Genomic DNA, 144,179 nt, shown 5'->3' on the forward strand with positions numbered 1-144,179 from the left:
GGGAAAGCTCTCATCAGCCTGCTGCTTTCCTCTTCCTGGCTGTCAGATTTTCTCTTTCCTCCTTGCCCTCTACAACATTTCAGGGCCAACCCATGCCTTTCTGAACATCTGCCTTGAAAGTCTCAGTCTTCCATCCCCATTCCTTTCCGTGGTCAGCTCTGGTCAGCTCTGGACTAGGAAGGCCTCTGACTGTCACTGGGCCCCTCAGGTTCCCTTTTCTGCAGTTAGCACATAATCCTTGGCTTCAGCTTCACCCTGCACTGCCTCAACCCAGAGCTCAGATTAGGAGAGTTAAATAGGGGAGGGTGCCCCTCTATGCCTAGCTGTGCCTCCTGTTCTGGGAGCCCACCCCTGTGTAAGACTAAGACCTGAGACAAATTTCATTTGCCCTGGAAGGGAGCACTGAGGTCAGGAATGCTGCTGATAGAGTTCACAGCTTTAAGATTCCCCCAGATGACCTGGGCTGGAGGGGGGAGCCACAGCACTCCCTTTTGCTTCAGTCTTCTCCTGACTTCCATCCACCTCTATGCCAACTCTCTGGATGAAGCCAGGAGCCAGGAGTTTCTTCCAGGTTTCCCATGTGGGTGGCAGGGGCTAAACAGCTAGGACTTTTCTTTTTGTATTTTGATTTTTTAACTTTTATTTAATAAATATAAATTTCCAAAGTACAGCTTTTGGATTATAGTGGCTATTCCCCCCATAACTTTCCTCCAACCACAACCATCCCATCTCCCACTCCCTCTCTCATCCCATTCTTCATCAAGGTTCATTTTCAAATATCTTTATATATGGAAGATCAACTTAGTATATACTAAGTAAAAATTTCAGCAGTTTGCACCCACAGAGATTTAAAATGCACCCCCCAGGCCATTAGTGGAATGCTGGATTGGAAGTGGAGCAGCCTAGAGAACTGGAGCCCATATGAGATAGTGTTGCAGGCTGCAGCTTTACTTCATAGGCCACAAAGCCAGTCCCTGGAAGGACTTTTTGAATTTGAGTAAGGACATGGCTGTCATTTCTTTTCCAGTAAAAAGTTGCCATTAGGCTATACTATAAAATATGCATATTATGGTGTATCAACACCATACAATCAATTGAATAGGCTACATGGGGAAATCCAGAAACAAAGCAGAATCTACTTCAATATTGGCAGTGACTTTCGTGGATGATGGAATCACAGGGTTATTGTTCATGTTAATGCTTTTCAGAATTCCCTTTTTTCAAAATGAACAACATTTGCTTTAGAATAAAGGGAAAAAAATCACCCATGAGTCTGCTAGCTTGATAAAATCTCAGTTATTATAGTTTTGACACCTTTTCCTATCCAAGTGTTTTTATACAGGTATAATCATGATGTACATACATTGTTTTATTCTCCTTTTTAATAAGACATGAATTTATTTATATGAGAGGTTTTATATACAGCATTGAATGCATGATCCATAAAAATATAGAATGTGAGCTGTGTTAACTAAAGGTGTTCTCTAACATATTATTTAAATAAAAGATAAGCCCCACAATGGGAGATAACACTTGTAAAACATATATCCACAAGAATTGCCTGTAAATTTCATGAAGCTTGTGACATTTAATAAGGTGATAAATCCTCCAATTTAAACCTAAAAAATTGAGTTGTATTTACGTAGGATATATGCAGATTAGAAATAAATACATACAATATATTGAACTTTAGGGAATTGTGAGATAAAAGAATGAATGTTCCATAAAATTAATGCAAATTAAATGCCAATGAGGTAGAAACACTACATATTTATAAAATGGTTTTAATAAACAATCATTTTGGTGCCAATTTTTACTAGGATGCAGAGTATTCAAAAATATTATTCATTACTGGTCAAAATGGCTAAATCCTTCACAAGATATCTGGATAAGGTATTTTAAAGCCTATGATAGTATCCTTATACAGTGCAGGAAGGATGTCCTGATAGATTTACCCAGCTAACTGGAAAGCTTAGACCCACAATCTATACACAGCATACACAGCAGCTTTATTCCTAATGCCTAAAACCTGAATGAAATAAAAATGTTCTTTAGTAGATAAACAGAGAGCCAAGCTGTCACAGTAGGTGGAGGCTCTTGAAGGCACATGGAATTAGGAAATATGGGGCCTGGACACTGGACATGGGGACACAAGAGAAAAGGCATGGGCTGGAGTCACGGGGTTCCAGAGACACAAGGAAGACATTGGCTTCAGGCAAGTAGCAGGCAGACAGCTGAAGGAAGCCGTAGTTGTAAGCAAAGGGCAGAGTGGTACCCACAGGCTTCCATGAACTGGGAGTAAAGGGACAAAGTCACTGCAGGGCAGGAGAAAGGTCGCTCTATACAGAGAAAGACTGGAGACACACAAGTCCTGACAGGTTGTATGGACAAGGGAGGTCAGCACTTAGGGAAAATTAGGGCTACATACAGAGTGGCTCGGGACCCATGGGGACTGGCATGGTGTGCAGGCCCAGCAGGAGACTTGCAGAGAGATGTGCTGTACCTAAAAGGGATGAGGACTCTCACAGCTGGGACATGCTGCAGACACAAGGAGCAGAAGCTTTAAAGAGCTGGCTTGGATGACACTTTTTAAATGACAAAACTATCAAAATGAACAAGGGGCCCAGATAAAGGAGATGTTGAAATAGCAAATAACATATGGGCTTTAGGAACAGGATTAGAGATAAGCAAAGTGAGCAGACACATGGAACTGGAAACATTAGGAGGCAGACAGGGCATATTATTACAGGATTTGGAAACACAGCAAAAAATACAGGAGATGTAATATAAATTGTCACAGTAGGTGGAGACCTGCTTAGAGAAAATTTAGAGTCTCAAGTGATTGAGAACCAGTCATTATGGCTTCCTTTTTTAAAACTGATTTGTTTATTTATTTGAGAGAGAGAGAGAGAGAGAGAATCTTCCATCATTCCACTGGTTCACTCCCCAAATGGTTTTAATGGCCAGAGCTGGGCCAGTCTGAAGCCAGGAGCCAGGAGCTTCTTCTGGATTCCCCACATAAGTGTAGGGCCAAGCATTTTGGCAATCTTTTGCTGTCTTTTCCAGGCCATTAGCAGGAAGCTGAACTGCAAATAGAGCAGCCTGGACTCAAACTGGTACCAATATGGAATGCTGGGGTTGCAGGTGGCAGCTTTACCCACTATGCCACAATGCCAGCTTCCTGCAGTTTCTTTCTTAAGAATTAAAATTAACTATAGAATAAACCACACAAGAGAGGCAAGTAAAAACAGGCAGGCATCAATGAAACCTGTAGAAAAATGCACAATAGAAATAAGGAAAAAGAGTTTTTAAAGCATATTAACAAAATTAATAAAAATTAGTATAAGTCATTAAGGAAAGCAAAGAGAAATACCATACAAACAACCAGCTTCAGGAATCCAAATAGCATCATCTTCAAAAATTTTCTTTTTTTTTTTCATTTTAAAGATTTATTTGAAAGTCAGAGTTACAGGGGAGGCAGCAGAGTAAAGAAAAAAAAGAAAAACAAAGAACTACACACATACACATGAACACACACAGAGATATATATATATATATATATATATATATATATATATATATATATATATATATATATATATATATATATATAGAGAGAGAGAGAGAGAGAGAGAGAGAGATATCTCCCATCCCTTGGGTCACTACCTAAATGGCTACAGTGGATAGGGAGGCAGAAGCCAGGAGTGAGGAGCCAGGAGATTCATTTGGGTCTCCTGTGTTGGTTGCAGGGGTTCAAACACTTGGGCCAGCTTCAGCTACTTTCCCAGGACACTTAGCAGTGTGCTACATTAGAAGTGAAGCACACAGGACTTAAATTGGTGCCTTTATGGGATGCTGGCATCCCTGATGCAGCTTTACTCATTACACCATAAAGCCCCCCAGATACCCTCCTCCATTTATAAACCTTAACAAGATAGTAAGTATTATGAGAAATAGTTTGGAGTAAAAAATTTTAAAGAGATATCAAGTCACTGAATTTTGGAAACCAATATACCATAACACAGATATTGCATACTGTAGAGAACTTCCATATAAGTTAAATAAGACTAATCAGTAGTTGAAAAATCAAATCAATGAATTTAAAAATTCCACAAGGAAAATTTCAGATTCAGACTTAGAAAATGCTAGACATTCAAGGGAGGTTGTTGCTCATTTTCCCAGATTCATCTAAAGTGGCAATAGACAGAGAATATATTTGAATTTCTTTTGAATTCATTGCTTTACATTAGTGGACACAGATCAGGTGGAAGGAACTTAACATAAATCTTTAATAAGAGATACAGGTATTTGAAGAAAAATATGAAAACAGAAGAGATCAACAACAAGCAGGATACATTAGAAGATGCAAAGATGATTTAACATTCCAAAATAATCCAAGTAAATAATTCATGTGTAAGAAAAATATAAGTAAATCACATGAATGTTGAGATTAAATGTTGAAAAGCTTTTAATAGAACAACTTATAACTATAAAAAGAACAGAAAAAATGATAGCAGTTCCCTAATTGTAATTAAGACTAGCTACAGAGAAGTAATAATAAACAGCATAATTAACACAGAACACTAAACGATTTTTCCCTGGAAATAATCTTGGACAAGGTTTTCTCCTCTCTCTTTCTTCAACATTGTCCTGGATGCATAAATAGAGAAATTAAACAAACAAAAAGAAATGTGAGGTATTGGGTTAGCTTTTAAGTAATAGAACTCTTAATGTATGTTAATGATATTAGTATATGTAGAGAAAATCCAACATAAGCCAAAACCAAATATGAGCTGATAGGCGAATTAACTAAAATTATTGGGTACAGGATCAATACAATCAAGTAGGTTACCAGGTCCCCGTAAAAAGCAATTAGAAAACAATGGTAACGGACAAAGTACAATCCAGAAAATGAATATCTGTATGAGAAATACTCTTCAAATCCGTATTTAACAAAATCAAATGACCTAACAGAAAAATAAGCCAAGAACACAAAGAGAAAAAGGCCCAGAATCCATAAACAGTAAACTGTAACTCACCTGAGGATTATGGCAAGCTCCAGATTCAAGGTCTGAACAGGATCTCAGGAGATGGGATCCTGCGGGCGGGGCAGCACCCCCTGCAGTCAGGAAGGCCAAGTTTCAGGCCTGAGACCAAGCCCTGCCTCTCACTCCCCCACTCTATGTAACCCCAAGGGCCCGCCCTCACACTAGGGACGATGCTGATTGGGTGCGTCCTCTGTGACGTCATGCAGCCTCTGTGACTGTTGAATCAGGTGCGCCATGGCAACAGGGCAGACCCTGGGGGATCCTCTTCCTGGTCTGCTCCTGAGAGAGCCCCGGTCAGCTCAGACACTTCTACCCTGAACTCCCCTCAGCGCAGGGCCCTGAGAGGACGCCCGGAGTCCCTGGACGCAGGAAGTGGTGAGTGTGAGTCCCAGGCCCACAGGAGGTGAGGGGAGCGGGCAGCTGCAACCCTGGTGTAAGGCCCTGTCTCAGTGTGCAGCGACTCCGCCTGAACCCGGCCTCACCTCTCCAGGTTGTGTGGGGAGAAGGAGAATCTGAACCTCACCCGTGACCTGATTTCCTTGAGTTGGGCACCTGGGTCTCAGGTCCATAGCTTTTCCTAGGGGTCTGAATCAGTGTTTTGTTGCTAATGATGTAACAGCAACCACATGTTTTTGGGCCAAGGATGCGGGGCAGGGTGTGGGGACGGACTTCTGCTGGTGAGGCTTGGGATGGCACAGATCCCACGTGGACAAATGGAGAGTGGGGGAGTCCAACCCCAGGTAGTGTGAGCACCAAGACCTGGAGCCTGGGGAACCTGAGTGTGGGTTCAACAGGCAGCCTCCCAGCGCTCATTCCACTCATGTCTTTTGCAGAAATTTGCTTCCATTTATTCACAGTCTGCCCACTTGTGTAGGAACTGTGTGACTTGATTTGAATGTTACACTGCTGTTTACTTTGATGAAACCTGAGTTTATTCAGTGATAAGATTTGAAAAAGGAAAGAGGATCTTTTATTTTCTGCTAAGTTTGATTAATAATGTAAACACTAATGGAATGGCTACCCAGGTAAATAAGTGGGCCTTGGTCAGTTCAGGGGTCTTGTTTCTTTTTGAAGTTTTATTTATTTATTTGAAAGGTAGAGTTACAGAGAGGTAGAAGTGGAGAGAGAGAGAGAGAAAGAGTGAGAGAGAGAGGTCTTCCATCCATTGGTTCACTCTCCAGATGGCCACAATGGCCAGAGCTGTGCTGATCCAAAGCCAGGTCCAGGAGGTTCTTCCTGATCTCCCATGGGGGTGCAGGGCCCCAAGAACTTGAGCATCTCCCACTTTCCCAGGCCATAGCAGAGAGTGGGATTGGGAAGTGGACTAGCTGAGTTGGGAACCGGCACCTGTATGGGATGCTGGCAATGCAGGCAGCAGCTTTATCTGCTGTGCTACATTGTTGGCACCAGGGTTCTTCTTGATCTCTTCTACCTCTGCCCCCGCTGGTGAATGAGCTGAGGTTCTTTTTAATGTTGTGTGTGTGTGTGTGTGTGTGTGTGTGTGTGGCATAAAGCTATTACTCTCAGCTGGCACCGCGGCTCACTAGGCTAATCCTCCACACCTGTGGTGCCTGCACACCGGGTTCTAGTCCTGGTCGGGGCGCCGGATTCTGTCCCGTTTGCTCCTCTTCCAGTCTAGCTCTCTGCTGTGGCCTGGGAAGAAAGTGGAGGATAGCCCAAGTGTTTGTGCCCTGCACCCATGTGGGAGACCAGGAGGAAGCACCTGGCTCCTGGCTTCAGATTGGCGCAGCGTGCCAGCTGTAGCTGTCATTTGGGAGGTGAACCAGTGGAAGGAAGACCTTTCTCTAGGTCTCTCTCTCTTACTGTCTCACTCTGCCTGTCAAAATAATAATAATAAGCTATTACTCTCAACAGTGAGCTTTTCTTTGTTTATTTTGTGATATTTGTGATAATATTTTAATTTTTTTCATGTGTTGCTTCACAGTAAGTTTTTAAAATAATGCAAAAATGTTGTTAGACTATAGGTTGTGAATAAATTCTACTTCTGTAGGCAGTGTTAGTGGAATACAAGGATTAAGTATCTAACTTTTCATGCTTATGCACTTACTAAGTTTTTGACTTCCCAGCAGTTAGATTTACCTTATTTATTTATCCCACCTGGTGTTAACTGACATTTCTGGTTGGTAACATATTCCTAGTTCCTAATGACCACTGGTTGAGTATGTATACTGTTGATCTATTTGTACTGATTAGGAATGATGGATCTGTATTTTTGCTTGGAGTTATATAAGTTTTCTCTTACATAACTTAATGCTCTACTTAGGGGCACTGGTAGCAAGCCTTGTAATGTCTTCTTGAAGAACTGCCAGTTGTCTCACTGTGTAACCCTTGTAGTAGTCTGACCTAAATTCTGATTAGTCTGAAATGAATGCTGTTTTTCTACATTTAATTGAATTGGTATTGTAATGGACTATTTTTCTGCATATTTTTATTTTTAAGCAGCTGTGTATAGATGTGTCTTAAATTGATGAGAATGGAATTTGGAAATATTTATATAATTTAAATGAACAAGGGAAGGCAGTTACCATATCCATTATGTTATCTACCTATTTTCATGATAAGAATCCTTAAAAGTCTAAATTCTTATTTATTTTTCTATAGTAGAACACGTTGTTATTAACTATTTTCACCATGTTGCACAACAGACCTCTTGAATGTATTCCTACTATGCAAATGAAATGTGATTGGCCAAGATGACTTCAAATTCCCTTCATGTATCTGTATATTTAAATGGTTTTCCTATAGACAGCACGAAGTTGGGTCTTGGTTTTATTTTTCCCATGTCAATCTCTATCTTTAGTGTATTTAGATAATGCACATTTAAAGTGATTATTGATGTAAGTGGGTTAGTATGTAATGTGGTTGCAATCATTTTCTCTGTTATGCTTTTTTTTAAGTCTTATTTATTGATTTTTGTTTATTTGAAAGGCAGAGAGACAGAGAGAGGGAGATCTTCCATTGGCTGTTTCACCCCCTCTGGAAAAAAAAAAAAAACCTATAACAGTTGCAACTCAGCCACATTGAACACAGGAGCCAGGAAGTCCATCCTGGTCTTGCACATGTGTGGCAGGGACCCAATAACTTGAGCCATCCCCTATTGTCTCCCAGGGGGTGCATTCACAGGAAATTGAATCACAAGTGGGGTTGCTGAACTCAAAGGTGGCACTCTTATATGGGACATGGTTATCAAAATTGGAGTGTCAATTTGTTAAGTCAACAACAGGAGTCACTGTGCACATACTCCCCATGTAGGATCTCTGTCCTTAATGTGTTGTACAATGTGAATTAATGCTATAACTAGTACTCAAACAATACTTTACACTTTGTCTTTCTGTGTGGGTGCAAACTGTTGAAATCTTTACTTAATATATACTAAATTGATCTTCTGTATATAAAGATAATTGAAGATGAATCTTGATATGAATGGAATGGAGAGGGAGTGGGAGATGGGAAGGTTGCAGGTGGCAGGGAAGTTATGGGGGGGAGGCCACTGTAATCCATCAGCTATACTTTGGAAATTTATATTTATTAAATAAAAGTAAAAAAAAAATGGTGTGTTTAGCTGTTGCACCAAATGCCCATGCCGATTCTTGTTTTTAAACATTTTTTTGTAATCTTATTTTATATTTAAAATTTTTTTATTAATTTAATTCATTAAAGACAGAGATACAGAGTGATCTACCATGTGCTGGTTCACTCCTTAAGTTTCCAACACTGTGGCATAACAGGTAGAGCTGCCAACTGTCGGTTTATTAATAGTCCCATATAATATATATATATATATATATATATAATATCATATTTCTATGATCAATTATGTCTTTTTTTAAAGATTTTATTTATTTGTTTGGGAAGCAGTTACAGAGAGGAAAAGAGAGAGATAAAAGATCTGCATCCACTGCTTCAGTCCCTAAATGGCTCCAAGGGCTGGAAGGTGGTCTGATCCAAAGCCAGGAGCCAGGAGCTTCCTCCAGGTCTCCCACATCAGTGCAGTAACCCAGGGCTTGAGCCATCTTCCACTGCTTTCCTAGGCCATAAACAGAGAGCTGGTTGGAAGTGGAGCAGCCAGGTGACAAACCAGTGTTGATATGAGATGCTGGTGCTGCAGGTGGAGTCTTAGCCCACTGTCCCACAGTGCTGATCCCCAGCCATGGCTTTTAATTTCTGTGTTTGTCTGATAATTGTGGTGGCCTTCTAATTGGCTGTAGGAAATATAAGCAGAGAAAAGAGTGCATTGCTTTGCTAGGGTGGCCATAACATAATACTGTCGAATATGTGGCTTGAATCACAGCAATGTATTTCTCATAGTTCTAGAGATTAAATATTTGAGAGCAAGATGATAATGGGTTTGGTTGCTCCTGAGACCTCCCTTTGGTTACCACATAGCCACCATGATACTGTACCCTTACATGGTATTTCCTCTGTCTATGTGCATCCCTCCTTATAAGAACATTGATCAGTTTGAATCAGGACTTCAGATTTATGATATCATTTGATGTCAATTATCTGCTTAAAGTCTTATCTCCAAATAGGGTCACATTGGTTGTCAGCGTTTCATGATATAAATTTTAGAGAGATACAAATAAGCCTGTAGTACTTAGAAGGACCCAGGAATTTGCCCTGTAGGAAGCTGTCTCCAAGGAAGACTTCATTTTTGAAATGTGTGTTAATGTTTCTCACAGTATCATTTTCTTTTTTTTTTTTTTTTTTTTGACAGGCAGAGTGGATAGTGAGAGAGAGAGAGATAAAGGTCTTCCTTTACCGTTGCTTTAAACTCCAATGGCTGCTGCGGCCAGTGCGCTGTGGCCAGCGCACCGAGCTGATCTGAAGCTGGGAGCCAAGTGCCTCTCCTGGTCTCCCATGCAGGTGTAGGGCCCAAGCACTTGAGCCATCCTCCACTGCACTCCCGGGCCACAGCAGAGAGCTGGCCTGGAAGAGGGGCAACTGGGACAGAATCTGGTGCCCCAAACGGGACTAGAACCCGGTGTGCCGGTGCCGCAAGGTGGAGGATTAGCCTATTGAACCACGGCACCAGCCTCACGGTATCATTTTCAATACCGTATGTAAATATTGCTGCATGCATGAACATGCATGTGCACAAACCCCTGTATACATTAGATACATTATTGTGAAGATGTTTAATGCTTGCATGGAGGTAAAGTTAATATAGTAATCCATATGATGACATACTGGGGCCAGCAGTGTGGAATAGAAGGTTGAGCCTCTGCCTGCAGTGCCAGCACCCCATATATGTGCGGGTTCAAGTCCTGGCTGCTCAACTGCTCATCCAACTGCCTGCTGATGCACCTGGGAAAGCAGCAGAAGATGGCCCAAGTGCTTGGACCCTGCACCCACATGGGAGACCTAGAAGAAGCCTCTGGATCCTAGCTTCAGCCTAGTGTAGCCCCAGCTGTTGCTGCCATTTGGGGAGTGAACTAATGGATGGATGTTCCATCTCTATCTCTCCCTCCCTCTCCCTCACCCTTTCTCCCTCCCCTTCCTTCCCTTCCTCCTCTTCTCTCTGTATCTCCGCCTTTCAAATAAACAAATCTTATTTAAAAATGACACAGTAACAAACATTAAAACATTATGAAAAGTAGAAAAATGATAAAACTGAATAAGTGTGTTATCCAATATCTAATTCCTAAAACATAAACAGCAAACAAAGGAGTGTTTTCTTAACATGGTTAAATTTTTTAAATTATAATTACTCAAAACTTAAACTTTTCATTATAGGGACACAATGGCAAGCTACTTTACCAAAAGCATAAATCCAATACCACTATTGTAATTTTTCATTATTGTTTCCTATTTTTTCAATATTATCTACTTAATTGTGAATTATGGTGGACTTTTCTGCTCTTTGAATACCACTTATAGTATTTAAGAAATTTACAAATTTATCATCGTGTGTGTTTTTTCAACCCAGGCACTGATATTGCCAGTTTAGTGAACACTGGGGTGGCCACTGCAGGATTTAAAATGAAATTTATATTATAATGACATAGGTCTCCCTAAAATCTTCAAAGCCTCCAAAGCACATAAATTATCACATCAGTAATTTATTAGAGATATTTGATTTAGTTTTATTTTTATGGTTAATGTGTCATTACTGTTTGGCAGTTAGAAATATAATTGATAAAGCAGGACTAAGAACCAAAGGGATCACATAAACAAGAATAGTGTCTGCAAACACTAGCTGATAGAATCAAAAAGGGAGAGAACGATCCAACATGGGAAGTGAGATACACAGCAGACCCATAGAATGGCAAATGTCCTACAGCACTCTGGCCTCAGAATCAGCCCTTAAGGCATGCGGATCCTGCTGAAATGCCCAGGAGAGTATTTCAGGCATGGAAAGCCAAGACACTCTGGGGGAGAAAAAAAAAAAAAACTAAATGAAAGATCTCTGTGAGTGAGATCCCAGTGGAAAGAATGGGTCATCAAAGAAGGAGGTACCTTTCTCTGAAGGGAGGAGAGAACTTCCACTTTGACCATGGCCTTGTCTACATATGATCAGAGTCAGTGAACTCAGGGGGCTTCCATAGCCTTGGCAGCTCATGACAAGAGCCTAGGGTGATTACTGAGGCCATAAACAAGAGTGTCAATTTGTTAAGTCAACAACAGGAGTCACTGTGTACTTACTCCTCATGTAGGATCTTTGTCCTTAATGTGCTGTACATTGAGATTTAATGCTATAACTAGTACTCAAACAGTATTTTTCACTTTATGTTTCTGTGTGGGAGCAAACTGTTGAAATCTTTACTTAATGTATGCTAAACTGATCTTCTGTATATAAAGAGAATCGAAAATGAATCTTGATGTGAATGGGAGAGGGAGTGGATAAGGGGAGTGTTGTGGGTTGGAGGGACGTTATGGGGGGGAAGCCATTGTAATCAATATTCTGTACTTTGGAAATTTATATTCATTAAATAAATGTTAAAAAAAAGTAAGCATTAAGATTGTATGTTTCCTAGAAAGAATTTTGGCATGACAGTGTGAGTATATGTCTGCCTTCATTTTAGTAGGATTTATAAAAAATGTTTTAAAAAGATATATTACTTATTCATTTGAAAGGCAGAGTGACAAAGGGTGGGAGAGTTTACTCCATCAATGGCCCAAGGATCCAGACATAGCAAGGCCAAAGCCAGTAGCCCCAAATTCCTTTTGGTTTCCCATATGTGACAGGGGCTAAAGCATTTGGACAATCATTTGTTGTCATTCCAGGTGCATTATCAGGAAACCAGATCAGACTCATAGTAGCTAGGACTGGAACTGGTTTTCTAATGCAGATGCCAAGTAGTTCAAATGGTGGCTTTACCACAATGCCAGCCCTGACAAATTTTGTTTAAAAAAAAGGAAAATTCTTGTACCTTCCCTAGAAATGGTTCCAAAGACACTTGCAAGTAAAGAAATATTTACTTAAGACAGATTTGTTAAGAGCAGAGAGACTCAGTGCTTATGGATCCAGACCTGTTTCCTACCTTCCCTATCACAACTCAGTGCAATGGAAACTCCACTCCTAAGTGCAACTGAGAACACATGGCACTCTCTCCTGCTAGCTGCCAGCTTGGGATGACATCCTCATTTTTTTTTTCCTGTCCTCAGTTGCCTACTGCCAGAACTATGTACTGGGTGAGTGTAGCTGAGAGGAAGGGGTCAGACCACACTTGAATAATGGAGACTCTGTATTGGGCATTAGGATGCTTGGATCTCATCCCCACAACATGCAATGTCCACTGTAGGCACATCCATAGAAACAGTACATTTGCAGTGACTTTGGGTTGAAAGTATTAGGGATATTAAAGAGACAGCCTTCTTTTTATTTATTTTTTATTTTATAAGCAAGGACAAATAACAATGAAAGAAAGTTTCCACCTGCTGGGTCATTCTCCATTCAAAACAAATAAGACTGAGCTAAGTTAAAATTGGAAGCTGGTAAGATAGGCATGATAACACTGAGAATTAAGTATTAATTCGGATGCTCACTTCCCTTTTCAGAGGGTCAGTTCAGATCCCAGCCACTTTGCTCCTAATCCAGCTTCTGACTATTAGACCTGGGAAGGCAACACATGTTGGCCCACACCAGTATGGGAGATGAGACCTGCATGGAATTCCTCTGCCCTAATTTTGCCTTGGCCCAACTTTGGCTGTTGTAGGTATTTGGAGAGATGGGGGCATAAACCACCAGATGGAAAAATCTCTGTCACTCTCTCTGAATTTCAAATAAATTATTTTTTAAACAGTTATAAATTGGGAGCTAGGCACTCAATTTTGGTCAACAATGTAGCTAGGTGTCCCAACTACTTGAGCCTGTACCTTCTGGGTGATACAGACCTAGGGTGAGCATTAGCAAGAAGCTGAAGCTGAATCAGGATGGAGCTGGGACTCAAACCCAGGCTGTCTGGGATGTGCTGACCCAAGCAGTTTATTAACCACTAAACTCAACCTCAACACTTTAAGGAAATAAAAAAAATTATAAAATTGTCAATGGTGCTGGTTACAACTGAATGAAAACAGTGAATTGTATAGGTACTATTAACAGATGAATCTCATGGGAATTTGCATTTATATCCAATTATGCTATTTAAGAAAATTATATAACTTAGAATATATTGTATTATTTCAAACTTTTCATGTAATGTATATTTTAGTGTCTCAAACTCCAATGCACATAAAATGTCGACTTTCCTCTGTAGGTTACATTGCATATTTACATATAAATATGAATATAAATGTAAGACCAAGGGATGACAGCATATTAACTAGATAAGGAACAGTGATTGATTCAGGACCAAGGGATATTGGTTAGAAGATGACATTAATCTTTTCTGTATATCTTTTCTGAGAATAAAATTAAGAAATGAATTAACATGAAACAAACCATGGTCAGACATCAGAGGCATGTGACTATATAATTTACCAGAGATGAATCTGAGAAGACTAACATTTGGGACTGACATTGTGGTGCAGTAGGTTAGGACACTGCTTGCAATGCTGGCATCCTATATTGGCATGCCATTTGGAGTCCTGGCTACTCTGCTTCTGATCCACATTCCTGTGAGTGTGTTTGGGAAAGCAGTGGAACATGGCCCAAGAACTTGGATCCCTACCAGCCATATAGGAGACCCAGATAGAATGGCCTGGTCCTGACTCCTGGCCCCATCCTGGCTATTTCAGACACTTGGGGAGTGAGCCACAAGAACGAAGATCCATCTATCTCTTTGTCAGTCTCTCCTGCCTCTCTCCTTATTTCCCTTTCTAATAAATCTTTAAAAAAGAAAAAGATTAACCTCATTTCATAATCCTTGTGATGGAATCTTAATTACCCAATCTCCTTTCTATTCATCTCTCCCTTTATACTACAGGGACTATTTATTCCCATTCATCCAGTACAAATTACTTACTAGAATTGCTGTCATGACTTGGTGCTCAAAAACATGAACTGCAATCATCATATGATATCTATACTTAAGAAACAGATAAAGAAGTTGCTTAAAGTTAGCCATCTATTTGTGAGTATGTTCTTCCCACTTTTATTCATATCAGGACTCCTCATTGAATCCAAATATCTGACCCCAGTAGGAACAGCTCCCATTGAAAGAGGTGTGTGATGACCAAGGGAACAATTCCTGGGAATGGGTATGAGAAACCAGTATGTTGTGTTGCTAAACTAGTTCTTTGATCCCTGAAAGTTCATTTTTTTTTATTTCAAGGAATGTGTCATAGAGACCCATTTTTTTAAGCATGTAATTTCTTCTGTGTCCTGAGATGAGAGTTCCTAGGCTATAAATTCAATTTTGCACAATAGTCACTAAAGGGCAATGGCAGGATCAGAGAAGGCTTGGGAATTTCAACAGGGCAAACCATAGGTGAGGCACAAAGAAAGCCAGGGATAGGCTGTGGGTCAAGAGTCAATACCCTGTCCTACTCCATTCAAGCCCATCTCAATTCTAGCCATCTTCATATGAGAGCTCCATGAAACCTTCTGTTGGCCTCTTTGCCTAGTTTGTAACATAAACCAACGAGTAGAGGGAAAAGTTCAGATCCATTTCTTAGAACAGTAAGTGATTTATTAGATATTTAGATGGACAGATGGATTTCAGAAGCTCTTAGTTATGTAACTAATGGAGATTGAAACCTTTGTATTTGTGGACACTTTTTGTTTCAAAATATGCACTAGAATAGTTTTCTCAACTCTGGAATATGACCCAAGGATGGAACACTAATTATTTTAGTAGAAAAGACTAAGTATCTTTATATGACCATACTTCCCCTCCCCATACTGTCTATGGATTGTGTGAATCAAATATGTTTATAATGCAAGTTTTTCTCTTTTAATATCAGTTACCCATTTTTTGACAATCATAAATGTTGCAGAGATTTAGTGTTGGTCCATTTCCAATTATTATTTTTTTTAGATTTTTGTTTTTTTTTTTTTGATAGGCAGAGTAGACAGTGAGAGAGACAGAGAGAAAGGTCTTCCTTTTCCCATTGGTTCACCCCACAATGGCCGCTACAGCTGGTGTGCTACAGCTGGTGCACCACACTGATCTGAAGCCAGGATCCAAGTGCTTCTCCTGGTCTCCCATGTGGGTGCAGGGCCCAAGCACTTGGGCCATCCTCCATTTTCCTCCTGGGCCACAGCAGAGAGCTGTACTGGAAGAGGAGCAACTGGGACAGAATACAGCACCCCAACTGGGACTAGAGCCCGGTGTGCTGGCACCACAGGTGGAGGATTAGCCTATTGAGCCACAGCGCCCGCCCATTTCCAATTATTTAAAATGTAAGCAAATCAGACTACTGCTGATAATCACTTTGTAAAATATAAATAAAATGCAATACAGTGCCCAACTGGAGTATAAAATATTTCAATATATTCTTTTTTAAAAAAGATTTAGTTATTCATTTGAAAGTCAGAGGAGAGGCAAAGACAGACAGAGAGAGGTCTTCCATCCTATGGTTCACTCCCCCATTGGCCGCAATAGCTGGAGCTGTGCTGATCCGCCTTCTTCTGGGTCTCCCAGGCCCAGGGGCTCAAGCACTTGGATCACCCTCCACTGCTTTCCCAAGGCACAGCAAAGAGCTGGACTGGAAATGGAGCAGCCAGGTTTCAAACTAGCACTCATATGGGATGCCGGCACTTCAGGCCAGGATGTTAAACCACTGTGTCACAGCACCAGCCCCTCAATACATTCTTATGATATCCAGGCATTTTGTGTGGCAGCAGCCTAGCTGACAGAGTTGGCATGACTCATGCTCACGAACAGGTCTATGTGAAGGTCTCTTGATTGTATATGGCATGCAATTAAATTCTTCCTTACCAAGAGTATATCAGCATTTGATATATAACAAATCAACAAAAATTTATGTTATAATTTTCTTTGTAATTATTTTTTAAAAGGCTGAGCATCAGAGAAGGGGTGGAGGAGGGAGGGACAAAGGATGAGGGAGAAAGAGAGACTGTTCCATCTACTGCTTGATTCACTCTCTAATTATCCTAACAGCCAGGGCTATGCCAGGCTGCAGCCAGAAGGAAATAATCTTACCTGCATCTCTTTTGAGGGTAACAGGAACCCAAGTACTTATCCATCATCCACTACCTCCCAGGTACAACAACAGGGTGTTTTATTTTAAGTATGGAATAACCAGGATGAAAACCACAAATTTGCTTATGGGATGTGTGTCCCAAGCAATATTCTAACCTGCATCACCATATACAGCCCTCTCAAGTTTGGTGGTTTGCTCTGGCTCTTGCCCAAACCCTGTGTCTCCAATAGGCAAGTCCCAGACTTCTTCATAATATAAATGTTTAGTAAGGTAAACTCCAACAAGCAAGTACTTTTCAAAGTGTGTAGGTGTCATATTTACTGATGTCCAGATGTGTAAAGCAAGAAAAATGGTAATGCCAAGGATCATTGTGATGAAGATTATTTGAAGACTTGTGTGTTGGGAGGTGTGTTATTTGGGATAATTACTAGGAAAGTATAGTACAATAAGTATGTATTATATCCATTTTTACTGTACAGTTGTGGGTAAAAATACACAGGTTGCTAAATGACTAAATTCTATAGGATTTTCAGTATATGGACGGACTCCTGTTCAGTACATCTGTAGTAATACCAAAGTAGTTAATACCACTCAAGTATTTTTTTCTGTAGTATGGTTTTAGTGACAAAATGATGTTTATTTCTATGATATACTGAAATTTGTTTAAACAGTCATCCTGAAAATAATAAATTGTTTCTCAGTCATAACATTAGCTTTTTTATTTAAAGATATATTTTATTTATTAAAAAGACAGAGTTACAGAGAGAGGTAGAGACAGAGAGAGAGGTCTTCTATCTGCTGGTTCACTCTCCAGAGAGCTGCACTAATCCAAAGCCAGGAGCTAGGAGCTTCTTCTGGGTCTTCCATGTGGGTGCAGAGGCCCAAGGACTTGGGCCATCTTCTACTGCTATCGCAAGCCATAGCAGACAGCAGGATCAGAAGAGGAGCAGCTGGTACTAGAATCATTGCCCATATGGGAAGCCGGTGCTTCAGGCCAGGGCATTAACCCACTGTGCTACAGTACCGGCCCTATCACTTGATTTTTAAAAATAAGTAGCAACAAAATGATTCCATGAACCTAAGGATAACTAGATTTAATCACTGCCAGTTAGTAAAATTTTGGGTGCTCTTTCAGGATCTTCCCTTCCCCTTATCAAGTGTAAATTGCTAAATCACCACAGAGATTGTTTCTGTTTCTCCAGCTAATATATCTATAATTCTGCATTCATTTCTATCATGATCTTCCCTACATTGTAGAGTCTAAGTGCAAGCGAGACCAGTTCTCTCACAACTCCCTGTATTCACTTGCTTTTCCAGGTGTAATTGTAGATACCACTACATGTTTCAGGGGCCAAAGAAAATGAATACAACACCAGTAAGTTGTTTACTTATTTCTCAACTTGTTTTATATTGTATTATAGGAGCTTTATGAGCATTTTTAAATTAAAATGGAAACATAAAAGTGATAAACAAGGTAGTATTGTCATAGTTATAAGGTATTAGAGCCATCAGAGCTGATTGTAAATTTGTCTACAGTCTTTCTGATGCCTCAAAGACATATCTGTTACATAGTTCAAATCAGAAATTAGAATTTGCTAAATTCTAGTGGAAAATGACGTCTGGAATAGTATTTATTGGTCATATGATGCTAAAGTGGAAGTGGTTTAGTTCCAATTTAGAAATAAACATACAACATTCTGCACTGGTAAGAGTTGCTAACTGGTAATAAATCAGTTAATAAAGTATTTTAGGAATTGTGAAAATACCCTTGGGAGACTGTACCAGATTTATGGATTGGACTGGGGTTGTGTGGAGAGCAGAATCTCTTCAGGTTCTTAAACAGCTCTACATACATTTCTTCCTGCCAGACTATGCATGCTGGTTGTGCTGCAAACTTCCCAAAGCTCTGTCTTCCAGCAAATCATTCCATTCTTCATTCATACTTTAAGCTACTCAAAGTACCCTCAATTCAATTAGTCAAACATTTATCAATGTCATTAAGTATATTGTCTGGCTTTTTCCTTGCTTGAATCTTTTACATTTAAAATATATTTACATATTTGAGAATTAGAAAGAGAGACAGGTAGATTAGGAGAAATCAAAGAGCCTCTTATCCACTAACTTACTCTCCTAAATATCCATAGTAACCAAGAATGAATCCAAGAGCCAGGAATGTACTCCTTTTCCCTGACATGAGTGGTAGAAGCCTAATTACTTGGATTATCACCACTGCCTCCCAGCACATGCGGTAGCATAAAATTGGACTCAAAAGCAAGAGCTGGGAATAAAAACAAGCACTGTTAACTAGAATTAGAATATCTTTTTAAAATTTTATTTATTTATATAAGTAGAACAGATTTCATGTATTTCCTATATATGGTTTTAAGAGCATGACGATACTTTTCACTCTCTCTCCCTTCCCTTCCTCCTTTTCCCTTTCTTATTTTTCTTTTAATTTGTGTGATAGCACATTTTCAAGTTACTTTATAATCACAACCTCAGCCCTCCACTAAATAAAGAATTCAACAAGTAGATAGTAGAAACGTCACTGTTCCTGAGGAATATAGAAAAGGGATACAGATGATAATCAGATCTCAAGATGTCAGTTTCACTCATACATTTTTTTCTGCTGTATAGGCTACCAAAAATCAGAGAAAATATTTTTGTCTTTTTAGGGTTGACCTGTTTCAGTAGGCATAATTGTCTTCAATTGCATCCATTTTGTTGCAGAAGAAGGATTTCATTCTTTTTTATGGCTGAGTAGTATTCCATTTTATATATGTGTGTGTGTACACACATACACACACACACACATACCACATTTGCTTTATCTAGTCATCAGTTTATGGACATCTGGGTTGATTCCCTATCTTAGCTATTATGAATTGAGCTGCTATATAAAGTTGGGGGCACAGGTAATTCTTTCATATGCTGATTTTATTTCCTTTGGGTAAATTCCCAGGAGTGGGATGACTATGTCATATGTTATATCCATTTTTGGATTTCTGAAGAATCTCCAAAATGTCTTCCATAATGATTGTGTTAGTTCACATTCCCACCTAAGTGTATTAGGGCACATTTTGTCTACATTCTTGCTAATATTTATTTGGAGGGGCACTTACTGGGGTGAAGTGAAACCTCATTATGGTTTTTATTTTCATTTCTCTTGTGCAAATCTTGTTGCCTTGGCTTTGGTTCTAGGTGAACCCAGGATTGTAGTGTCTGAGTGAGTCCTTTTATTTTAGTGGCTGTCAGCTGTGTCTGTTAGTAACACAATGGTCTAGTCAGCTGCAGTTCCTAGGGATGGAAATGTGCCTTTGAGATGAATAAGTGTTTCTTTGGGTGTGCATCTTTGGTCCACAGATTCTGTGTTAGTCTCCCTGATGATTGTGATAGCCAAGGGCTTGTTCTTGGTGCTGAGGAAGATGAGGATGGCTGGTCCTTGACTTACTGGCAAGCCTGAGTGATACTGGGATTTGTGGCACTGATTTCTGTGGCTTTAGGACTGTGCGATATGGATTGTCCCTTCCTCAGTTCTTGGTAAGAGAGTCCAACTGGTACTTTGTTGTGTAATAACAACAACCCTAGTCCTAGGACTAGGTGTACAGGTTTTACTCTGCAGAGTATGGGTCCAGAGAGGAGGAATGCAAGCAGGTTCTTCCCTATGTCCACTGGGTAGATTTCAGTGGCACTCAGAAATTTACAATAAATTGTTACAGTCCTGGTCTTTCAGGTATAGTGGATCATTACCCAGATCTCCTGGGGTGGGAACAAACATTTTTATGGCCTGCTTCTGGTGGTAGCCCCCAGAAGCTAAGGTGATTTTCTCTGGCTCAGGTAGAGTATGTGAGTGTAGCTCTGCCCCCAAACTCCCACAGATGCAGGATGCAGGGATCTGTCTTTTGCCTTACACATTGCCCTGACTCTACAGTGCTGGTAGGAGCAGAGCAGAGGCTCACTGTGTATCTTCTCTGCTCAGTGTCATGCTCTGCAGGAATCAGGGAGGGGAAGGAAGCAAGGAGGCTTCCTTGCTCCAAGCTCATCAGTTGCTCAGACCCCATCAGCTCTCAGGTTGAGGTAGGAAGTCAGTGGGTGACTGACTTTTTTTTTTTTTTTACTTCTTTGTCTAACATTTCGGTCAGTCACTTCTCTGGAAAATAGTATTTCCTTTGTTCTGTTCATATCTCAGAGCAGCTTAAGTCATTATGGCTATACCCGATTCAGCCATCTTGGATCTCACCATGATATATTTTTGATTCGTAGCTCATCATTTATTCTGTTGTTGTGAATGTTGGACAGTGATTTATAAATATTATTTTGGTCAATACTGTCATTCATGTTTATGGTTGATGTTTTATTAGTTTCATCAATTACTATAAAATGTAAATCAATTTTCTAACATTACTTTTGAGGATTTTTCTTAAGTTTCTTTTTTAGTTTTGTGGACTTTGTTTCATATCATTTGAGGTTTTGTTTTTAGGCACATTAGCATTTATAATGATATGATCAGCCTGATGTATTATCTGTTTATTATGATGAAAAGTCCCTGAGTATTTCTTTAGCCATATAAGACCCAAAAAATCATTTGGTTTGACCCTGCCAAGACAACCACAGGTGGTATTATTAATTCAAGGAGCTAATAACAAGCTAATTTTAAGTTGATAATTTTGTATGGACAGCACATAATGTTGTAATATCCAAATGGCCTTTGGCAGTAAAAAATGCTCCTATGTTCCTAACTCCTACTAATCCAAGTATTCATTTTGTATCATTTTATTTGAAAATGGACTGCTTCTTTTATATTATATTCTCATTTTCCTGTTCAGAAAATGTCTTTTGTATACTTCATGGATTAATGCTTTATTTATTTTTATTTACTTGATAAAAAATTAAGAGCTCTATCTGCTGTTTCACTCCCTCAAATACCTGCAATGGCTGGAACAGGGTCGAGGCTAAAGCCAGGAGGCTGGAACTCAATCCAGATCACTCATGTGGATATCTGTGACCCAGCTACTAGAGCCATCATCTGGCACTTACCTGGTGTGCATTATTATGAAGTTAAATCACAAGCAAGGTTAGGAACTTTGATATGAAATGTGAGCATCCAAAGAAGCAGCTTAACCCAATGAGCGAAAATACCTGCCCTTGTTCATCTCATATTTTACAGCAACTAACACTACATATAGGATCAAAGACGGAAGGATATTTTTTTCAGTGTAGTCAAGATTTCTTTCACTAATTTCTGAGGAGAAGTCAGCTATCATTCATACATAGCTGACCCAGTAGGCTGTTGTTTCTTTCACAACATTCAAGGTCTGTTCTTTGTATTTGGAATCCTTCATTTTATTTGCCTTTAGTAGCTTTCTATCTGTTGATTAAGGGGTCACTGAACATTTCAAATCTATAAATTGATGTTTTTTTAATAAAATTTGAGAAGCTTTTCACCATTTCAAAATACATATTTTGTTTTTCATTTATTCTCTTCCTACTGAAATTTATTGCAGTTATGAGGGACTTCACAAAGATTCTGGAAAGTTGAAAGAAAAAAGAAGTTTATTTTAGTGCAAAAATGTTAGTAACCCATGCATAAAACTGGTCTATAAGTTCATTGAAAATGCATAAATGCATACTATAAAACATGATTCATAAAGGTTATGGAAAGTGTGTATTTGTAGATTAAATTTTTTTTAACCAAAGTGAACTTTTCTTTTTAGTTCTGCATTTTAAATGTTAGATTACTTTCTATATTGTTCCTGGACTTCTGAAGCTTTGCATATTTATGTAGTATCTTTCATTAATTAAAAAAGGCTTTTAGGGGGTGACACTGTGGCATGGTGGGCTAAGCCTCTGGCTGTGGTGCTGGCATCCCATATTGGTACCAGTTTGTATCCCAGATGCTCCTTTTCCAATCCAGCTTATGGCCTGGGAAGGCAGCAGAAGGTGGCCCAAGTGCTTGGTTCTCTGTACCCACGTGTGAGACCCAGAGGAATCTCCTGGATTCTGATTGGCTTAGCTCTGGCTGAGCCATCTGGAAAGTGAACCAGTGGATGGAGGAACTTTCTGTCTTTCATTCTGTCTGTAACTCTGCCTCTCAAATTAATACATACAGTCTTTAAATAAAAAAAGTCTTTTGATCTATGTCCATCTTAGTCTCTTTGTGATAAGACTGTCAAACAGGTTATTTAGAAAGAAAACATTTTTTGCCAAAATGTATTTACTTTAAAATACTTTTTCAAAATGTATGTACTTTCTCTTTCTGTTAATAAAAGAGAGAGGGAGAGAACAAGGGAGATTCTATCACCTGTTTCACTCACAATAGGAGTTACAACAGCCAGAACTGGGCAAGGCCAATGCCAGGAGCCAGAACCTCCATCTGAGTCACTGCATGTGTGTCAGGAACCCAAGTACTTGGGCAATTATACATTGCCTTCCTACATGCTTTAGAAGGAAGCTGAATTGGAAGTTGAGTAGCCAGGACTCAAATCAGACTCTATGAGATGAGAGCTTCACCAGTGGTGACATAACATGCTGCGCCACAAGACCAGCCTCAAGAAAACAGTTATTTCTTCTAGTCTGGGAGCTAGACAGTCTAAAGTCAAGAGGCCAATATAGAAAGACCATCTTCCTGCATCACAGTGTGGCAGATAACATCACACAGTAAGAGAAAAAAGTAGAAGTCTTTTAAAATTGGTGTTAAGCTGTTCTTTATGATAACAACTTTTACTTTGTGGACTAAACTTGCATTGTGCTATTTTTTCCTTTTCCTACAAATAGGTTTTCACTGTAATACTGTTACATCTATATAATTTAAATAGCTTATCAGTCTTTATCTAACTTTATATGATATGTAAATACTGGAAGATACTTGGAGATTCTTTAGGTATCTTGTCTACTACTTTCAACACCTAACTTAAATTTCTTCCTAGTTTTTCTGTCCTTGAGTATAAGTCAGATTTTCATTTTTCCCCCAAGTATAATGATTTTGAATTTTATCTTGAGTATTGTAAGGCATATGTTGCAGAAATTGTGAATACTGTAATATTCTTCAGAATGTTTTGCTTTACATTAATTTGCTGTATTAAAATTCTGAACTCCATATTCTTTGCAGTGATCAATAAGTCCTTGCTTCTCATAGTGTCAGTTTCACTTCTACAGGTTTCCTTTTAGGTGCTCAGTTAGTTGTCACAGATTAGGGAGAACATATGCTATTTGTCCCTTTTGGGCTGGCTTATTTCATTCAGCATGATGTTTTCCAGATTCCTCCATTTTGTTGCAAATGACTGAATTTCATTTTTTTATTTCTGTGTAGTATTCTATAGAGTACATGTCCCATAATTTATTTATCCAATCATCTGTCGATGGGCATTTAGGTTGATTCCATGTCTTAGCTATTGTGAATTGAGCTGCAATAAACATTGAGGTGCACACAGCTCTTTTATTTGCCAATTTAATTTCTCTTGGGTAAATTCCAGGGCGTGGGATGGCTGGGTTGTGTGGTAGTGCTATATTCAGGTTTCTGAGGAATCTCCAAACTGACCTCTATAGGGGCTTTACCAATTTGCATTCCCACCAACAGTGAATTAGTGTGCTTATCTCCCGACATCCTCGCCAGCATCTGTTGTTAGTGGATTTATGTATGAAAGCCATTCCAGTCAGGGTGAAGTGAAATCTTATTGTGCTTTTGATTTGCATTTCCCTGATGGCTAGTGATCCTGAAAATTTTTTCATGTGTCTGTTGGCCATTTCAATTTCCTCTTTTGAAAAATGTCTATTGAGGTCCTTGGCCCATCTCTTAAGTAGGTTGTTTGTTTTGTTGTGATGGAATTTCTTTATCTCTTTGTAGACTCTGGATATTAATCCTTTATCAGTTGCATAATTTGCAAATATTTCCTCCCACTCTGCCAGTTGCCTGTTCACTTTCCTGACTCTTTATTGTGAAGTACAGAAACTTCTCAATTTGATGTATTCCCAGTTGTTAATTTTTGCGTAGGCTTCCTGTGCCTCTGGGTTCTTTCCCAAGAACTCTGCCAGTGCCAGTATCTTGCAGGGTTTCTCTGATGTTCTCTAGTAATTGGATCATGTTGGGTCATACATTTAGGTCTTTAATCCATGTTGAGTGGATTTTTTGTAAGGTGTAAGGTAGGGGTTTTGCTTCCTAATACTGCATGTGGAGATCCAGTTTTTCCCAGTACCATTTGTTGAATAGACTGCTCTTGCTCTGGCAATTGGTTTTAGCTTCTTGATCAAATATAAGTTTGTTATAGCTGTTTGGATTGATTTCTGGTGTTTCTATGCTATTCTATTGGTCTATCCATCTGTTTCTGTAACAGTACCAGGTGTTTTGATTATGACTGCCCTGTAATATGTCTTGAAATCTGGTTTTGTGATATGTCTGGCTCTGTTTTTGTTTTCTAGGATTGCTTTAGCTATTCAAATTCTCTTGTGCCTCCATATGAATTTCAGCATCATTTTTTCAAGATGTGAGAAGGACATCTTTGGTATTTTGATTGGTATCACATTGAATCTGTAAATTGCTTTTGGGAGAATGGAAATTTTGATTATATTGATTCTTCCAATCCATGAACATGATTTTTCCATTTTTGATATCTTCTTCAATTTCTTAAAATTCTGTAATTCTCATCATACAGATCTTTGAATCCCTTGGTTAAGTTTATTCCAATGTGTTTTTTGTAGTTATCATGAATGGGATTGATATTAGAAATCCTTTCTCAGCCATGGCATTGTCTGTATATATAAGGGTGGTTGATTTTTGCGTATTGGTTTTGTAACCTGCTACTTTACCAAACTCTTCTATGATTCCAATAGTCTCTTGGTAGAGTTGCAGATCATATCATCTGCAAAGAGGGATAGTTTGACTCTTCCTTCCCAATTTAAATCCCTTTGATTTCTTTTTATTGCCTAATAGCTCTGGCTAAAACTTCCAGTATTATATTGAATAGCAGTGGTGAGAGTGGACATCCCTGTCTAGTACCAGATCTCAGAGGGAATGGTTTCAACTTTTCCCCATTCAGTATGATGCTGGCCATGGGTTTGTCATGAATCATCTTGATTGTAATGAAGGATCTTCCTTCTATACCTAATTTGCTCAGAGTTTTCATTGTGAAAGGGTGTTATATTTTATTGAATGCTTTCTCTGCATCTTTTGAGATAATTGCATGCTTTTTCTTCTGCAGTTTGTAAATGATTTATTGATTTGCAAATGTTGAACCATCCTTTCATACCAGGGATAAATCCCACTTGGTCTGGGTAGATGATCTTTCTGATGTGTTGCTGCATTCTACTGGCTAGAATTTTATTGATGATTTTTTTCATCTATGTTCATCAGGTAAATTGATTTGTAATTCTCTTCCTCTGGTGCCTCTTTTTTATGTTTAAGGATGAAGGTGATTCTGGCTCTGTAGAAATCATTTGGGAGGATTCCCTCTCTTTCAGTTGTTTTGAATACCTTGAGAGTACTTGGAGTTAATTCTTTAAATACCTGGTAGAATTTGGCAGTGAATCCATCCAGTCCTAGGCTTTTCTTTGTTGGGAGGGCCTTTATTACTGTTTCAGTTTCTGTCTTAGATATGGATCTATTTAGGTTTTCTATGTCTTCATGGTTCAATTTAGGTAGGTTGTATGTGTCCAGGAATCTTTCTATTTCTGCTAGACTTCCCAGTTTGTTGGCATACAGCTCTTTGTAGTAATTTCTGATGACTATTTCTTTGGTGTCTGTTGTTTCTGTTGTTACATTCCCTTTCTCATCTCTGATTTTAATGGTTTGAGTCTTGGGTCTTCCCTCTCCTTTTTTTTTTTTTTTTTGGTTAGTTGGTCCAATGGTGTGTCAATTTTGTTTATTTTTCAAAAACCCAGCTCTTTGTTTTGCTGATCTTTGTAATTTTTTTGGATTAAATTTTGTTGATTTCTTCTCTGATTTTAATTGTTTCTTTTCTCCTACTAGGTTTGGGTTTGGTTTGCTGTAGAGTTTCTAGATCCCTGTTATGGATTGGTAGCTCATTTATTTGGTGCCTTTCCAATTTATTGATGTAGGCACCTATTGCTATAAACTTTCCTCTTAACACTGCTTTTGTGGTATCCCATAAGTTTTGATATGTTGTGTTGTTATCTTCATTTGCTTCCAGAAAGTTTTTGATTTCTCTTTTGATTTCTTCAGTGACCCAGTGTTCATTCAGGAGCATGTTGTTCAGTTTCCATGTGTTTACATATGCTCTAGAGATTCCTGAGTTGCTGATTTCCAGATTCATTCCATTGTGTTCTGAGAAGATGCATGGTATGATTTTGACTTTTTTGAATTTGCTGAGACTTGGGAAGTGAAACAGCTAATGGAAGATTTTTTCCCTATCTTTCTCTCCCTGTCATTCAGCCATGCAAATACATAAATACTTAAAAGGAGAGAAAAACCTCTAGAATTTGGGTAAAGGACAATATTTGTTCAGGAAATGTTAACATTTTTCTGTATAGCTTGTGATTTGTAGCCTGATTTGTTGATCAATAGGATTACAATTTTCACTAGCTTAGGATATATTTCTCTGATCCTACTCCCAGTGAGGTCTGCAGTTACGTATGTGCCATACCACTTGCCCATACCACTTGCTACCATCCCACACATCACTGAGTCTCCAGTACTTTCATCTGAGATCCCATATTAATGAGACCCATTCCAATGGAAGATATTTGTATCCTCAGCAAAATGAGAATGAAAAAATCTCCTTCCTCTGTAGTCATTTTTGGCATTGGATTTAACCTCCCATGCTACATATCTTCAGAATTTGGCAATTGACAATACACAAAAAAGGCATATCTGGTGATGTTTAAGTTACTAATTTTGTCATTCTACCTCTAAAAATTCTGCTGAGTTTTCTATTCTTGAATTTGAGCTTGCATAGTTTCCGGATATTGAGTTTCAGTTAGAATAGATTTTCCTAATCTAAGATTATTAATCACACACTGCATGCAATTCTAAAGTTGTTAAATACTCAGTGTGAACTGTGGGTTCACTTTTAATTTTATTTTGTGTATGTTTTCCACAAAATTTGCTAAAAAGTCTATAACCCCCAGCCTCTGTGCATTTCTTGCCCCCTTCCATGGACTTAGAGAGATCCATCTATTAAAGTGAACTGCTGTAACAGATGCTCTATTTTTTAGTGTCTCACAACAATAGGGTTGAAAAGTTAGGGTATAATTAGGTGACAAGTGACTCCCAGACACTGCAGGGCTTCCACATTTAAAGTGTGTTTCAGATCTCCTATTTTTCTTCATCCTGCTATAGTGACCTTTACTAGAAATGCTCATCTTTGTGATTGGAGAATATAGAAGCCATTGGACCAAGTAAAGCTCTCCTAGAAGTGACACAATTCATATCTACTGATATTTGCTGAGTGAGAATCATGTGAACTTGTGTGAGTTCTAGACTGGGAGAGGATATGTGATTTTCTCACAAGAAACAATACTGAAGTTGAGTGAGCAGTGGTCACCACACATCAGTTAATCTTATCTCACAAGTGTCTTAACTTCATTCCATACCCAGAGAGACAAACTTAAAAAATATCATCTATTCTCAACTTTGAAATCAAATCCAAGTTCTGTGAATGAAACCAGACATGTATCATGTCCAGATGTGACTTCTCTTGATTGTTAGACCTGTGTGTCATGAGCAGACAAGGTGACTGCTTTGTTTTTAATCAGTGTACATGATTTAAAAAGGAGGAGGATAATCACAACAGCCATTCCTTTTTTATAATTTCATTTTAAAAATAATTTAGGAATTCTGGAGGATAGCAGCACTGTCTCATGGCAATATGACCATACTGGGGATACATGTGGAGAGTGGCCTGTGCTGTGTACTTGAGACACAGACTTTGTTGACTCCATTCCATACCTTGGTAGCTCTTCAACCTGTTGTTTTCCAAGGAATCATTGTTTCTTCTCAGAAATAGCTTTCTTTAACCATTATCAATATTATTTACATTACATCATTTTTTTGACAGGCAGAGTGGATAGTGAGAGAGAGACAGAGAGAAAGGTCTTCCTTTTGCCATTGGTTCACCCTCCAATGGCTGCCGTGGCCGGCGCAGCTGGCACGCTGAGGCCAGCACACCATGCTGATTGATTGCAGGAGCCAGGTGCTTATCCTGGTCTCCCTTGTGGGTGCAGGGCCCAAGCACTTGGGCCATCCTCCACTGCACTCCTGGGCCACAGCAGAGAGCTGGCCTGGGGCAACTGGGACAGGATCCGGTGCCATGACCGGGACTAGGACCCAGTGTGCCGGCACCACAAGGTGGAGGATTAGCCTAGAGAGCCATGGCACTGGCTCCACATTACATCATCGACCAGGACTGAATACAGCATGCTTACTATGGGCTGGGCTGCCTTGTTGGCTTCCTTCTTGTTTATAATATAACTTCTTTATCTTCTGGCACTTTTGAAGTAAATTTGGTTGTTTCTGACAGTATAACCCTTTAGAATGTGTGTGTATGTGTGTATTTGTGTGTGTGAGTGTATTTGTTATTCCAGCCAGTTGTCAGCCTTCTGAAACATGACATTTTGTCTGGTTATGTTATTAGTGTTTTAGCATGTTTTTTAGATGTACCTTGTGATCTCCTTCCTGTGATTTTGAACAATTGAAAATTCTATTGAGAACAACTACTTCATTTACATGATTTAGCAATAGCTGTCATGGTCATAACCTTAATTTTCAAGTTAACATGGATTTCAGTATGAATGTTTTGGCTTTCCAAATTGTTTCTTCCTGTATATTTTACTTGTAAGATTAAAAAAGGCAGACTTGAAAACCTTATAATAAAAGCCCAAATGAAAATGCTTTGAGAGTTTTCCATTCCTATGCATCCTCAAGTTTCTGGTTTCTTCCTCTTCCCTTTATCTCTTTCTTGTATGATTTGGATATTTTTATGAGCTCAGCATTTTCCTGTAGGCATATGAAGTAGAGTGAACTGTACCTGATACATGTTACTGATATTCTTTTTCCTGCTTCAAACTCTATGTCCATGATGTAAATATTATTTGACCTATGGCCTGGTTACATAATTGTGGTAGTCATTAAGTACACACAAAAATTTATCAAATAATTAATGGAAAAATACATTATAAAAAACTATGCATAAATTTAAAAAAGTTTGCAATAAAATAAATGATCTGATAATACAGAAAAATTTATTTTTTAAGAAATTCCTCGTTCTCCCAATTGATGTTCAACATTTTCTCCTGTAACTCATCTAATGTTAATTCAGTCATATGCTTACATGTATTTCTACAGATTGCAGTGTGGGCTCTTTTCAAAATCATTAGGAGAAAGAGCAGTTCCATAATAACAAGCATTCCATTGTACTGATTTTTGAATTATGAAATTAATATAGAAGCAAGACATTTTCATTGTAATTTTGCATTCTGTTGCCATATAGATTCCAAAATCATCCGCATCTTATATAAGAGGCATAGAAGACACACACAGAGAAATGCACTCCTAGTCTTTTTGTGACAGAACTGGCATGATGAACCAAAAAAAAAAATGTGCTGTTGCAGATGTTGGTGTCATTTGAAGACCTGGCTGTGGACATCACTCAGGAGGAGTGACAGTACCTGGACAGTTCTCAGAGGACCCTGTACAAAGATATGATGATGGAGACCTACAATAGCCTGTTGTTTTTGGGTGAGTGCTATTCCCCTCTCATGATGAAGTGAAACAGTTACTTCCCATGTGGCAAGCAAATTAATTGTTTAAAAGATTACATGGTGGATAAGCATAGAATTTGAGGCCAAGAAACATGAGGAAAGGATTGAAATCAACAATTTTGTTTCACAGCCCCTGTGAACAAGCTGTTGTCTTTCAAAACTCTAACATAATGATATGATGACACCCAGCATTATTTCCCTTTAACAGGGTACTGCAAAAGCAAACCTGAGGTGATCTTCAAGTTGGAACAGGGGACAGAGCCATGGACAGTGACAAAACCCCTAAATTGGAGCCTGTCAGGTCAGTCAGCACACATGGGACAGGGAGACTGGGATGGAAAAGATCTCAAGGAATGTTGACTGGGTAGAGCATTTCTCATTATTTATCCCAAGTCTCAATCCTGAGAACAGCTGATATGACGCATCATCTGCTTGTTGTTTTGCTCTGGGTGAATACTTTGTCAGAACTACCAACAATGCAATCAATTTATTTTTAAAATTTTATTTATTTATTTGAGAGGTAGAGTTACAGACAGACAGAGGGAGAGATAGAAAGGTCTTGCATTCACTGGTTCACTCCTCAGATGGCTGCAATGGCCAGAGCTGAGCTGATATGAAACCAGGAGCCAGAAATTTCCTATGGGTCTCCAAGATGGAGAGCACTTGGGCCATCTTCCACCACTTTCCCAGGCCATTAGCAGAGAGCCAATTTGAAGAGGAGCACCTGGAACATGAACTAGTACCCATATGGGTTGTCGATGCTGCAGGTGGAATTTTAGCTTACTGTGCCACAGTGCTAGCCCCATTGCAATCAATTTCTGCCTGTAATGAGACTAATTTTTAGGTTAAATACATCCCCTGTATTCAAACTTGTCCTTCTTCCTACTGTCACATCCTGTTTTTCTTCAGACGTTTATTCTTTTTTTTTTTTTTTTTGACAGGCAGAGTTAGAGAGGGAAACAGAGATAAAGGTCTTCCTTCCATTGTTTCACTCCCCAAATGGCTGCTCCAGCCAGTGTGCTGTGGCTGGTGTGCTGCACTGATCTGAAGCCAGGAGCCAGGTGCTTCCTCCCAGTCTCTGATGTGGGTGCAGGGCCCAAGCACCTGGGCCATCCTCCACTGCCTTCCTGGGTCACAGCAGAGAGCTGGACTGGAAGAGGAGCAACCAGGACAGAATCTGGCACCCCAGGCAGGACTAGAACCTGGGGTGCCAGTGCCACAGGCGGAGGATTAGCCAATTGAGCCATGGCACTGTCCTATTCATGTATTTATTCTATCAATGCTTATAAAAATTGGATCACACAGAGGAACTGATTTCTTATTAGTTGCAGAAATTTAGTTCCCACTCATGGTTTTGACCAGGCACAGGCCTTACTGTTGCACAAATTTGAGTACTGAATTAGTGAACGTGAGCTTTCTCATTGTCTCTTTCCTCTCCCTTATTCTGTCTTTTTTTTAATTTTATTTTATTTAAACTTTTATTTAATGCATATAAATTTCCAAAGTACGACTCATGGGTTACAATGGATTCCCCCCCATACCGTCCCTCCCACCCACAACCCTCCCCTTTCCCACTCCCTCTCCCCTTCCATTCACATCAAGATTCATTTTCGATTATCTTAATATACAGAAGATCAGCTTAGTATACATTAAATATGGATCTCAACAGTTTGCTCCCACACAGAAACATAAAGTGAAAAATAATAGATGATTTTTTTAAATGATGATGAAATCAGAGCAGACCTATTGTCATGTTTAATCCCAGTGAGAGTCAAGTTGGGAATTGATAATTCCTTTTTTTTTTTTTTTTACAGAGGATCAGTTTAGTATGCATTAAGTAAAGATTTCAACAGTTTGCACCCCCATAGAAACACAAAGTGAAATATATTGTTTGAGTACTCGTTATAGCATTAAATCTCAATGTACAGCACATTAAGGATAGAGATCCTACATGAGGAGTAAGTGCACAGTGACTCCTGTTGTTGACTTTACCAATTGACACTCCTGTCTATGGCATCAGTAATCTCCCTATGCTCCAGTCATGAGTTTCCAAGGCTATGGAAGCCCTCTGAGTTCTCCAACTCTTATCTTGTTTAGACAAGGTCATAGTCAAAGTGGAGGTTCTCTCCTCCCTTCAGAGAAAGGTACCTCCTTCTTTGATGCCCTGTTCTTTCCACTGGGATCTCACTCGCAGAGATCTTTTGCCAGAGTGTCTTGGCTTTCCATGCCTGAAATACTCTCATGAGCTTTTCAGCCAGCTCCGAATGCCTTTAGGGCTGATTCTGAGGCCAGAGTGCTATTTAGGACATCTACCATTCTATGAGTCTGCTGAGTATCTCACTTCCCATGTTGGATCACTCTCCCCTTTATTTACTCCATCAGTTAGCGTTAGCAGGTACTAGACTTGTCTATGTGCTCCCTTTGACTCCCAGTCCCTTCACCATGACCAATGGAGAAAGAAGGAAAGGCAGAGAGAGAGAGGTCTTCCAAGTGCTGGTTCATTCCCCAGTTGGCTGCAGCTGCCGCCAATCTGAAACCAGGAGCCAGTAGATTCCTCTGGGACTCACACATGGGTGCAGGGCCCAAGTACTTCTACTGTACATCTTCTACTGCTTTCCCAGTCAGAAGTGGAGCAGCTGGGACTTGAACTAGTACCCACATGGGATGCCAACACTGCAGGCAGTGGCTTTACCCACTATGCCATAGTGGCGTCCCCTCTCTCCCTTTTTTCTGTCTCTGATTCTCAAATAAATGAGTAACAAAATAAATGGCCATTGCAAGCAATTGAAAAGTGAATGAGTGAATGGGCTTTGTTTTTCTGTCCCTATCCCTGTAGTTCAAATAAATAAATCATGAAGAAAATGGGATGCCAGTGTTGCAGGAAGCAGGTTAACCTGCTATAATACTTTTCCTGCTCCTTTTATAATATAATTATAATATAAAAGTTTAGAAATGCATAAGAGAATCAGTTTTCTGTAAAAATGGGATAATTTTGAGCATCTAGCACAAGCATTAAAAGACATAACTTTAAATTTTAAAGCAAGAGTGTATACCAAGAACTCAAAGAATACCAAGTATGCTGGTTTCATAATGAGGTTGAAGTACTTCTCAAAGAAGGTGAACATAATCCTAATGGCAGAACATATTTCCTTAAATTGATTGGAAAGCATACAAAAAATGATGTATGGGACATTTATGGGCCTTCTGTGGTACTGAGAATCTGAAGATACTAGGTTTTCTTAGGAATCTGTGGAAACCTGTCATCATAATGTGCATATAAAAGATTTGGGAAGGGCTGAGATTGTGACAGTATGTTGAACCACTTCCTGTAATGACAGCATTTCATATGGGCACCAACTTGAGTCCTGGCTGCCCCACTTGTGATGCAGCTCCCTGGTACTGTGCCTGGGAAAGCAGCAGATGTTTCTTTGCACATATCTGGGAGACTCATTTGGAGTTCTGTGCTCCTGTCTTTACCCTGGTACAGTGCAGGCGTACACCTTCCGGATAGGTTAACGCCGGCGAGACCTCGGAGACACCAGACGCGTTTATCGGCTTTTCAGCTTCCACTTTATTTTTCAGCAGACTCGCGTTACATGTCGCGAACGCCCGCCCTGTTACTGGCATTCATTCACAACTCCTTCATTCACCACTCCCACTTACTACTGGCGTTCATTCACAGCTCCCGCCTGTTACCGGCGTTCATTCATAACTCCCGCCTGTTACCGGCGTTCATTCACAACTCCGCCTGTTACCGGCGTTCATTCATTCCTCCGTCTTTTACCAGCGTCAATTCACTCCCCCCACCTTTTACCAGCGTTCATTCATTCCTCCGTCTTTTACCAGCGTTCATTCATAACTCCACCTTTTACCGGCGTTCATTCATTCCTCCGCCCTTTTACCAGCGTTCATTCATAACTCCGCCTTTTACCGGCGTTCATTCATTCACTACTCCTGCCCACCGTCCACCTATTTATATATGATTCACGGAAAACATGTTACCAACTAAGTGTGGGAAACATGCAATAACAGGATGCTTAAAGTCAAAACAGGATCTTGCAATTAGCAACGGGCAGGGTGGAAAAAGCCCAGCACTAAACTTCTTGTGCTTGTACATGTCGGGAGGGGCACAGCTGGCCAGGCTGTCCCGTTCCCCGACAGTACAGCCCTTACCATTGCAGCCATTTGGGGAGTGAATAAGTGGATGAATACTTTCTCTCTCTCCATCTCTCTTTGTAACTCTGTCTTTAAAAAAAATAAATCTTTTTTAAAAGTTTTTTTATTTATTTGAAAGAGAGAGAGAGAGGTAGAGACAGAGAGAGAGAGAGAGGTCTTTCATCTGCCAGTTCACTCCTAACTGACTGAAATGCGTGCAGCTGAATCAATATGAAGCCAAGAGTCCAGAGTTTCTTCTGGGTCTCCTATGCAGGTACAAGGACCAAGTGACTTGGGCCATCCTCTGCTGCTTTCTCAGGCACATTAGCAGGTAGCTGAATCTGAAGTGGAGCAGCTGAGACTTGGCACCCATATGGGATGCTGGTGACACAGGGCAAGGCTTTAACACACTGCACTACAGCACCAGCCTCTAAAATAAACAAATCTTGAAAACATTTAAAGGAGGTGTTTTTGCTTAAGAAACCCCACAGATCTCTATAGCCATTCCCCTGGAAAAACTGAACATGCAGCAACCAAAAAATGGATGCTGTTTCTAAGTTATGGTCCTGCCTAGGGGATACACACATGTCCTCTTTTGGTACCTATAAGTAAGTGATCCAATGAAGTTTTCCCATCTTCAAAGCTGAATGATTAAGGAAGCAAGAAACCTCACTTTTATAAGAAATGATGATGGCTGCTGGGAAGTTTGCAGCTTATTACTCAAATAAGATAGTTGGTAAGTATTTTTTACTAAGTGTTTCTCAACTTTTATAAATATTTACTTAGTTATGAAAATGTTTATTATGTTCTCCTTGCAAGGCAGAATGAAAGTAACAGAGAAATAGAAAATGAGAGAAAAGTCCTCCATCTACATGTTCATTGCCCAAATGCCTGCAACAGTAAGAATGAGGCCAACCTGAAACCAAAAGCCAGTAAATCTGTTTGGGTCTTTTAAGTGTGTGGCAGGCTCCAACACACTTAGAATCATCATTGGTTGCCTGCCAGGACACATTATCAGGAATCTGTATTGGAAGCACAGTAGCCAGGACTCATCTGGTACTAATGTGGAATGCATGTATCCTCAGAAATGGTTTGACCCACTGCCTGACATCACTTGCCCCTTCTCTCCACTTAAAACAATTAACATAGTTAAATGTATGAATTTGGGAAAGCTTCCTTTGTTTTATTACCTTAGTGTATTATGAAGAAAAAGATATATAGGGCAACACTGAATACCTTTTACTGACCTATTCAAATGCTATTCCACTAAGAAATTGCATTGCTTTTACTTGAACATTCTACAAGTAACATTTATATATGGTTCATGGATATAGTTTTTTTTTTTTTCTCATTTCAGCCCACAGAAGGGATGACCTATTGGGAACCAACTGGAAAAGTCAACAAATAAATTTGAGGTAAGTTGTAATCACAAACAACAACTTAACACACAAGAGAGTTAAAAAGCAACACTTAGCTGGTGCCGTGGCTCAACAGGCTAATCCTCCGCCTAGCAGCACCGGCACACCAGGTTCTAGTCCCAGTCAGGGTGCCGGATTCTGTCCCAGTTGCCCCTCTTCCAGGCCAGCTCTGCTATGGCTGGGGAGTGCAGTGGAGGATGGCCCAAGTGCTTGGGCCCTGCACCCCATGGGAGACCAGGAGAAGCACCTGGCTCCTGCCTTCAGATCAATGTGGTGCACCAGCTGCAGCGGCCATTGGAGGGTGAACCAATGGCAAAGGAAGACCTTTCTCTCTCTCTCTGTGACTGTCCACTCTGCCTGTTAAAATAAAAAAAAGCAACACTTAATTTCAGCTCAGGCCATATTTTTACTGAAAGCTGAGACATATAATTTATTTCACAATTTGCTTCTCCCTAGGAGGCCTGATGAGATGTGAGCTGCAGAGAAATCTGATGGCACTAATGTATCTGGCAACTCAAGTGAACGTTGGGAGCCCATCAGGCAGCCTCACAAGATTCAGCCTTTTCAGCAGGTGTTTGAACACAGTGTAAAAGGCAAAGGGTTCAACAGGAAAAGGGTGTTCTTTACAAATGAAAGGGCTCATATGGGAGACACCTGTAATAAGTCAGTTGGCATTGTAGGAAAGACAACTGAACATGTAAAGAAAACTTTCCAGAAAAAGTCCTACCTCAGTAAACCTCAACAAGCACACACAGGAAAGAAACTTTATGAATCTTTTGAGTATGAGGAAACTCTCATTTACAAATCAGATTTTATCACAAGTCAAAGAACACATACAGGAAGAAAACCTATTCTTGTAACCCCTGTGGAAAATCTTTCAATTGTAAATCCTGCCTTTCTATCCATCATGGAACTCAGAAAGGGGAAAGGCCCTCTGGGTGCAATGAATGTGGGAAAGCCATTTACCTGAGGTCAGATACTACAAATCACATGACTCACACAAGATACAAATCTTTCACATGTAAAACATGTGGCAAAGCATTTTATTGGAAGTCACAACTCATTCTACATCAGAGAATTCACACAGGGGAGAAACCTTATCAATGTAATACATGCGGAAAAGGCTTTCATTGGAAAACAATCCTTATTTAACATCAAAGAATTCACACAAAGGAGAAATCTTACAAATGTGATATATGCAGAAAAGCGTTTTCCTGGAAGTCAAATCTCACTGTACATCAGAGAATTCACATAGGGCAGAAACCTTATGAATGTAATAAAGGTGGAAAAGCCTTTATCCAAAAGTCAAATCTAACTTCACATCAGAAGATTCACATAAATGAGAAACCTTATGGATGTGAAATGTGTGAAAAAACCTTTCGCTGGAAGTCAAACCTCACTACATATCAGAGAAAATTCACACAGGGGATAAACCTTTTGAATTCAATACATGTGGAAAAGCCTTTTCCCAAAAATCACAACTCATTGCACACCAGATGATCCACAAAAAGGAAGAAAACTTATGAATGTAGTACCTGTGGAAAATCGTTTTTCCAGAAGTCACAACTCACTCTACATAAGACGGAGTAGATTTATAAATGCAAAATGTGTGGAAAACCCGTTTGTTGGAAATCACAACTCTTTACCCATCAGAGAATGCATAGATCAGAGAAAATTTATGAATGCAATACATGTGGAAAAGTCTTTTGTAATAACTCACAACTCATTACACATCAGAGAGTTCACACAGGGGAGAAACCTTATCAATGTGATGAATGTGGAAAACATTTTCCCAGAATTCAAACTTCAGAAGGCATCAAAGAACTCACATGTAAGAGATAACTTGTCAGTGCTATGGATAAGAAAAGACTTTTTGCCAGAAGCTACATCTCAACAGAAGGCAAAACTCACAAAAAGGAAGAAACACCTTTTAATGAAGTGATTATGAAAATTCCTGATGCCAGAAGTCAGTGTTAGGCACACATCAAAGAACTCACAGGTGAGAAAGCATGTGAATATAGGAAAACTTTCTACCATAGCCAGATCTCACTATCAGGGATCTTAGAGGAAGAACTCTACAAAGGCATTGGAAGTGGGCAAAGCTTTTACTCTGAGGCAGATTTCAACAAGCATCAGCAAAATTATCCACAAAATTATTAGTACATAAAATAAGTGCTAGCAAAATTACTCAATATTATTCTGCAAAACAGTAATGAAGGTGGAAAAATACCTGTTTAACATCACATCTCTGCAGGTATTAGGGAATTCACATGAGGGTGTAACACTGTACTGCAGAGGCTGGCTATGCAGTCTTTGAAATCTACATTAGTCTCTGTGCCATATAATCTGCTGTTTTGCCTGCACTTATTATGAGTAGGGGGCGATATCCACATGTAATTTTTTGTAAGTAAATACTCATTCTATACTACTCAGTTTGAAATACAACCCTAACATTTGCAAAGTATTTGGTACAACTCTTTCACTGCCTGCACATGAGTCTTCCTCCATTTATTCTAGTACAGATCAGTAATGTGACCACAGTTGTGTTACCTCACATGCCAGCCATAATGCTGTACTATTAGAGTTGGATGTTGGTTTTTTTTGTTCTAGGTAGGATTTGTCTTGTGGCTTTTTCAGTCATGTGAATCGCAGATTTGTGTGTAGACTGCCTCATTTGTCCATATTACCAATCTATTTATAGATTGAAGAGGATTCATAAGTATTGCTTTGGTGGCCAAATGTCCAAACTATCTTCCTGGGATTGTTTCTGGGCCAATGTTTAATTTTTTTTTCCATTAAAAGACAATGACAGAGCAAAACATGTACACAGAGTTCTTATATTCACTACTTCACTACCACAGATGGCTGAAACAGCCATGTCTAGGTGAGACCAAAGCCAGGAGGCCTAAATTCCATTTTAGCCTCCCACATGGGTGGAAGGGCCCCAAACATATGGATCATTAAGTACTAACTTCATAGGAGTATTAGCAATGTAGTGACAGAAACAAAGTAGCCAGGACTCCCAGCTAATACTTAAATATAAAATGTCAGCATTGCTCACAGCAGCTTAACTTATTGTTCCACAGTGCTGGCCATAGTTCTTTTTATTTTTGTCCTTGTTTGTTCTGTAGCTCTCTTGCCTCTCTACTGTGGTTATGCCTGTTTGGAGTCATTTACCAATGTTCTGACTTCTGTTTTATTTCATTTTACTATCTGATGATATAGGCAGCTTGCTTTTCTAGTTTTTTACATGCAGTACTATGTTGTGAACTTGCAATTTTCCTGCTTTTAAAATGGCTACAATATCTGTAACTGTGCCAGGATGAAGACAGGAATCAGAAACTTCATCTGGAACTCCCACATGGGTACAGTGGCCCAGACATATGATCTGGGAGCAGTATTGGAAGTGGATCAGCCAGAACTTGAAGTGATGGCCAATATAAGATGCCAGCACTGAAGACAGTGGCTTTACCCTCTAGGCCATAGTGCCTGCCCTTTTATAAATTCTATGAAACATGTAAAAACAATTAACATCAATATTTCTTAAACTATTCAAAAATAGGAGAGAAATAATTCTTCAAAATGCATTCTATAAGGTCAGCATTACCTTTAAACCAAAACCAAAGATACAACAAAAACTCAAATTATAAACTAATATCCTTGGTAAGTACAGATGGGAAAATTTACAAAAATACTAGTACATTAAAAGGATTGCATACTACAGTCAGAAGAGATTTACCCCAAGGATACTAGTGTGTTTTTACATACACAAATCACTACACATGACATGCTATAACAACCAAAGTGCAAAAATCGTATGTCATTCTCAATAGATGTAGAAAAGGCACTTGATAAAAATTAAGAGTCTTTCATAATAGGAACTCTGAACAAATCAGGTACACAATAATGTAATAAAGGACATATACAACAAGCCAACAGCTGACACCATATTGAATGTGGAGAGGCTGAAGAATTCTTCTCCAAGATCTGGAATAACACAAAATGATCACTTTAAGCATTTCTAATTCTTTTGACAGGTAGAGTGGACAGTGAGAGAGAGAGAGACAGAGAGGAAGGTCTTCCTTTTGCCGTTGGTTCACCCTCCAGTGGCCACCGCGGCCAGCATACTGTGGCCGGCATACCTTGCTAATCCGATGGCAGGAGCCAGGTACTTATCCTTGTCTCCCTTGGCGTGCAGGGCCCAAGCACTTGGGCCATCCTCCACTGCACTCCCTGGCCACAGTAGAGAGCTGGCCTGGAAGAGGGGCAACTGGGACAGAATCTGGTGCCCCAACCGGGACTAGAACCCGGTGTGCCGGCACTGCAAGGTGGAGGATTAGCCTAGTGAGCCGCGGCGCCTGCCAAGCATTTCTATTTAACATAGTATGAAAAATCAGGTAGCAATTAGGTAAGAGAAAGAAATAGACATTCAAATTGGAACAAAGGAAGTCAAATTGTCACTGGTGGGAGATGACATGAGCACATACATAGAAAACATCACATACTCTAACAAAGATCTTTTAGAATTAATAAAACAAATTTGCAAGATAAAATGTCAAAATATAAAAATCAGTAGCAGTGATTTATACTAATAGCAAGTTATCTGAAAAATTTTAAAACTATTCTTATTTCCAATTACTATAAAAATACCAACCTAGGACTCAGTTCAACCAATAAAGTAAAAAATCTCGACAATGAGACCTAGAAAACACTGATGAAAGAAATTGAAAAGGCACAAAAGAAATGAAGACATCTATGGCCATAGATTGGAAGAATAGATATCAGTAAAAGATCATATTAACCAAGGCTGCATAACGATTTATGCAATTCTTATCAAAATGCCAATGGCATTTTCATAGAACTAGAAAAAATATTAAAATTAATTTAAACACATGAAAGAGCCCCAAATAGCCAAAAAATATGTTGAATAAAAAGAATACAACAGGATATATTTATATTACCCAAATTTAAAATATTTTTTAAAGCAAAGTAACAATGAGGTTTCCTCTTACTCCAGTTAAAATGGCTCTCATGTGGATATCAACAAACAACAAATACTAGTGAGGATATGGGGAAAAGGTACCCTAATCCACTCTTATGGGATGTGAACTGCTCTAGCCACTGTGAAAGACAGAATGGAGATACCTCAGAAATCCAAATATAGACCTACCATATGATCCAGCCATCCTATTCAGGGGAATTTACCCAAACTTCCAGAAATCAGCATATGAAGGAGTTATCTGTACCCCTATGTTCATTGCAGCATAATTCACAATAGCTAAGACTGGCAATCAACTCAGATGTCCATCAGTTTTTTTTTTTTTTGACAGTCAGAGTGGACAGTGAGAGAGAGAGAGACAGAAAGGTCTTCCTTTACAGTTGGTTCACCCTCCAATGGCCACTGCGGCCAGTGTGCTGCGGCCAGTGCACTGCGCTGATCCAATGGCAGGAGCCAGGTACTTATCCTGGTCTCCCATGGGGTGCAGGGCCCAAGCACTTGGGCCATCCTCCACTGCACTCCCGGGCCATAGCAGAGAGCTGGCCTGGAAGAGGGGCAACCAGGACAGAATCTGGTGCCCCGACAAGGACTAGAACCCGGTGTGCCAGTGCCGCAAGGCAGAGGATTAACCTAGTGAGCCACGGCACCAGCCTCCATCAGGTTTTGACTAGAAAAAGAAACTATGCAATATATACACTATGCAGTATCCTGTATTTTGCAACAAGATGGGCACTATCAAAACCGTTTTACTAAGTGAAATAAGCCAGTCCAAAAAGGACTGATATCATATGTTTTCCTTGATCTGAGATAACTAATAGAATACCTGAAATGCAATGTAGTGAAATAGACATTTTGAGATTTGATTATTTTATAGCTCCTGTCTCTCCCATTAAGGAACAGTGTTTTTTTTTTTGTTTGTTTGTTTTTCCTCTTCATACTATTTGTTGAATTCTTTTGTTTTGTGTAAGGTTAACTATATGATCTTTAAGTAATTTGAACATAGATCTTGGTAAAAATTAGGAGTGGGAATGTAAGAAGAAAGAGGAAGAAGGTTTGGAGTTTGGGCAGGAAATAGGGTAGGGATGAGTATCACTATGTTTCTAAATCTGTATATAGGAAATACATGATATTTGTATAACAAACAAAATTTAAAAAATAGAGATTTCCATTGGGCATGTGTGTGTATATATATATATATATATATATATATATATATATATATATGGGATATATATATGCCCAATGGAAATAAGTGTATATATGTGTATATGTATATGTGTGTATATATATACAAGTGTGTATATATGTGTGTATATATATAGGGGATATATATATATATACATGCCCAATGGAAATAATGGATATATATATATATATGTATATATATATATATATATATATATATCCCATATATATATCTATATATATCTATATATCTCCAATAGTGGCATTGCTGGAACATGTAGTAGTTCTTTCAGATTTTTTAGGAATATTAATCCCTTTTTTGGGGGATGTACTTAATTACATTGCCACCAAAGTACACAAAGATGCCCCTTTCTCCTCATCCTCTCCATCACTCATTGTCTTTGCCTTTTGGGTAAAAGGCAATATACTTAGAATAAAATAATAGCTTATTGTAGCTTTCGATTAGTTATAGTGAGCCTTTATTCATTACCCTGTTTTTCATTTCTACATCTTCCTTTGAGAGATTTGTGTTTAAATGTGTTGTTCATTTATAAATTGTATTTTTTTTGCTATCAAACTGTTTCTCATATGTATTAATCATTAGCACCTTTTCAGATATATTGATTATAAATATTTTCTCCCATTTTTTTAAATTTATCTTTTTATTTTTAGAAATTGTTGCTTCATTTCTTAAAATGTTATATAAGTTATACAAGTTTCATGTATTTGATACATAAAAATTTAGTAACATAGTAATACACCCACCCTAACCTCCTTCCTGCCCATGCTCCAACAATTTTTTCTCTTCATTCTCCCATTCCCACTCTTAATTTTTATAAAGATCTATTTTCCATTTACTGAATGATCATAAAGTTAACCCTACATTAAGTGAAAGAGTTCAGCAAATTGTATGAAGAAAATGATGCTGTCCCTCAACAGAAGAGACAAGGCTGTAAATAATCATCAAATCTCAAAATGTCCATTTCATATAATACATTATATTTTAGATACACTATTAACACTGATCAGGGAAAATATATGATATCTGTCATTTTGTTTCTGAATTATTTCACTTAAAAATAGTTTCCAGTTGTGCCCATCTAGTTGCAAAAGTGGGAAGCCACATCATATGGTAGGTCTATATTCAGATTTCTGAGATATCTCCATACTGTCTTCCAGAGTGGTTACACCAGTTTACATTCCCATCAACAGAGGACAAAATAAGTCTTTTGAAGATATATTTGCTTTCCCATGTTTATTACAGAACAATTTTCAGCAATTAAGAAATGGAGACAACCTAAGTGTCCATTCACTGATGAATGAATAAGGAAAATATGATACATATAACCAGTGGAATACTATTATGCCATTAAATGATTTAAATCTTTTCATATGTAAGAAGATTGGAGGTACAGGTAATTATTTTAAGTGAAATAAACCAAGCATAGAAAGACAAGCATTGCACGATTTCACTCATGTGGAATCTAAATGGTTGATCTAATGTAAATTAGGTATATAATGGTGGTTACCAGAATCTGGGGAGTGTAGGGGGGAAGTGAAGGATGGAGAAAAAATGATAAACTGATACTAAGCCATAGCTAGATAGGAGAAAGAATTTCTGGTGTTCTATTGTATAGTCGATTGACTATAGATAATGACAATGTATTATACATTATTCTAAAATAAACTGGGTGAAGGTTGATTGACTATATATAATGACAATGTATTATACATTATTCTAAAACAAACTGGGTGAAGGGCTTTTCAATATTTTCTCCATAAAGAAATGATCTTTGAGGAGGTAGATATGTTAGCCCTGATTATACATTAAATTATAAATATATACAAATATCAAGTCATAACATGATATTCCATAAATATGTATAAATTTTTGTGCTCATTAACAAAATTTTTTTTTCAAATTATTACAGAGGACGAAGGAAGGAGAGGGAGGGAGAAGCACATAGGAAGAGGGGAGAAGGGAGAAGGTAGAATCAGGAGGAGGGGAAAGGAAAGTGATGGAGGAGAGCAGGGTGGAAGGAATTAAAGAAGGCAAGCAAAGCCAAATATTGAGATTAAAAACAAATGGTGAGTCAGCCTGAGCATGCCCCAAATTACACATCTCTTCCCTCTCTTATTCCCACTCTTACGTTCAACAGGGATCACATTTCAGTTAATTTTCAACACTCAAGAATAACTGTGTGATAATTACAGAATTAAACCAGTCATATCAAGTAGAACAGACAAAAAAAACTACTATGAGGGATAATGTATTAAGTTGTCCATCAGCAGTCAGGGCTATGCTGATCAAGTCACCATTTCTCATAGTGTCCACTTCACTTCAGGAGGTTTCCCCTTTGGTGTTCAGTCAGTTGTCCCCAATCAGGGAGAACATATGGTATTTGTCCCTTTGGGACTGGCTTACTTCACTCAGCATGATGTGTTCCAGATTCCTCCATTTTGTTGCAAATGACTGGATTTCGTTGTTTCTTACTGCGGTATAGTACTCTAAAGAATACATATCCCATAATTTCTTTATCCAGTCTACCGTTGATGGGCATTTAGGTTGGTTCCAGGTCTTGGCTATTGTGAATTGTGCTGCAATAAACATTAGGGTGCAGACCGCTTTTTTGTTTATCAATTTAAACTCCTTTGGGTAAATTCCAAGGAGTGGGATGGCTGGGTTGTATGGTAGGGTTATCTTCAGGTTTCTGAGGAATCTCCAGACTGATTTCCATAGTGGCTTGACCAGTTTGCATTCCCACCAACAGTGGGTTAGTGTCCCTTTTTCCCCACATCCTCACCAGCATCTGTTGTTGGTAGATTTCTGTATGTGAGCCATTCTAACCGGGGTGAGGTGAAACCTCATTGTGGTTTTGATTTGCATTTCCCTGATTGCTAGTGACCTTGAACATTTTTTCATGTGCCTGTTGGCCATTTGGATTTCCTCTTTTGAAAAATGTCTATTGAAGTCCTTGGCCCATCTCTTAAGTGGGTTGTTGGTTTTGTTTTTGTGGAGTTTCTTGATCTCTTTGTAGATTCTGGTTATTAACCCTTTATCTGTTGCATAGAATAAGAGAGGGAAGAGATGTGTAATTTGGGGCATGCTCGGGCTGACTTGCCCCAATTGGTAGAGTTGGAAACATACCAGGGGATTCCAATTCAATCCCATCAAGGTGGCATGTGCCAATGCCATCTCGCTATTCCAGGTGATCAATTTCAGTTCACAATTGATCATAATGAAAGGACTGAGAGTCAAGGGGAGCACATGGGCAAGTCTAGTATCTGCTGACACCAACCGATAGAATGGATAAAGGGGAGAGTGGTCCAGCATGGGAAGTGAGATGCTCAGCAGACTCATAGAATGGCAGATGTCCTAAATAGCACTCTGGCCTCAGAATCAGCCCTGAAAGCACTCGGATCTGGCTGAAAAGCCCATGAGAGTATTTCAGGCATGGAAAGCCAAGACACTCTGGCAAAAAGATCTCTGTGAGTGAGATCCCAGTGGAAAGAACAGGTCTTCAAAGAGGGAGGTGCCTTTCTCTGAAGGGAGGAGAGAACCTCCACTTTGACTATGACCGTGTCTAAACAAGATAAGAGTCGGAGAACTCAGGGGGCTTCCATAGCCTTGGAAACTCATAACTGGTGCATAGGGAGATTACTGATGCCATAAACAGGAGTGTCAATTTGTGAAGTCAACGGCAGGAGTCACTGTGCACTTACTCCTCATGTAGGATCTCTGTCCTTAACGTGCTGTACACTGAGGCTTAATGCTATAACGAGTACTCAAACAGTATATTTCACTTTGTGTTTCTATGGGGGTGCAAACGATTGAAATCTTTACTTAATGTACACTAAACTGATCTTCTGTAAAAAAAAAAATTATCAATTCCCAACTTGACTCTCACTGGGATTAAACATGACAATAGGTCTGATCTGATTTCATCATCATTTAAAAAAAATCATCTATTATTTTTCACTTTATGTTTCTGTGTGGGAGCAAACTGTTGAAATACTTAAGGTATGCTAGGCTGATCTTCTGTATATTAAGATAATCAAAAATGAATCTTGACGTGAATGGAGGGGGAGAGGGCGTGGGAAGGGGAGGGTTGTGGGTGGGAGGGACGGTATGGGGGGGAAGCCATTGTAACCCATGAGTCGTACTTTGGAAATTTATATTCATTAAATAAAAGATAAAAAAAAAAAAAACAAATGGTGAACAAGAAAATATTGTTACCAGCTTTGTGCAGACAAAATGGAAATATATAAATTCATGCAAATAGAGATAAAATATTAAAATGCACCTCTTTTTCAACATTCATTGATTCATTAATTCATTTATTAATTTTATTAAATTATACAATTTGTATTACCCTATGCCAAAAATTGGAGGAGAGTAAAAAAGACATTGTTGTTTCAAATGAGATACTGTCACTGAGAATGATATTACATTTCCTTTTTAAAAGATTTATTTTATTTATTTGAAAGGTAGAGTTACAGAGAAAAGGAGAGAAAGAGAGATCTTTCACCCACTGGTTCACTACTCAAATGATTGCAATGACTGGGCCTGGGTCACTCTGAAGCCAGGAGATTCATCTGAGGCTTCCATGTGGATGCAAGGGCCCAAGGACTTTAGCCATCTTCTGCTACTATCCTAGGTGCATTATCAGGGAGCTGAATCAAAAGAGAAGCAGTCAAAGCTAGTGCCACTATAAAGCAGCAGTTTTACCTGCTAAGCCACAATGCTGCCCCTTTTGATATCTTTAAAATCATCTTCACTATATTTTCAATATCAGGTAAACAATTGATTGTTTTAAATTAAACTGTCACTACACTGATTGGTTGCTTGCAAAAAGTAAAAGAAAAATTTTTCTTAATAAAGATAGGATCATTCAGAACCTTAAATTATGTCTGCATTTTTTTTTCATGCAAAGTATCTAAAATACAACTTAGATTTAATAGACATGCTGGGAAGAAAGATATATGAAACAGAATGACTGGAGATCTATATATTGGAGTTACCAAGACTAGAATATAGATAACTGACAAATATTCAAGAGTCATGATAAAACAGTTTTCACAGAGAAATAAAAATTTAGTATAAAAATCACATAGAAATACTTTAACACAAAAACAGAAAGACTAAAATAAGTCAGTGAATGAGATTAATAACAGTTTAGAAAAAGCTAACGTGAAAGAGAAGTGGAATACTTGCTGGCCTTCAGAATTCATGGAGGATTGGCTCCAATGCCACTCACAGATTTCCAAATTCATGGATTTCTAAATCTCTTATATAAAATGGCATAGTATTTATACATAACATATTCACATCTTATGGTACACCTTAAATCATCTAGATTTACTTAAATACCTAATAAAATGTAAATGCTATGAAAATAATTATTGTATTATTGAAAGAATAATGTCAAGAAATATTTTTTGACAGGCAGAGTGGACAGTGAGAGAGAGACAGAGATAAAAGGTCTTTCTTTTCCATTGCCCCCCCCAAAAATGGCTGCTATGGCTGGCGCGTTGTGGCCAGTGCACCGCACCAATCTGAAGCCAGGAACCTGGTGCTTCTTCTGGTCTCCCATGCGGGTGCAGGGCCCAAGCACTTGGGCCATCCTCGACTGCCTTCCCAGGCCACAGCAGAGAGCTGGACTGGAAGAGGAGCAGCTGGGACTAGAACCCGGGGTGCTGGCACCGCAGGTGGAGGATTAGCCTAGTGAGCCGCCGCACTGGCCAACAAGAAATCTTTGAATGTACAATTAAATCTAACATGTAGATTTCATTTTTTGAAAAATTTTTATTTTAATTGTTTTACTTTTCCAAATGCAATTTTTAGGTATAATCACTTAGGTGCTTAAATGAATACATAAAAGACCCAGAGGGGATCTTACCAGTACTCTAACAAGGTGAAGTATACAAATCCCTCTTTTTCCCCTAGCTTCCAGCTTTGCAAGAGGGAACACCTAACAAAATTCAGTTCAGTATATCGCTATACTAGTTCTGTGCTTTGAAAAAATATCTGGTGACATATGAGTCTGATACATCAAATGCTGCTCTTTCCCTTAAGACTTCTAACAGTAGTTATCATTTCTAGTGTGGCCCTTCAGGATAATGAATAATGACCAAGGGATAAAAAACTTTAAGGTAAAAGCAAGACTATATCATGTCTTCCCAGATTTTTTGAAGCAGATTGTCAAATTCTTAAAAAAAAGTCTGAAAAAGACTGCTGCTATATTGTTCAAAGAATTGCTTTCCTATAAAATGGACTTGGCCTATGTAGCTCATTCCATAAACACATTTAATATAAAACTCTTCATATTTTTAGCAAGGATAAGTAATTTTAAAGATAAGTAATGGAGTTTTTATTCCATTGTCCTCTGGTATTTTAGTTTATTGAATATTTTTCTAACAAACATTTTGAACAGTTTATTATCATTTTCTCTTTGATTACCTACCAGTTACTTAACTATGTGTTTTTTGTTTTGTTTTGTCTTGTTTTAAAGACAGAGTTACAGAGAGAAGTAGAGACACAGAGAGAGAGAGAGAGATCTGGTTCACCCCCCGCAATGGGCAGAGCTGTGCCGATCTGAAGCTAGGAACCAGGAGCTTCTTTCAGGTCTCCCACATGGGTGCAGGGGCCCAAGGACTTGGACCATCTTCTTCTGCTATCCCAAGCCATAGCAGAGAGCTGAATCAGAAGAGGAGAGCTGGGACTAGAACCGGTGCCCATATGGGATGTCAGTACTTCAAGCCAGGGCTTTAACCTACTGCACCACAGTGCAGGCTCCTCAACTTTTCTTTTCAACATCACAAATACAATAGCTTAGAGTTAGCCTTTCTGCTTTTGTTTTTGAAAGTAGATCCTGGAGATATTTAGAGTCCTAACTGGAGATCTAGCAATTAAATAATATAATTTAATGATACACCACTGTCTCCTGTTTTCTTTTTTAAATTTATTTGACAGGAAAAGTTATAGACAGTGAGAGAAAGAGAAAGAGAGAAAGGTCTTCCTTCTGTTGGTTCACTCCCCAAATGGCCGCTAAAGCTGGTGCTGTGACTGAAAGAGCTGGACTGGAAGAAGAGCAACTGGGACTAGAACCAGTACCCATATGGGATACTAGCATAGCAGGTGGAGGATTAACCAAGTGAGCCATGGCACCGGCCCCAACTACGTGGTTTTAAAAGGTAATCTGCTTTAAATTCTCAAAGTCAATACTAAAAAAAGTATAGAGCTTATCCTAATTGTTAACATTTACAAAACATATAGTTCATTCAAATAAAAAATAATACTTTTTTGTAAATAATGCATACAAAGCACAAGAGCTTCTTAGTATATTTAGTGAAGCCAAACATTTTGACATCAACAAAACATCTTTTTATCTTAAACTAAATTTTCAAACAGCATGCCATTTAGTTCATACTGAACTAAATTTCCAAAACAATATGATTTTTGTTTAATGATTTGCATAATTTAATCTTGATAGGTACTTCAGGAAACATATAGTTTTACTGTCATAGTTTTGATGAGAAGACATAATAAAAATAATATAGATACCACTGGAGGATTAACAGGACAAATAATAGAGATGTTACAGAAGGGCAAATCCATTGAACCAAAAGGAATTCTTAACAGAAGTTCAATACTTTTACTAAGTTCAATAGGAGAAATGACCAAAAAAGATGTTTGTAAAAACCTAAGCCCACAAAAGTGTATCAGAATTCAATCTTAATAATATTGCAGATTTTCCTCCAATTACAAAAATCAGGAAAGATGAAAGGTGTTTCTGATTTAGAATTATTTTCTAAGAACATTGGATTCATTCTCAGAAATGTGTTCTAGCCATTTGCTTGCTCAGAAAGCTCCAGCTTCAATGTTCATACTTATTTTCTAATGGGGAGCAAAGTCTAGAAGTAATTAAAGTCTGATAAAAATGGATGGTGATCTTCAAGTACAGGCCATTTGGACTTTGTAATGAAGTCATAGTTATGACAGGTCACTACGTCTGAGGTTCATTTCCTATCAGAAGGAAAAGTAAAAGAAGTCTGGTTTATTTCCCCTACCTTCTTAACAGTAACTAATAGATTTTACAAATCAAGCACCTTATAATGTGACATGAAATCCTTTAAATCTGAAACAATATCTTAACAGTCTCAATTTTTGAAATAAAAATCAGATAATCAATGAAGTTTTTAAGTAATAAACTGTGCTACCCACAATATTTAGGTAAAAACTGGCTCATAAATTTAGGCTGAGTTTTCAATAGAAGATATTTCTTCTTTGATTCATATACAATAAAACATTTTAATATTTAATAAGAATCTCTGTTTCTGTATATTGGATCCAAAGTGTGTTATGTTTTAAGTAACAACTTGCAGACAATTAACTCATATTCTGGATATCCAAACGGTGCCTTCATATGGGAGCCTTTCATCCACGTACAGCATCGATACTTTAATAAAGCATGAATTTACTTTGCTTGAGGATTAAGTCTCATTCTCCATGGTTAATACAGGATTGCTCATAGGAGCTTTGCCTCTTCCAGGGCTTATGTTGCTTTCTGTCCAAGACTGCGAGTCAGTGAGAAGGTGGCTCTGGAATTCTCTCTATGGATTTGCAGGAACTGATGGTTTTCAGGATTTTTAGCTGTTGAATTCAGTCCTGCAGGAGTAGATGGTTGTTCAGGATCCTGGTTAACAAGGCAAGTTGGGAAGGAACAGCCATCAGACAGATGTAACAACCAGTACTTCTTCTCATCACCAAAAACTTGTCTCATTATTTTTACTGAGACCTAAGCTGAATCCATTCTTATTGGTTCCACGTCGAGATACTGGACTCCTGAATGCCTCTAATGTAGATTTATTTTTGCTGACTAGTCAACAATGATAGCCAAATAGAGAAGATAAGCTGACAGAAAACTAGCTGCAGCAAAGAATAGAAACAGCATATGGAACTTGGCTTGAGTATCTGGTAGACCACTTGTCCAAAATTTGACAACATACTGTAAGTCTGTAGCAGTGATAAAAAGGCAGTACAGCAGATAATAAGCCACGAAAAGGAGGAAGAATTTATAATCTGAAATTCCCACACAATTGTTCACCCATGGGCAATGATGATCCATCTTCAAAATACATTTATCGCAGATGGAACAGTGATGGCAGTGATCTGGTTTTATAAGTTGGCATCTGTCACAGTAGCGGATGGCTCCAGTCATGGTCCTGGTATAAATGGGAAGATCCTTGGTTGCTAGCCTAAGAACTTCCTGATGGGGTTGTCCTCTTGGCTCTCTCTCCAACAATTCTTTCTCTGCATAAGAGAGATGGAATTCTTTGGAAGGATCCATTGGTAATATATAGTTTTGCAGTAAGACCTGACAAACATCGCAAAAAGTAGATGATAAGCCAACAAGCACACAACTTGTTCACCAGTGTTTTCCATGGAAACTAGGCAAAGCTGGATGGTGGAGGCATAATAGGACCAGCCCTGGAGGAGGCTGATGAACACCGCTGGGATCCAGGACAGCACCCACCACAACACACGCCGGTACCACCGCCTGATGCTGCATTGGCCCGAGAGCGCCATCTTCCAGTGACATCCACTTGCCCAGCTCTGGCATTGGGGCGGGCTGGCCATGCCCGGTGCCCCCCAGGGGGACAGGACTGGGGGTGGGGGCTGGTTGTGCTGTGGCCACTGCCACTGCCATTGTGGACGCCCGTCTCCTCAGCCCAGCGGAGGCTGCAGCCACAGGAGGAGGAGGCAGAGGAGGAAGCTCTACATGTAAATTTAAAAATGTATTTTCTGTCGATGTTTTTTGCTGAACACATGGACGCATAATCTGTTTATAGAAAGCCAAATCCAAGAGAGAATAAAATATTCAGTCTTAAAATGGGGAGAAAATAAAAGATGAAAAATGACAATGATGTATGAATTAAATAAGTCACAGAGAAACTGCTGACATTTTTAAATTGTAGGCCCAAGTGGAAAGGATTAAAAAGGAGAAACAAGAAACAGAAACAATGTTGAAGCAGAAAATCATTGAAAATTTTCCAAAACTTTCAAAAGTCAACAATCATCAACTCATAGATCCATTAAAAGCTGCAAACCATTTTCAAGGTAAACCATACTTAGCCGTAGTTTCACTTTTTGAAACTAAAGACAACAAAATGTATAATCTCCAAAGGATCTAAAGTGAGAGAAGAGCTGACTTATCTGTGTCTGGCTTCACTGTATTACTTGAGGAATCTGAATTTTGTACTGCCGTCAGTATATGTGTATAATCAGTATTCATTAACACCTATAGACATCATATGTGAAAGTGTATTTATATATATGCAATTTCAAATAAAAATTGAAATGTATCATAGCTGGCACATTTTTACTCAAGCAAATATTGAAGCAAACATTCTGACTGGAGAAAAATAGTCTCAGAAGAACAATGGTGAAGAAATTAATGAATCTTGACTTGAAACTTTTCTATTATCATTGTGTGTATTCCATATTTTTTGTATTCTATAGTTTCTATCCCTTGTAATAAAGAAAAGGTAAGGAACAAGAGATGTTAAAATGAGGTAAAAATGCTGAGTGCAACTGAGCAAGCCTGAGAATCTAAAAGCATTGTCCTGATGTCTTGACTAATCAGTAAAAATCAGTAAAAGTGATAACTAGACAGAAACCTTAGAATTTTCTCCTTATCTCATCTCTGTGTGAGATTACCACAGTAAATTACAGGATTATGCTTTGCCCATAGTAAAAATGTTCTCAAAAATTAAAAAGTGGTTTTTGCTCCAGAGAACAAAATTAGGCAGACTATTCATATCAATCATCTCCAGGGGAGGAGGAGTGGGAGCAGGCCTGGGTGGAGGAAGAGGCTCCTACAGAGTAGGGAGGGATTGCATTTCACACACAAGCAGTTATGCAAACACACACCCACCATGCCTAGAAAAAGAGAAAGGGACACTGAAGGGGAGAGCAGGGGACCTGCTGGAGGACTCCCTAAAGTTCCAAAGAGGTAGAAGACCTCAAAGTGGAAAAGGCTGCAGCCACCATACAGGGGAGTGGCCTGTCCCCACAGAGGTAGAGAACAACACCTGCTCCAACACAGGCCCCCCGGTATGCCTCAGGCTCCAGGCTCCAGCTTGAGATGCCTCAGGAGGAAGAGAAGGAGGAAGAAGGCTTCCAAGGAAAAGACTGAGCCCCCCAGTGTCAGAGATCATAAGAGACTGTAGCCACCAATATTTCAAGAGGGGCCCCCTCCACATTCCTGCCACTGATTCGGTGTTACTGGGGACTTTGGCCATAGCCTGCAAACTGGGAACCTGCTCTCCTCCTTCACTCATTTTCCCCACAAGTCCAGCCCCTGAAGATTGATCTGGGCTAGGTAGTCCATCTGGCCCTTCCTTGCAGGTCCCCACACACTTAAGATCAGTCAGGGCCATGTTTAAGCTCTGGATAAGATTACACCTCAGTGTGCCTTCTTAATTAGAGCTGTTTCCCAGGGCTTCTCCTGGGGCACTGGCCAGCTCCTTCCACCTCATGATATCCCTCTCCCCTTCCCCCAGGCATTCTGGAGCACTGGGTTTCTCTTCCTTTGATATATTGAAGCTGTGGGTTTATTTTTCTTGCCTAATGGTTCTGCCAAAAACTTCCATGACTATATTGAATAGCAATGGTGAAAGTGGGCAGGCATCTTTATCTAGTTGCAGATTTCAGTGCAAATGCTTCCAACTTTCATCCATTGAATATGATACTGGTTGTGTGTTTGTTATCTATTGCCTTGATTGTGCTGAGTAATGCTCCTTACATACCCTATTTGCCTAATATTTATATCATGAAAGGATGTTGTATGTATCAAATGCTTTCTCTGCATCTTTTGAGATAATAATATGGCTTTTATGCTTCAATTTGTTGATATGATGTGTCACATTTACTGATTTGCCTATGTTGCACCATCCTTACATACCAGGGATAACTCCTATATGGTCCTGGTGAATCATCTTTCTGATGTGTTGTAGGATTCAATTAGCTAGTATTTTGTTGAGAGTTTTTGTGTCTATGTTCATAAGGGACATTGGTCTGTAGTTCTCTTTCTATATTTTTTTCAGGTTATTGAATTAAAGTGATGCTGGCCTCATAGAAGGAGTTTGGGAGGAATTCACCCCTTTCAATTATTTTAAATAATTGGAGAATAATTAGAATTTGTCCTTTTTTAAAGGACTGGTGGGCCAGTGCCACAGCTCACTAGGCTAATCCTCTACCTGTGGCACCAGCACCCCGGGCTCTAGTCCTGCTTGAAGCACTGGTCCTGTCCCAGTTGCTCCTCTTCCAGTCCAGCTCTCTGCTTTGGCCCGGGAGTGCAGTGGAGGATGGCCCATGTCCTTGGGCCCTGAACCCATGTGAGAGACCAGGAGGAAGCACCTGGCTCCTGGCTTTGGATCAGCACAGTGCGCCAGCCACAATGTGCCAGCCATAGGGGCCATTTGGGGGGTGAACCAATGGAAAAAGGAAGACCTTTCTCTCTGTCTCTCTCTCTCACTGTCTAACTGCCTGTCAAAAAAATAAATAAATAAATTTAAAAAAAATGACTTGTGGAGTTCAGCAGTGAAGCCATCCAGTCCTGGGCTTTTCTTTGCTGTGAGGATCTTTATTACTGATTCCATTGCTATCTTGATTATTGGTCTGTTTAGGTTTTTGTCTTCATGACTACAATATGGTAGACTGTATGTGTCTTGAAATACATCCATTTCTTCTAGATTTTCCAGTTTATTGGATAAATGGATTTAATAATTATGAATATGTGGTTTTGAGTTCAAGTTCTCAATTAAATAAAAGATCATTTAGCTTGTTGTCCTTCTTTCCTTCTCATCAGTTCAAATATGTGGGTTCCCTGTAGGTTTCACTATCAACTGTGTCAGTGAGACCACATGTCTCAGCTGCCTTTGTTCAGTCCCATTTTACACCAATCTGGTGTCCTGCACTACTTAAAATTTTCTGAATTTATCATTTTTAACAAAATTTTACTTAATAATTCCATTAATGGAAGTCAAGTCGGATTAGGACAACCTTCACATTGCATTTCCAGATTCTGCCATAGAATCTCATTGTGGTATATGAGGCTTTTTTTTTTTTCTGTTAATAGGGGTCTCACTTTAACAAATGGTTCAGTCTGCAAGACACTTAGAACAATCCTCCCTCTTTATTGGATCTTTTCTGAGTGCAACATACTTACTATCTCACAAGGGCAGCATGCAGAGCACAAGCTCATAAAATGAAATGTTCCTCTAAAGAAGTAGCTAGGCAGAACAAATGCCTTCTTGTTTTGAATAGTGATGGTTAGGGAAGGAATTACCTGTTTATCCTGATGCCCCTTTGGTCTACCAGCTCATTGCCTCATGTGACAAGTCTGAGGTTGAGTTGGGCTAGTGGGAAACTTAACATTTTTGGCTATGTACACATGAATTATGTGTATATGGCTTAATAGCTTATGTTAAGCTATTGCTTTTCTTCTTTTTTAACTATCTTTGAACCACTACTTGTCAATATCATCCAACATAATTACTGGTATTTAACCACTGTTGATGTATATAAGTTTCCCAGGAGACCTTCTGATTCCTGTCTTTTCCCCTTTACAACACTGACTTGGGACACAAAATCCTGACACTGCTACATTAGTGCTCAGTTTCTCCCATGGGTATATGGTCATCCCTCAAACTTTCCTAGATCATTTTCAGGGTAACCACAGCTTGTCTGAGATAGGAAGTTCCAATGCTCTCCCAGTCACCTAAATAATTGTAGTTCATCTTCTGACTTCCCACAAAACACCTTGCAGCAGGTTTTAAAATTACCAAGAACTTCCTTAAGATTTCAAGACAAACAGGAACATAACACAGTCAGACACCTGCACATCCACCTTTTAAACCAACATAAAGATGTTTTGGAAGCTTGCATCAAGTTAGAAGACACCTCCATCTTATATTGTAATGATTCCTTCACACTACACCAAGGAAACACAGCAGGCTTTGGAAACCTGAATAATTGCACCATAGTCATTATATCCCTCCACAGACCCATATCAAGGGGAAATTTGATCCCACCCTACAGGGAGAGAAACAACTATATACATACTCAGCATCTATTGGGCACCACTAAGGGCACAGCCAACATCACTTTCTGCAGCAGCAAGGAGAAATCAGGGCCACCCACCTCAAGGTGAATGTCCCCAACTCAGAAGGAAATGAAGAGAGAAGGTCTCAACTCCAAGTCAATAGTGAGTTATCTAAAAATCAGTGGCCTCTAATTGCAGTGGAATGTGGAGGGGTGTTGGACAACAGTGACATCATAGAACCAGCTCTGTCACAATGGTGCACTTTATATACAGGAGGGCCAGGGCCAGCCTCCTCAACCCACTGAATAGTAAAAATCTCAAGAGGTGGGGGTCTTGAGGCCTCCCTAAGGCACAGGTGAAAAGATCTTGGACAGGTATTTCATGTGACCAGGTATGCACTGCTCTCTGTCTATACAAGGCCCTGCTATACAAGGCCCCATGTTCCTGCAGGTCTCTACTTTCTACCCATCCTCTTCCTCCAATGCACTTACATTTTACAACAACTTTTAAGGCCTTTTTTTTTGAATTGACATAGTTACTCACCTGAAGGAGAGAATATGGTATAAGGACAAAATCAGATAAATGTATTATTTTGTATTTTTTCTATGTCAAAATCCTATGGCTTTTGTTTCTATGTCAAATTTCTGTAAGTATTTTACATCCATTGTATTTCCAAATGTTTTAATTATTTGAGAGAGAGAGAATGAATTTCTCACTCCAAATTCCCACAACAGTTAGGATTAAGCCAGAACAAAGCCAGGAGCCAAGAACTCCATCCCAGTTTCCCAGGGAGGTGGTAGGAACCTAAACATACATGCTACACCTTCTGCTTCCTAGGGACATTAGAGGGAAGCTGGGTCAGAAGGCCACAATCACTGGGACTTACACCAGGCCCTCTGATATGGGATTTTGGTCTCTGATGTGGAGGCTTAAACAGCTACTTCAAAACAACCACTCTTGAGACATATTTTGAAACCCCTTATAGATCAATGAAATTTTCCGGGACAATGATGATTTGGGAAATATAGAAAAATGATGCAAAACATGATGAAAATTGTTACTTTATGTTATATGAAAAATTGGAAACTATTCCTTTCAGAGTGCAGTGGGGAACTGCTTTGGGAACTCTGCATCCCACATCAGAGTGCGTGGCTTTGAGTCACGATTCTGCATCTCACTCCAGCTTTCTGCTTGTGCACAACATGGGAAGCAGCAGATGCACTAGTGTCCCTGACAACTCAGAGACCCAGATCAATTCCCTGACTCTTGGCTCTGTCCTGGCCCATCATTGGCAGTGAGCCAGTGAATGCAAGATTCCGCTTCTCAAATGAAAAATGAATATGTGAATAAAATCTCTATGGAAACTGCCCTTTTAAAAAGATTTATTTATTTAGAAGTCAGTTATAGAGGGAGAAGGAGAGAGAGGAAGACACAGAGAGAAGGATCTTCCATGTGCTGGTCACTACCCAGGTGGCCACAGCAGCCAGTGCTGTGCAAGACCAAAACCAGGAGTCAGGAGCTTCTTTCCATTCTCATGTGGGTAGCAGGGACCAAGTCACTTAGGCCATATCCTACTGATTTTCCCAGGCCACTAGCAGGGAGGTGGATCAGAGATGGAACAGCTGACTCACTAACTGGCACCCATGTGGGATGCTGGCACTGTAGGAAGTGGCCCCTGGAAAGTATCCATTTAATATCAAGAGAACACATGGTTATATTGTGATGAAGGTAGTAGGTAATATGACAAGTAGAAAGTTATGTAACAGTGAAAATGAGACAAAACTACATTAATTTTAGATAGTATGCTGATAAACTTGAAATTCTAAAAGAACTATATATAAACAAATAGCACAAAAAGATAATTTTGCTGGTTGAATATAAATATTTTTCAAACACTACTCTTCATAAGTAGAAACAATAATGAGAAACTATGATGGAAAGAAAGATATAAATGCTTAGAATAAAACAAAGCAGCAGCAGAAAATCTATGGGAGCAAAGGTAAAATATTAATGCCAGGCAAAATAAAAAAAGGGAAATGGAAATGTTTGAAGGGAGAGAGGAACAGAGGAACAGAACCACTGTGTGTGTGTGTATGTGTGTGTGTGGTGCATAGAAGGATGCTGACAGTAAGGAACTGGTTTGTGTGACTGTGTAAGGCTGCAAGGTGAAAATCTTCCACAGCTTCTGCCAGGTGGGAAATCATTGAAAGCAAAGGGTACAGAGCTGGTCTGAAGGAGTTGGCTAGTAACGCTGGAATTGCTTCTGATGATTTTAAAGAAAAATGGAGATGATTAGGACACTGAGGGACATTTAGTGAATTAATCTTTTCTGCTTTTTGCATGCTCAATCACTAATGAGAAGAGGGTGATTGTCATATGTGGTGTGTATTTTCTATAAGGTGATTTTAAAGTTCATGGGGAAAATAAGCATGAAGAATTTCTAAAAATAAAACACAATGAGAGGTGACAGTTCTTTCTAGATTTAGACAATAATTTGAAGACATGGACATTTAAACAGAAAGTTAGTACTGAATGATCAGATAGAAAAGTCAAGGAAGAATATAGACAACAAATCAAAGTAAATAAATATAAATATATCTTAATGGGAGCAGGTCTAATTTTACCCACAAGAAAATAAACACACATGAAAGAAAACTGAGATTGTCATTTTAGCTAGTGTTTATATTTCTTGTTGGATATTATAATTAATAATTTACTTGTTGAATGTTATAATTAATTAGTGGCAAATTATGTCTTTGAATATACACTGGATTAAAATTATGTCTGCAAGAATTGATGAAGGGAGCAGGGTGGGAGGAGTTTGGGGGAGGATGAGAGAGGGTTGGGGGAGCAGAGGAGTAAGGGGAAGTGTGGTTGTCTTCATGGAACTGTACCTATGGAATGTGTAAGATCTGCTCCCATTATATTAATAAAACAAACAGAATTTATATTCACATTATAAACATATTGATATATGTTTCATGAAAATAAAAGCAGTACCTTCTTACTATAGAATATTTGGATGATGGAAACAATAGAAGGATGAAAAAGGAGAAAAAAGTAAACTGGGATACCAAATACCACAGCATGACAGATTAGAAATGATACAGGAATCAGAAACTCTTAGATATTGTGGAGGAGAATATAAATTATTGAGGTCCACCATGAAGGCCCTCTCTGACACAACTGTCTCCCCAAGAAATGTAGTTTGTATCTGTCTAACCCAAGTGTACTGCAGTTTCTGAGATCCATATCAAAGTGATTATGTGCAATGTCCTAATTTTATTAGGGCACCGTTCAATAAATACAGAACATCCAAGCTGCTGCATTACTCATGTGGCCACGAGGCCTATGCTGGGATTTAAGATGGCAGTTGGGGTGGTGGCATGTGCACTGGGATGTCAGTCAGTGGCTGGTGTGTGTTTCAGGGGCTGTGGCAGGAAGTTAGATGCTGGCAGAGGCATCTCTCAAAATCCAAAGAGATGGGCCAGTGCCTTTGCATAGTGGGTAAAGCCACCACCTGCAGTGCCTGCATCCCATATGGGTGCTGGCTGGAGTCCTGGTTGCTCCACTTCTGATCCAGCTCCCTGCAAATGGCCTAGGAAAACAGAAGACATTGGTCTAGATTCTTGGACTCCTGCACCTACATGAGAGACATGGAAAAAGCTCCTGGTTCCCGGCTTCAGATAGGCCCAGCTACAGGCATTGAGTTCATTTGGGGAGTGAAGCAATGGGTTGAAGATTCTCTCTCTCTCTCTCTCTCTCTCTCTCTCTCTCTCTCTCTCTCCCTCAACTCTGCCTTTCAAATAAGTAAAGTAATCTTAAAAAAAAAGAAGCCAAAGAGAGATTCTCACAGGGAGAACTCTTACAACTCCACATGCTTCATTCAGAGATCTGACCTTCTTGTTTGATGTTGCTTTTATTGGCTCCATTATGACCATGTGGCTCTGCATGGCTGTGACAGATCCCTTAACACATTGCTACCATTTCTGGTACCTGCAACAGTGATCACAATTTGCCAAGGCTGGAGATATGCTTTCAGCAACATATCTGTTTATTGCCAACAGGACCCCAAATACAGACATCAATATTATGGTCAGGACAAGATGGGCTCTAAATCACTGAACTTCCTGGATTTGAAAAACCCATTTTTTTGATACACAGGCATAGAGGCCTTAACACTACCTGGTTCCCATTATGAATCACATGTGAGACCATATGGAACTTGGACAGCTCCTGCAACCTCAGTAATGTGATGGCCATGGCTGGGATGTGCTCTACCCACTACCTGACTGGTGCCACTGGTGGCAGCTCCATTCATAGGCCACAAGGACCTGATTCTTTTTGCCAATGCAGGGATTGTCAGTGACACTGCCTCTTAAACAGGCTGAATAAGGAGCACAGTGATTGTCCTAGTCTCCTCAAACAGTGGTGGTGGTGGATCCAGTACCCACTAGGCAATCACTATCCAATTTACTATGAGCAGCCCTGCCATCTACAGAGCCCACTCCTGTCCATCCTGACACAATGCACTATGGAGCTAAGTGCCTCTGCCTTCAACAGACTGACAGCGCTGTAAACCAGATGAAGGCCCTGACCTGCCTGCTGCACAGCAGCTGTCCACGTTTAACTGGAGGAACCCAGACATCCAGCCATGTCTCTGCTTTGGGGACTTGGAACTATTTATACCATATTGCTGTTGCTGCCCATGTTCTGGAACTCAGCACATGCCACTGTCATCCTTTACATAAAATCACATCAGGAGATTCCCTCATCATCAACATTCCACCCTGCTCTCTGCTACGTGAAGCTCATCTGACAGCTGTTGTCACAGGCCTGTTGGGTCTGACAGCTGCACCTGGTGGGCTGGGAGGAGAGAGAACAGGTATTAACCATCCCAGCTGGCTGGACATCCCCTTTCCACCATGAGGCTTTGCTCACCATGGGTGTGGCAAGCTGCTTTTTAGTAAATTATTTATTTTTGACATGAAACACTGTCAAATGCCAGACTCTCTGAGAGACCCAGCCAGCAACCCTCTCCCTCCTCAGACTCAGACGCTCAGTGGTGAGGAGCAGTCTTGTTGAATATTCAGGGAACATTGGGGCAAAGCCCTAAGGGAACTCTCTCCTAGTTTCCTCACATTTGAGTGTATGGCCCACCCCAGCTGTCTGAAGGCCTCCATCAGCCCCTGCCTCTTGCTGCCCCTCTGTCTCAGAATCCCTGCATCTCCCTCTTCCATCCCACAACAAGATCTGGAACAGGTGGTCAGCAGGGAAGGACACCGTGGACCACATGGGGTAGACACAGAAACATGCACACTTGTCATGGAATGTGTTCCATGCTGTTTCCTCACAGCTAATGTTAGACCTGTGTTTCCTTCCATACCCACAGTTACTACACTCCCTACTGCCATGATGCCATTTTTCTTCCTGCCAATCTGGGAAGGGGCCAGGCAGGGACCTCTACCTTGTAGTAAGTAAAAATAGAAAGATAAAATCAGCAAAAGAGGAAATGTATGTTTCAAACAATAAGAATGGTATATAAAATGTAACAGCATGTGATTTTACAAAGTTACAAAAGCACTTTTATAGTATTATATTCAAGATTTATCAGTTGGACACCATAACAAAATTCAGACCAGTAACTTTATTCTTCTATTGTTGGTTCTGAAAAAAGGCAATAAAGTATAGGTTAAATGGGTGGAATATCTCTGAAAGTGGAGACTGAAGTGATATCATGCACTGCCTTTAAGGGTTAATACTTACATGATTGAACAGCAAGGAAGATATTTTTCACTATATTAAGAGCTTAAAAATAAATAAAAATGTTTCAATCATTAGAATATTAAAGTTAATGCATCTTAACCCCATCACACCACATTCCTTTGTCAACCTCCCAAATTCACCACCTCTGTATATGGGAAAATTATTTTTGCTTAAAACTATGCACACTATAGTATAATGATTTTTATTTTCATTATCTATTTTGATTTTTTGCTTTGTTTCAGTTTGTATGTTTTCAAACACATTTATTTTCCATTTATAATCAGATATTAGCCCTATGACTTTATGTTAATTTCCATTGTAATACCTTCAAGTATGTTAATATTTGATTTTTATTTTTAACTCATTTTTGTATTTTTTATTTTTAAATACAGCACACGGATTTAATTATGATAATTTTGTTATATTTGTTTCTGTGTGTCAACATGGCTTGCAAGGTATCTGTTAGCACATCCTGTTTAACTATTACTGTAGTTCAAAGTATTTGAACAAAAATCTCTGTTGTGATGTATTCTCTTGAAAAACTAAGGTGAAAATGGAAGTCATTGAGATAATTTCCTTGGAATGTTCATTATAATGGAGGAAGTTTATGCTGCAAAATCATTTTCCTTATTCCTTCCTGAAACACAGTGTGTTGGTCATACAGCAGCTAATGTGTAGCCATGAGCTAAGAATATAGGGAATGTAAGTCACATTATCAAGATCATGTCACTTTTACACTCTCAGATTACCATATTAGCCACAGATCAAGTAATTTAGGGAGCTTTATTACATAGGAAAAATACCAATGATTTCGATAAGCCCATTGGATCAATTTTCCATATATGTAGGTTTATTCTTAACTGAAGAGAAACAATATATCCTTTTTATTTTGTTTAGTAAGCACAATTGTCATCAGTCAAGCCCCTCATCTCCTACCCAGGTTGTCCCTTATGGTACTTTAGTCTCCCACAAATGAGGCATGAAGTCTCTCTGATATTAAGGAAAAGACTTCCCAGTGTGTGTACCCCTTTAGCTTCAACAGAATCCTAGTATTACTTCAGGAATATAACTATGAGAAAGATTTATCAAGTAATATAGATAGCTTGTAGACTATAATACTATTTTAAAGTTTCTAAAATGATGTTTGCTGTTCCTTCTATCAGTTGTATTAAAAGACACTTAATTAAAATTAATCTAAATAAAAATAGCAGTTATGTTTACTTGCTCATGAATTCACTTTTGTAATTTTCTTTTTTGCAATAAACACATGTCTAGAGAAAGTAGTTTTCAAGATGTTTCCTAAAACAAATTTCCTTTAGCTTAAGAGATAGTAGTCTGAAAACTAGAGAAAATAAGGAAAGATAATATAATTTAAATAAATAACTGTGAGAGGGCATAATAACACTTGGCTGTTAATTGTGCATGCACAATTTCAGCTAGTAATACCTGGCTCATTTTGTTCCTTATTATGTATTGTTATCTGCAAAATAGTTGTTATCTTAAGGTAAGTGTTATAGCACAGTAGGTTAAGCTGACACTTAGAATGCACACATCAATCCAGGTTCCTGATAATTTATTGTGAGAAGCAGATACTGGCCCAAGTACATGGGTTGCTGCCATCTACATAGGAGACCTGGATGAAGTTGCTTCTTCTTGGCTTTGGCCTGGCCCAGCTCCAGCTGCAGCTCTTCAGGGAATTTGGAGAATGAAACTGAAAAGCTTCTCTCTCTCTCTCTCTCTCTCTCTCTCTCCTCTCTCCCCTCTCCCCTCTCCCCTCTCTCCTCTCTCCTCTCTCTTCTCTCTGTTCTTCCCTCTCTTTCTCTCTCTACCTCTCCCTCTGTATCTTTCTGTTTCTCCGTTTCTAACATCCTATCCTTCCAAAAATAAATACCTTTATAATAGAATATCCAATGTAGCCATAGAAACACTTCTATTTTATATTTTTGTGCAGAAATTAAAGCTGAAAGCAGTGTTTGACATGATTTGTTTACCTTTGTATAGAGTAAAATTGCTGTAATTTTCCCAGTGCATTTCTGTAATTATTTAAAAGTCCAAGAGCATTTATCAATATATTTTTTCAAAAAAACCAGGAATTCAGGCACAACCCATGTAATATTTACAATAAATTAGTAAAGGAAATGTTGATGCTGGCTTAGGTACTGAGAGTTTGTTGGGTTTTATGAGCTAAAAAGGGTGTGTATCATCAAGAACTATGCATATGGATGCTGTTAGGCTCAAAGAAAAGAGCTTATCCAAAATTTTGCCATTTGAAAAATTATTGTCTTTTACTTTAGGCCCACAATCTAGATATAGATGACAAAAAGAATTCCTAAAGTGTAGAGAACATTTTTGCTTCAGTAACTTAAAATGAAATGTGTCAGGTAAAGAGGACACTAGGGTCCTACAAAAGTAGAGTTAGAAGACACCATTTTTCACAGAGGTGTGTTACTTTGAAGCACTAGGCATTGCAGTGAGATTTCCTCACCCTCACACAATCAACTTTAAAATATGTTCTCTAATATTATTGTGCCTTTTATTTCAATGTGTGTGTGTGTGTGTGTGTGTGTGTGTGTGTGTGTGTTTGGGATGAGAAATGGTAATAAGGACTGATCAGTCTAGTGATGGTTCTCTGGGATATCCAGAGTTGATATTAAAGTCAATGGGATAAGTGAGGTCAAAATCAAAGAGGTGGAGATCAGTTAGTGAACAGATGCTTTACATGAATCAGAATAATTCCACTTCTAGTTAGAAATCTAGCAATAATCTGGGTTAGGTACAGAGAAGTCATGGATAAGGATATGCATAACAGTGTTTTTATGATATCAAAAAACCATGGAAACAGCCCAAAATGTCACCATTGTTAGAGTGAACAAACTAATCAGCACATATTCACGTAGTAAAGACTGCACAGTGAAAGTGGATCAACAAGACGTATGTCTACTCTGATGAATCCTAAAAAGTATATTATGGAAGCAAGTTGGATTTGGCACCATGTGATTTTTTTCATAAACAAAATGCAAAATCAAAAAATATTAAACAATATCACTTAAAGAATGTTTATAGTTGGGTGGAGGAAACCTGACAGGCTGCCTCCCTGTGCAGGAGAGAACAACCCACTTAAAGAATGATTATCATAAAATCAAAGAGAGTGACTTCCACTGGGGAAGAATTGTAACAGAGAGGTAGGAAAAGGTTTCCAAAGTATAGTAACAGTTAAATTTGTAATTTGGTTAGTGGATTCATCAATGCTTGCAATGCACATATTGTAAATTATATACAAAATATAGAACACTAGTATTGGCTCTCTTTTATTGTGTGTTGTCTCCTGGAATTTTCAGAGTATCAGGGACTACTATTACTTCATTTTATATAAGGGTAAATTTTGATATGGTTACCTGGTCAAAGTCATATGGGGTAAATTATCCATGAATTCTCCATGAACACACAGGATGGCTGCTTTTGATTTATTCCATAACATTCAATGGACCTGGTAGAATTATCTTTCACTGTTTCCTTAAGATACACCAAGGTGGTAAATTATATGGAATACTTGAGGGCAGAATTTGAAGGTTTTCTGTGTTGAGTTGTTCCACATGTATCAAATATGCAGACTTACTATTGTGAACAAAAATATTTGCCATATAATTAATACATTTTCAAAAATTTCTCTACCAGGAGATGATTTCAACATCTTCTTTCCACTTTTCTATTTCCAATTTAGTTTTCTACTTCTCAGAGTACTCTTTACTTGGCTCTATTCATCCTTAAATATTATTTAATAACCTTTCACAATATTGTGCATAGTAACAAATATTAGTTTTAAAGATAACTTTTTTTTTATCCAAGGTAGAGTGGCAACATCTTGCTTAGCAGAGGACAACAAGCAAGTAATAAACAATTAAATTATAAAGATAGAAACTTTAGGTATAATTTATTTTTACATGATGAAATTAAGGCCCAGAGAAGTGGTACCACTGACATGAAATATGCAAATGATATGGTCAAGGCCTAATTTCTAACTCTGTATGTCTGTATGACATAGAAATGTTTTGAACAACTTTAAAAAGTAGATTTTATTTTTGACTTGATAATGAATAAGGATACCCCTTAGTTTCTCTTTACTCACACCTTTTCAAATTCCTTTCCTGTTACATTGTGTGGACCTTCACTTCAGAAACACTTTAAGCCACCAAAGGATATATGTGTTTGATATCTCATCTACAAAATCAGTGACAAAGATAACTTTGAATGATTGTCATCCTGTATATTCACATTAAGAATTTTTTGTTTGTTCTACGTAATAATATTGGTTGAATTCTGTAATTAATACACAGTTATTCTTAAGTGTTGAAATTTAACTGAAAAGTGATCCATGTTAAATATAAGAGTGGGAATAAGAGAGGGAAGAGATGTACAATTTGGGACATGCTCAAGCTGACTTGCCCCAAATGGTAGACTTAGAAACATACTAGGGGACTCCAATTCAATCCCATCAAGGTGGCATGTACCAATGCCATCTCACTAGTCCAAGTGATCAATTTCTGTTCACAATTGATTGTAATGATAGGACTAAGAGTCAAAGGGATCACATAAAAAAGACTAGTGTCTGAAAATACTAACCGATAGAATAAAAAAGGGAGAGAACAATCCAACATGGGAAGCAGGATACACAGCAGACTCATAGAATGGTAGATGTCCTAAACAGCACTCTGGCCTCAGAATCAGCCCTTAAGGCATTTGGATCTGGCTGAAGAGCCCATGAGAGTATTTTAGGCATGGAAAGCCAAGACGCTCTGGCAAAAAAATGACCTAAATGAAAGATCTCTGCGAGTGAGATCCCAGTGGAAAGAATGGGTCATCAAAGAAGGCAGTACCTTTCTCTGAAGGGAGGAGAGAACTGCCACTTTGACTATGACCTTGTCTAAATATGATCACAGTTGGTGAACTCAAAAGGCCTCCATAGCCTTGGCAACTCATGACTAGAGCCTAGGGAGATTACTGATGCCATAAACAAGAGTGTCAATTTGTTAAGTCAACAACAGGAGTCACTGTGTACTTACTCCTCATGTAGGATCTCTGTCCTTAATGTGCTGTACATTGTGATTTAATGTTATAACTAGTAGTCAAATAGTATTTTTCACTTTGTGTTTCTATGTGGGTGCAAACTGTTGAAATTTTTTCTTAATATATACTAAACTGATCTTCTGTATATAAAGAGAATTGAAAATGAATCTTGATGTGAATGGAAGGGGAGAGGGAGTGGGAAAGGGGAGGGTTGTGGGTGGGAGGTAAGGTAAGGGGGGGAAGCCATTGTAATCCATAAGCTGTACTTTGGAAATTTATATTCATTAAATAAAAGTTTAAAAAAAGAAAATTAGGCAAGAAAAATGTTAGAAAATGTATACATACGTTTTGTGGATTAAGCAGGAAATTATTTGAAAGAAAATATTATGTTTAATTTGTAAGGATCAATTAATACATCCATGAAATAGCAAATTTGCACTGACAGTCTTGGTGCAAATTTGGGAAGCTGGAATCTCAGAGCTACTTGCTATATCACACTTTTTTGAGAATAAAACATTGGAGTGGTGCACTAGACTATCTATTCCTCTGTCTGTGGCACTAGCATCCCATATGGGTGCTAGTTCTAGTCCTAGTTGCTCCTCTTCCAGTTCAGCTCTCTTCTGTGGCCTGGGAAAGCAGTGGAGGATGGCCCAGGTGCTTGGGCCCCTGTACCTGCATGGGAGACCAGGAGGAAGCATCTGGTTCCTGGCTTTGGATCAGTGCAGCTCTGTCCATTACAGCCATTTGGGGAGTGAACCAATGGAAGGAAGACCTTTCTCTCTGTCTCTCTCTCACTGTTTATGATTCTGTCCAATAAAATAAAAATCTAAAAAAAATGAAAAGGAAATACTAAAGAAATAAATGAATGTCTCAATTTTTCAAAAGTATAAATGCACTGCACTTTCTTTTTTAAAAAAATTTTTTTGGCAGGCAGAGTGGACAGTGAGAGAGAGAGACAGAGAGGTCTTCCTTTGCCATTGGTTCACCCTCCAATGGCCACCGCGGTGCTGCTGGTGCACCGCGCTGATCCAAAAGCAGGAGCCAGGTGCTTCTCCTGGTCTCCCATGTGGGTTCAGGGCCCAAGCACTTGGGCCATCCTCCACTACACTCCCTGGCCAGAGCAGAGAGCTGGCCTGGAAGAGGGGCAACCGGGACAGAATCTGGTGCCCAACTGGGACTAAAACCCAGTGTGCTGGCGCCACAAGTGGAGGATTAGCCTATTGAGCTGCGGTGCCGGCCCACTGCACTTTCATTACAATGAAATACATAAAGCAGCTACCTTATGAAAAGAAAAGGTTTAACTGAATTTTGGATACCCAATGTCCAAATGACATAACACAGACCCTTCTGGTAAGAGTCTGATGCTAATAGCTAAGCCTATATGGAAGAAAGATCACAGGGTGAGGAGGAAAAAGAATTGGAACAGATCAGACTTTTACAACAAGCTTCTCATGAAGACTGAAAAGGTCACATGGAAACAACCTTCCAAGTGTATCCATCCACAGGACCCCACTTCATAAAGTACCTAAGTTCCCTGGTAACACTGCTTTTGATGTATCTCTTTGTTTTATATTGCATATTCATTTTTTCTATGAATATTTTGATTCCTCCTTTTTTTTTTGACAGGCAGAGTGGACAGTGAGAGAGCCAGAGAGAAAGGTCTTCCTTTGCCGTTGGTTCACCCTCCAATGGCTGCCGCGGCATGCTGTGGCCAGCGCACCACACTGATCCGACGGCAGGAGCCAGGTACTCATCCTGGTCTCCCATGGGGTGCAGGGACCAAGCACTTGGGCCATCCTCCACTGCACTCCCGGGCCACAGCAGAGAGCTGTCCTGGAAGAGGGGCAACCGGCACAGAATCCAGCACCCCTACCGGGACTAGAACCCGGTGTGCCAGTGCCGCAAGGTGGAGGATTAGCCTAGTGAGCAGCGGCGCTGGCCCTTGATTCCTCCTTTTGATTTATATTATGACCCACTCTTCATTCAGGAGCATGTTGTTCAGTTTCCATATATTTGAATATTTTTAAGAGATTCTTAAGTTGTTAATTTCCTGTCTTGCTCCATTGTGGTTAGATAACATACATGGTATGATTTCAATTTTTTTTTTAATTTGATGAAACTTGCTTTATGGCCTAGCATATGGTCTATCTAGAGAAAGTTACATGTGCTGATGAAAAGAATGTATATTATTCAACTCTAGGATGAAATGTTCTGTATAGATATCAGATACATTTGGTCCATAGTGTAGTAAGCTCTGTTTGTTGATTTTTTTGTCTAGTTGATCTATCCATTGATGAAAGTGGGGTGTCAAAGCCCCCCATTAATTTTGTACCTTAAGCAAATTGGGTATAGAAGGAACATTCCTCAACACCATCAGATGACAAGCCCACAGTCAGCATCATATTGAATGGGCAAAAGTTGGATACCATCAAATTAATGGAGGACAATATCTGGGGAAATGCTACAAGACATTGGCATAAGCAAAGACTTCTTAGGAACCACTCCAGAAGCAAAGGCAATCAAAATAAAAATAGACAATTGGGATTATATTAAGAAGTTTCTGGGGGCGAGGATTGTGTATGATTTATTTTGAAAGTCATAGTTACAGAGAGTGAGGGGGAGACAAACAGGGAGATTTTCCATTCCCTGGTTAACTCCCTAAATGGCCACCATGGCCAGCACTAGACCAGGATGAAACCAGGACCCAGGAGCTTCATCCAGGTCTCCCATATAGGTGTCTTGGACCCAAACACTTGGGACATTTTCTACTGCTTTTCTCAGGACAGTAGCTGAAAGCTGGATGGGAAGTGTAGTAGAAGGGGCATGAATCATTCTCATATGAGATGTTGGTGTCACAGGCAGCAGCAGCTTTACCCACTATGCCACAACATCAGCCTCACAAAAATATTTTTAAGTTTTTAACATCATAAGAATTTTTATTTGAAAATAACATATTCTAATGCAAGCCACATTATGTGCATATATTCAATAGTCTTGACCTTACAACTTCAAGCAGGATGAAATCTACCTAAGTTAAGAAAGCATACCATGGAATTACCATCACCTATACTTGAGGTTTAAAGTTATTTTACAGCCAGATGCAATTTCACAAATTGCATAAGTCTGATGAGATTATTATATATAGTAATCAAACATAAACTGTTACAGAACAATTGATATAAAGTTGTAGACAGATACATATGAAGGTAATAATTCTCCCATCTGTAATATTACAAAAGTTATCAGTAATTAACTTACATTATAAAAAGAAAAAAAATTATGCTCACAAAACAGAACCTTTACATGTAAAAATCTAGGATTGAAAACAGTAATTTGAGAACTACTGTTCAATCAAAATTTGATTATCATTGACTCAACCTTGTTATTTAAATGCACATTTAAAATAACTTTCTGAAGGTAAATGTTTATTCTATGCTAGGTACAAAATAAAATCTTACAATACACTTCTGTCTCACAAGTTTACAGACAAATCAGTCAGACTGACCACACATCAGCCTGGTAAGTGTTGTCAAAACTATCTTCCCAGGGAACTACTGAGACAGAAGAGAAAACAAAGAGATCTCACCACAGAATATTGTATGAGGAATCCCTGGTTATAAACCAATTCAAAGAAGTCACCAAACATTTTTCAACTGAGTTCATCTGTATACACAGGGACAATGATATATAGTTCATCATTTACTGTTCTTGGGAGAAGAATTCATGTCCATTCACGCTCACTCTGCACAAGGCACTGTTAAGGGCTCAGAGAGACAAAGCACATCCCACAGGGCTCCAATGTGGTTAGGGGGTGAAAAGGCTGAGGATCGCTGGACAAATCATCACTTCCAGTGAGTTCACTATCCCTATCCCTTTAATTTCCTGGCAAGTTCAAAGATTAAAAAGTGTCTAAACCAAGTCTTATGTTTTGTCATGTATGTTCAGAATGGGATCATTGTGCATCAGAATTACCTGTAATGCTTGGCAGTGCCCAAGCCAGGCCTCACTCAAAGTTTAGTGCTTCAGAATCCTCTAGGAGCCTGGCAGTTCTGAGGCATCTTCCTAGTCAAGAGCTCTTTCATTTTAAAGGCTGCTAACAGAAATGCACATGCTTATTAATAGGAGTACACATATGTCCATTCAACTTGTATTTCTTACCATAAAACTCATCATGTGTCACAGACCCATTTAAAGTTCTCATTAAAAAGACTTCCAGTCAAAACAGGAGAGCAACAGCAAATGGTCCACAGCATTGCTGACCTCAGCTGGCAGAGGCCTTTAGGTGCTGATACTGAACATAATCTGTATGTGTGCATCCTTTTCAGGGGAACAAAAGTGGGCAAGCCAATCAAGGTTATGAATCCCTAACAATATTTTCAATATTAAACTAACCTCTAAAGTCAAGTCCACTGAATACAGTTACAAATGTGGTAAACTGACACAGCTGGTTCTCTGGATGATTGTCCAAGGTTAGCTCATAGCCATGTTTTCATTTATTGCACCTATAACATGTGACAGATTTCACATCTGGGCCAGTTGCAGAACCTCAGTAAAATGAAAGTAATAGTGCTGCATTGCTGTAGCTACTATTACATAAAAAAATCAGAAAACTAAGCCTCACAAAGGCATTATTATTATAAAAGCTAGCACAAGTGTAATGTCTCAAAAAATCCCCATTAATATATAATTTTAACACTACACTGGGAAGAAATATTTAATATTAAAAGTAATTTTTTCAGAGTACACAACCACAAAGGAGAGTTTAAGGATTTGTCATACAGATATTGTGTTACCTTAGGCACCTCACATATAAAATATGGAAAACAGTGCAACCAGAGGAAAATTTGACTGTTGCATTTGTTGACCCTGTCTAGTTTGAGCGTTTGTAGTTCACCCTAAACTCCCACATGAACCAATGCATGCGCTTCAGCCAATCGCATGCTCAGCCGCCCAGCCCCAGGGTCTGGGAAGAGCAACATGGAGGCTTCTCCCAGTGTGGAGGCCCTGACTGCACCTGGCACTGGGGCCATGAATCGACCTTTCGCGGACAAAACCAGCTTCCTTCCCCGTGACCCCAGGTGTACTCCGCATCCAACACAGGCCATCCCTTCTCCCGCTCACTGCAAGAGCCCAGACTCCTGCATGCTGCCCATGGCAGACATGGACCCTATTTGAAGGCCGCATTGGCGCCAAATTCGGAGGTAATGTATAAGAGGGTGTAGTGGGCCTGGAGCACAGACAGGGAAGCGGCTGCGAAGGCTGAACCCGGCGCCTTCTTTTGCTAAGAGGCAGTGGCAGCCCTCTCAGTGCATAGAGGCCACTCTCCTCTCTGCCCACAGCCTGGCCAAGCAGGAGGAGGGACCCTGACCGCCCCGAGGATCCAGTGCAGAGCTGGAACCCGGCCATCCTCCTTTAGAGGGCCGGGCCACTCACCTCCATGCCCACAGCTGGGCCAAGCAGGAGGGCGCACCCTGAGGAGCTCTGCTGGAGGTAATGGCCACATCCCGCCTACCAGTTGCCACCTTTTCCCACCCCTGTCAGCGCTGACATTTTTTATCTCTATGGAAATGGTTGTGGCTGGGCCAGGTTCCTCTCTGGCTTCTCCACTTTCTCCTCTTGCTTTTTCTGTCCTCGTAGGCTGTTCTGTAGTCCCTCTTCCAGCACTTGCTGGCTCCTTGCCGGGCCAATCACCATGTTGTCTGAGGGGAGCATGAGGATAAAATATTTGTGACTTCTCCTTGGAAGTCTTCAAAGAAAGGTCTCTGTAAGTCAAACCAAGGGTAACTTTTCCCTTTCCCCATCACTGGTAGACATTGTTTTAGATAATGTTAGTAAAACAATAAAATCACACTTTTGAAGCTGTTGTAGATGCTCTCAAAAGTGCTTTCATACAAACTCTCAGCTCCACTGTGACACTTACCCACCGGCATTTCTTTTCTAGCTAAATTGTTATTAAGCCCTGTCTTCTTGCTTTTGATTAATGAAGGACTTTTCATTTGCTTTTTGGGAGCAAAGGAAGTAAAGAGTAGTGATGTGGGGAATAAAATTTATTAATTTACACATCTCTTTAATCATTATGTAAGGTTCACACTTGAAATACAAGGTTAATAAGATCATACTTTCTGCCAATCCATGTATCATTTGTTCTCAAATAGTAACTCTAAAAATAAATATACCTTTGAATTTCATTCTCCACAAAATTTAATAGAAGTGTATGTATACATGATGCACATAAAAGTGTGTAAATGCAGATTATATTTTAATTAAACTTTATTTTTTTCAATTAAATAAAAAAATTAAGAAATATAATTAGGGCTATTGGTAGGTTTTAAGCATGGAGATTTTTATGTCAGATTTTTAAAAGATCACATAGATTGTTGAGACTAGACAGCAGAGGGTAAGTGTAAATGGTTAAGAGATAGTAAGAAGTTTTTCCAGGGAGAGCTGATGGTATCTTGAACCAGGAAGGAACAGTGGAGAAACTGAGATCCTCACTGTATTCACAATATATTAAAAAAAAAAAACCTCAATCATAAGATTAGTGAGTGATTTTATGTTACAGAGTAGTCATACTTAAATATGACTCCTAGGTTTTTATATTGGGCTGGAAGGTGGTTTTGATTTGCCTGAATAAGGTAAAACATAAAGAGGAGTAAAGTTAGATAAAGTGGTTAGGAATTACTAGTAGAATAGGAAGTTGATAACTTCTGACTTCTTGGCTTATATCCCAGAGAGGAGTGGAGCTGTTCACTTCTCAGAGACATGGCATGGCACAGCATTCACAGCCTTGCCAGTGTTCTTGGTCTTTGTCAGCCTGTTCTTTACTGCTTGATGGCAAATCCACTCCCAGAGTTAGATCCTGATCCTGGAATGGCTTTGTTGATTTGGGCTTCTGTTTCCTCTTCTTCCAAACTCTCAGAACTGCTAATGGTGTCTGACACATAAGTATTGTCTTGTAGTGGCACATCTTCCTCTGCCTTCTGATTCCAGCTGGGCGCTGAGGTTGGTTTCCCATGCATATTCATGTCCAGGAGGTTATAGGCTGAGTCAGGAACCACCTGGCCTCTCTGTTCCTTCACTGGTATCTCTCACTCACCCAAGCACACACACACACACACACACATACACACACACACACACACAAACCTTCCTTCACTGATACATAACAGTGTAACATATACACACACCCTTCCTACACTGATAGATGACAGTGTAACACACACACACACTCTTCCTTCACTGATAGATGACAGTGTAACACACACACACACACACACACACATCCTTCACTGATACATAACAGTGTAACATACACACACACCCTTCCTTCACTGATAGATGGCAGTGTAACACACACATACACACCCTTCCTTCACTGATACATGGCAGTGTAACACACATACACACCTTCCCTGATAGATGGCAGTGTATCAGATCAGCTCTCATCGCCAATCTGAAGCCAGGAGCCAGGAGCTTCTTCCTGGTCTCCCATGCAAGTGTAGGGGCCCAAGAACCTGGGCCATCTTCTACTGCTTTCCCAGGCCATAGCAGAGAGCTAGACTGGAAGAAGGGCAGCCAGGACAAGAACCTGCACCCACATGGGATGCCAGCACTGCAGGCAGAGGATTAACCAAGTGAGTCAAGGCACTGCCCCGACTAACAGCATTTTCAATTGAAAATGGGTTAATGAGTGAGAGCTTTGGTGGTGAGGGAGGTGGCGGCAGTGGGGACCAGTGCGGGGAGGGCAGAGGTCCTGCCTGGGCTTAGTGGCCTCCTCCCACCTCCAGCACCTCCAGCCCTGGCTGCAGCCCAGCCTTGCTGCCCCTTCCCGACTACACTCACCTGCTGCAGCAAGGACGAGGAAGCCAAAGAGGAGCCTGAAAGCGGTTGCAGGAACCCAGTGGGCTGCCAAGGGGCATCTGTGCCTCCGCTGCCCTCAGCCACTGCCACAGCAGCCGCAGCTCCATGGATTGATCAGCCCCGAACTGCAACCCCTCAGGGCGGCCACCACCCTCAACAGCAAGATCCAGGGTGTGCACGGCCACCCCGGCAGGAGCTCCAAAGTGACTGCGACAAAAGGAGCTCAGTACCCTCAGGCAAGAGGCTCCCTCGCTCCCGCTCCAGGGATGCAAGAACTGCACCCCCCAGCCCAGCAGAAATGGCATCGAGCGATCCCATGGTGGCCCACAATGGACTGGACTGGCCAAGGGCGAGGAGGAGCAGGAGGAGGTGTGGCTGCTATCTTTGTCCCTGACCTCAGGCTGCAGTTTAAGAAGCCCCTCAGGCAGGGAGGTTGAGCCAGGGGAGGTTCTGATGATAGGATAGGGTAGTTCCAATAGGAATCTGAGCTCCAGATGCCTGATGTGATGAGACTGAGCACCAAAGATCTGTCTGAACCCTACTCCATTTATACTTATAGAGATTTTATCCACAGCTGGCCACAGCTGTGCTTCTTGGCCATTGTAGGGGAGGAGTGTGTAGGTGTCATCATTTGCAAGTTGGATATGCACAAAAAGATGTTCTGCAGAGGTTATATAGCCATGTTAGCTGTGGATTCCAAACCCAGGAGTAATGGCATGGGTACTAACTTGCTTAAGAAAGCTATTTATGCCATAGTTGAAGGAGACTGTGAGGAGGTTGCTTTGGAAACAGAAATATCAAATAAGTCTGCTTTGAAACTTTATGAAAATCTTGGTTTTGTTCCAGATAAGAGGCTATTCAGATATTATTTAAATGGAGCATTTGTTCTGAAATAAAAGAGATTGTTTTAAACTTCAGGTGTCTTTTGGTATGAAGAAGATGTGTTCAGTTGATAGCCAAGATTTGTTTGTTAATTTGCAAAGTCTGCTGACAATGCTATTTACATAGTGATAATTTTATCACAGAACCAGTAAGTGGAACACGGTTTTTGTTCTTAAAAAAGTCACCATAGGCCGGCGCCATGGTTCAATAGGCTAAACCTCTGCCTGTGGTGCTGGCACCCCGGGTTCTAGTCCCAGTTGGGGCACTGGATTCTGTCCCAGTTGCTCCTCTTCCAGTCCATCTCTCTGCTGTGACCTGGAAGTGCAGTGGAGGATGGCCCAAGTGCTTGCGCCCTGCACCCGCATGGGAAACCAGGAGAAGCACCTGGCTCCTGGCTTCAGATCAGTGCAGTGCGCCAGCCACAGCAGCCATTGGGGGGTGAACCAATGGAAAAGGAAGACCTTTCTGTCTCTCTCTCTCACTGTCCACTCTGCCTGTCAAATAAATAAATAAATAAATAACCCCCAAAGATGGTAAAGTCTCTAAATATATTAACATTTCACACAATACCTACCATAATTTTCTGAAGGGGGTGAGAGAACAGCTTCAATTTTAGGTTTTATTATTATTTTTCAATATTAGATTTCCCAGTCTTGAATATTGGTACCTCATTGATTAGTGAATGAGAAAGTGTGGAATGGGGTATCTTACGAGTAAAGTTAATTAAGTTGTGCTGCCAGTGCCTGTGTAGATAAAAATGTGTGTCTTCATCTTAGCTTTTGAATGCATGCTCTTTTTCTTTCAGGCTTTTACAAGCAAACTTTTGTTTTCATTTAAATTCTAAATTTGGTAATAAATTACTTCAGGGTTTTATAATTTGGATACTTTTTCCAGGTGAGTGACAGAGTGGTTGACTTTAGACGTCCCTTCTTTCATTGCACTAAGAAGTTGAATCTACTTGGAAAACCTTTGAGGAATGGCCCCAAGGGGATGACAAAATTTGATGGAGGGCCGGTGCCACGGCTCACTAGGCTAATCCTCCGCCTTGCAGCGCCAGCACACCAGGTTCTAGTCCCAGTTAGGGTGCCAGATTCTGTCCCGGTTGCCCCTCTTCCAGGCCAGCTCTCTGCTGTGGCCAGAGAGTGCAGTGGAGGATGGCCCAAGTGCTTGGGCCCTGCACCCCATGGGAGACCAGGATAAGTACCTGGCTCCTGCCATCAGATCAGTGTGGTGCGCCGGCTGCAGCGGCCATTGGAGGGTGAACCAATGGCAAAGGAAGACCTTTCTCTCTGGCTCTCTCACTGTCCACTCTGCCTGTCAAAAAATAAAAAAAAAAAAGTTGATGGAGTTGGGAATTACTTGGTTTTGGACTAAAAAGTCAAATGATTACCATATTGTTCCACTGGTTTATGTTGAATATCAGCATATACCTTACATCTTTAATTGGGTATGTAAAAATTGTTAAGTAGCCTAAAATGTTCAGTTTTAGCATGATAACTCAGCACCAAAATTAAGTCTCCAAGTTGAGGCAAACATCAAATATTATTTTTTTATATTAGGCATTCATTTGTCTGATACAAGTTTAAATACAATTCAATTATAATTTGATAGAGGGGGTTCACTTGGCAAGAACTGAGCAAAATTGTTGCAACTTTCTTTTAATGGGAGTGCTGTCTCTTTTTAAGACTTACTGTGCTATCCACTGACACTGGTTTGGCAGTTGGTACTGCTGAACATTTCACTACATGCTACCATGAAGCTGTATATGCTAGTGCTGAAGAGGCTAACGGGTATACTACCATTTTTGATGTGTGGGCTGATCATAATTTCCCTTACACTGGGATGAAACTACTTTAGAGAAGTTCACAGATCAGAAACCAGACAGTAGCTTTTGAATTTGATGCCAGTAAAAAAGAAAAAGTTATTGATAAAAATTGGTTGTAATAATTTCTACTTATTACCCAAATTACCTTCCACACTTGCTTGACAAATCTATGTAAAGAGGTTTGCCACATTTTAACCTTACCATGCATGGGAGCTAAGAAATAATGTTGCATATTAGAGTAGAAGAGAAAAGCAAAGGCTTACATTCATCTTCCAACAGATATATTTTAAAAGTGATGGTTCAGGGCCTGTCACTGTCACACAGTTGGTAAAACCACTTCCTACAGTGCCAGCATCCAGTATGAGCACTGGTTTGAGTCCTGGCTGCTCCACTTCTGACCCAACTCTCTGATGATGTGCCTAGGAAAACAGTGAAAGATGGCTCAGTTCCTTGAGCCCCTGCATCCATATGGGAAGCCTGGAAGAAGCTCTTGGCTCTGGGCTATGGATCAGCCCAGCTCCAGCCATTTCGGCCATTTGGGAAGTGAACCAGCAGATAGGAGATATTCTCTCCCACTCTGCCTCTGCCTCTCTGTAACTCTGCTTTTCCAATAAATAAATCTTTTTAAAAAAAAGAGATATGTCAGTAAAGGCAATTTACATAAAAATAAGATGATGGGAGTACCTTTATAGAACCACTAAACATAATAACATCACTTAGAATTGCTGTCTCTGGGGCTGCCATCATGGCATAGTGGGTTAAGTCACTGCCTGTGATACCAGCATCATGCATGGGTGTCAGTTCAAGTTCAAGATGCCCCACTTTTGATCCAACTCTGTGATAATAGCTTGGGAAAAGCAGCAAAAGATGACCCAAGTGTATGGGCCTGTGTCACACTTATGGGATACCCAGAAGAAACTCCAGATGTCTGGCTTCAGCTTAGCTCAGCTCTGGCTATTGTGGCCATCTAGAGAGTGAACCAATGTATCAAAAATCTCTTTCTGTCTCTCCTTCTCTCTGTGTAACTCTGACTTTCACATAAACAAATAAATCATTAAATAATTTTTGGATGTGAAATGACCTACCTGTAAGGAACAATAGGTTGAATATATTTTCTGTTGTACTCAACATGGCATCAAGAGAAGTTGCTGGAGAGCTGACATTGTGGCACAAAGGATAAAGTCGTTGCCTGTGATGTGGGCATCCCATGTAGGTACTGGTTTATATCCTGGATGCATCACTTCTGATCCATTCCTTACCAATGGCCTGGGAAAAGCAGAAGATGGCCCAAGTGTTTGGGCCCCTACAACCCTTGTGAGAGACCCAGATGAAGCAATCATCTGGGGATTGAATCAGCAGATGGAAGATCTGTCTCTCCCTTTCTCTCTATGACTATTTTAAATAATTAAATAATCTGTCCTTAGGCCTGTAGGTCATACCAGAAATCTTTAAGCCTAAAATGTCTTTAAGATATTTCTAAAAATATCTAGACATGTCAAAAAGGCTACATGTCACTGGCATTTGCTTTTCTTTATCTAATCAGTAGTGGTTTATAGTTAATTCAACTTGAGAATAAATTGATACCTGAACAGTCTCACTCCTGATAATGAGAGATTTTTTTTAAACTTTTATTTAATAAATAATAAATTTTGAAAGTACAACTTTTGGATTATAGCAGCTTTGCCCCCCATAACCTCCCTCCCACTCACAAACCATCCCATCTCCTGCTCCCTCTCCCATCCAATTCTTCATCAAGATTCATTTTCAGCCGGCACCATGGCTCAATAGGCTATCCTCCACCTGCAATGCTGGCACCCCGGGTTCTAGTCCTGGTCGGGGAGCCAGAATCTGTCCCAGTCACTCCTCTTCCTGTCCAGCTCTCTGCTATGGTCCAGGAGTGCAGTGGAGGATGGCCCAAGTGCTTGGGCTCTGCACCCGCATGGGAGACCAGAAGAAGCACGTGGCTCCTGGCTTCGGATTGGCGTGGTGCACCGGCCGCAGAGTGCTGGCTGCAGCAGCCAGTGAAGGGTGAAACAATGGAAAAGGAAGACCTTTCTATCTCTCTCACTGTCCACTCGGCCTGTAAAAAAAAAAAAAAAAAAAAACCAAAAGATTCATTTTCAATTATCTTTATATACAGAAGATCAACTTGGTATATACTAAGTAAAGATTTCAACAGACTGCAGCCACACAGACACACAAATATAAAGTACTGTTTGAGTAGTAATTTTACCATTAATTCACATAGTGCAACACATTAAGGACAGAGGTCCTACATGCGAAGCAAGTATACAAGTTGATCTTCTGTATATAAAGATAATTGAAAATGAATCTTGATGAGGAATTGGATGGGAGAGGGAATAGGAGATGGGATGGTTTGCAAGTGGGAGGGTGGTTATGGGGGAAAAACCCACTATAATCCAAAAGTTGTACTTTCAAAAATTATATTTATTAAATTTTTAAAAAGTGCCGTTTCTCAATTTTTTACAGTCTGTGTTGTCAAATGAGCCTTCTTTGAAAATATTTCTGCTCTCCTCCTGTAAGAGCAATGCTAAAAATATAACATAAGGACTGGTATCATGGTGTAACAGATAAAAACACTGCCTGCAATCCCAGTATCCTATATATGCATTGGTTCATGTCTTGGCTACTCCACTTCTGATCCAGCTTGCTGCTAATGGCCTACAAAAACTAGTAGAAGGTGGCAAAAGTGTTTGGGCTCCTCCCACCCATGTGGGAGACTCAGATGTAGATCCTGGATCCTAGCTTGTAATTCGTTCAGCTCTGACCTTTGCTACCACCGAAGAGTGAATCAGTAGATGGAAGATACTATCTCTCTCTCACTCTCTCATTCTCTCTCCTCTTTCCTCCTCTAACCCTTCCTCCCTCTCTGTAACTCTGACTTTCAAATAAATAATTAAATCATATATATATGTATATACATATATATATGTATGTATATATATATACATATATATATATGTATATATATGTATGTATATATATATAAACATATATATATATATAAACATATATATATATATATAAAATCATATATATATGTATGTATATATATATATATATATATATATAAACACTGCAAGACATTGGTATTGACAAAGACTTCAGGATAAGACCCAAGAAGCACAGGCAATAAAAACAAAAGAAGGGACCAATGGGATTACATCAAGCTTAGAAGCTTCTGCACAGCCAAGGAAGCAATCAACATAGTGAATAAATAACAGACAGAATCGAAGAAAATATTGCAAACTATGCATCTAATAAAGGTAAATATACAAAATACATAAGGAGCTCAAGAAAACAACAAAACGAGCAATAAGTTAAATGGCCAAAGGCATGAATAGGCATTTTTAAAGGCTTAAAAACAAATGGCCAACAGAGATAAAAAGTTCTCAGGATCACTAGCCATCAAGGAAATGCAAAGAGAAACAATGAGTTGTCACTTCACCCCAGTCACAATGGCTATCACCCAAAAATAATAAATGCTGCTGAGGATGTGGAGAAAAAGATACACTAACAAACACTGGTGGCAGTGTAAACTGGTACAACCTATAAGGAAGACTTTATGGAGATTCCTCAGAAATCTAAAAATAAATCTATCAAATGACCAAGCCATCTCACTCCAGGGAATATACTCAAAGGAAATGAAGCATATAGAAGAGTTATGTGTACCTATCATGTTTATAGCAGCTCAATTTACAATACATAAGATATGGAATCTACCCCAGTGTCCATCAACAGATGACTGGATAAAGAAAATGTTTGTATACAAGAAGGATGGCTACTCATCCATAAAAAGACTGAAATCCTATCTTTTGCCACAAAGTGGATGTCATTTGACACCATAATGCTCAGTGAAGTAAGCCAGACTCAAAAAGATAAATAGCACATTTTTTTTCTGATTTGTGGTAGCTAATATATATAGTACAAAGCTAAAACATATATATGTTGGAAATTTATGTCTTGGCATTTTATTATTTACAAGAATTTTCTGTATGCCTTTTGAACATTGTTCTTTCTACTTTTAATTTGTTCATCCCTTTATTCAGTGGAACATTAAGCCTATGATTATAAAGTAAATTAAAAATGTCATTGAAGAAGTTATAAAGTTGAGAGCAGAAAGGATCTAAGAATTATATCTGTGAACTACTTATAATCTTAATAAAGCACTTTAAAAATAAAGTTGAATTAAGTTGTTATAATAATATGTTGGATGAAACAAAATGCTTACACTTCTTATTCTGTACACCTTTTTGAAAACAGTATCAAAAGGAACCGTTGGAATTTATTGTTGAGATCTCCAGTGATTACCACAAAATAAAGCAGCTTATCTGGAAATGGATATGGATATATATATACACATATATATGAATAACTGTATATATATATGAAAAGATATAAATAAATGTTAAAGTGCAGCCAGGATATAGGTGATTTCTCTGTTATAAACCTTCTATTGGAGCAGACATTTGGCTTAGTAGTTAAGACACTGGTTAAGAGGTTATGCCCCATATCAGAATGCTTCAGTTTGAGTCTTCTCTAACTCCTGACTGCAATTTCTTGCTAATGTAGACCATGGGATTAATCCATCATCACTCAAGTAACTGGGTTCTTACCACCTACAGAACAGACCTGGATTCAGTTTCTAGCTCCTGGTTTTAACCTCTCACTTGGCTACTGAAGCCATGTAGCAGGTGAACCAGGAGATGGGAGTTCTCTGTTTCTTTCTTTGTCTCCCCATTAAACAAATATTTTTAAATTAAAAAGAATGTAACATAGTCTACCTAGAAACCTTTTTAATGCATAAAATTTCACACATTTCATAAGTACAAATTTAGGAACATCGTGGTCTTTCCCACCCTACTCTCCCAACTGCACTCCCACCCTTCTTCCTCCTCCCTCTCCTATTCCCATTCTTATTTTTTACAAAGATCTGTTCAGTTAACTTTATACACATAAGATTAATTCTACAGGAGTTCAAGAAACTCAGCAAGAGCAAAAGAAACAAAACAGCTCAATAAACAATATAAAAAAACTTGTTCAACAGTTGAGATAAGGGCTGTTCAAAATCATAGCCTATCACAGTGTCATTTCACTTCTGTAGATTACCTGTTAGGTGCTCTATTAGTTACCACAGATCAGGGAGATCTTATCAATTGTGAACTGAGCTGTAATGAACATGCAGTTACAGAAAACATTTTCATATGCTGATTTCATTTTCTTTGGGTAAATTCCTAGGAGCGAGATGACTGGGTCATGTGGTAGGTCTTTGTTCAGATTTCTGAAGTATCTCCATACTGTATTCCAAAGTGGTTGTACCAGATTACATTCCCACTAACAGTGGATTAGGGTACCTTTTCCCCACATGCTTGCCAGCATCTGTTTTTTTGTTGATTTCTGTATGAGACTCATTCTAACTGGGTTGTGCTGAAAATTTATTGTGGTTTTGATTTGCATTTCCCTGATGGCTTGTGATCCTGAGAATTTTTTCATGTGTCTATTGGCCATTTTAATTTCCTCTTTTAAAAATGCCTGTTTAAGTCATTTGCGCATTTCTTAACTGGATTGTTTTGTTGTAGTCGAGTTTATTGAGCTCTTTATAGATTCTGCATGTTAATCCTTTATAATTTTCCTAGTTTGCAAATAATTTCCCCCATTCTGTCAATGGCCTCTTTACTTTGCTTAGTATTTCCTTTGCAGTGCACAGCTTCTCAACTTGATGTAATCCCATTTGTCAGTTTGGGCTTTGATTGTGTGTGCTTCTAGGACCTTTTCCAAGAAGTGTTTCCCTATGCCAATGTCTTGCAGAGTTTCTCCAATGTTCCTTAGTAATTTGATAGTCCTCTAGGTTTAGGACATTGATCCATTTTGAAGGATTTTGTGTAGATGTAGGGTAGGGGTCTTATTTCTTACTTCTGCATGTAGAGACCCAGTAGTCCCAAAACATTTGCTGTAGAGACTGACCTTGCTGCAGGGATTGATTTTAGCTCCTTTGTCAAATTTAAGCTGGTTGGCGGCCCATGGATTTATTTTAGGTGTTTCTTTTTTTTTTTAATTTATTTATTTATTTATTTTTTTTTTTTTGACAGGCAGAGTGGACAGTGAGAGAGAGAGACAGAGAGAAAGGTCTTCCTTTGCCGTTGGTTCACCCTCCAATGGCCGCCGCGGCTGGCGCGCTGCTGCCGGCGCACCGCGCTGATCCGATGGCAGGAGCCAGGAGCCAGGTGCTTTTCCTGGTCTCCCATGGGGTGCAGGGCCCAAGCACCTGGGCCATCCTCCACTGCACTCCCTGGCCACAGCAGAGGGCTGGCCTGGAAGAGGGGCAACCGGGACAGAATCCAGCGCCCCGACCGGGACTAGAACCCGGTGTGCCGGCGCCGCTAGGCGGAGGATTAGCCTAGTGAGCCGCGGCGCCGGCCCTATTTTAGGTGTTTCTATTCTGTTCCATTGGTCTAATGTTTTACCTCTTTTTTTCTTTTTCATTTTTATCAGTACCAGACTTTTGATTATAACTGCACTGTAGTATGTCTTGAAAACAAAAACTTCCTACAAGCCAAGGGCAGCTGAGGGCCTGGGTGGATCAGAGTGGGGAGCACCCCAGGCAGTGCGCCCACACCCACATCCTCACCAGCCGAGGCCCAGCATCCTGCACCAGGTGTGGCGCCATTCAGAAAAGTATCATGTAGTCCTCGGCCACCAGGAGCTCCAGGCTGCTGTTGACTTAGCTGCGTGGGGCAGCGGGTTGGGTTCAGGGCGGCCGCGCCCAGCCCGGGCCTCCCCCATGGGCCTCAGGGATTGGGGTCCCCCCTCAGGCAAGGCGTGGGGCTTGAAGGAGAGGGCCGCGGGCTCTGGGGAGGGGCGGGAGTCTTTGGGAAGGATAGGGGGGCTTTGGTGGAGGGGGCCCACGGACTCTGTGGAGGGGGCCTCAGGCTCTGGGGAGGGTCAGGGGGCTCTGGGAAGGGTCCGGGGATCTGGAGCAGGGGTCGTATTCCAGGCCCTCGGGCCCCCTCTGGGCTGGCCTTGGGGGTGGACATGACAACCGAGCTCAGCACACCGGGTACCTGGGGGTCCCCGCCCCACTGGCTGCCTGTGCTGGGTGGAACTCTGGGGGTCCAGGAGTGAGAGTGGCAGTGATAGACAACTGTCACTCATCCTCCCCATGAAACTGTGACCTGGGGCCGGGGACTGAGCCTGTCTGGGCGGCTGCGGGTGTGGATGTGGTGGGCGCCCGGCCTGTGGCTGCAGCGTGGGAGGCAGTGACAGGTGTGACCGGCATGTGGTGGTGGTGGTGGTGGTGGTGACAGATATGTGATGGGGATCAGGGTGGTAGTGTTGGTGCTCACAGTAGTGTTGGTGGTGGTGATGAAGGTGATGGTGAAGAGTTAAAATTGTATATGTGTGGGTGTCAAGAGTTAAGCTTAAGCTTACAGGTTTAAAAACCTTCCTGGTGCAGCTGTGAAAATAAGACAGAGTAAAGTAGCACCTTGACAGTAGGGACTCCATTTTGGAGCACTTGAGACTTCATTCTGGGAAAGCAACCCCCCCACCGTGAGACTCTGGTCTGAAACTATGATCTCAAATAGTCGGACAATAGCAGTGCACTACACCACCCTTGGCAACGCACAAAAACCCCCTAGCATGATTGCTCAAGCTTAAAAGTAGAAAGGTTGCACCTGGGTTACCTGGGCTGCTAATGAAGATGTGATTTGTCTGTGTCTTAAAATCATAATTGCTGATTGTAAGATTTTAGCAACTGCTTAGCAACCGTGTATTCTCTCCCTCCTCCCGATTTTGCGGGTTTTGCCTTTATAAACCCTATGCTGTAGTTCCTCACTGCTCCTCTGTCCTTGTCAGAGGGCCCCAACATGTTGGATCAATAAATTTAACCCTTTGCTGGTTGCATGAGAGAAAAAGTCTCTTGGAGTTGTTCCTTGGGCGGTGGGCTTTTTTTGGACCCTAACAATGGTAGTGTTGGTGATGGACATGTGTGGTGGAGGCAGCGGCTGCCGAGACAGGGGTCCAGGGGAAGGCCCAGGCTTGGTGAGTGGGGCCAGCAGGGCAGAGAGCCTGGGTGAGCAGCCATGCCCAGCGCCTGCCCTGCCCCACCCACCCCGCCCCACCGCCTGCTCACAGGACAGGTTCTCCATGACACAGTGGTAGTCAGCGCAGCTGCTGTTGGGGAGGAAGCAGGAGGTGAAGACGATGATGGCGTTGAGGCCCTCGCCATGGTTGCCTGGGGAGAGGCGGCCGAGGGCCATGCAGTCTCCACCCGCCGCCGTGGTGGGGCACGGAGGGGCTGCCGGGCCCGGCAGGGGGCCAACCTCCAACCTCCGGGGTGACCATGGGTACGGGGGGGGTCCGACCTCTGGGGTGATCACGGGTACAGGGGTCCGACCTCAGGGGTGACCACAGGTACAGGGGTCCGACCTCCGGGGTGACCACGGGTACAGGGATCCAACCTCTGGGGTTACCACGGGTACGGGGGGGTCGACCTCCGGGGTGAACACAGGTATGGGGGTGTCCGACCTCCGAGGTGACTACGGGTACAGGGGTCAACCTCCGTGGGTGAGCACGGGTACCCGGGGGCCTCACCTCCGTGCGTGACCACCTTCATGTGCAGCTGGATCATGTGCAGGTCGATGCGGTGCTCCTGCTCCCCGATGATGACTGTGAGCCACAGGCGCCCGTTGGCCGCACCGCTGTCCTCTGCCACGCCATCCCCAAACAGGTCCGCACTGTCCCCAGGCATGTTCTTGGCGGGGGCCACCGGGGTGTCATCTGGAAGCAGCACCCCTGGGCTGGATGCGCTGGCCTCTCGCGGCTGCCTTCCTTCTCCCGACCTGGCCGCCTGTGCCCTGACAGGACCTGGCTCAAGTGCCAACTCCTCCAGAAAGCCTTCTGAGATTGCGCCTCCCGGACATTTGACTCCTAACACTTCCTGGGTCTCTTGCCCCTTAACTAACGTGAGCAGCCAGAGGGTCTGGGGGTTCACGGTGTGCTACTCCGAATCCCCCACCCCTCGGCAGAGCCACCTTGCTGACAGCAGTGGGGGAACTGGGGTCCACAGCTGTGCCATGGGAGTCAGACCCAGCACCCTTCCGGTCACTCCCCAGACCAGCTATGCTAGGGCGGGAGTGCCATCCGGGCCCCCAGGCCTGCCGTGCTGGGGCACGAGCGCCATCCAGGTTCCCTGTGCCTACTGTGTTGGGGTGGGAGCGCCATCCGGGTCCCCTGGATCTGCCGTGCTGGGGCGCGCAAGCGCCATCAGGGTCTTCCGGTGGTGGCCAGGAGCACCCGGGCCACCCATGCAGGCTGAGTCCAGAGCAGAGCTGGGGAGGGACCCAGGATCTGATGGGGGAAGCGGGAGCCCTCCTGGCCTGCCCTGCCCTGGAGTCCCGCACACAGCGCTCCCGCCTCGGGCTCTCAGGCTCTCTGGCTCTTTGGCTGCTGAGCGCTGGGCGCCGTCCTCGCTCTGCTGGGGGCCGCGTCCAGTGGGGACCTCGGGACCCGTGTTTGGTGAGGAGATTGAGACAGGGGCATCCTGGGTCAGACTGGATTCGGATCCAGCTCCCTGCCCATGCGCTCCCTGGGGGCAGCGGTGAGGGCTCAAGTGCCGGGGGCCCTGCACCCGTGTGGGAGACCCAGATGGAGCTCCTGCTCCTGCTCCTGGCTCCAGCCTGGCCCAGCGCCGACTGTTGTGGCCATGTGGGGAGTGACCCAGCGGATGGGAGCGTGCTTGCTCGCTCTCTCTCTCTGACTTTGCATTTCAAATAAATCAGAAAAGCAAATGAAAACCTAGGAAGAGTGCGATTGCCAGAGCGGATCTGTTTACTGCTCTCCGAAATCCTGGAGTGAAGTCCCTCCTGCTTCCTCCCTGGGCCCCGCCCTCACCTGCCCACTCCTCCCTGGGCCCCCACCCACCGCTCCTCCCTGGGCCCTCACCTGCCCGCTCCTCCCTGGCCCCCACCCACCGCTCCTCCCTGGGCCCCCACCCGCCCTCACCTGCCAGCTCCTCCCTGGGCCCCGCCCCCACCTGCCCGCTCCTCGCTGGCCATGACCGTGAAATTGTCCCACACACGTGGACATCAGACCTGGACGATCCTGCTCCGCGTCTCCCGCCAGAGCCCTCACTGTGGCCACTGGGGTTGTGAGACCTGCGCCTGCCTCCTTCTCCCCTAGCTCCTGCCCGGCCACTCCACCCCTCACCACCCCCAGGCCTGTGCCGGGCATCCTTTCCAAGGACTCCACTCGGTTACCCTGGCCAGAGCTTCCACCCCCCGGGCAGTGTGGACAAGGGGCCGGGTCGTCCTGGGCTCCCTAGGATTGGAGCAGCGTCCCTGCCCCCTGCTCCGTGCCAGCCACACCCACACTCCGCCCTGCCCTCGGTGTCATGGCTGCCCACGCCTGTGGGCGGAGCCGTGTCACCTCCCGCCACGTCCCCGCTGTGTCCCTCCGCGTCCCCAGCGCCCAGAGCAAGCGCTCGAAAAGCCGGACAGGCCGCGGGCCATGGTCCCCTTTGAGGATCTTGGGGAAGACCCGTGCGGTGGCGACAGGTGCAGGTGCGCATGAACCCCGCGCCATTCCGTGGCCCCCGCGGACCCCGCACCCCGCGCCCGTAGCCAAGACTGGGACAGCCCCGTGGCCCTTACCTTCCCACTCCAGCTCATTGTCGTTGCCCAGGAACTCGAGCGAGTCCATCTCGTCGGGGGTCTCAATGTTGTCCACGTTCATGTCCAGGTTGTCGGCGTGTCCAGGAAGTCGTTGGACAGCGAGATGCTGATCTCCGGGGCCACCAGGGTCTTGCATTTCTCTGGCAGGGTCGGTTGAAGTTCAGTGCACCAGGAGGGGCTGGGGAGAGGCCGACAGGACCTGTGGCCCCTCGCGCTCCCCCCACCCCACTGCCCTGCCTGGCAGAGGAGGCGGAGTGGCAGGGCCGGGGCGGGGCAGCCATGGCCATCCCCTGGTGCCTGCGGGGCAGCGGGTAGGCACTGGCTGCAGCAGTGAAGGCGCCGCGGGTCCTGGCTCTGCATCCAGCCAGCCCCAGCCAGCCCCCGTGCTTGCACACCCTGGGCCCCTGCACCACCCGTGTGACTCCATGGAGCTCCTGGCTCCCGGCTTCAGCCTGGCCTGGCCCTGGCCATCGCGGGTGTCTGGGGAGTGACCTAGCAGGCGGGGGTCTCTGTCTCTGACTTTGCCTGTCTCCCGTTTAAATAAATACGTAGAAAAATGTAAAAGGTGCGTCCTGGCAGAAAATGGTTAGGTCATCGTTCTGTGCATGTGCTCAGCACTGTGGACTCAGGAGTGGCCTGGTAGGGAGGTTACCGTCCTGCCCAGAGGGCACCTGAGTCCCAGACCTTGCTGGCTGAGACAGGCAGGAGGCAGAGCCCCCCTCTCAGACGGGGCTCAGCGGGAAGTGGGCTGGGCTTGGGGGGCTGTGTGTGTGTCACGCCAGCATCACTTCTCTCCTTGTAGGGGCCAAGGGAGGGCCCAGCAGTGACCCTGACACTGAGGGCTCGTCCTTGCCCAGGAGGCACTGGCCCCTCAGAGTGGCCATATGGCAGTGAGGACAGATTGGAGCCAGAAGGTCACCCCCAAGCCTCACACCAAAGGGACCCGCCCTGAAAAGTAAAACCCAAAGCATCTGCCCCCCCCCCAGGCTTCGGAGTTATGTGTGTGGGGGGGGGGGAGGGGTGTTGCTTCCCTCTGCATGGAGCTGCCTGCCCAGGAGCAGTAACTCTGGTTTCGTGGTCCCTGGCTAGAGAGGAATTCTAGCCCAGGATAATCCAACCCAAGTCTTGCGCCCCTGATTCCTATGGGATTTGGGGGCCTGAACTTGATGCTGAGTGACTGCGGGCAGACGGTGCCTGTGCACCTGCCCAGGGCAGGGGCTGCCATGGGCCCCCTCTGCGGCAGCCACACCCCACATCATGAGGCTGGGGCGAGTCCTGGAGGGCAGCAGGGAGGGCTCCCCCGTGGGCATCGCCGTGGCCATCTGGGGACTGAACCAGCAGTGGGGGTTCCCTGTCTTGGCTGCTCAAGTCTAATAAAGTCTTGAAAATGTCTTAAAGATTATTTGGGTGCAAAACGGCCTGCAGCCCACACACTTTCCCAGCATGCACTGTCCTCGCCCTGCAGGGGGCGCTGTTGTGGGGGGTGCGCGTGGGTGTGGAGGCCCAGGGAGAGGCCACCTGCAAGCCCCGCCCCGGGGGTTTGGGCCTTTCTCTCCTGGGCCCTCGGCTAATTAAAGGAGGCCCAGGCATGTTCTAAGTCCATGGATTTAAACATCCTTAAAGTTGTATTCATTCACTTACCTACCTTATCTTTCTGCAAGGCAGAGTGACAGAGGGGTCTTTCACACACTGGTTCACTCCAGTGCCTGTAGCCAGGGCTGGGCCGGGCCGAGGCCGAGAGCTGGGAGCTCCATCCGGGTCTCCCGTGTGGGTGGCAGGGGCACTTGAACTGTCACCGCTGCCTCACAGGGTGTGAACTGGCAGGGAGCTGGCGACAGCAGTGAGAGCCTGGCACTGGACCCAAGGGCTCCACTGTGGGACAGGGGAGCAGCCTGTGGGGTGGGGGTGTGGCCTGGGCCGGGGTCATGGCCTATGGGTCAGGGGCATGGCCTGTGGGGTGGGGAGCTGCCTTTGGGCTGAGTGCCAGCCCCGTGTCACCTCTTTGACCCTTACAAGCTCACTTCCTGTGATTCACAGCTGAGGAACGGGCGGAGGCACAGACAGGCTGAGTAACTGGCTCAAGCACTCGCAGCCACGTCCCCGTGGACCCTCCCCCGCAGGCCCCGGAGCTGGGCAACCCCCTTCCCTTCAGGGCCTCTGGGATCTGCTGGCCCAGTTCCGGCAGAGCCATGCCTGGCACGTGCAGAAACTTACAGGCCATGTCCGCTGCCCCGCTGTAGAGCGACTCCGTCTCTGTGTCTTTGCGGAGCAGCCTGCACCCTCGGCTGGGGCCGGGCAGTGCCGCCAGAACGTCCAGCGAGAGGAGGGTGGTGTGGCCAGGCGGGGTCTGGCGGAGGGGGTTCAGACAAAACAAGAGCAGAGTGCACTTAGCGTTGGGCCCAAGCGCCTCTCTGCTTGGGGCAGAGCACAGCGAGCCCACACACAGGCTGGGAGTCGCAAATGCTCCCAACCTTGGGAGCTATGGCCCAAAGCCAGGCTGCTCAGGCCCTTGGGAATCTAAGTGCAATCCTCTGCGCTGGGCCTGCAGCCTTGGTTCTTGGAGTTTTGTGTTCTCTTTAGCTCATGCTCAGTGTGAGAGGCAGAGCTCGAATCCACTGGGTCACCCCCGGGTGCCTGGGAAGGCTGAAGGAGCCGAAGCTCAGAGTTCTGCGTGGGTTCCCCCGCGGGTGGCAGGGAGCCAGGGTGGGTGTCGACTGGGAGCTGAGTCGGAGGGACCCAGGGAGCTGAGTCAGGGGGACCCAAGGTGGCGTCAGCTGGGAGCCGAGTCGGGGGAGACCCAGGGTGGGCGTTGGCCGGGAGCTGAGTCAGGGGGACCCAAGGTGGGCGTCAGCTGAGAGCTGAGTCAGGGGGGACCCAGGGTGGGCGTCGGCCAGGAGCTGAGTTGGGGGGACCCAGGACTGGGACCTAGAATGCAGATGTCCTAGCAGGTGTTAGGGCCAGCATGGCGGTAGAGCAGGTTAAGCTGCCACCTGTCACACCACCAGTTCACATCCTGGCTGCTCCATTTCTGTTCCTGCCCCCTTCTAATGTGCCTGGGAAGGCAATGGAGGATGGCCTAAGTGCTGGGCTCTACCAGCCACATGGGAGACCTGAACAGAGCTCCCAGCTCCTGGCTTTGGCCTGGCCCAGCCCTGGCCATTGCCGCCACTTGGGGAATGAACCAGCAGATGGAAGACCTCTTTCCCTCTCTCTGCATAGCTGTGCCTTTCAAATAAATACACAAATCTTCAGGAGGAGAAAGAAAAGCAAGTGTCTCAACCGCTAAGCTGAGCGCCCGCTGTCTCTGGGGTCTTGACTGTCAAGAACAGGGACAAGTGTGTCAGAGCTGCGTCACCATCAGCCATGGGGTCCACGGCTGAGCCACCAGATAAACACAGGAGATGGGATGATGTCTGCGGGGAGCCCTGGCCGACACACAGGTGAGAGAAGGTGCAAGGGACCACGGGGGCAGCACATGGCCCCACCTGGAGGTGCACAGGCCTCACCACAGGGGCCGTGCAGGCTGCCCATGCCTTCCACCTTTTGAGACTGGGGGTGGGCTCCCCGCTCCTGTGTCTTCCCCCCTGAAGACCAGCACCCGTCTGGCCAGTGAAGGGGCCGTCTGCAGCCCTAGCTGGTTCTCCTCCGCACTCCTATGGCCATGAGGGGTGACAAGGAAATGTCCCACGGGGTCCCCCAGGGAGCAGCCCAAGCAGATCAGAGTGGGGGTACACATGGTGGCCCAGCGCTCGAGACACCCGTGTGTGTGGCCACCACCTGGGATGCCCCTGTCCCCGATGGGGTGGCCGAGTTCAAGTCTCCACTGCTCAGGTACCGGGGCTGCTGCCCCCTCAGGAAATGGAGCTTGGGACCTGCAGATGGGAGGCCTCTGCCTCTCAGATGGACCAGGCTAACAGGATATAAACCCCCAATCACAGGAGGACTTGGAGACAGCATTGTTCCATTCACAGGAACCCAGAGAGCCTTGAGGGAAGGCTGCAGGGTGAAACCAAGGTCCGGGCCACACTGGGCACCCCTGCCAGCTCCCAGCGGGGCTCGCGCTTGACCTGCCACCAGCACTCAGGCTCCAGGTGCCTGCGCCACCCCTGCCCATCACTGGCACCAGGTTCTGTGCTGGGTCTTTTAGATCCCAGCTGTGGGGCTCTGCCGAGTCAGCAACCAGGGCCTCCTCTCCCAGCGCTGCTGGCTCAGCCTGAAGGCAGAGGCAGGGAATGCTTTTTTCATCCCCTCTTACTTGTTTCCTTAAGAGATATTTGGGGGGCCAGCACTGCAGCACCAGCATCCCATAGGGCGCCAGTTCCAGTGCAGGCTGCTCCACTTCCCATCCAGCTCCCTGCTGTGGCCATGGAAAATAGTGGACGATGGCCCAAGTGCTTGGGCCCCTGCACCTGTGTGGGAGACCCATATGGAGCTCCTGGCTTCAGATCAGCACAGTTCCGGTCATTGCAGTCAATTGGGGAGTGAACCAGAGGATGGAATTGTTCTCTCTCTCTGCCTCTCTGTAACTCTGCCTTTCAAATAAATAAAATCTTTTAAAAATTAAATAAAATATAAAATCTGAAAAAAAAAGAAAACTAATGCCTCTCTCTTTGTTTTTGTTGCATATGATTGCTTTAGCTATTTGGAATCTCCTATATTTCCATATGATTTTCAGCATCATTTTTTCTACATCTGTGAAGAATGTCCTTGGTGTTTTGATGGGAATCACATTGAGACTATAAATTGCTTCTGGTAGTATGGACATTTTGATGATATTTCTTCTTCCAATTCATGAAAATGGAAGAATTTTCCATTTTGAAATGTCTTCTTCTATTACTTTAATATTTTGTAATTTCCATCAAAGAGATCTTTACATCATTGGTTAAATTTATTCCAAGGTATTGAATTCCTTTTGTAGCTTTTGTGAATGGGATTGTTCTCAAAAGTTCTTTCTCAGCCATGGCATTGTCTGTGTATTTAAAAGATGTTGACATTTCTATGTTGATCTTATATCTTGCCACTTTACCAAACTCTTTATTTGACAGGTAGAGTTATAGACAGTGTGAGAGAGAGAGACAGAAAGAAAGATCTTCCTTACATTGATTCACTTTCCAAATGGCTACTACGGCCAGAGCTGTACCGCTCCAAAGCCAGGAGCCAGGTGCTTCCTCCCGGTCTCCCATGAGGGTGTAGGAGCTCAAGCACTTGGGCCATCCTCCACTGTCCTCCAGGGCCACAGCAAAGAGCTAGGGTGGAAGAGGAACAACTGAGACTAGAACTGGCATCCATAGTGAATGCCAGCACCACAGGCAGAGGATTAGCCAATGGTACCAGCATCCCAAACTCTTTTGTAAAAAAAGATTTATTCATTTATTTGAAAGTCAGAGTTACAAAGAGGTAGAGGTAGAGAGGAAGAGAAAGGTCTTTCATCCATTAGTTTATTCCCCAGATGGCTGCATGGCTAGAGCTATGCTGATCTGAAGTCAGGGCCAGGAGCCTCTTCCAAATCTCCCACACTGGTGCCGGGGCCCAAGGACTTGGGCCATCTTCTACTGCTTTTCTGGGACATAGCAGAGAGCTGGATCAGAAGTGGAGCAGCTAGGACTCAAACCAGTGCCCATATGGAATGGCAGCACTGCAGGTGGAGGCTTTAACCATTCTCCCACAGCACCTCCCCTATCAAATGCTTTTATGAGTTCTAGTAGTCTCTCATTGGAATCTATTGTATCCCCTATATATAAAATCATCTGCATATAGGGATAGTTTCACTTCATCCTTTCCAATTTGTATACATTTGATTTCATTTTCTTGCCTAATGGCTCTGGCTAAAAATTTCAAGACTATATTAAAGAGCAATGGTGTGAGTGGGCATCCTTGTCTGGTTCCAAGTCTTACTGAAATGATTCCAATTATTCTCCATTCAATAAGATGCTTCCTGTGGGTTTGTTACAAATTGTCTTGAATACGTTGAGGAATATTCCTTCTATACCCAATTTGCTTAAGGTTTTCATCTTGAATGGATGTTGTATTTTTTATGTATGTTGTATTTATTTGGCTTCAATTTTGTTTATTTCTTCTTTAATAATTTTAATTATTTCTTTTCTCCTGCTAAGTTTGGGTTTGGTTTATTGTTGTCATTCTAGGTCCTTGTGATGCATTGATAGCTCATTATTTGTTGCCTTTCCAATTTCTTGCTGTAGGCACCAATTGCTCTAAATTTCTATGTTAACACTAATTTTGCTGTATCCCATAAGTTTTGGTATGTTGTATTGTTGTCTTCATTCATTCCCAGAGGTTTTTGTTGATTTCTGTTTTGATCTATTTTATTTACATTCAAGGTTTCTGTTGATAAATGAGGATTGACCCTCCCATTTTTCTAATCTAAATATTCATATTGTTTACTTTGAATTTGCTTTGTACTTTTACTGGGTGATTTTCTACTTTCACATTCTTTCATAGTCCTATCATTTTGGGTTTCTGTTTGTAGCATCTTTTGTAGGCTGGATGAATGGTGAGAAATTCTTTCAGTTTCTATGGTTATGGAAGGTCTTTGTTTCACCTACATTAATAAATGAGAGCTTTGCAAGATACAGTATTTTATGTTGATAGTTTCTTTCTCTTAAAACGTGGACTGTATTTTTAACAGTTCTTGTCTTAACTGTTGAAGAAAAGTTCTTTTTTTGTCATTCATACTATTTCTTGAACTCCTTACTTAACATAGAGCTAATCATATGCATACAAAGTTAACAGGAAAATAGATCTTAGTAAAAACATAAAGGTGAGAATAGGGGAGGGCAGAGGAAAAGGGGTGGGAGAGTGGGTTAGAGGGCAGTACAGTAGGAAGAATAGCCATGTTTCTGAAGTTGTAATTATGAAATGCATGAAGCTCCTTTTCCTTAAATAAAAGGTTTCTGAAGAGGGGAGGAGAAGATGTGGACTATACCTCACCATTATCTCCTACCCTTTGAGTTTCTGATGATAATTCAGCTGTGATACTTATTAGACATCCTCTAAAATAATCTGGCATTTCTCTCATGCTTTAGACTATTTTCTTTGTTTTTGAATTTTAACTACAAAATATGTGTGGGGAAGCATTTTTCTGTTCATGTCTGTTAGTTCTATTTGCTTCCTGTACCTGAATGTCTCTTTCTCCGAACTGGGTAATTTTTCTGTGATTATTTCACTAAATAGAACTTCTCATCCATTCTCTCTTTCCACATCTTCAGGAATTATTAATACATGTATGTTTGGCTATTTGATATTATCCCATAAATCTGCAACACTGTTTTTAGTTTTTCTAATTTCTTCTGTTTTTTTTTAATATGATTGTAGAAATTCCAGAGATTTGTTTTCTAACTCAAATATTCATTCCTCTGCCTCATCATTTCAGTTGTTAAGGCTTTCTGCATCATTTTTATTTAATCTAATGAATTCTTCATTTGTAAGAAATCATTTTGTTTCTCTTTAAATCTGAATTTTATGCAAAAATTTCATTCATGTAATTTAATTTCTTTAAATCATCACTTTAACTTTGTTTGCTTCTGAATAACCCTATGATTAATCTTTTGAATTCTATTTCCAGCCCTTAACAATCTATTCCTCTTCACATTTTAGTATTGAACTGTTGTGTTCCTGTAGTGCATCACTTTGTATTTCTTATTCTTGATTCTTGAATGTCTGTGTTTATTCTTAGGCATTTTTGGAGATACTTGTATTTTTCCCCTCTGATTACTTTTATCTTTGGGTCATTCCTCTGTGGCTTAGTGGAGTGTCTGTCCTTTCAGTGAATACCCAGAGATGTGTGCTGGCTGTGTCAGGGAGCTCTATTTAGTGTGCCAGGGTTGGGGGAGTATCAAGGGTGACACCCAAGTTGGGCATGCTAGATCTTTTTTTTTTAACAGAAGAGAGAGTTTAATCAGCTGTGTTGGTGTAGTAGTTTCATCTTCACCTCCTTTCTTCCATGGTGATTAATGCCTGGGTGCTAACCCCACTGGGTAAAATATTTATCCATGCTGCCAGAAGAACCACACAAAGGATCCATGCAATCATCAGTGTGAGCATGGATCCCACCAGAATGACCCACCCCAGGCAGTCAGGGAGTTGTGATTATGTAGAGCAATCCACAGTGATTTCCCAGAGACCCAGCAACACCTGTGACTTAGATGCAACCATAGTGTTTCCACAGTCCCAACATGCAAGGATCCTACAGTCCTGCAGCACCAAGGATCCACTCTACCCCACCAGTCCATCCCATCCACAGAGAGGCAGAGACACTCTCAGAGCCAGCTACCTATGGGTGCTCCTCCTAGGCAGGTGAGCCCAAGAGTTTTTAATATGTTGGGCACCTCATAGTCCTACATGGGTACTCAGTTCCCTGTCAGTCCTCCCAGCCAGACTCAGGCATCTCCTTGTAGTTGGTTTCTAGGCTTGTGGACACAAGGTGGTGCAGCTGTTTGTGTGTCCAAACTTCTGCCCTCTCTCTCTCAGCTAATTGTAGGGCATCATTGTTGGCACGGGGGAGACAAATGAGCCTCTATCTTCCTTCCAGTTTGGCAGATATCCTGGAGCCCTGTGGGGCTCCCCCTGAAGCTATATCACAAGTTGTTTGGACTACTGCAGTCTGATATCACCTCAGTGTCCAAAACTGGCATTTAGACTCTTGGCTACTGGGGTCCTGTGTTGTTCCTATATTCATTCTGTGCGTCCACACAATCCATGTAAGAGCATATCCCTCTTCCTTCTGTGGAATTTCCACTGTGTTTTTTCCCTAATCTTGCCTGAGATTGCACCTTCCAGAATATTACATTTTCAATTGAAATAAATAAGTCTGTTATATACTGATGGCATACATTGTATTTCATTTCTCTAGCTTCAATTCTTAATTCTATCAACTCTATGAGGCAGTTACCATTACTATCATATCTGAATGAGAAAATGGATGCATGGAGTGGTTAAATATTTGCCTATGATCACACAGCTACTCAGTATTTAGATATAACTAAAACCCAGTTCAAATCCAGAGCCTGCCTTTAACTACAAAAGAAAACTGTTTCTCAATGACACATGCTGTACATGACAGAGATGTTTCTTTAAATGATTAGATTATTCATAGAAACATACCTTATATCAAACAAAATAACAGGTAGTTTGGAATTCAAATGTTATTTTCTTGAGACAATAATTTAAAATTTAAAAGTTTAATTGGACCAAGTGTCTTAGATCTTTTCAATTTCAGAAATAAATGAATATGCTATTTCATTAGAAAGAGTTAATATGACTTTTGGAATATTTTACCAGTAAGAATGGAGGGAGAATAAGAACATGTGGGAAATAAATTATCTTCAAGTTTTTGCCATTGAATTTGACTTTGACATGAGCTTTATGATTTCTTTTGATTTTCTAGGATTCTAATACTTACGTACAGGGTTCATTGCTATTCAATTTGATGTGTTGGGACAGGCTTTCTTTGTGACTCACAGACAACTAATAATCCCAGAGCCTCTGGGTGCTCCTCCTTGGCTGTTTGTTTATTTGCTTGTTTATCTATCTACAACAGAGAGGGAGGAATATTCAGAGACAGAAAATCTACCTATTGGTTCACCCTTCAAAATACTGCAATGGCTAGAGCTGGGATAGACATAAGCCAGGTGCCTGTAACTCCATCATGGTCTTCCTTGTAGACAATAAGGACCTAAGCAATTGAGCCATCTTTCTGAGGTGTGTTATCAGGAAACTGGAAAGGAACCAGAGCTGTAGAGACTCAGCTGGCACCCTGATATGGCATTATGGCTTCCCAAATGGCAGCTTATTCCATTGTGCTACAATGTTAGCTCATGGCAAATACCCTTAAAGTGTTTGAATTTTTCTGTTTCTGATCTCTAGGAATCACTCTTTATTCTTCACTGAAAAGAGAAACTAATAGTGAAAATTTTACATCTTTTACTTCTCCATTGCTTTCAGGAATTGCTTTGTCTATACTAAACCATCATTTTGTCTGTGACTTAGCAATCCAGAGTGAATCTGTGTGTAGCACAGGACCTAAACTGCACAGAAAAGCATCTGCATCATCTAAACTTTCCCTTTACTCTCAGTCACCTGAATCTGCAGGAAGACTGGTATACACACACACACACACACACACGCACAGAGTTCCCCCTTTCTCATTCCTTCACCATATCCCCTCTCCTTTCCTCTCTATTTGCTCTTCCTCCACAACAAATAAAAATCTTTTTCCTCCTTTTTAAGAAGGTACTTCCTGATTACTCTGTTCCCAGAGATATCCCAAGATGTACATCTTCCTATCTCTTTAGCTTAAGTAGAACATATATTTTCTACAGGAACTGTCCTTTGTTTCCATTTTGTGGTTCCACTTTTGGAAAGTTACTCAAGCCTACTACTTTTAGCAGTCAATCATGATAAGGAATGAAATTAGAATGAAATGTGGAATGACAAGTTTTGTAGATATCATGTCCATTTAGCTGATAGTGTTCATTAGTTCTGTTGCTTGTTTTTTTGATTTTATGTCTAGTTTACCTGATTATTGATGAAAATGTTTTGTCAAAGTCCAGCATTACAATTGTATTGAAGTCTATGTCTCCCTTTAGATCCATTAACATTTATTTTAAGTGTCCAGGCTCCCTGGTGTTGGGTGCATATACATTTACTATAGTCACTGTGTCCTGTTGGATTAATCCCTTAATCATTATATAGTGCCCTTCTTTATCTCTTTTTACAGTTTTTGTGTTAAAGTCTATTTTGTCTGATATTAGGATGGTTACATCTGTTGTTTTTTGGTTTCTGCTAGGATGTAATATCTTCTTCTAATCTTTCACTTTTGCTCCGTGTGCATTTTTGTTGGTGAGTTATGTTTCTTGTAATCAGCAAATAGATTTTCTGCTTTCACATTTCTTCATAATGATATCTATCTTTCTGTGTTTCTGTGTGTAGCACTTCCACAAGCATCTGCAAGACTGGAAGAGTAGTGACAAATTGGATTTCTGTTTGTTATAGAAGGTCTTTCTTTCATCTTTGTTCATGAATGAGAGCTTTGCAGACTACAGTATTCTGAGTCCACAGTTTTTTTTTTTTTTTCTCTTAGTACATAGACTAAGTCTCTTCATTCTTGCCTAGCCCGTAGAGTTTCTGATGAAAAATCAGCTGTGAGTCTAATTAGAGATCCACTGACAGTAATCTGTCACTTCTCTTCTGCACATTTTCGGATTTTTTCTTTATATTTTACTGTTGATAGTTTAAATACAATGTGTTGTGGTGAGGATCTTTTCTGGCCATGTCTAGGAAGAGTTCTATGTCCTTGCTGTACTGGGATGTCCTTTTCTTTCTCAAACTAGGGATGTTTTCTGTAATTATATTACTAAATAGAACTTCTAATCCTTTCTCTTTCCACAACTTCAGGAACTCCTAAGACCCATATTTTGGGTCATTTGACAACATCACTTAAATTTCCAACACTATTTTTAATTTTTCTAATTTCTTCTTTTTTTTGGTCTTACTGAAAAATTTCTAAAGTTTTGTCTTCTAGATTGGCTATTCTTTCTTCTGCCTCACCCAGTCTGTTGTTTCCACCAAGTTTTTATTTGACATATTGAATTCTTCATTTCAAATGTTTCATTTAGATTTCTCTACAAAATCTCAAGTTTAATGGTAGATTTTTTTGATCATGTCATGCATGGATTACTTGAATTTGTGAATTTGCTCCTCATTGCTTCTGAGTAATCCTATGATTAATCTTTTGAATTCAATTTCAGTCTTTTCATCCATCTCTTCATCTTTGCTTTCTGATATCAAGTGTTGTGTTATGGGGGGGGGGGAGTCCTCTTATCTTCCTTATTCTTGTTTCTTGAATTTCTGCATTTATTTTTGGGCATTTTCAGAGTTCCATGTTGGTTTTTCCCTCTGTTCTCTTTTTTTAACTGCCTCTGTGTGTTAGTGGAGTGTTGGGTGTTTCAGTGATATATCCAGTTGTGTGTGCTGAGTGTGGCCAGAATTCTGGTCAGTGCCCCAGGGTGGTAGGAATATACTGGGCAATACAGATCTCCTCTTGTTAACAGAAAATGGAGGTATGGTCATCTGTTGGTATAATCATACATATACTTTTTCTCTTACAAGGTGATCAATGCCCAGATGTTAGTCCTCAGTCAGTGACATACTCATTTGCACTCTGCATGAACTGCACAAAGGAATTGTTCAGTCCTCACTGTAAGCACAAATCTCACCTCAATGACCATCCCAGGCAATCAGGGACCTCTGGGCATGTGAAGCTGCACACAGTAATTGCCCAGAAACCCAGGTACATTCTGTGACCTCTTATGCAGTCACAGATTTCCCACTATCTCAGCACACAGGACTCCCACATTCATGGTGTGCAGAGGATACAAGCACTCCATTAGTCTGTCACTTCCACAGAGAAACTGAGATGCTCTCAGAGCCAGCTGCAGTTTTAACTTCAGAACCTATGATATGTTGAGAGACTAGGGCACCTCCTATTAGGGTACCCAGACACCTGAATTCTCCCAGCCCTACACAAAGTCAGTGGGGAACATGAAATTTTACTTTGGTTAAATTCCTGGATCACATGCTTGCACAATGGCCACCAGCCACAGCCCTTCCCATTTCACAATCATGCTTTCTCCCCACAGACTGCCATGCAGGAACATACAAGAATCTCTGCAGCCAGTACAGAGGTCAGAATGACTCTTTCACCCTACCCATTGCCTGCTGTGTTCACCAGTACTGCTGCGGGTGCCTCTGCTGACAAGATTGTATTTTATCTGCACCAGTTGCTGGGTGTACACTCACTCTCTTCTTGTTAAAATGGTGCCCAACCTCTCTCAGCCACTTGCTGGGCACTGTTGTGAGAGGATCAGGAGAAGAAGACTTGCCCCTTTTTTCCACTGTGGTTATCAGGCACCCTGTTCTGCTTTGGGCTCCAGTCCATAACGAAAGACAGTGAAGGCCACTAAGCCCTCTCTCTGGTTAAATAGCCAGTGGCATGGGTCACTGCAGGCTGACTGCACCTTGCTTTGCAAAGCTGGTATTTTCTCTGGCTCTGCACTCATAGCTGTACATCTGCACTTTCCACACAGACTCTCCACTGCAGTTTTACCTCCAACTCTCCCCTGAGAATGCAGTTTCTCTACTTTTTAAAATATTGTTTTCCCCTAGCCCAGAGCAGACTGCACTTTCCATATTCCACATCTCGAAATGTTCAGAAGTCAAATTGTTGATCAGAGGATTACTCACAAACAGGAGAAGCAATTGACCCAATTAAAGAAATGCATACATGATCTGGATGAAAAATTTTACCATGTAATAGATATTGTTGAGAAATCAATCTGAAATATTAGAAATGAAGTATTCAATATGTCAAATATTAAAGAAATGTAAAGCCTTAACAACAGACTTGGTGACACAGGATAAAATATTTCTTAGCTAGAAGACAAATCTTTGAAATGCTTCTCAGAAAAGAAAGGAAAAAAAAAGAAAAACCAAAAATAGTGTTTGAGATTTATGGAATACCAATAAATGATATCAATCATATGTGTCTTAAGAATTACTGAGGCTATAGAAAGAAAAAATGGGTTAAAAGGCCTATTCAATGAAATAACAGAAAATTTATTGATTTAAATATTTAAATTGAAGTATAAATAGCAGATAGAACACCAAAAACACTGGGCCAGATATGATCCTCATCATGACTCATTATAGCCAAATTTTCTAAAGTAACACATAAAGAGAAGATCCCAAAATGTTCATGAGAAAAATGCCAGATTACCATCAAAGGATATCAAGGTAGATTGACAAGCTGATTTCTCATCAGAGATGCTATAAGTTGAGAGAGAGTGCAGAGATGCAGGTCAAGTCCTAAAAGAAAAAAAAAAGCCTAACCATAATACAATACCCAAGAAAAGCTCTGATGTATAATTGATGGTGAAATAAAGAACTTCCAAAACCAATAGAAATGGAAATAATTTGTCCACAATCTAGCCTTACAAATAATATTTCAGAACACACTACACACAGAAACAGAGAAAGATACATCATGAAAGGATGTGAAAACAGAAAATTTCCTAGTAAAATTACTAAGGAAATCCAAAATAAATAATTGGAATATTCATGGAAAAAAAACAGGGCCAAGTCATTGCTTATAACTAATAAACTTGAATGTAGAAGGCATAAATCCTCCAATTGGATGACATAGAATGGCTGAACAGTTTTTAAAAAAATCCATCTATTTTCTACTTACAAGAAACACACCTCATAGACTACCATGCAGACTAAATGTGAAAATATGGTAAATGATATCCCATGCTAATAGAAATAAAAGTGAACATAGTTACACTAATATCAGACATTAAATACTTTAACACAGAAACTGTTAAAAGAAACAAAGAGGCCAGCGCCACGGCTCACTAGGCTAATCCTCCACCTTGCAGCACCGGCACACTGGATTCTAGTCCCGGTCGGGGCACCGGATTCTGTCCTGGTTGCCCCTCTTCCAGGCCAGCTCTCTGCTGTGGCCAGGGAGTGCAGTGGAGGATGGCCCAAGTAGTTGGGCCCTGCACCCCATGGGAGACCGGGAGAAGAACCTGGCTCCTGCCATCAGATCAGTGTGGTGTGCTGGATGCAGCATACCAGCCGTGGCGGCCATTGGAGGGTGAACCAATGGCCAAAGGAAAACCTTTCTCTCTGTCTCTCTCTCTCATTGTCCACTCTGCCTGTCAAAAAAAAAAAAAAGAAACAAAGAAGGGCACTACTACTAATGATTAATGTATCTACTTAACAAACAGGAACATGTGATTATAGTAAATGTCTGTGTACCCAATGATAGGGAATCTGGCCATTTAAAACACATCAGAAAGGATCTTCAGGGAGACAGATTCAACTCAGTAGTAATGGGGGACTTCCACACCCACATTCATCAATGGACAAATCAAGTAGATGAAATGTAACAAATAAACAACAGAGATAATCTACACTTTTGACCAAATGGACCTAACTGATATCTACAGAACATTTCACCCCACAACTTCAGAGTACATGTTCTTTTCATTGATGCATGGAACTTTATATAGGATAGATGAAATGCTAGGCCATAAGAAATTTAAAGAAATGAAATTGCACCACATATACTTTCTGAGCCCAATGGAATAAAACTGTGAATTAAAAACTTCAGAAACTTTAGAAAAAAATGCAAACCTATAGAGAACTAAACATTATACCACTGAATGAACAGTGGATCATAGAAGTAATCAAAAGAGAAATCAATTTCTAAAAACAAATGAAGATTACAATATATCAAAATTTGAGATAAGGTAAAAGCTGTGTTAAAACTTTACTACCTACTGAAATAAATTTGAAAGCCATCAAACAAATGATCTATGATCATCTCAATAGTTCAGAAAAACAAGAACAAACCAAAAATGAGTAGGAGACAATAATAAACATTAGAAGAAACAAAATTGAAACAGATACAAAAGATTTGTGTAATGAATAACATTTTTTGAAAAAATAACCAAAATGTACATCCTTTTGTTCCACTCAACCATAAAATTGAGAAGACCAAAATTAATAAAATCACAGATGATAAATGAGGTATTACAATGGATACCACAGAAATAAAGTCACTAGGAATTACTATAGCAACAAATTGGAACATCTTGAAGTAATGGATGAATTTCTGGACATATAACACTTTACCAAATTGAGTCGTGAAGACACAGATAACCTAAATAAAACAGTGATTAAGCCAGAGCTACAATCAGTAACAAAGACAAAGCCAAAAAAAAAAACCCAAGATCAAATGGCTTCACTAATGAATTCTAATAACTTTTAAAGTATAATCCCAAGGCTTCTCAACCTATTCAAAACAATTGAAAGCATTTCCTCTAAGATCCAGAAGTAGGGTCCAGCACTGTGGCATAGTAGGTAAAGCCACTACCTGCAGTGCTGGCATCCCATATGGGCACTTGCTTAAGTACCTGCTGCTCCACTTCCAATCAAGCTCTCTGCTATGGCCTGGGAAAACAGTAGATGACCCAAGTCCTTTGCCCCCCTTACCCACATGGGAGACCCATGAGAAGCTCCAGTCTCCTGGTTCAGATTGGCCAAACTCCATCCATTGTGGCCATTTGGGGAGTGAACCAGCAGATGGAAGGCATCTCCATCTCTCTCTCTCTCTTTCTTTCTCTCTCTCTCTTCCCCCCTCTTTCCCTGTAACTCTACCTTTCAAAGAAATAAATATTTAAAAAATCATAGAATCAGACAAGGGTGCCCACTCTCATCATTTTGGAAGATTCTGTCAAAGGAATTAGACAGGAAAAATAATCAATGGGACTAGAACCCAGGGTGTTGACACTGAAGGCAGAGGATTAGCCTATTGAGTTGTGGCGCTGGCTATTTTTTTTTTGACTGACAGAGTTAGTGAGAGAGAGAGAGAGACAGAGAGACAGAGACAGAGAGAAAGGTCTTCCTTCTGTTGGTTCACCCTCCAGATGGCCGATCCGAAGCCAGGAGCCAGGCACTTCCTCCTGGTCTCCCATGCAGGTACAGGGCCCAAGCACTTGGGCCATCCTCCACTGCACTCCAGGGCCACAGCAGAGAGCTGGACTGGAAGAGGAGCAACTGGGACAGAACCAGTGCCACAACCGGGACTAGAACCCATGGTGCCAACGCCGCAGGTGGAGGATTAGCCAAGTGAACCACGGCGCTGGCAAAGTATTGAGTTTTATGTGAATATGTTTGAAAATTTTATATAGTTAAGAAGAGATCTTATTTAGCTTTTTTAATGTTATAGTGTGCTAAAGAACTAGTTATTTAACTTGATCACAAAGTTAAGGGGTGCATCATAAATAGAATGGCAAGGAAAAAAGATAATGGTAAAAAATGAGTGGAACAAAAATTAAATTAGTGCTGTCTTATAATGAAGGAAAGGATTGACAACTACAGAAATCAATGGATGCTCAGTTACAAATTTATTACATGAGGAGATATAACAATCAGAACTCACAATTTTGAAAACACACCTTCTTTCCCACCATGTCTTTTGTGGAGAGTGGGAAGCGTTCGGCACTGCACCACAGTTGCCTTGGCACCCCGGTGCCCTTTGCGGCTCCACATATCCTGCCTTCTCTCAGGGGGACAGTTGGGGTGAAGGCAAAGTCGACGACCAGGAGGGATGCAACCAAGTGGCCCACGACTTGAGAGAGTTCTCAGCTGGACCATCTTTGGAGTGCAAGAGAGGTTCTCTGTTCCCACCAGATGGAGATGGGTCACCGGTGCTGCCAGAGAAGCTCAATGCATCTTCCCGGCTGCTGTGGGAAGCCAAACCCCATCTCAGCAGTGGCCAGTTCAGGTCCTTTCTATTCTGTGTTCACTGCTGTTCGCCATCCTCCTCTCCTTTCTGCTCACCATCGTCTACCTGGCCATTAAAGAGTTGCATGCTGAGAATTTGAAAAATGAAGATGGTGTAGATGCTGGGCTGTTAGGGTTCTGGATGCTGCTTATAATATCCCTAACTGCTGGATTCTCCTGTTGCAGCTTTTCTTGGACAGTGACTTATTTGATTCTTTTGAACCAGGAATGTTTCCTCCTACTCCTCTTTCACCTGCCAGTCAAGAAACTGACTGGACACTCCTTCCACATGGGCGACAGCATGGCAATTTTGAATGGCATTGTGGCTGCTCATACTGTAGCATGGTGCCTCATGTATATCCATGCTGGAGCAATACTCTTGGCAAAATGTAGTCTAAATTGTTTCATAATAACAGGAAAGAACATCATTGCCTACTCAGAAGACTGAGAAGCCTAATGTTCATTATATGGTTCATCTGTGTGTCATCACACACTAAATAGTCATGCAATGAAAAAAAATAAACTAGAAAACCTCAATGCAAGAAATGTATGAACTCAATGAAGAGAAGGCAGATCAATCTTAGTATAATGAGGCTTGGAGCTAAAATTAACATTTCTTTACAAGAAAATGTTGGTGCATATGATCTTTCTTCTTTTGCACATTACCTATCAGACGTCTGCTTTTGAGGATGTATTTGTTAAAATCATTCACAATCATTCTAAGGAGTCACTGATTATTTTTGCCTAGTTGCTGAATTATTTTATCTACTGTCTATGAATAATGATGCTTCTTTAATTACTTTCTGAGCTACAAGTATTCCAAATCATTACCTCTGCGATTCTTTAGATTGCCTTCAGGGTGAAACTAAAGAGCTGCTAAAGAGTTCATTTAAGATGTAGCACAAATATCCCATAGTAAAATTTCTTCAGTTACTTAATTAAGATAAGAAAAAAAATTCAATTGTCATTTCATTTGTAAATGAATCCAACACATTGAAAAGTTATATATAATTGAAACTGATTGCTAAGAGTATGCTAACACATTTTACACAGATCCATTTAATTTTCATGTGCCACAAGAATATGCTCCTTTAAGCAGTAATGTTTTAGATAGGACATCAAGAACACATATAAGATTTCTGTGCAAATCAATTATTTGACACATTAGATAATAAAATAACTTTTTGCAACTGGGAAGTAGGTTTTATATACTCTCATCTTTGTCCCCAAATGGATGGTAGAAACAGAGTGATGCTTGATTCATGTCTGCTACTTACTCATTAGCAAGATGAGCAAGAGGAGCAGCTGGGACTAGAACCGGCACCCACATGGGATGCCAGCATTTCAGGCCAGGGATTTAACCTGCTGCACCACAGTGTCAGCCCCAAAGTCCTGGTTCTTTATTCTGACCCTTCTGACCCTCCATTTTCTCATCTGTAAATTGGTGATATATCTGGAGGGCTTATGATGAAGAAAAAGGTGATGCTTGTAATGCCTTTCAGTACCACTTCTGAGACCCATGAAAGGTCATCGGGACTATCCTCCTGCCCCAATTCCAGGGCAGACAACTGACTCAACTCATTAAAATCTTCCAAAGATGTATGAGGATGACTTCAAAATGTTCTTGGAAAATATATACTCTGAACATTTTGTGCATGGATTTCAAAAACGTTTGCACAAAATGAATTTCTCTTATAGCTCTATTTCCCACAAGGTTTTTGAAGTACCCCTGACAGCCTCCAATATCGCCAGCTAAGTGAGCAACCTGCCCTGTCAGCTCCCTTCCTCCTGTGCAGAGCTTCTCTGCTGCCACAGGATCTGCCCAGCCCCTCCCATGCAAGTCAGCTCTGGAGAGACCCTTGACAGAACCCCTTCATCACAAGGGCTTCCCAGCAGCACTCCCTCCCCAGCCTCTCCCAGCCTAACCCATGCCTCCCTCCTTCCTGATCCCCAGACTCCTGTCAAGCTTCAGGTCTCTCTGCCCAAGCAGCTTAAGAGGCAAGGTGTCAGCCCTCTGCATCAGGCTTGGGAGGAAGGCGGAAGAAGCAAAAGGCAGGAATGGTGGTGGGTGGGGATCAGGCTGGCCAGTTGGCTGTCCTGGGCCTATAGGACTGATAGGCTGTGAAGGGCAGTGTATCAGGCCCTGGAGCCTCTGTCCTGGGGCTCGGCCTGGTCCTGGGTGAGCAGGGCTGGGGAATGGGGAGTGAATGGTTTAGGGGCACTTACTCCAGGGGATGTGGAGCACACAGCAGGTCACATGATGAGGGATGGGGGAGACTGAGTCACTCTATGGCTGTGTAGAATGTGGGACTTGGAAGAGCATTCAGGGTTCCAGGAAGTGGGTGGACTCAGCTCTGAGGCAGGGCCACAACCACACATCCTATTTCAAAGGGACAGCCAGGAGAAGTACACAGCCACAGCCGCCGTGGGACAGACAGGTGGAGCTGAGGACCCCTGTAGGAGGATGCTGGCAAGAAGCTGGCCAGAGCAGAAACAGCAGCATGGATGCGGGTTTGAAGTGATGGGAGCCAAAGAAGGAGACTGGCAGTAGGATGAGAAAAGGCAGTGAGGGCACGGGGAGGGCTAGGGCAGGGGAGGGTTGAACCTGGGAGGGACTGGAAACAGGAACCCAGAGAGGGGGCTGCGGGAAGAACGCGAATAATGGGCAGCATGTATGGAGGCGGGATCCCGGGAATGGCCGGAGCTGGGATCCCAGTAGGGATGGTGGGATGACGGCAGCGCTGAGAACCGGTCTCCCTCATGGAGGGGTCGCGGAGGCCGGAAGGAGCGTGGGATTCCATTTTCCTGCGGTGGGCGTTCTCCCCTCTCCATCTCTGAGACCCCCTCCCAGACTGCCCTTCAGGACTGCCTATGGCGTCCAGTTCCCATCTCCGAGGTGGGCTCTCAGACAGCGGAGAGCCTAGGATGCTCTTGGCGACAGGAGCCCAGCTTGAGGCGTGCCCCCAGGGGGCCGAGGGAGGCGGGATCTGACTGGCTCCGCGGATGGCCGCCCCTAGCTGGCCACAGGGGCAAGCGCCTCCAGGCGGCTCCCTGGCCAGCCCCGTGGTTGAGAACCCCGGCGGCGGCGACTCCTGGAGGGCCTTGGTGCCCAGCCAGGGGAGCTTTGTGCCCACTAGACTGCCTTCCACCCCGGTCCCACCTGCCTCTCTTGCACCACTTCAACGTGACGCTAGGCGCACATATTCCCTCTCCCACTCCGCCCCAGGCCTCTTATCTCTGACGCCAGTGACCCTGGCTTTCTCCCACGAAAGGTAGAAACGGGAGCAAATCGAGACTTGACTGTCAGATGTGTGTGACCCTGTTATTCTCCCGTAGCCCATTCCCCCTTTTCTGACCCGCACCGCATCACACGTCTCATTTGTACCTCAGGATCACTCGGAGCATCCGCCTTCCCCACTCACCAGTCTGCAGCTCCTCCATTTCAGGGCACTCTAATCAGCCTGCCCCTGGCCTTCCCAGTCTTTGGTCACTTTTTTTTTTTCCGATCTACGGCCACCCAGGACCTACCCATGCCCGTCTAAATATCATCTCAAGTCTCAGTCTCTCCACCCCATTACTTTCCATGGTCAGCTCTGGGAAGGCTCCCTGGACTAGGAACGCCCCTATCACTGGACCCCTCAGGTTCCCTCTTCTGCACCCCAGCGTATCCATTCCAGGTTTCATCCTTATCCTCCACTGCCCAAATCAGACCTCAGATTGCGAGAATTACAACAGGGAGGGCACCCTGCTAGGTCTCATCACCCCTCCAGCTCAGGGCACAGACACCTTTGCAAATCAAAGCCCTCGACAAACTTCATTTATGCAGGACTGGAGTGCGGAGGTCAGGGACTCTGCCACCTATCTCTGACCCTTCTGGTCCAGATTTTGCCATGTTTTAAGTACCACACATGGAGATTTCACATCTTTGAGCCCCTGAGGAGCCCTTATGCTCCTGTTCCCTGCAGTCTGCCCAGATTGTGCACCTACCCTTACCCACTTTCCAGATGTTTTACTTTCAACTCTGGTCACCTCTCTGAGTAATGACGTGAATTTGTCATTTTTAAATTAAATATTGCAAACAGCCTATAATATCAAACATTATTCAAGCAGATTATGGTGTGCCAACACCATGTGATTGTTGAAAGTCATCAATATGTTTATCTATGAAACTCAAAAACAACACTACTAGTCGAACAATACCCTATACCTGGTTCGGTTGTGTGAGTGCAACCTGTTGAAATCCCTGCTTAGTATATACTAAGTTGATCTTCAGTATACGAAGGTAATTGAAAATGAAACATGATGAAGGGTGGGATGGGAGAGGAAGTGGGTGAGGGGAGGGCCATGGGAGGGAGGGAGGTCGGGGGGAAGCCACAACAATACAAAAGATGCATTTTATATTCTACTTAATACTATTGGTTGAACTCTGTAATTAATACACAATTACTCTTAGGTGTTTAATCAATGCTATAACTAGCACTCAAATAGTATTTTACACTTTGTGTTTCTGTGTGGGAGCAAAATGTGGAAATCTTTACTTAATATACACTAAATTGATCTTCTGTATATAAAGATAATTGAAAATTAATCGTGATGTGAAAGGGAAGGGGAGAGGGAGTGGGAGAGGGGAGCGTTGTGGATGGGAGGGAAGATACGGGGGGGAGGAGGCTATTGTGGTCCATAAGCTGTACTTTGGAAATTTATGCTCATTAAAAAAAAAAAAGTCATCAAAAGAATAGGTTAAATGGGGAAAGGCCAGAAACAAAGCAGAACTTACTTCCTTATTGGCAGTGCCCTTCCTGGATGCTGGAATTCAGATTTGTTTTTTATTATTGATCCTTTTCAGTATTTCTTTTTTTCAAAGTGAATTTTTTTAGAATAAAGTAAAAAAATTATCATTCACTAATTTGATAAAATCACAGGTATTATGACTTTTAGCTCTTTTCCTACCCAAATATTTTTACACATGTTTTATCTTGTATTTTAATAAATTGTTTATTTATTTGAGAGATAGAATAGAGCAGAAATACCAAGGAGAGAGATCACTTTTACCCACTGGTTCACTTCCCAAATGCCTGAAATGAAAGGGCTAGGCTGGGTGGAAGTCAAAGCAAGGAACTCACTCTAGGTCTCCCACGTGAGTGGCAGAGACCCATCACCTGCCACATCTCAGGGTCTGCATTCCCAGGAAGCTGGAGGTAAGTATTCAACACAGGCACTACGATATGAGATGGACACATGCTGATTACTAGGCCAAATTTCAATCCACCTGATCTATTGATAGCTCTCAAAAACAATTACAGATGACTATATGTATTCCATGAAATATATTATTTTCTTCTGAAATATTTTGTTCTTTTGTACAATGTAATGTTAACACAAAGAAGGCAGGTTAAATGCAGCTTATAGATGTAATTCTAAAAATATGATGCTTCCTTTCCTCCCTAGCAACCTCCCCCCTTCACTCTCCCTTCCCTTAACTCTCCCCTTCCTTCCTTCCTTCTTCCTTCCTTCCTTCTCCTTTTCAGTATCTGAGATAACAATTTTAAGTAACATTACCATCAATGAGGTAAATGTCCCACTCAATAGATAAACAAGTTAAAGAAAAAAAAAAAAAACCCTAGTAAAGTGGTGATATAGGCAAGGGCTATAAATAATAATAAAATAGAAAGATGATCATTTCATCCATGTACAGTAATTTTAAATAATCACAGATCAACAAAAGATCTTTATGTATGTATTATATTTTAAAACATTGTTTTGACAAAGATATAAAAACTGTGACAAAATGAATGTAATAATACTGATACAGGGATTTCCTTTTTTATTTTTTAAATTTTAGCCTCAACATATAAAAGGGAATTTGGGTAATGATATGGCTCCACCATTTCTTTTTTTCCAATGAAATATTACAAACAAGTATCATGTCAAATATTCCTGTAGGCAAATAGATTATGGTATATCAACACTATGTGACTGACAAAAGTTACCCAAAAAATAGACTAAGAGTTGGAAATACCAGAAACAAAGCAGAACCTACTTCACTATGGTGGGGGTTTTTAGTATTTCCCTTTTATCAAAAATGAATACCTTTTTAAAAAGAGTAAATGTAAATAAATTACCCAAGGTTCTACTAGCTTGATAAAAGCATAATTATTATAGTTTGCCACTTTAGTTATCCAGATATTTTTACATGAGAATAATCATAATGTACCTACAATATGTTTCTAGTTTTTTTTTTTTTTTTAAAGTTTAGTTATTTGAAGGGCACTCTCACTCACTGGTACACTTACCCAAATGCCTACAATGACCAGGTTCAGCAAAATCCAGGAACCAAAATCTCAATTCAGGTCTCATATGGGTGTCAGGGATCTAATTATTTGAGTTATTACCTATTGCTTCCCAGGATCTTCACTAGCAGGAAGTTGGAGGTGAGCATTGAACCGAGGCATTCTGATATGAGATGATACAAGATGCAGGCATTATACCCACTACACCAAACACCACTCCATGTCATATAGTGATAGTTTTCAAAAGCTTAATTTTGAGGCTGGCACTGTGGCATAGTGGGTAAAACCACTGCCTGCATTACCGGAAGCCCATATAGGCGCCAGTTCAAGTCCCGGCTGCTCCACTTCTGATCCAGCTCTCTGCTATGGCCTGGAAAAGCAGTAGAAGATGTCCCAAGTCCTTGGACACCTGCACCCATGTAGGAGACCAGGAAGAAGCTCTGTCTCCTGGCTTCGGATCCGCACAGCTCTGGCCACTGTGGCCAACTGGAGAGTGAACCAGCAGATGGAAGACCTCTCTCTCTCTCTGCCTCTCTTTCTCACTGTGTAACTCTGACTTTCAAATAAATAATTTTTTAAAAAAAAGCTTAATTTTGATGACTGTGTGATGGTCCATTAAATAGATTTACTGTAATTGCTTAATTATGGGCTTCTTAAGTTGTGTTTGCTTTTTTTATTAGACAGTCATTACACAAGCAATTATTTATGTATTTATTCATTCATTCATTTATTTATCAAAATTTTATGTAAGGAATAAAGACTTCATGCATTCCATATATACTAATTTAGGAATATAGTCATTCTTCCCACCCTGCCCTCCTCCCGCACATACTGCCACCCTTCTTCCTCTTCCCTCTCCCATCCCCATTCTATCATTTACAAAGATCTATTTTCAACAAGCATTTATTATCTATGTGATTCTACTAGGTGCTAGAGACCATTTTATGCACTTTGATACAGCTCCTGGAGTTATAGTAAAGCCACAAATTCCAATGCATGCAGTTTTCACCATTATCGATGTTCCTCCCTTAAGAGTCACAATTGTTGAGTCAAAAAAATTGTGAAAATAAAAAGTTTCTTTCCAGGAGATAGAGCTGTGGTGCAGCAGATTGAGCTGCCACCTGCAATGCTGGTCTCCCATATGGGAATGCCAGTTCAAGTCCTAGCTGCACTGTTTCTGATCCAGCTCACTGAGGATGCAACCTGGAAAGTAGCAGAGGGTGGCACAAGTGCCTAGGCCTCTACTTCCCTCATGGGTGACCCAGATGGAATTCCAGGCTACTGGGTTTGGCTTGTCTCATCCCTGACCATTGTGGCCCTTTGGGGAAGGAAACAGTGGATAGAAGACTCTGTTATATTTCTGTATTTTCCTCCCTGTCACTCTGCCTTTAAAAAAAATAAATATCTTAAAATTTTCTCTTCAATGATGAACAATATTAAATTCATTGAATGAAACAATAAAGATATTTGAAATTATTGGAGTTGATGGAATCACATTTCATCACTTACTACCCCCTCATGTTTGGAAGACTTTACTAGCTGGCTTATCATCAGTCTCTTAACTTTTACTTCTGTCTAATTCTTGATTTTAAAAAATGTGTTTGGAAGGTGGAAATAGAGGTCTCCCATTCACTGGTTCACTCCCCAAATGCCATAATAGCAAAGGCTGGGTTAGGCTGAAACCAGAAGCCTAGAGCTCTACCTGGATCTCCCACATGAGTGGTAAGAATCAAAGCACTGTAATCAACACCTTTTGTCTTCCAGGGTACATGTTAGCAGGAGGCTGGAATCAGAACCAGAGCCAACATGTGAACCAGGCATTCCAATGTGGGATACAGGCATCACAAGAGGCAGCATCTTAACTGCTGCACCAAACACTCATGGCTCTCCATGATTGTTGATGGCTTGGTATGCAAGAGTTTATGACATACTTTCAATTAATGGAGATTTTTGTGTACCCTTTCCTATAAGGCATCTCAGTATTAAAGGGTTAAATTATTTCACTCTTACTATTACAAAGAAACAGCATTTATTCATGCAGCACATTTAATTAGTAACATTGTATTAGGTACAACTTTAGTTAATGAATGCTACACAAACACTAACATTGCAGGATACAACTGCCCATAGTGATTAATATTGGACAGGGTTTCAGATACTATTTTACTAGTAAATCATATGGGAACAATAACTTCCTCCCATACTTCTTCACTGTTTATTGTGTGATCTTTCCTGCTAAGCACAGATCATAGGACACTAGCATTATGGTCTATGCCAAATAATTTAGAGATTTTCCTGATGGGAATCTGAATCTGCCAACATGTTTTACCTCAATGGAAGTTGGTTCCGTAGTAGCTTGTGCCAAAATCTAAATATATTATGGAGGGAGAGTTAGTAGCCAGAATTAAGTAACTAGCATTATGTAAATCCCCAACATGGAGAACACAAGCTGATTTACATTAGTTTTTCTTAAAGTCAGGAGGCAACTCAAGGCAGGGGATAGCTGAGGCATGATGAATGAGGGAGGAACAAAACTAGTGAACCACATCATGAATAAATCTTTAAAAAATGAAAGCAATTTCTTGCATTTGGGTTCACAGCCAACCCAGAGCACCCATGGAAGATCTCATCCATAAATCAAGGTGAAATAAAGACCTGCCAAAAAATATATGTGTAGACCAATGGAACAGAATAGAAATTCCAGAAATCAATTGATGCATATACAACCAACTTATCTTTGACAAAGTAGCTAAAATCAACCTCTGGAGCAAGGACAATCTCTTTAGCAAACAGTGCTGGGAAAACTGGGTCTCTGCATTGTGAAGTTTGAAGCAAGACTCCTTCCTTAGACTTTACAAAAAAATCCACTCAAAATTTGTCAAATACCTAAAGTTATGACCTGATACCATCAAACTACTAGAGAGTTTGGTGGAACTCTGCAAGACATTGGCATAAGCAAAGACGTATTGGGGAAAAAAAGAAACACAGGCAATCAGAGCCAAAAATGACAAAGGGGATTGCATCAAACTGAGAAGCTTCTGTACTGCAAAAAATTTTTTAAAAAAGGAGTCACCAAAATGAAGAGGCAACCTACAGAATGGGAGAAAATATTTTCAAGCTGTGAAACTAATAAAGGATTGATATCCAGAAACTATAAAGAGCTCAGGATCTCAACAACATCAAAGCAGACAATACAGTTTAGAAATGAGCAAAAGACTTGAACAAGCATTTTTCAAGAGAGGAAATTCAAATGGCCAACAGCACATGAAAAAATACTTAGATTCAGTAGCTATTAGAAATTCAAATCAAAACCACAATGAGATTTCACCTGACCACTGTTAGAATGGTTCTCATAAGAAATAAACAAACAGGGCCAGCACTGTGATGTAGCTGGCAAACCCATTATCTGAAGTGCAGCATCCCATGTAGGCACTATTATGAGTCCTGGATACTCCAATTCTGATTTTTCAACATCAGAACAGCCTTACAAATAATACTTAAGGATGTATTACATACAGAGAGAACAGAAATCAGCATCATGAAAGAAGGTGAAGACGGAAAACCCCCTAGCAAAAGAATAGTGGTAGGTCCAGCATGGTGGCATAGCAGGTGAAGCCACAGTCTGCAGTGCTGCCTTACCATATGGTCATCAGTTCATGCCCTGAGTGCTCAACTTCTGACTCAGCTCCTTGCTCATGTTCCTGGGAAGGCAACAAAAGAGGGTTCAAGTTCTCAGGCCCCTGCCATCATGTGGAAAACCTGGAATAAGCTCCTGATTCCTGGTTACAGCATGGCCCACCCATTCAGGGAGTGAACCCGTGGATGGAAAATCTCTCTCTCTCTCCCTCCTTCTCTGTCCTTCTCTCTGTATCTCTGCATTTCAAACAAAGTCTTTAAAATAGAACAATTGTGATTCTGAACAAACAATAGTGATATTTATGGGAAAATGGCTGAAGAAAATCATCACATATTAATAATTATTTGACATAAAAGAACTAAATTCCACAAATAAAAGGTACAGATTGGTTGAATGGATAAAAAAAAAAAAAGACCAAGCTATACAAAACACACTTTATCAATGAACACACACACAAACTGAAAATAAAAAGTTGAAAATACATATCATGCAAATGGAAATCAAAAGTGAGCAGGACTAGCTGTATTTCTATCAGACAGAATAGACTTTAAGAAAACAAATTGTTAAAGGAGATGAAGAAAATCATATAATGATTAAGGGATCAATTTAATTAGAAGATTTGATGATGGTACGTATATTTGCAACCGATGCTAGGGCATTCAATTTTACAAAACAAATGTTAATGGTTGTAGAAGGAGACTTAGGCTTCAACACAGTAATTATGGGGTACTTCCACACATCATTTTCATTAAAGGACAGGTAAACAAGATAAAAATATACAAAGTACAAAACAGAGCTCATCTACAATATAAACCAAATGCAACATTCATTCCCACAGCTGCAACATAGAAATTCATTTCATCAATGAACTGAGCATCCCCTACAATGAACTGTGGTCTTAAAGCAAGTTTCAACAAATTTTTTAAAAAGTGGAACCATATCGTGTAATTTTTCTGACCATAATTGAATCAAGGTGGAGTTGAACAACCAAAGAAATTCTAGGAAATATACCACAAATAGAGAATAAAGAACATATTCCTGAATGATGAGTGGATCACAGAAGAAATCAAAAAACAAATAAAAAATTCTTGAAATAAATGACAAAGAAAGCACAGCATACCTTTCAAACTTGATCAAAAAATTTGGGGTGCAAATCATAACCTGTATAAGAAAGAATTAATACTTCACAAACCAAAGTTGGAATTTATCCAGATCATGGGGCTTTTTCTCATGAATATCTTAATTTAGCCTTAGATTTTGGATCACATGGACAGTCTAGTCTTGCAACAGGATTTATAGTGGCAGATTTTGGATCATGTGGTATCAACACAATTTGTGAATATGCTGGAGACTAAGGTCAAAGATAATCTTGCTCAACCATGCCTATGTGACCAAACTTGAAAAAAGACTTTACATACAAGATCAGGTGAGATTCTTCATGTTTAGTGGGTATTGTCACATTTTGTGATTGGGAGAAATAGGTAATGAATAGCAGACTACAATAAGAGAAAAGCTGGCAGTACATGCTGGATGGATTATGGACCTTACTCTATGAATCTACTTCCTGAGAGCATTTTAGTGGATTATTTTATAGTAATGAATTGGAACATGAGCATGAAGATTTTTCTGAATTAATTCCATTATGGAGTAACTGAAAATGACAATCACAATGAAGCACCACATTACATCAATTACAGTGCCTATTATGGAAAAAATGTGTTGACAAGGCTGGAGAAGCATATCATTTGCTGCTGGTGTGAATGTATACAAAACATTTGTCTTCTTCCTACTTACTTATTTCATGGAACATTATGTCTTCAACATTCATCCATGTTGTGTTTATCAAAATTTTATCAAATTATCAAAATTTTCTTTTTAGATCACAGTAATATTCCATTGTGTGTGTCTGTGATTTGAATATCATTTAATGGGGACAGTTACAAATTTGAGATATTAAGAAATTGGAAAGTTAATTTGACTTGTGGTTAGGGGGAATTAAGAGGTAAAATAAGATTGGATGAGGTCATCTTGGTGAATCTCTCAGGATTGGCTTTCAAAGACATCAAAGAGACACTTTCATGCTCTCTTTCTCTTGCCATGTGAAGCCCTCTGCTTCCCTCTGGACTTTGCCAATGACAATTGCATCACCAGAAGCAGCCCTTCAGTACTGTCATCCATACAGGCTCCATTGTTTTAAAACTTTCTACTTATTTATTTTATTTGAAAGGCACAAGAGACAGGAGTAACAGAGACAGAGACAGAGACAGATGGACTATCAGATTATTTACTCTCCACACAACCAGCAATACCAGTCCTGGCCCAGGATGAAGCCAGGTGTCTATAATTCAATCTAGGTCTCCAACATGGGTGACAGGAACTCAAGGACTTGAGGAAACACCTGCCAACTCCTAGTGTTTTCATTAACAGTAAGCTGGGATTAGAAGCCCACTCCAAATGGATTCACATGAGGCAAGAAGAATAGCTCAAATTTACTATTGATTTAATTTTTAATTGAAAGGCAGAGAGAGAAGAAAAGATCTTCCATTTTATGATTCACTAGCCAAATGTTCACTTCAACCAGGAGAAATCCAGGAGTCAAACTTGATTAGGTTTCCTAAGTGGGTGGCAGGGACTAAAGCAATTTCATTATATGCTGCCTTCCAAGATGAACATTAGCAAAAAGATGGGTGATATGGAGATTATCAAGGACCCAAATCAGGTACTTTGATATGGGATGTTGACATCCCAAGTGGCAAGTTAAGTTTTTGTGCTGAAGGCCAATACCTGAAGATATAGCTGAGCTATTTACCAAACCCTTAACACAGGTAAGAAGCATTAAAACTGTGTTCCCAGTGTTGTTACGGACTTTTCTCTTCATAATGGTTTGCATGTATTGCTCTAACTCCAGAATGCTTTTTCCTACTGGCTGTTATGTACCAGCACATCTCAGGAGGAAACACAACTCATCAATGGGTTACTTCATTATTCCAAATTTTTTAAAAGAGTGACATTGTTAATATAAAAATTAATTTTAATGAGCAGCCACTCCTCCTCATTTTATACTCTGCATGTAAATAAAATTTAGAATAAAGATTTAAAAGTGAGGAAATAGAAGTAACAGGATTTTACACCAGATGAAATCATTACTTGAAAGAGGAAGGAGTCCAAGGAAAAAAATCATATTTTGGTAATGTGGGTCAAGGCTAGCTGGTAGTAATTCCTTATGCAAGCATTAAAGAAGAATGAATGCTATGGTTTTCATTTCAGATTTGCTGGGCTTGAGATGCCATTTGCAAAGTCACAAAGAATCTCTCAATAGAGTAGAAAATATGGTCTAAAGTTATATTTAAGGCTTAAGCTGTAAGGAAACAGGAGCAACAGATCACAACCTACCACATATGTCAAGGAGAATTGCATAATGGAATAAATCAGAGACCACACGGAATATTGAATGTGTGTTACTAGTAGGAAAACACAATTCCAGGAGAAATACAAGAAATCAATAATAAGGTCAAGAGAGAAACAAACAGATAAGAATTTTCAAGGGACAGTCATGTGTACTAGTTTTAAATATGGCAAAGACAAAAAATGAGAGATAACCATTTGGCCTAGTGCATATTATGTCAGTTAAGATTGTACCTTTGGGGCTGATGTTGTGGTGTGGTGGGTTAAACCACCAACTGCAGAGCTGGCATACCATGTGGGCACCAGTTCAAGTCCCAACTGCTTTAATTCAAACCCAGCTCGTGCACCTGGGAAAGCAGTGTACAGTGGCCCAAGCCCTTGGGCCCCTGCACCTATGTGGGAGACATAGAAGAGGTCCATGGCTTCTGGCTTTCGTCTAGTCCAGCCCTGGCCATTGTGGTCTAATGGAGAGTAAACTAGCAGGTGGAAGATTTGTCTCTCCATATCTCTCTCTCTCTCCCCTCATCTCTCTGTAATTCTGCCTTTCAAATAAAATAACAAACCTTTGAAAGATTAGTACTTCTACTAGATTTCTGCCTTCATATGGTTCTGTGATGCTAAGTATCTTTCTCTGATTCCATGCGTTAGTACATCCTTAGGTATATAATTTGTCAATGTGGATGAGTGGTGACAAATTCTTTCCATTTGTTTGTTTGGGAAGTCTTCATCTTCAGTTACAAATGAGAGCTTTTCTGGGAATGATATTTTGGGTTGAAGGGATTTTCATTTTTTTTTTTAATTTTTATTTTTGGACTTGAACCATTTCTCTGCATTGTCTCCTAGTTTGTAGGGTTTCTGATGAGATATCAGCTGATAATTTAATTGGAGATCTTTTTAAGCTAAGCTGGCATTTCTCTCAGGTACATTTTAGGAGCTTTGCTTTATGTTTTACTTTGGAAAGTTTGACAATAATGTGTTGTGGTGGAAGATTTTTCTGATAATATGTATTAGTAGTTCTGTGTACTTCCTGTGCTTGGGTGCTCAGATCATTCCCAGAAATCTAGTAGAAGTACTAATCTTCTTTTAAAGGTTTGTTATTTTATTTGAAAGGCAGAGTTACAGAGAGATGAGGGGTGAGAGATAGAGAGAGAGACAGATCTTCCACCTGCTAGTTTATTCTCCAATAGACCATGGTGGCCAGGGCTGGACCAGAATGAAGCCATATCTGTCTCTAACTTAGGGAAATTTTCTACTATTATTTCAGTGAATAGTTCTTTTAATACATTCTGTCTCTCCATACTTTGAAGAATTAAGACATCCATTAATTCTGCACCAAAAATAAGCATTTGTCTATACCCAGGGGATTAATGCACCCAGTTTAGTGCCTGGGGTTTCTTTTCCACTATTTAATATGCCGGTACTGAAGAATAGATGTGGTTCTGTTTTCAGACAGGTGTGAAACCTGGACATTTTCTTTGCTTTGTGGTGACTAATCCTTTGGTCACACTTGCTTTTCATTCTGCTATGTAACTCATGACACTGAGGGACAATGGTAGAGTATGGCAGTGACAGCATGACATGTTTCTCTACAAATGTTTCCTTGGAGGGCATTGTGACTCATGTCCCTCACTGTCCTTCCCTTTCCTTTCCCTTCAATGGGTAAACAAGTGTGGCTTGTAGGTACAGACATGATGATAAAGACAGTACCCTAATGATCTTAACAGACACGGTGAAAATTTTATATTCAGTGTCCAAACATATGTTGTCTTCTATCTCAAAACATGGATTTGGGCTTACAGACCTTTTTCCAAATACCATATGTACCGAGTATGAGATGTATAACCACATAGATTCATTGTTTTCCCTGTAGTTCACTTTCATGTCTTTGGAATTGATAAAATTAAGTAAGGTGATGATAGTGCAGCATCATCCATTCAATAGTAGATTCTATTTACCTTTTGGTCTAAGAGTCAAATAAATCACACAAACAAGACTAGTGTCTGCTCATACTAACTGATAGAATAAAAAAGGGAGAGAACGATTCAACTTGGAAAGCAGGATACACAGCAGACTCATAGAATGGCAGATGTCCTAAATGGCATTCCCGCCTCAGAATCAGCCCTTAAGGCATTTGGATCTGGCTGAAGAGCCCATGAGAGTATTTTAGGCATGGGAAGCCAGGACCCTCTGGCAAAAATGAAAGATCCTAAATGAAAAGATCTCCTAAATGAAAGATCTCTGAAAGAACTGGCCATCAAAGAAGGAGGTACCTTTCTCTGAAGGGAGGAGAGAACTTCCACTTTGACTATGACCTTGTCTAAATATGATCACAGTTGGTGAACTCAAAAGGCCTCCATAGCCTTGGCAACTCATGACTAGAGCCTAGGGAGATTACTGACACCGTAAACAAGAGTGTCAATTTGTTAAGTCAACAACAGGAGTCACTGTGTACTTACTCCTCATGTGAGATCTCTGCCCTTAATGTGTTGTCCAAGGTGAATTAATGCTATAAGTAGTACTGAAACAGTATTTTACACTTTGTGTTTCTGTGTGGGTGCAAACTAATGAAATCTTTACTTAATATAGACTAAATTGATCTTCTGTATATAAAGATAATTGAAAATGAATCTTGATGTGAATGGAATGGGAGAGGGAGTGGGAGATGGGAGAGGTGTGGGTGGGAGGGAAGTTATGGGGGAAAAAGCCATTGTAATCCATCAACTGTACTTTGGAAATTTATATTTACTAAATAAATGTTTTAAAAAAAAGAAAAAAAAATTCTCACTTCCCTACAGTGGTTCCTGTTCACATGCATTCTGTCTACATGCTTTTCTTGGTAGACTGTAATTTTTTATTTATATAATTTGAGCGAATTTCATGTATTTCATGTGTATAGATTTAGGATCATTGTGAGACTTTCTACCCTACCCTACCTTCAGCCCAGTCTCTCGCCATCCCTCATCTTTCCTTTTTTATTCTTTCTTTTAATTTTTACATTGACATATTTTCAGTTTATTTTATAATCATGGGCTTACCCTTCCACTAAGTAAAACAAAACAATAAAAAGTAGAAGTAAGAAGAACAAAACAATAAAAAAAATCCTAAACAGTAGATATAAAAGCTGTAAACATAATCAAATCTGAAAATTGGCAGACTGCATTCTTATGAATGCTAAATCATGATGTTGTTGCCTCTCCACTGGTGAGCTGCTATCTACAAATATATTTTCCTACCACTTTTGCATACTATGACTGACAGCATTTCATTGTAGTTAAGAAGGTGTGCTCTTGAATTGCATCTGCTTGACAGGATTATTTTGAGACTTTGGAAAACTAACTTAAAATGTGTGCTTTCATGATCAGTTCCATCAAGGAGGAAAAGCTAAGCACATGTATCTCAGGGTCACTTTGATAGCTAAAGGAGAGTCTGCTTGCAGGTCCCAGAGAGCAGTGGGTGACACAGGGTAAGTGTTCAGCAAAGGAAACTTGTTATAAACAGTGACTTCCTACATCTTTCAAAGGGAGCCAGCATGTTTCTGAAATATTATGTGTGTTACTGTTTTCCTATCAGTCCATTCTCACTCAACTCTACATCTCACCTGTACTGTGATCAACAAAATCCAAATATGGTTTTCAAGATTTCTGATTGTTAACACAAGGCTACCATTGAACTCAGTTTAAAATGAAAAAAGAATTTAATGTCTAGTAGAAAATGATTCTACACTGTCTGATATCAGTTTATCCCAAGGATAAATGCCTTTTGCAACTTGAATTCCTTTTTAGTAATTAAAAGCCACTATAATTCATTTTAGATCTCATTTGATATTGCATTATGATATATTAGAAGAAAACAGGGAAGTGTGGGAATAATATAGTGAACACTTTTGCATCTACTACTCAACTGCCAAATTTTAACTTTCTCATATTTTATTAGAAATAAAAGAAGCAGGTATTAGAGACAGGGATGTAAGTCTGTGTACATCCTTCCTAGATTTCATTAATTTTCCTTGCTCCTTCTGTTGAGAAAACTGCTAATGAATTCTTATGTTTATATTTTTAACATGACAAGTACAAAATTATTTGATTAAGCATATGATTTATACTGTGACCACATAAGTATGCATTGATGTTGGGGCACAAGTTTAGTACAGCAGTTTGCTTGCAGCCCACAGCTCATATCAAACAGCCTGATTTCAAGTTCTGGATCTGTTTCTGACCCAGTTTCTTGCTAACACACACCCTGGGTGTCAGCAGAGGTCCCTGTCATCCACCCAGGAGCCCAGATGAAGTTCCAGGCCCCTGGCTTTGGACTGGTCTAGCTCTAGCTATTGTGGACACATGGAAGTGAATCAGCAGATGGAAGACATTTCTCTCTCTGACTCTCTCTCTCTCTCTCTGAATCTCTCTCTCTTCCCTTCTCTTTCTCTCTCTCTTTCTCTCCTCCTCTCTCTCCTCCTCTCTCTCTCTTCCTCCCTCTCCCACACTCCATTCTTTGCTCCTTCTCTCCCTCCTTTTGTCTCTCTGACATTCAAGTAATAAAATAAAAAATTTAAAATAAAGATAAAACTGTACCCATACAAATCTAGAGATATGTTTTAATCCCCAAACATTACATTTATTATCATCTTGAATGTATCCTTGCATATTTTGCATTTTTCTTAAAAGAATGATTTCAAAATTTATCCACATTTCACCAATTCACATATTTTAATTGTTTTATACTATTCCAGTTTTATACTATTCTACCTTATTTATCTTTTCTCTGATTTATAGATCTTTTGGACTAAATTTTCCTTGTTTGGCATTGTTTTCTATTACAATTCTATATATTTCTTCTGTGCACTGACATTTCTATGGAATGTATAGCCAGTGGTAGAGTCACTGCATCAAAGTACACATATTAAAAAACTATTCTCAATGTACTTTTCAGAGTAGTACTACTTCCTTATATTCTTACACATCAAAAATATGAGAGTCCCACTCCTCAGAATCCTAGCCAGCAGTTAGTGATATCTGGCTTTTATTCTCTGAAAATCAGCACATATGTTATCACATGTTATAGTTTTTGCTTGCATTTCCCTGAATACTGTTCAATTTTTCTTCCATTTAAATTTAGAAAACTGTCATCAGTAGTTTACTAACCAATTATTCAGAGACTGCTACAAAGGGGTTCTCTAAAATGTTTGTGGAAAGTGCCTATCATGCTTCAATTTCAGCATAGTCTTCAAAAAGTTCACAGAAAACACATATTATGAAAAACAAATTTACATGAAATTCTAAGCATTCTGGTTCCCAACAAATGTCTTATAATTTTATTTTCCTGAACATTTTAAAGTTCTCTTGTAAGTCGTCTTGCTTATTTGTTAAACTCTTTACTTCTGAAACACTACTTGCTACTTTGTTGCATCATTTAGCAATTCTTTTTAACATCTATTATTCTCTAATTTTATGGTTAGACAGTTCCTTTGCACTTACCTTATAAATATTTATACTAGTCCCTATTTTAACTTTTATTCTGTTTCTTTCTGGCTCAATTTACTTATTTTCTCTGTCAAGAGCTGTTTTTAGAGTTTTTTTTTTTTTCATAACTGAATTTCCACTTCTATTTTTGTTTGTTTGAATTGATCGTATTGTCCTATGGTTCTTGTTGAGTCCAGTTGCCTAAATTTTAGAGCTTGAATAATTATCTTGCATTTCTTTAATTAGGTTGCATTTCCAACTGGACTTTTTAATTTTTTACTTCATTTTTCTTTGCTTTACTCAGCATGTTTATGTATTTGTTTGTAACTATATTTCCCTATTGCTTTTGCTTTGTATGAGATTTCTACACTCATGGTACGGTATTTTACTAAAGGTGAAGTCTTTATGATGTTTTTTGACATTATCTTGGTGAGACTGACTGAAAATATGCACTCCCTCCCCAAATGTCAATCTCCCAATCCCCACAGCTTCTGAATATGCACCTTGCATAGCACCACAGACTTTGCAGATGTGGCTAAGTAAAAGATTTTTAACTAGAAAACTTTTCTTTAGTGTCCTGGATGTGGTCAACAAAACCATACAGTTCTGTGTGAAAGGGAACAAAGAAGGTGTAAGCTAGAGTAAAAGTATGACAGTGAAAGCAGGTGTTGGCAAGATGCCTTATGAAGATGAAAACTGAACAAGAGAAGAAGGCTGCAGGCAGGCAGTCTCTGGAAGCTCCAGAGGCAGGGATGGATTCTTCATAGCTTTCAGTCAGAACTAGCCACACCCACACCTTGATCTTAGACTCTTGTTCCTGAAATGGACTTCTGAACCCCAGAACTATGTGGCAACAGATTTCTATTTTAACATTCATGATTTCAAAAAATTTAAGATGATATATTTGTATTTTAAACCATAAAATTTGCAGTGATTTTCTATAGCAGAGATTGAAAATAAAACAACGAATCTCTTGGATCTAGAACTAATATGGTCCATGTTTACTTTTGGACAAGTTTTTTTCTTTCTCTTTTCTTGTTTAAATATTTTAGAGAATTGGTTTAATAATACCCTCAAGTCATTAACCTTTTAAGGTAGCCACTTGTATTTCGTTGAGTTCTGTTTTTTTTTTTTTTAATTTACTTGACAAGTAGAGTTATAGATAGTGAGAGAGACAGAGAGAAAGGTCTTCCTTCCATTGATTCACCCCCCCAAATGGCCACTATGGCCGGTGATGCACCAATTTGAAGCCATGAGCCAGGTACTTCCTCCTGGTCTCCCATGTGGGTGCAGTGGCCCAAGCACTTGGGCCATCCTCCACTGCTTTTTCACACCACAGCAGAGAGCTGGACTGGAAGAGGAGCATTTGGACTAGAACCTCATGCCCATATTGGATGCTGGAGCTACAGGCAGAGGATTAACCAAGTGAGCCATGGCACCAGCCCAGAGTTCAATTTTTTTAAATCTCTGATCACCACTTCTTTCCTGACACTCCTCCACATAGAAATACACTTTATTTGTAAAATATATTTGTTTATTTGAGAGCTAGAGTTAAAGGCAGGAGGGAGAGAGAGAGAGAAAGATGTTCCACCCCCAAAATGGCTGTAAGGGCCGAAACTGGGCTGATCAGAAGCCAGGAGTCAGGAGCCAGGAGCTTCTTCCTGGTCTCTTATGCCAAGTACAGAGTTCCAAGTACATGGAACATCTTAACTGATTTCCCAGGCCATAAGCAGAGAGCTAGATCAGAAGATGAATAGATAGGATATGAACGAGAGACCACAGGGGATTCCAGTCCCACAGGTGGAGGATTAGCCTACTTGCCAGCGCACCACCTCTAGGCATAGAGTTTAATTGACTTGATTTCTCTTCTTGGAAATGAATTCTCTATCATGAACCACCTGTAATTTGCTCATCCTTTCCTCTTTAGCTGGAAACTAAAAATTATGACACCTTGATAGCCTAAATAATGCAATGAATATCATTCTTCTGAATGTTTCTTTATGGAGTGAGATTAAACAGCCATGGCTTATACATTTATTTCATTTTATAAAGTGTTGCCTAATTGCTCTGCAATGTTGTTACAGAGATTTAAACTGAATTTTACTTCATGAAGATTCCTCCTTCCTACATGTCCTCCCTATATTATTGGGTATAGTTTTGAACAGTTTGATATATGGAAGATAGTTTCTATCTCTCAATTTAACTTTATTTTTTCTGCTATGTAACCAGGGTGAGAATTTCTTTATAAATATCTCATCTTCACTCAGTGCTCACGATGAATGAGATTAAGGACCAGTGACAAGAATTAAAGAGGTTAGTTCAGATTTGAAATATGTTCTACACTAGGTAGTTGGTATAATGTAGTTATCCCAGAGTTGAAATTCTATGAGAGGACCCAGAAATTTTCACATGACATAGACTGGGACCAGGAGGATTGATGGAACAGAATTCCTGATAAGAGGAAGAGTGTCAATTGTTAAGTCAACAACAGGAGTCACTGTGCACTTACTCCTCATGTAGGATCTCTGTCTTTAGTGTGCTGTACATTGAGATTTAATGCTATAACTAGTACTCAAAAAGTATTTTTCACTTTGTGTTTCTGTGTGGGTGCAAACTGCTGAAATCTTTACTTAATATATACTAAATTGATCTTCTATATATAAAGATAATTGAAAATAAATCGATGTGAATGGAATGGGAGAGCGGGAGAAAGGAGGGGTGTGGGTGGGAGGGAAGTTATGGGGGGAGCCACTGTAATCCAAAAGCTGTACTTTGGAAATTTATATTAATTAAATAAAATTTAAAAAAAAATGTCAAGGGCTTGGGCTGGCGCTGTGGTGCAGAGGGTTAAAACCCTTGCCTGAAGTGCTGGCATCCCATATGGGTGCTGGTTCTATTCCTGGATGTTTCTCTTCTGATCCAACTCTCTGCTATGGCCTGGGAAAGTAGTGGAACAAGGCCCAAGTTCTTGGGCCCCTGCACCCATGTGGGAGACCCAGAAGAAAATCCTGGCTCCTGCTTTTGGATTGGCACAGCTCTGGCCATTGCAGCCATTTGGGAGTGAATCAGCAGATGGGAGACCTCTCTCTCTGTCTCTACCTCTCTCTGTAACTCTATAACTTTCAAATAAAAAAATAAATCTTTAAAAAAAGTCAAGGGCTATATGTTCTCCCAGATTAAATGGGAAGTGATGAGGAGGAGTATCAATAGAGGTCTCATCATGAAGATACATAAGATTGATCACAGTATCAAGGGAAATTCAGTAAATGCTATATGGATCAATGAGATATTTTTAAACCCACACATATATATGTACATATATCCCACATGGAAAAATTCTACATATATATGGGATGCTATGGCTGTTTTGATATATGTGTACATTGTTTAATGTTCAAACAATGGAAATATATATTTTCAAACATTAATAGCTTGTACATAAGTTAAACACTACTACTATTAATATTCATTATCTTCCATAATACAATAAGCATGACTTACATCCTAATCCTCTTGGACACACACATATTCTCACCATTGAGGAGATTTAATAACAGTTTCACTAGACACAATGAATGCCTTTCTTGTTTAATCCATGTCATCTATCTTCTTATTTTCGTATCAAGTAAAATATGTAAATGCTAAAGTCAATGTCCTGCAACTATTCACTGAGACCCTGGAATGTAGTGATGTCATCAGTAGGTCATAGAATGCTGCTGAGGCCTTAGTGATGACATGTTACGGTCCTGACACTGTACTGAGTACCAAGCAGGACAGTGATTATGTAAAATTGGTTATGCAATCTGTTGTGCTTGAATGTTCTCATTTCATTCTTTATCACCATAGACTAACCCTCCAAGAGCATAACCACATAAAGGTGCTAGATTTGAGTAAGTTTCCAAAGATGGAATCTTGAAGCAGAAACCAAATATAAATCACCTCACAAACACATGCTGTCCCCAAGCTGCAATGATAGCAAGAACTATGTCTCAGGGTATCTTCTGGGAATAGTGTAATCAGAAAGTGGCCTCTTATTTATTTTAACTTTTATTTAATAAATATAAATTTCCCAAGTACAGTTTATGGATTACAATGGCTTTCCCCCATAACTTCCTTCCCACCCACACCCCTCCCATCTCCTGCTCCCTCTCCCATTCCATTCACATCAAGATTAATTTTCAATTATCTTTATATACAGAAGATCAATTTAGTGTATATTAAGTAATGATTTCAACAGTTTGCACCCACACAGAAACACAAAGTGTAAAGTTCTGTTTGAGTACTAGTTATAGCATTAAATCACAATGTACAACACACTAAGGGCAGAGATCCTATATGAGGAGTAAGTACACAGTGACTCCTGTTGTTGGCTTAACAAATTGGCACTCTTGTTTATGGCGTCAGTAATCTCCCTAGGCTCTAGTCATGAGTTGCCAAGGCTATGTAAGCCTTTTGAGTTCGCCAACTTTGATCTTATTTAGACAAGGTCATAGTCAAAGTGGAGGTTCACTCCTCCTTTCAGAGAAAGGTACCTCTTTCTTTGATGGCCCGTTCTTTCTACTGGGATCTCACTCACAGAGATCTTTCATTTAGGTCCTCTTTTTTCTTTTTTGGCCAGAGTGTCTTGGCTTTCCATGAAAAGCGGCCTCTTATAAAGGAAGAAGGGGGATTCTTAGTTGTGGAGAAGAGAAGAGGGAAGAGCTATGGGTGAACGATGGAGGAAAAGGGGGAAAACATTGTGTGTGTGTGTGTGAGTGTGTGTGTGAGTGCATGTGTGAGTTTGAGTGTGTGAGTTTGTGTCTCAGTGTGAGTGTGTGTATGTGTGTCTGTGTGCATGTGTTTGTGTGTGTGAATGTGTGAGTGTGTATGTATGTGTATGTGTGTGTGAGTGTGTACATGTGTGTGTGAGTGTGTGTGTGTGTTTGTGTCTGAATGTGTGTGTATGGGTATGTGTGTCTGTGTGTGCACGTGTTTGTGTGAGTGTGCATATGTGAGTGTGTGTGAGTGTGAGTGTACACCAGTTTTCCTGAGGATTCAGGTGTCTGAGAGTAAAGGGAAAGTTCAGATGACCCAGGTGCTTATCTGTGCAGTTTAAGGCTTGTGATACCTCAGATCACTCACTCAGAGAAAGGTACCTCTTTCTTTGATGGCCTGTTCTTTCTACTGGGATCTCACTCGCAGAGATCTTTCATTTAGGTCCTCTTTTTTCTTTTTTGGCCAGAGTGTCTTGGCTTTCCATGAAAAGTGGCCTCTTATAAAGGAAGAAGGGGGATTCTTAGTTGTGGAGAAGAGGAGAAGAGGGAAGAGCTATGGGTGACGATGGAGGAAAAGGGGGAAAACTGTGTGTGTGTGTGTGTGTGTGTGTGTGTGCATGTGTGAGTTTGAGTGTGTCACAGACATGGTGACGGCTTAGTCTAGAAAGAAACGGTTTCTTTCTGAAAGCACTGGAGAACTAACAGTATTACATTTCTCACTAGTAATTTCTTTTTATAGTGAAAAAGAAAGTGTGACTCCTAGATGTTAGGAATATTGAAAAAAAAGTTTGAGCACCTAAGTATTTGAGAAGGGTTTCACATTGTGGCACAATGGGTTAAGCTACCATGTGGGAAGCCAGCTTCCCGTATCAAAGTGCTTGTTGATTCTGCTGTGGCACTCCCATTCCAGTTTCCTGGCTAATGCACCAGGGGAAGCAGTGGAAGATGACAGTAGTACTTGGGCCAACTCCACCCACACAGGAGACTATGATGGAGTCCCAGGCACCTGGCTTTGGACTAATCCAGCCCTGGACATTTCTGCCTTTTGGAAAGTGAGCCAGTAGATGGAAGATCTCTTTGTCTTTATCTGTTCTCTCCCTTTCTTAGTAGAGATAATAAATAAATAAACAAATATTTTTCAAAAAACTATAACTGGGCAAGTATTATCTCAAAATCAAAGAACTCACTTACTAAGGAATAAAAACTATCTGTGTGTTTTGGATAGTGAAGATATAAATGTGGTGCTCCCATGTAAATGTAAGAAACAAAACCAGATACATATATGCAAATATCATTTATAAATAATTATTGAATATAGAAGATAATGTTTGGTTATTTCTGGAAAAATGAGAAACTAGACATTTATGGTTATCTTGGTCTTTAATAGTAAACAAGTAACACCTATGAGGTAGGACCATTGCTCATTGGATGAAGCAACCAGAATATTCCAAATAGTGGTTCAAATTCCTGTGGGGTAACTGAAATTTCCATCAAAGTTTGGCACTTTGCATATTCTGCTGGTCCCTTGGAGGAAGACTTGGGAATTAAAGCTGTCTTCATTTCAACTTCAGTAAAGATGCAGAGTGTAAATGGACATGTAAAGCACATAATCATACCTGTTCACACCTATAACACACAAGCAGTCCAGAGAGAAACAAATGTTAACATCTAATACAATATTCTAAATACCATTTGCCAGGGCAAAAAACACATTACATCATGACTTCATTTGGCACACACAGGCCTTAATTAAATCAACATATTATGCATATTTTTTGCTTATATAAGAATTCAGGATGTATGGGCAGGTCAGTAGGGCAAATCTTCTTCATATGATAATTCATGGGCTGGTATTGATGAAAACCTTGTCATTGGTACAGGTAATTTTCAAGGGTAACCTGGCTAATTGACATCGCAGACCACTGGAAAAGGAAAGAACATGGATAGATACAGAGGTTTGAATGCATATGCTTGGAAGGGGCACTAATTCTTTTTCCACTAATTTAGTTACATGGTGAGAACTATAAGGGAGTAGATATACAATACAGTCCAATGCACAGAGGGAAAATTATTAACAGTCTCTGCTCTATTGACAAATGAAACATTGTGTAGTCCCATCATCCACAATATGCACTGATACAATAAGAAAATACTATAGTACTTCATAATTTTTCATTGTGGGGTGGACTGTGGAGATCATGTATGTTCACAGTCTGTCAAAGAGTGATATATTGTCTAAGGATGGATAAATATCCACCAAACATAAATTACATCTCTTATTCAATTTTTCAGCAAAAATTAATTTATAAAAATGATCTACAGCATCAACAAAAGGCATCATCCAAACATGGCACCAAAAGCAAGGGCTGGTGCTTCTTCCTTTTTGTGCTACTTCTCCTGCTTCCCATCTGAAGACAAGTTCATTGAGGCAGGGATAGAGAGACTCTTACAGAGGAAGCAGAAGTGAAGCCAGGATCCAGGCATATAGCATAAGCATAGAGATTAGTTGAATGATTGTGCTGACCAGTTTACACAAGTCTTGCCCATCCAGAAAAAAAATTTGAAAAGCTTGTCTCAATAAATCAAAAGAAATAAGCATATAAAAATGTTATCTGGAGGCTGGTGCTGTGGTGTAGTTGGTTGAGCCTCTGCCATTGGTGACCATATCCAATATGGGTGCCAGTTCATGTTCTGACTACTCCTCTTGCAATAAGCTCTCTGCTATAACATGGGAAAGCAGTGGAAGATGGAACAAGTTCTTGGGCCCCTGCACCCATGTTGAGGAACTGGAAGAAGCTTCCATCTTGTGGCTGTGGCCATTTGGGGGAATGAACCAGCAAATGAAAGTCTCTCTCTCTCTCTCTCTCTCTCTCTCTCTATCTCTCTCTCTCTCTCTTCCCCTCTTCCCAACAGTGACTTTCAAATAAATAAATCTCTTCTCTTTTCTTTTCTTTTCTTTTCTTTTCTTTTCTTTTCTTTTCTTTTCTTTTCCTTTCTTTTTCTTTCTCTTTCTTTCTTTCTTTCTTTCTTTCTTTCTTTCTTTCTTTCTTTCTTTCTTTCTTTCTTTCTTTCTTTCTTTCTTTCTTTCTTTCTTTCTTTCTTTCTTTCTTTCTTTCTTTCTGACAGGCAGAGTGGACAGCAAGAGAGAGAGAGAGAGAAACGTCTTCCTTTTTCCTTTTTCCTGCAATGGCCACTGTGGCTGGCGCACCACACCAATCTGTAGCCAGGAGCCAGGTGTTTCTCCTGGTCTCCCTTGTGGGTGCAGGGACCAAGCACTTGGGCCATCCTCCACTGCCTTCCCATGCCACAGTAGAGAGCTGGACTGGAAGAGGAGCAACTGTGACAGAACCGGCACCCCAACCGGGATTAGAACCCTGGGTGCCGGCGCTACAGGTGGAGGATTAGCCTATTGAGCAGCAGCGCCAGCCAATAAATAAATCTTTTAAAATAAGGCATATACTTTCTCTAATGAACCATTGTTCAGTCAGGAGCATGGTGTTCAGTATCCACGTGTTTGCATATGTTCCAGAGATTCATAAGTTGCTGATATCCAGCTTCATTCTCTTATTTTCTGAGAAGATGAATGGTTCAATCTTGACTATTTTGAATTTGCTGAGAATTGCTTTATGGCCTAGCATTTGGTCAATCCTAGAGTAAGTTCCATGTACTGGTGAGAAGAAGTTGAAAAGAGAAATCAAAACATTTCTGGAAACAAAAGAAGATGAACATAATGTATCAAAACTTATGGGATATAGCAAAAGCCATGTTAAGATGAAAATTTATAGCAATTGGTGCCAACATAAAGAAATAGGAAAGGCACCAAATAAATAAGCTATCAATGCATCTCAAGAATCTGGAAAATAATAGCAAACCAAAAGATATGAGTAGGAAAAATAATTAAAATTAAACAAGAAATCAAAAAACGTGAAACAAAAAGTTACAAAAGATCAGCAAAGAGCTAGTTTTTTGAAAAAATAAACAAAATTGACACACCACTGGCCTAACTAACCATTTAAAGGAGAGAGAAGACCCAAAACAGTAATATTGAAGATGAAAAAGGAAATATAACAATAGACATCACAGAAATAAAAAGATTCTCAAAAATAACTCCAAAGAGCTGTATGCTTACAAACTGGGAAACTTGGAAGAAATGGATAGATTCCTGGAAACATATAACCTAGTGAAATTGAGCCATTAATACACAGAAAACCTAAACAGACCCATATTCAAGATGGAAATTGAATCAGTAATAAAGATCCTCCTAGCCAAGGAAAGCCCAGGACTGGATGGCTTCACTGCTGAATTCTACCAGACGTTTAAAGAACTCCAATTCTTCTCAAGCTATTGAAAACAATTTGGGAACCCTCCCTAATTCTATGAAGCAGCATCACCATAATTCCCAAACTTGAAAAAGACGCATCAGAAAAAGAGAACTACAGTCCAATTTCCCTGATGTAGATAGACACAAAAATTCTCAACAAAAGTCTAGGCAATCAAATCCAACAATACATAAGAAAGATCATGCATCTGACCCAAGTGGGATTTATCTCTGGTATACAGGGATAGTTCAGCATTCACAAATCAATGTGATACATCACATTAACAAACTGCAGGAGTGAGTGCTGTATGTAAACAATTGTACATCTATAAATAGAATAATAGATGAAACAGCTAAATTTTTAGAAACAACAGTCTTTCAAGAATATGTTACAAATAAACAAAATTTCATTTGAATTATAATTAATGAGAAAATTATAAAGAGATATTAGATTATGGGAGATAATAAATAAACATAATTTAAGTAAAACCACAAAATAAGGAGAAATAAAAGGATGAAATGCCTTTATTGGTGAATTATAAAAAAGTACAAGGAGCTGGCATTGTGGCTTATTGTGTAAAGCTGCTGCCTGCAGTAGTGGCATGCCATATGGGTGCCAGTTCCAGTCCTGGGTGCTCCACTTCTGATCCAGCTCTCTGTTATGGCCTGGGAAAGCAACAGAAATGGCCCAAGTCCTTGGGACCCCTACCCATGCAGGAGACTCAGAAGAACCTCCTGGATTCTGACTTTGGATTGGCACCTGTATGCAAGGCCTGAGGGAGGTTCCTGGCTCCTGGCTTTGGATCAGCACGTCTCTGGTCATTGAGGCCAATTGGAGAGTGAGCCAGCAGATGGAAGACCTTTCTCTCTCTCTCTCTCTCTCTCTCTCTCTCTCTCTCTCTCTCTCTGCCTCTCCTCTCTCTGTGTAACACTTTCAAATAAATAAATAATTCTTTACAAACATTTATTATAGTCACAATTTATTGTTGACTTTATCCCTCATTCATTACATAATGCCCTTCTTTGTCTCTTTTCATTGTTTTGTGTTAAAAGTATATTTTGTCTGATATTAGGACAAATGGTTACACTTGCTCATATTTTGCTTCCCATATGCCCATCCAACCTGTAAATGCAGAGACAGAATTTTTGCCATGCCCTGTGTCAGGAGAGTGTGCTCCCCTGGGAACATGTTAACAGTATCCTCTACAAACACAGATGCAAAATCCTCAACAAAATACTAGCTAATCAAATCCAACAACAGTTCAGAAAAATCATTCACCTGGACTAAGTGGGATTTATCCCTGATATGCAGAGAAGGTTGAACATTTGCAAATCAATAAATGTCATACATCACATTAACAAACTAAATAAAAAATAACATGATTATCTTATTAAATGCAGAGAGAACCTTTGGTAAATTACAATATCCTTTCATGATTAAAGCCTTTAACAAATTGAGTACAGATGGAACTTTCCTTAGCACAATCAAAGAAATATATGACAAAACCACAGCCAGCCTCATACTGAATGGGGAGAGGTTGGAAGCATTTCCATTACGATCCAGAACTAGCACCACTGCCATTAAATACAGTCCTGGAAGATTGATCCAGAACCATTAAGGAAGAAAAATAAATCAAAAGGATACAAATTGGAAAAGACAAAGTCAAATTATCCCTTTAATGCAGATGATGTTTCTATATACAGGGGAACCAAAAGACTCCACTAAGAGACTATTGGGACTCTTTACAGAGTTTGGTAGTTTCAAGATGTAAAATTAACACACAGGAATCCATAGCTTTTGTTTTGTGGCAATGTCATGCCTGAGAAACATCTTGTAAGATCAATCCCATTCACTATAACTACAAAAAACTTGGAATAAATATAATAGCAGGTGAAATGTCTCTGACAAAAAAATGTATAAAATATTTAGAAAGAAATAGAAGAAACCAAAAATGGAAAAATCTATGTTTGTGGATTGGAAGAATTAATATTATCAAAATATCCAAGCTGCAAAAGTAATTTATAGATTTAATGCAATTCCAGTGAAAATCATAATGGCATTATGGGGGCAGGGACTGTGGTGTAGCAGATAAAGCCACTGCCTGCAGTGCCAGCATCCTATATGGGCACCAGTTCAAGTCCCTGTTGCTCCACCTCTGATCCAGCTCTCTACTATTGCCTTGAGAAATCAGTAAAAGATGGATCAACTCCTTGGGCCCCAGCACCCATGTGGGAGAATGGGAAGAAACTCCTTTATACTGGCTTTGGATTGGCTCAGCTCCAGCCATTGGAACCATTTGGGAAGTGAACCAGCAGATGGAAGAATTTCTCTCTCTCTCTCTCTCTCTCTCTCTCTCTCTCTCTCTCTGCCTCCGCCTCTACATCGCTCTGCCTTTCATATAAATAAATACATTTTAAAATTTTCTTTAATTTTTTATTTGACAGGTAGAGGTATAGATAGTGAGAGAGAGATAGAGACAGAGGGAAAGGTCTTCCTTCCATTGGATCACTCACCAAATGGCCTCCACGGCCATCGTTCCACTGATCTGAAGCCAGGAGCCAGGTGCTTCCTCCTGGTCTCCCATGTGGGTGCAGGACCCAAGCACTTGGGCCATCCTCCACTGCCCTTTCAGGCCACAGAAGAGAGCTGGACTGGAAGAGGAGCAACTGGGACTAGAACCCGGCACCCATATAGGATACCGGTGCTGGCAGCAGAGGATTAATGTAGTGAGTCATGGCACCGGCCCCAAAAATACATTTTTTAAAAAATACATCATGCTGAGTGAATTAAGCCAGTCCATAAGGGGCAAATATCATATGTTCTCCCTGATTGGCGATAACTAACTGAGCACCAAAGGGGAAACTTGTTGAAGTGAAATGGACACTATGAGAAACTGTGACCTGATCAGCTCTTGTCCTGACGGTTGATGTACAATGTAATACTTTATCCATTTTAGTATTTTTTTTTGGTTCTAGTACCATTGGTAAAACTCTGTAATTAACACACAATTATTCTTAGGTGTTTAAATTTTAACTGAAAAGTGATCCCTGTTAGGAATTTGGAAAACATTATGTTGAGTAAAATAAGCCAATCCCAAAGGGACAAATACCACTTGTTCTCCTTGATAGGTGACAACTGAGCACCAAAAAGGAAAGCTGTTAAAATGAAATGAACACTATGAGAAATGGTGACTTGATCAGCCCTCACCCTGACTGTTGATGAGCAGCTTAATATGTTATCCCTATTAGTATTTTTTTGTTTGTTCTACTTAATACTTTTGGTTGAATACTGTAATCAATACACAATTCTTCTTAAGTGCTGAAACTTAACTGAAAAGTGATTGCTGTTAAATATAAGAGTGGGAATAAGAGAGGGAAGAGATGTGCAATTCGGGACATGCTCAAGGTGACTTACCTCAAATGGTAGAGTTAGAAACATTCCAGGGGATTCGAATTCAATCCCATCAAGGTGGCATGTACCAATGCCATCTCACTAGTCCCAGTGATCCATTTCTGTTCACAATTGATCATAATGATAGGACTAAGAACCAAAGGGATCACATAAACAAGAATAGTGTCTGTAAATACTAGCTGATAGAATCAAAAAGGGAGAGAATGATCCAACATGGGAAGTGAGATACACAGCAGACCCATAGAATGGCAAATGTTCTAACAGCACTCTGGCCTCATAATCAGCCCTTAAGGCATGCAGATCCGGCTGAAATGCCCATGAGAGTATTTCAGGCATGGAAAGCCAAGACACTCTGGGGGAAAAAAAACCTAAATGAAAGATCTCTGTGAGTGAGATCCCAGTGGAAAGAATGGGTCATCAAAGAAGGAGATACCTTTCTCTGAAGGGAGGAGAGAACTTCCACTTTGACCATGGCCTTGTCTACATATGATCAGAGTCAGTGAACTCAGGGGGCTTCCATAGCCTTGGCAGCTCATGACAAGAGCCTAGGGTGATTACTGAGGCCATAAACAAGAGTGTCAATTTGTTAAGTCAACAACAGGAGTCACTGTGCACTTACTCCTCATGTAGGATCTTTGTCCTTAGTGTGCTCTACATTGAGATTTAATGCTATAACTAGTACTCAAACAGTATTTTTCACTTTATATTTCTGTGTGGAAGCAAACTGTTGAAATCTTTACATAATGTATGCTAAACTGATCTTCTGTATATAAAGAGAATCGAAAATGAATCTTGATGTGAATGGAAGGGGAGAAGGAGTGGATAAGGGGAGGGTTGCGGGTTGGAGGGACGTTATTGGGGGGAAGCCATTGTAATCAATATTCTGTACTTTGGAAATTTATATTCATTAAATAAAAGTTAAAAAAAAGAACTAGTATTCATTGGATATTTGCTATGTGTAAGACACCATATTAATTTGATGTGATCTCTAACCTCTAGAATCATCTTGCATCGTAAGTCAGATTATTCTCATTAGACATGCAGAGACAGGTGCAGAGTTAAGTTTCAAATGTATTCAGCCAGGAAGTGGTGAAACCAATATTCAACACTTTTTTGTTCTGAATCTGCCTGTGTTTGAACATGTTTTGTCATTAGTGAATATTTAATGAAGAACAATAAAGATCTAGCATTTAATGTAAACAATGCCAAAAAATACATTATATACATGTATATGTACATTATTATTATATACATTATACATATATTATATACATATACATTATTATTATATGTACATGATGGACTATGACTCAGCTACAAAAAATAATGAAATCCTGGCATTTGCAACAAAATGGATGCAAGTGAAGATTATTATGATAAATGAAATAAAACAGACCCACAAGGAAACATACCACAAATCTTCTATTTGTGGAAGTTAAATATAAAGAGTATAAAAACTGCATGAATATATTATTTTTATATATAATTATACATGCTGCTTTACTCAATTACTGATGTATATGAGAATATACCACTTTCTGACATGTTATGATCACTGCTGTAAATCCATTTTGAGATATTAATATATTTATTTTCAAACAATTAAACATGAAATACATATTATAAGCTGTAGTCACCCTACTGTGCTGTGGAATATTAAAATTTATTGTTTTGGTGTTCTTTATTTAACCTTTCTCTACCCTGCCCTCATAATCCCTAGTCTCTAGTAATCATTAATCCAATATCAGGTCTACTTTTACTAAACACTTTCTTTGTCTGCCTATTTTCACCTAATATGATAACCTACAGTTAAATCTATTTTATGACTAATATTAGGATGCATTCTTTTTATGGCTGAAGAGCATTTTTTTGTTTTTATGTATTGCATTTTCTTCTTCTATTCATGCATCAATCTGCACAAATGTAGATCTGTACCTAGTTATTGTGAATAGCGCTGGACTTGGGAACTCAGGTATCTCTATGGCATGTTTATTTCCTTTCATTCAAACATATGGCTGGGTGTGAGATAAATGGGTCATAGATGACATCTATTTTTAATTTTGAGGGAAACATTTTTACTGGTCTCCAAAACAACTGTACCAACTTTCATTGTCATTAAAAATGTATAAGGATTCTCGTGGTCATGGTGCACTGGCTGCAGGAAGCCACCTCACCTCCTCTTTTGTTGTCAAGGACCTCTCCCCACCCAGGAGCACTGCTCCCTGGCTGCCACCCCTCTCATGGCCACCCACACCCAGGCTGCAGGGCCGGGTCCCGGGGCACTCACCTGCCCTGCCCATGAGGGCAGTCTGCAAAAAATTCAAAGTCCCCTAATAATTGAGAAAAGATTTTTGTCATCATAATGATTTTTATGATGTAACAATTTTAGTTCTATGACATTGCAATCATTAAACATCACATGGATTTTATGACATTACACTTGTACATGTCATTACAAAGATTATGACATCACAATAATGCTGTATATCACAATTCATTATGACTAAATATCGGTTGACATATGGCATCACAATGGATTTTATGACATCACAATTGATATGGGAATGCTTTCAGTGACATTGAAATTATGATTTAACAAAGATGGCTTATGACATCACAATGATAGGTATATAACATCACATTGGCTTTTATGAGCTTAGCATGTTGTTTTATCACATCAAATTATGACACAGTGAAGATTTTTATGATATGAAATTATTATTATGATAAAACAGTTGTGGTTAATCACATCCAATGATTATGACATTGCAGTGTTTTTATGACAACAATTATGGCCTCACAGGGTAGGTTTCTGTTTTCACATGTAAGGTTTATGACATAGAAATTGATTACTATAACAAAATTGCTAGTTTATGACATAAAAATGATAGGATTATGACATCTGAATTATTACTGACACCATACTATTTTATGACCTAACATTCATTATGACTTCACAGAAGAGAGACCCAGAATTGATCTTTCCAAGTATAGGTAGCAGATAATTGACAAAGGAGTGAATGCAATATAATGGAACAGAGATATCCTTGGCAAAAGTATATAATACAATGAAAATCTATGCATGAGTTTCACAAAAATTAACTTAATTAATATAGTGGGTCCTACATCTACCACAAGAAATCAAAATTAATAACCTCCCAGAAAATAATATTGTAGAAAATTTTAGATAATCTTGGGTGTGATGCTGAGTTTTTGACACAACATTGAAGGCACAATTCATGGAATAAGTGATTACTAACTGGACATCATGAAAATGAGAAACATCATTCTGACAAACAATGTTAAGAGAAAAGGTCAAAACTAGGGGAAATATTCACAAAAGTAATTTATGATAAAAGAATATATGTATTATTCAAATTAAACAAGCAACTTTTAGAATAAATGAAATGAAAATGAAAGATTTAAAATGGGCCCCCCAAAAGGAAATATGTGCACACTGGGTAGACCCAAGATGAGTAGGGGTACCCTGGAGTATTGTAGCTGAGGACTGAACAGGGCATGCATGGAAAATGACCACTGTGAGGGAACCATCCATGGAATCACAGGAAACAATACAGGGCTCACAGAGATGGACATAGAGCCTCTTCTCTCCAGCCAGGGTAGAATCATTCATTCCAGAAGAATGCACTAGAATTTTAAGAATGTATTTGCATTGATAATAAGAAAAATTAATGCATAATTGAATGCTGAATCATAACCACCCAAAGAAGAATAAAATTAAAACTTAAAAGGATGAAACTGATTTTAAGTGACTTAAATGATTTCCAGAACAAATCTAAAGAACATAAAAAATTCACCTAAAGTTATTGGACAAACATGCAAAAATGATCATAGATATAGACTTTATATAATTTAAATCAAAATGAGTCATATCCTTAACAATGTAAAAAAATAAAATGTCTACATCAAAAAGTATGACCCATGTTTGATAATTTGCTTTCAGTGTTACACCAATGACATAGCTCCTAAACAAGAATAGCAAAAAAATTAGGAACTGTGTGACAGTTAAAAATACTTTTTTTGAAAGATGCTTTTAAAAAGTGACAAGACAGATTTGAATTAGAAAATGCATCTATGTCATAATTGAGCTAAAAGATTGTTTGAGGAAACACTGCAAGGCATTGACATAGGCAAAAAAAAAAAGACCCCAAAAACACAATCAAATAAAAAAAAGTTACAGGATCATAACAATTTAAGATTCTACACAACAAAGGAAATGCTCAATAAGGTGAATTGGCCAACAAGCAAAATTATTTGCTAACTATGTATATGATAAAGGATTAATATTCAGAATCTGGAAAAAGCTGAAGAAAGTCAACAAAAACAAAACAATGTAGTTTGGAAATAGGCAAATGACATGAATAGGCATTTTTCAAAGGATGAAATATAAATGGCCAACAGATATATGAAAAAATGTTCAGGATCACTAGCCATCAGGAAAATGCAAGTCCAGCTCTCTGCTGTGGCCCAGGAGTGCAGTGGAGGATGGCCCAGGTTCTTGGGCCCTGCACCCACTTGGGAGAACAGGAGGAACAGGAGGAAGCACCTGGCTCCTGGCTTTGGATCAGTGTGGTGTGTCGGCTGTAGCGGCCACTTGGGGGGTGAACCAATGGAAAAAGGAAGACCTTTCTCTCTGTCTCTTTCTCTCTCTTTCTAACTCTGTCAAAAACAAACAAACCACAATGAGGTTTCACCTCACCCCAGTTAGAATGGCTATCATTCAAAAATGAAAAATAAGGGCCAGTGCTGTGGTGCAGCTGATTAGCACCCTGGCCAGAAGTGCTGGCATCCTGTATGGGTGCTGGTTAGGGTCCCAGATGCTCCACTTCTGATCCAGCTCTCTGCTATTTCCTGGGATGGCAATGAAGGATGGCCCAAGTCTTTGGGCCCCTGCACCCACATGGGAGACCCAGAGGAAGCTCCTGTCTCCTGGCTTTGGATCAGCACAGCTCCGGCCATCACAGCCATCTGGAGAGTGAACCAGAGGACAGAAGACCTCTCTCTCTCTCTACCTCTGTAACTCTCTTTCAAATAAATAAAATAAATATTCTAAAAAAATAAAAAATAATGCTGGTAAGGATGTGGAGAAAAGTTACCTCAACCCACCACTAAAGGCAATGTAAACTAGTACAACCATTATGGAAGCCAATATGAATGTACCTCAGAAATCTGAAAATAGATCTACCATAAAACATAGCCATCCCCGTCCTGGGAATTTACCCAAATCAAATGAAATGAGCATATAAAATAGTTATTTGTAACCCCATGTTTATTGCAGGTCAATTTACAAGAGCTAAGATACAGAAATAATCCAGTTGTCCATCAAGTGATGACGGAATAAATAAAACATGGTGTATACACACACATACACACACACACACACACACACTCTATGGAATACTACACTGCCATAAAAATGAGTAAAATCCTGTTTCACGTTAAAATGGGTGAAACTGGAAACTATTATGCTTACTGAAATAATTTATTCCTCAAAAGACACATATTATATATTTTCTCTGATATGTGGTAGTTACATAGGATACAAAAAAGGTATAGGGATGAAATGAACACATTCTTATTTGATTTCTTTAGCTCTTTATACTCCTGTGGAACTGTGGACTTAACACTTGTTACTTGCTGAATATTATGTTTAGTGGTGCATTAAGACAAAGATTATTGAGCATGCTGAAATTATGTGTTTACAAAAATTATAAAAGCAAAAAACAAAGGAAGGTAGGAGGGGGACTGAAGGAGAGAAATAAATTGTTACCTATGAAATGCATGAAATCTGTTCTATTTATATTAATAAGATTTCCTTAAGAGATTGTTGTAATAATATACCCCCTTAAGAATAACTGTGTATTAATTACAGAATTAAACCAGTCATATTAAGTAGAACAGACAAAAAAACTACTAAGAGTGAAATGTGATCCCTGTTAAACACAAGAGTAGGAATAAGAGAGGGAAGAGATATATAATTTGGGACATGCTCAAGATGACTTGCCCCAAATGGTAGAGTTAGAAACATACCAGGGGACTCCAATTTAATCCCATCAAGGTGGCATGTACCAATGCCATCTCACTAGTCCAAGTGATCAATTTCAGTTCACAATTGATCATAATGAAAGGACTAAGAGTCAAAGGGAGCACATAAGCAAGTCTAGTACCTGCTAACACTAACCGATAGAATAAATAAAGGGGAGAGTGATCCAACATGGGAAGTGAGATACTCAGAAGACTCATAGAATGGTAGATGTCCTAAATAGCACTCTGGCCTCAGAATCAGCCCTAAAGGCATTAGGATCTGGCTGAAAAGCCCATGAGAGTATTTCAGGCATGGAAAGCCAAGACACTCTGGCAAAAGATCTCTGTGAGTGAGATCTCAGTGGAAAAAACAGGTCTTCAAAGAAGGAGGTACCTTTCTCTGAAGGGAGGAGAGAACCTCCACTTTGACTATGACCTTGTCTAAACAAGATAAGAGTCGGAGAACTCAAGGGGCTTCCATAGCCTTGGAAACTCATGACTGGAGCATAGGGGGATTGCTGATGCCATAGACAGGAGTGTCAATTGGTAAAGTCAACAACAGGAGTCACTGTGCACTTACTCCTCATGTAGGATCTCTGTCCTTAATGTGCTGTGCATTGAGATTTAATGCTATAACGAGTACTCAAACAATATATTTCACTTTGTGTTTCTATGGGGGTGCAAACTGTTGAAATCTTTACTTAATGCATACTAAACTGATCCTCTGTAAAAAAAAGAAAAGAAAAGAAAAAGAAAAGAAAAGAAAAGAAAAGAAAAGAAAAGAAAAGAAAAGAAAAGAAAAGAAAAGAAAAGAAAAGAAACTATCAACTCCCAACTTGACTCTCACTGGGATTAAACATGACAATAGGTCTGATCTGATTTCATCATCATTTAAAAAAAATCATCTATTATTTTTCACTTTATGTTTCTGTGTGGGAGCAAACTGTTGAAATCCTTACTTAAGGTATACTAAGCTGATCTTCTGTATATTAAGATAATCGAAAATGAATCTTGACGTGAATGGAAGGGGAGAGGGAGTGGGAAAGGGGAGGGTTGTGGGTGGGAGGGACGGTATGGGGGGGAAGCCATAGTAATCCATTATTCGTACTTTGGAAACTTATATTCATTAAATAAAAGTTAAAAAAAATAATATACCCCCAATTTTTTTTTGACAGGCAGAGTAGACAGTGAGAGAGAGAGACAGAGA

General features: G+C 40.5%; 1 non-coding gene and 3 pseudogenes across 2 annotated transcripts; 3 read left to right on the forward strand and 1 right to left on the reverse strand.

Annotated features, from left to right (window-relative positions):
* Positions 1 to 17,934: 17,934 nt before the first annotated feature.
* Positions 17,935 to 49,208, forward strand: LOC127486635 (uncharacterized). 2 transcript variants are annotated; one of them, XR_016228654.1, is made up of 5 exons: positions 17,935 to 17,994; positions 30,180 to 30,306; positions 30,538 to 30,630; positions 35,842 to 35,899; positions 49,060 to 49,208. It is a non-coding gene; the product is annotated as an uncharacterized LOC127486635 (transcript). The 2 variants fall into 2 exon arrangements; XR_011381632.2 differs by lacking the exon at positions 49,060 to 49,208 and adding an exon at positions 36,359 to 36,737.
* Positions 49,209 to 50,579: 1,371 nt separating this feature from the next.
* On the reverse strand, positions 50,580 to 51,675 carry LOC149119253 (palmitoyltransferase ZDHHC2 pseudogene; annotated as a pseudogene).
* Positions 51,676 to 60,721: 9,046 nt separating this feature from the next.
* LOC149119254 (N-alpha-acetyltransferase 30 pseudogene) lies at positions 60,722 to 75,780 on the forward strand (annotated as a pseudogene).
* A 29,557-nt stretch (positions 75,781 to 105,337) lies between these two features.
* LOC149119255 (ADP-ribosylation factor-like protein 6-interacting protein 6) lies at positions 105,338 to 106,100 on the forward strand (annotated as a pseudogene).
* The last annotated feature ends 38,079 nt before the right edge of the window (positions 106,101 to 144,179 follow it).

Source organism: Oryctolagus cuniculus, chromosome Y (assembly GCF_051225735.1).
Source record: "Oryctolagus cuniculus isolate XC-2025 breed Fujian yellow rabbit chromosome Y, ASM5122573v1, whole genome shotgun sequence".
Taxonomy (NCBI): domain Eukaryota; kingdom Metazoa; phylum Chordata; class Mammalia; order Lagomorpha; family Leporidae; genus Oryctolagus; species Oryctolagus cuniculus.